Genomic DNA, 130,451 nt, shown 5'->3' on the forward strand with positions numbered 1-130,451 from the left:
AGCAATTCCCGTGCCTCCCTCCCTTAGCTGGGACTACAGGCACCTGCCATCATGCCTGTATTTTCAGTAGAGACGGGGTTTCTCCATGTTGGCCACACTGGTCTGGAACTCCTGACCTCAAGTGATCCACCCGCCTCGGCCTCCCAAAGTGCTGGGATTACAGGCATGAGCCACCGTCTGGCTGGACAATTATTAATTTTAACGTTAACATAAAAGCATATCTTAGCCTGTGACTATACATTAATGCACAAACTACTATTAAGTCCCCTACCTGCCCACACAAGAACTGAGTCTTTCAGAGCATCCTTCGATTATTTAGGCAAGTCCTAGGATACTGTTTCACAATTTCTTAGGACAAGTTGCTCATGTCCTTCCATACTAAACTTATCCACTACTATGTTCTCTATTGCCCTTCACAAAAACTCTTCTGGGCACATTCATTCTCATCTGGCTGTTTTGACTGCTGTTATCACTCTGTCCTAGACAAAAAGAGATGCTGATCTCTCCTTTCCCAAGCATGGACCAGACCTATAAGTCCCTTCAACACAGCTAAAAACAGACACAACTTTTAACAAGCTCTTATTGGAGACTTAAGGATAACAGAAGGGAATTATATCACAAATGTCGATTTACAGCTGCAACTAGATGTGGCCCCTCTTAGTGCCCCCAGGCTCATCCTTATAAATCTTTCTGCCTAGCTTCTGGTTCATCTCTGTGTAGCTTTGGCAAGTTTACACAAATCACTAGGAATGTCCCAGTAATGTTTTCCTTTATCAAAACTCAAGCCCTCAAATATTCATAAAGTTCAGAAGGAGAACAAAGATTTCTCCTTATCCTTGTCCAATGCCATCCAGGATCTATTTCTTCATAGGATTATTGACAGTCAGATCGTCCATTTCATTTAGGGATAAATCCAACCCTGCCCATGAAGACGGATTTGTTTTCTGACCCAACCCAGACAAACCTATCAGATCATAGTGACATAGCATCATACATTCACCCAAGTGTGAATTACTCAGTCTATAAACCACTAGTGTAGCAGCAATACAGTCACAGTTAACCTTTGCCCAGCCTCATCAAGTTCTCTTTTCTCTGTGAAGAAAAAATCTTCTTCACAAAGAATCTCTCTGTGAAGATTAAGAAGTGTGCCTTCTTAGTGGTAGCCATTTGTCACCAGCCAACAACTGCTCAAAGAAAAGAACACTTATCTCCACAACCATTGAGAGACCCCATAAAATCTAAAACTATCCACTTATAAAATATTTATATTTCTTTCAAAGACAATCAGAAAAGTCTCCAGAAATGACTTCAAGTCAACAATATATAATAATTTACATTGTCAAAAAGAGCCCTTAGTGTTTCTGCCTAACTGTTATATATATATCTCTACTACCTAGTATGGCGCCTGCATATAGTCTGTGTTCTGAGTGAGTGAATGAAAACACATTTAGGTTAATGATTACTTTATAGTTTCCCAAGAACAGCAGGGATATAAATAAAGAGGCAATTCAAGATATTTTTTCCCAGAATAAAATAATAATATGGCTGGGTGTGGTGGCTCACGCCTGTAATCACAGCACTTTGGGAGGCTGAGGCAGGCAGATCGCTTAAGCCCAGGAGTTTGAGACCAGCCTGGGCAACGTAGCAAAACCCTGTCTGTATAAAAAAATACAAAAATTAGCAGGGTGTGGTGGCATGTGTCTGTAGTCCCAGCTATTCAGGAGGCTGAGGTGGGAGGACCACTTGAGCCCAGGGAGGTTGAGGCTGCAACGAGCTATGATCATATGCCACTGTACTCCAGCCAGGGTGACAGAGTTAGTCTGTCTCAAAAAAGAAAGAGAGAAAGGAAGGAAAGAAAGGAAGGAAGGGAGGGAGGGAGGGAGGGAAATAATATGCTTCAAAGGTATACTCAAGTATTCCGAACTTACAAACCAGAATATAGTCTACAACTTTGAAATGAGACTTTTTCTCAGTTACTAGCAATTAAATTTTAGAAATCTTAAGAATTTCAGAGAATGTATTATATTACGTTAGGTATAATTACAAAAATAAATCTTAGATTGAAAAATCAGTATACTTCAACACCAAGTTTATATTATATTTTTATTTTCTGATATATCCCTATTTTACTAATATAGATAATTTTAGAAAATATATTAAGTTCTAAGTCTTCTACCCCCTCACTGTTACTTTTCTATTCCTACTCTTTAAATTATAGAACTAAGGCTTGGTTGTTCATTTGTTCAGCAGATATTTATGGAGCATTAACTTTGTGCCAGACACTATTCTAGCTCCTGACCCTTTTCTCATTTATTCTCAGAGCTTCAATTATTTTCAAAATATGTCTTTAGCCTTGTCTTTTTGACAAAGCACCATTTTAATTCTTTATTTTCTGGTTGTTGTTTTTGATTTTTGATGTTTTCTTTTTTCCATTTTTTATTCTTTCTTAAATGGTTCTTTTTATGAGTCCTATCACTTGACAAAGTCAGTGTATCTAAAATCTAACCATCCTCTCTCCCAAAACAATTCTTCAGATAGCTCAGCCTCTGTCATTAGTTATTTTTAGAAATAGCTTTATGGATTTATGGTAAGCTATATGAAAATTAATAAACTTAGATTCATAAGTTATATTCCAAAGAGATAATAAAATCTCAGTTTTACAATATAAAATGTTTTACTAATGGATACAAATCTAGGTCTTGAAGGAGAATTAGATGTTACCTTGTAGGACAAGAAGGTAGTCATTGACAAATAGGGTTTAGTATTCAAAATGCTGTCATTGCCTTTCCCTGCTTACTATACAATAGTCAGGTAATGGCAATATGTCTAATTTCTGGAAATAATTAAAATTTCAACTTGGAATTTTAAAGAAATTTTATGGGCCAGACATAATGGCTCACACCTGTAATCCCAGCACCTTTGGAGGCTGAGGTGGGCAGATCACTTGAGGCCAGGAGTTCAAGACCAGGTTGGCCAACATGGTGAAACCTTGTCTCTACTAAAACTACAAAAAATTAGCTGGGTGTAGCGGCACATGCCTGTAATCCCAACTACTCAGGAGGCTGAGGCACAAGAATAGCATGAACCTGGGAGGTAGAGGTTGCAGTGAGCTGAGATCGCACCACTGCACTCCAGCCTGGGTGACAGAGTAAGACTCTGTTTTAAAAATGAGTAAATAAATAATAAAAGAAATTTTATGGAAGAATAAGAAAAAATTGTTTTAATTCTCTTGATTCTATTTTTCCCCAATTTGCCTAGATTGAATTGAAACGTCAATTTTAATAGGTTCTAAGTTTCATTTGGTTAAAGGCTTAGCAGTATTGCAAAATGATTGAAAGCACAGTACATGACACCAGACTGCCTCAGTTTGATTTTTGCTAGTTGTGGTGTCCTTTGGCAACTTAGTTGCCTCACTGTGGCTTCGTTTTCTCATTTGTTAAATGAGGCTATTTGGACCTACCTCAAAGAGCTGTTGTGAAGATGAAATGAATCAATGCGTATAAAGTTCTTAACACACTGCTCACTAAATGTTAGTCCTTACTATAATTATTATTATTATTATTATTATTATTATTATTATTATTATTATTATTATTACAGTTTTTTGAGACAAGGTATTGCTATGTTGCCCAGTCTGGTCTCTGACTCCAGGGCTCAAGTGATCCTCCTACCTCAGCCTCCTGAGTAGCTGGTGCTACAGGCATGTGCCACTGCACCCTGAATTATAATTATAATAACATTATTATTAAGCACAGGAGATGAGATACCCCTAAACCTAGCAATCAATATCAATGCCTTACTGATTACGAACTAAAGACAGTTTTTATTCTGTTACATATGTAGGACTGGAAGGAAGTTTGTGAGCAGTGTTTGAACATGTTTATGTTTGTCTTCTTTTTTATAAAGATGATTTATTATTAATCCGGAAGAATAGAATGGCACTTTTTCAACATTTGACTTGTGTAATTCCAATCCTGGATAGTCTCCTAACTGCCAGAATTATTAATGAACAAGAACATGATGTTATTAAACAGAAGACACAGACATCCTTACAAGCAAGAGAACTGATTGATACTATTTTAGTAAAAGGAAATATTGCAGCCACTGTATTCAGAAACTCTCTGCAAGAAGCTGACGCTGTGTTATATCAGCATTTATTTGGTGAGTGTAGAAAATTATTTTTTAAAATTTTCTAAGTCAATTGAAAAATGATCTTATTAATAACTTATGATTATTGAAAATAATTCAGGCTGAATGTGGTGATGCATGCCTGTAATCCTAACACCTTGGGAGGCTAAGGCAAGTGGATTGCTTGAGCCTAGGAGTTTGAGAGCAGACTAGACAACATGGCGAGACCCCAATTACTACAAAAATTTTTTTAAAAAATTAGTTGTGATGGCGTACACCTGGTAATCCCAGCTACTCAGGAGGATGAGGTGGGAGGATGGCTTGAGCCTGAGAGGTAGAGGCTGCCATGAGCTGTGATTGTGCCACTGCATTCCAGCCTGGGTGACAGAGTGAGACTCTGTCTTGAAAAAAAACTCAATCAAATTTATAGATATTAATTGCATAAAAAGATTAAAGACTTTTGTTGCCTTGACATGAGTATTTGGCCAAAGTCTAAAGAGTTCATTTTTACAATATATTCTGTAGCTAAATATTAACCTTATTTGTCATAGTAATGCTTTTTCTTTTTCTCCCTTAGTGCAACAGGACATAAAGTATATTGCCACAGAAGATGTTTCAGGTTATAGTATTAATATTTTAAACCAATAGAAAACATTGTCTTTATTTTCTTGATTTTTTCATTGGAGAAGCAAATTGCCTTTTATTAAAAATTCTTTCCTCTTTCTAGATCTGCCAGTGGAAGAACAGTTGCGGAGGTTACAAGAAGAACGAACATGTAAAGTGTGTATGGACAAAGAAGTGTCCATAGTGTTTATTCCTTGTGGTCATCTAGTAGTATGCAAAGATTGTGCTCCTTCTTTAAGAAAGTGTCCTATTTGCAGGAGTACAATCAAGGGTACAGTTCGTACATTTCTTTCATGAAGAAGAATCAAAACTTTGTCTAAACTTTAGAATTAATTTATTAAATGTATTATAACTTTAACTTTTATCCTGATTTGGTTCCTTAAAATTTTTTACTTATTTACAACTCAAAAAAATATTGTTTTGTGTAACATATTTATATAACTATATGTATCTAAACCATATGAACATACATTTTAGAAACCAAGAGAATGATAGGCTGTTGTTCTTATGAACAAAAAAGAGATAGCACTACAAACACAATATTCAATCAACATTTCAGCATTATTGAAATTGTAAGTGAAGTAAAATTTAAGATATTTGAGTTTGCCTTTCAGAATTTTAAATATTTTGGCATTGCATTAATACTGGGAACATGAAGCCAGGTGTGGTGGTGTGTGCCTGTAGTCCCAGGCTGAGGCAAGAGGATTACTTGAGCCCAGGAGTTTGAATCCATCCTGGGCAGCATACTGAGACCCTGCCTTTAAAAACAAACAGAACAAAAACAAAACACCAGGGAGACACATTTCTCTTTTTTGATCAGTGTCCTATATATTGAAGATGTGCATATATGTTGAATGACATTTTAGGGACATGGTGTTTTTATAAAGAATTCTGTGAGAAAAAATTTAATAAAGCAACAAAAATTACTCTTATTCTTAATAGCTTTATTTCTATGACGTTGGATAGTTTAGTCACTCCCAGACTCTTTCCATACTTCCTTAAAGCCTCTTAAATATTGAACTACAGTTTATATTCTTTCCTATAAGATGCTTCTTCATTGACACAGAGCACGGGGTCAAGACACTATAAAGTCTATAGGATTTTATGGAATGCCTGAGACAAGAATCAAACAGTCCCTTTAGTAAGTTTGTTTATTCATTTGTCTATTGATTCATTCAAGAAGTCTTATGCCAGCCCCGCCTATTGGAAGAAGGTCTGAGTTTTATTCTTACCTCTTTGGTATTAATTCTGAAACTTACAAAGTACACTGGTTAGCAATGCTTGGGACCAACAGGTTGTTCTGGTAAATAAATCTGTTCTATATTGTCAGTGCAACAAAATGTCCCCCTCTGCATTACGTTTTTGGTACTCAACATGTCCAAGTCATAACTCTCTCCTTTGTTTCTTATAGAGGTATTAGGTCTTTAAGACTAGAAGTAAGACTGTAATAGGGAAAATCAGGGGAAGACAGGCAAAGGCCAGTCATCTAAACCAGTTCTAGATGTCTGTGTAGGGGCAGATGGCTCTGTAAGGGCAGAAGGGAAAGACCCCTTCATAAGGGTCACAGCTGACAATCCTATAACAAAAGACAGGTTAACAAGAGAAAAACTTAACAAATGTGTTTAACCAAAGTTTTACATGACCAGGGAGCCTTCAGAATGAAAACCCAAAATTACAGGGGAAACTATGCATTATTATGCTTAGGTTTGATAAAGAATGGACAGCCCTGAAGAACAGTGATTGGAAAAAAAGATATGATCTAATGGGAATAGACTCAGGTTGGGGACCCAGCAAGGCCTGTCTGTTCAGAGTCTTCTTGGTCTCTGTGCAGCATGCCTTCCTCCTGGATATAGAGCAGGGCCTATATGGAATGGGGATCTTATAACCTACTATCAAACAAGGTGGGTCAGAGAATTTATTTATGGCCAGCTCTTACATAGTTAGGTGAGGGAAGATTAGAGTACTATCTTTATGATGTAAGTCTGGCATTGTGGAAAGATGGTTCCAGTTTCTATGACCTACCTTGGGGAAGAGGAATTCAAGTTTCTATGTCTTGCCTTCGGGGAGAATGAGGCTGAAACAGGAGGGCAGGATAACATCAGAAAAACTTTGCTTCTGAGGCCTTCACTTCGGGTTTTCTGAGCCCCAACATCTGCTAGAGTTATAAAAAGAAAAATCAGGGACCAAGCGAGGGGAAGAAAGAATCCATCTCTTCATTCTGATGCTGGGAGACTATTTCCTTGAGATGCAATTGATTTTGCCTCTGCTAAGAGGCTCTGCTGGCTAGCCACATGCTAGCCAGTGTCCTGCATGGGTGCTAGGCTGAATTATTTGTAATTGTGCTTAGGTGATTTGTAACTCAGGTATAGGATATTTAAATAGTAGGCACCCTTTTTGCAACATTTTTTTTTTATCTAGTTCTTGTATACTACAGATAATATTTGAACTTGTCATCTCACTGTAAAACTTTTGTTCATTTCTCATTTTGGTAATAAATAGCTATTATAACCAACTCACTTATTCAAATATGTTATTTCCCTAAGTGTTATTTCGAATTTTTTTTCAGAAAAAATAAATTACCATAGATAATAATGGTAGCTCCATTTGTTGAACAAATGTCAGATGTTTTCAGGTGCTTGACATGCATTAATCCATTTGATTGCCTCCAACCCCACCTACCAGCCAACCTGGTCTTCAGTCATAGGTTTTAAACCTCAATATATAAGGGTGATCATACAGGACTTTGTAGCAAGCTTAATTTCATACTTCAGCCATGCTCATTATAGCTTCCATCCAAACTTTCTCTTAATTTCCTTATGTCACTTGATACCATTAGCCATTAAGTTCCTTTGTGGTCACAGGCAATGTTATTTAACCATCTTCAGCTCGTACTGGTGAAGGTCACCTACTTTTGTTGTCTTGCGCATCATAGTAGACACTACGTATGTTACTAAGAAAATTCAAGACCAGATGCAATGGTTCACACCTGTAATCCCAGCACTTTGGGAGGCCAAAGCAGGTGGATCATTTGAGTCCTGGAGCTCGAGACCAATCCGGGCAACATAGTAAGACCATGTCATAATAAGAAAGACAGAAAATTCCAGGCAAAAGAGATGTGATGTTTAAGAGATTCACTATTTTAAAAGTAACACAAGTACCCTTGAAACAAAAAGGATCAGTGGGTCAGTATTACTTAATCTCTTAAAAATTATGCCCACTCCTGGCCTGACGTGGTGGCTCACACCTGTAATCCCAGCACTTTGGGAGGCCAAGGTGGGCGGATCACCTGAGGTCGGGTGTTCAAGACCAGCCTGACCAACACGGAGAGACCCCATCTCTACTAAAAGTACAAAAATTAGACAGGCGTGGTGGCACATGCCTGTAATCCCAGGTACTTGGGAGGCTGAGGCAGGAGAAGTGCTTGAACCCAGGAGGTGGAGGTTATGGTGAGCTGAGATCATGCCATTGCACTCCAGCTTGGGCAACAAGAGTGAAACTCCAGCTCAAAAAAAAAAAAAAAAAAAAAAAAAAGGAGAAACCACAACAAAACAAAACCATGCCCACTTCTAAATCTTGAGTCAAGATTTAGGCAAGGTCTCACTTGCAGCGTTTGTACTGTGCAAATAACAGGTATTTTTTTTCAAGTTGCACAATATTTCTGCTCCTCCTCAGGTCAACATGGCCCTTAATAGTCTTCAACTTTATTTTCTGCCACTCTACCCATTGCTCACTATCTCTCAGCCACCTTGGTTTTCCTCAGTTTCTAAATATGTCACACTCTCTCTTTTTTTTTTGCTTCAGCGTCTTTGACTGGAATCTTTCATTCATTCTTTCCCTGGCAAATTCCTACTCATTCTTCAGGTGTCAGCCTCCATGTTACTTTCTCAGACTGTCTTTCTCTGACTTCTCCCATCTAAATTATATACCTTTGATAGTCTCTTTAGTAGACCCTTTGTTCTTTTTCTTCATAACACTTAACACAATTTATATTTGCAGTTTTTAATACCATAGTCTGTTGTCAAATTTTCCATGAGGACAATAATCATGTGTTTTGTTCACCACTATATGTGCAGCACTGAGCACAGGGCCTGACAGAACAGACCCTTATTGAGTAAATGAATGAATGAATGAATGGCTTCCTGTGAGTTAACATGGAATGTGAGAGGAGATTTCTTCCTCTTTAAATACCGCTGCTGATAAAGCACTAAGGCAGAATCATTGATAAAGTAGATCATGGGCCAAATTCTGCCTTTAGCTATCAAAAGGAATCTTTAGAAAGATCAACCTAGTTAAAAAGGATTTGTGTAGGAGACGGGAATTGGAACTGATTTCGGATGAGGAGGCATGGCATTTCAATTCTGGGAAGAGCACAAGGTACAGATATAGGCATTAGAACCTTAATAACAACAATTAACTAACATTTATTTGTTTTTGGTATGTTGTTATGTTTTTGTTTTTGAGACAGAGTCTAACTCTGCAACCGCAAGCTCCCAGGCTCAAGTAATTCTCATGCCTCAGCCTCCCAAGTAGCTGGGATTACAGGTGTGCGTCACCACACCCGGTTTTTGTATTTTTAGTAGAGATGGGGTTTCGCCATGTTGCCCAGGCTGGTCTTGAAATCCTGGCTTCAAGTGATCCACCCACCTCAGCCTCCCAAAGTGCTGGGATTACGGGCATGAGCCACTGCGCCCAGCTTGACATTTATGGAACTCAGATGTACTAAGTGTCTATATTCATTATCTGATTTGAGACACTGTAATTTAGAAGAGGCAGTAGCACAGGAATTGCAAGTTCAGACTTTGGATTCCAATCACAGCAGAGTAAGCTTGGGCAATAATTTAACATCTCTGTGCCTCTGTGCGCTTAGTCCCTTGCATGATTGCCTTATGGAAATCCATAGGAAAGGCTTTTCCTGGACTTCCATCGGCTTTTGGGATCCTAGAATTCTTTTTTCCTTCCTTGACAGGAAATACGTATAGGAAGAACAAGGTCCTCTCTGCCTGGTGTTTGTCAATATGATTTCTTGTGACTATTTTCCCCTGAACATAAGGTTTTTTTTCTGAGTTCAGATTTTGGGGCTGATCAAAGAAGAGATGTGACCACAAGGTGGCAGTAGCATGCAACAAGCTTTATTTGGATGGTGCTTGGGAGACTACATGTAAGGACATCCCTCATAGCTGGAGACGGATACCGATACCTTCCAAAGGCAGAGGTGTATGGCCACCACGCAGAAGGGGAAGAAGGCAAGGGAACTACTCCTGGGGTACGGGAGAAGCAGAAATGTGGTTTATCTGTCTAGGCGATGTTGTACAACTGCAAAATGAGGAGTCTCTGAGTCAGAGAACTTGGAAGGGCAGCAGAGGTTTGGGGTCTTTTATAGCCTGTGCTTTGTCTTATCTTTGGTTAACAGATGCCAGGTACAGTTTTATCTTTGGCTAGCAGGCAGACTCTAAATGGCTAAAAGCATGGCCATCTGAGCTCTCTCTGTGTGTGTGTGTGTGTGTGTGTGTGTGTGACTATTTTCCCCTAAACATTTATTATTATTATTATCATTATTATTATTATTTTTGAGATGGAGTCTTGCTCTGTATCCCAGGCTGGAGTGCAATGGCACAATCTCGTCTCATTGCAACCTCCATCTCCTGGGTTGAAGAGATTCTCCTGCCTCAGCCTCCCAAGTAGCTGGGACTACAGGCGTGCACCACCACGCCCGGCTAATTTTTGTAATTTTCAGTAGAGATGGGGTTTCACCATGTTGGCCAGGCTGGTCTCAAACTCCTGACCTCAGGCAATCTGCCTGCCTCGGCCTCCCAAAGTGCTGTGATTACAGGTGTAAGCCACCGTGCCTGGCCCATCTGAGCTATATTTAAGGGATTACATGGATAACATTTTGAGCTTAGAGAAGGTAAGCTTTTGAGCTAATGGTCCCAGCCTGATGTGAAGAAGCAAACAATATGTGCCCAATATACTCGGGCCAATCTTTAACACCTTTATTTTCCTTTTAATTCATTGATTTTTGAAACTAGAGTTGCTGAAATTCTAATTCACATTAAATTATTAAGGTTTACTAATTAAGCCTTTAAATAATATTTCTGTAAATTTTTAAAACCTGACTTTTGATACAGACGCCAACATTTTAAAGCTGTCATGGATTTTAAGAGTTCCAATATTATCTATAAAAATCTTTTTGGCAGTTACCTTGGCTAACTGCTCATATACAAAATAAACTGATTAAATCAAGTGGGCTATTGGATGCTTTCTAGTTCCAAAACCCTAATGAAGGGTTTTATGAAAATTAAAATCCAAAGTTTTACCACAGAAATATAAAGTGACTTTTTTTTTTTTTTTTTTTAGCAGATGAAAAGGTAATGCTTGGGATGCCTGTAAGTGGCTAAACGTTGGAAAGGGAAGTTCTGATATGACCTAAATCTGTAAGTTTTTAATGTCCTATTTGAATTTTTTTAAAAATTCAAAAATTCAGGAAGATATGCATGTCATCCGTGTACATACTGACAAAGACTATGTCTTTGACCAAACTTTACTCAGCCTCTTCTGAGCCCTCTTCTTGACTAGGCCTTGACTTTGGGCCCTACCCCACCTGTTGGCCTACCTCAGTCTTAACAAGAATCCTGTCAGTTCAGTGAGGATCCTGCCACTCTGGATATCTGATCAACCCTGACATCTGATCAAGTTCCTCCTTCTCCACTTCTGAAGTGTAAGCCCTTAGCCTGTCTTCAGCAAGAATCCTACTATCCGTGATGTCTCCTCTTAGTACTTTTCCATCCATTAACCCTCCTTACTCTAACTGTTGGTTATAAATACCCCAGCAGTCCTTGCTGTATTCCCAGTTGAACCCAATCTTGCTTCCCTATTACAATGTTTTGATTGCATAGTCCTGAATAAAGTCTTCCTTACCATTTTAACAAATGTCAGAACATTTTTTTCTTTAACAATAACACACAACCAATCCTAACATTCTTTTATACTTACCTAACTTAAAAAAATAAATAAAACATTACACATACAATTGATGCATAGGAAAAATTTTTCAATCCCATTCATAATACAGCAATAAAAAATTGAAACTGAACTGAAATACTATTTATTATTCAACAGGTTGGCAACAATCCAAAAGTCTGACAACTTACTCCACTGATAAAGTTGTGGGAAATACAGGCACTCACATACATTGCTGGTTGGATTGCAAAATGCCAACATACCCATGGATGGGTATGTGGCCATAGTAGGCAAATATACATATGGATTTACCATTTGAACTAACTTCTGGGAATACATCCTAAAATAAGATGTGTTCCCATGACTATTCATTACAGCACTATTTGTAATAGCAAAAGGCTGGAAACCACCCAGATGTCCATCCATAGGGAAGTAGCTGAATATATTATGGTACTAATTTTATCTATGACTGGGGAGCTTATTCAGGTTGGATCCTTAGTCTTTGACATGGCCTTAGCAGTTTTTGGCTGCTTTCTGAATTATGTTGTTGAATATATTATGGCACATCTACACAACGGAGTACTATATAGAAATGAGGAATAGCTCTATATGTATTACATAATCTCTAGAATTTATTATGAAGTGAAAAAAGGTGGAGAAAAGTATGCTACTACTATTTATCTAAGAAAAGGGTAGGTATAAACATGCATAATTACATTTTTAAAATGAAAAAATGAATCATAAAAAGTGTTTAAGTCATTACTTATGGGGCAGGAAGGAAAAAGTAGAGGGGAGACCAAGGATTTTCAAAACAAAGGGAATTACAGATGTGCAATCAAAGAGGTTAAATAAAACCTCGACTTCCTGAATTTGAATCCGAAGTATCAATGAGTTTGTGATATATTTGATTTAAAAAACAAAAACCAAACCAAAACAAACCCATACTAACCAGCTTTGTCCATTGAACAGGTATAGAAACAATTAAACTCATTAACAATGAACACGACAAACATTTTTTGTTTGTTGTTCCTTGCAGCGCTAACTCAAAGGAGACGAACATTCAGATTATGCTTTTTAAATACCATTTCCCACTAAAGGATCCAGGACACTTAGGAGTAATGGCTTATTATGGGTATGGAGTAAGAAATACACAAAATGAGCCTGGAAAGCAAAGACTACTAGGAACGTATCAAAAAGACTCAGGAGCCAACCTGGGTAAACTCTCATTGGCCTAAAATAAAACAACTTGAGTACTAATAGTGATAATAGCTGCGATGGATTACAACTCACCAAACTTCTTTAAATCCCTGGATTCATAATGATGGCTGTTTACTTTTGAGGGTTTTTTAAAAAAAATCCAGCAGAGATTTTTAAATAGTATATGGTAGTGATCTAATTTTATTTTCCATTAGAATAACCATTCATTCAGCATTACTTATTCACTAATTAATCCTTTTCTTATTAATACATAATGCCAGTATATCAAATTTCCCAATACATTGATATAGGTCTCTTTTTGGGGCTCTGTATCTCCTTCCTTTGTTTAATTGTCCATCCTAGTGCATTTAATAATACACGACTGTCTCAATTACTATGGCTTTATTGTAACTCATTACCTGGTAGGACAAGACCTTCCAATCTTAACTTTTCTTCTTCAAAATTGTTTTAAATATTGTAAATGTTTTTTCTACATATATATGAAAAACGTTAGAATGGCAACTGCAGCAGACATACTAGCTTATTTTTTAAGATTAACAGCAACTATACTAGCAAAATGAAAAAAATTAACTGAATAAACAGGTAACTGAATTAACTAACTGTAACACTAGACTACAAAGTTATACAAATTAAAAGTTATGAAGTACTTACTATTTATTATACCTAAATATTACATATATTTTTTGTTAAAAATATCTAAGGCTTTTGAGTTTTTGAAATGCAAGCTTTCCCCTATACTTAAGTATATTCATTATCTTACTGTTTTGGTCAGGACAAGAACTGAAAAAGAGAAATAATCTTGAGTTCAGAATGAACAATTCTTGCTATATATATTTTCCCACATGTTAGGAATGTTCTGTAACTTTCCGAGAAATAGTGACTTGAACTAAATACTAAACTACTACCAAGCCCCAGGTGCATTTTTGGAAGTTTTTAGTCATTGGGAGCCATGGCATTTCTTTTCTCTGTATTACAAACTGTTACACTCATTTTCTTTGACTATTAACATTGGAACAGTAGACCTCCTGTTCTGTGACTGACCGGCAGGCAGAAATGACACGGACAGGAAATGGGAAATGGTTCAGGGTCTTGGAATTCCCCCGGCTGCCTAATTAAGTGGTTCGCTATTTGGAAGTTTTAAAAATATTTGCCCCTTGGAGTTCCCCAGAGAGAAGCAAGCATTGGATTCAATGGGCAAAGAGCGTCAACTTCAAAAGTCATTCGTTGGCTGTCATAGCACAAACATTTACTGCATGCCACTGTGTCTATGGCACTATTGGGGGAGCATGGCGGGGGGATACAAAAGGTCCATGACTAGTAAAAGCCAAGGGTTTTTGTTTACAAATTTTCTATTACTTAAGCATTAAAAAAAAAAAAAAAATTTGGGCTCCTCTGTGGTTCATGTACGATTATATGTGCATATACATCAATACACAGGCGGACGTATATATTTCATTTTATTGAAACATTCAGAAAATACTGGGAGTGAAGCCTGACTTCCAATACCGTTCCCGTTGCTGGCAATGAGCATCTGAAATAATGACACTTTTGTCTTTAGTGCATATGCACTGTTTGTCTCCAGAACAGAAAACCAAAAGTTTAAAAACAAGATAATCTAGTCGATTGTAAAACTCATCGAGTCTTCAAAATTATTCATCAGACGCTTCCTACTTTCCAACGCTTCGCTTTTTTCGATTTGCAGACAGCTGTTGAACGCTGATGCCACACAAACGGTTACAATTGTTTACTTAAGCAAAAAATGCCACCAGACTGACTCCATCCTCAAAATGCAGTCATCTCGACGGGGGGAGGCATCACACTAGGGGAGCCTTGCCACGGGCCAGACCATAACCCTGAGGTGACACAGGGTAGACGCGCAAAACCACCGGCGCCAGGGCGTTTCCGCAGGGTTTCCCAAGAGTCAAACGCAGCGGCTCACGGTTTGCCACGTCCCCCAGGAGAATGGTAGGCACAGAGAGAGAGGAAATGTGGAGGGGGCACAAACCGCAAGGTGGAGAGAAAACGAACAAGCACCGAGTTGATAGGGATAGTCCCTGTTCCCCTGAGGGCCGACCCCGCGACTCCCGCTGGGCGGCCAGTTGCGCCGGGCGTCCCTGGGCCTCCCAGCGTCTTTCCCAGAGGTTAGTCTCCCCACTGCCGAAAGTGCGCTCGGTTCCGCTTTCCGGCCCCAGCCTCCTGGGCGCCCTCGCGCGGCTGCTAACGCGGATCCCCGGCTGGGCGCGCTGACGTCATCGTGCGTCGGCGTGAGCCCGGATGGGGCGGCGGGCTTCAGGAGCGCCGGAGCTGATCCGAGCCGAGGCGGCCGTATCTCCTTGTCCGTACCGCTGCTTCCCGGCTCTGGGGAGGCCTCTAGGCTGCCGCGCAGCTTCCGTGTTTGCTGCGCCCGCACTGCGGTGAGTGCTGCTCCTTCCGGACTCGGGCGGCGCGGGGAGGGTGGGGACGCGCGGGCCCGCGGGGGCCCACTTCCCTGATGTGGCGGCCGGGCGGGGAAGGAAGGGGCCTGAGGCTCTTCGGCCAAGGGTCGAGGGTCGCCGGGGGCTCTCTGCTTTCTACTCTCGCCAAGGTTTTATTGGATTCGGAAGCCTGAACTTCAAGACTTGCAGTCAAAGCCATTTTTAAAATGTGACTTGTTTTCAAACCACCTCTGGCCGCCGCCTACTCTTTTGGCCCTTGGACTTTGACCAATATGTTTTCTCGCAGTTTTTGCAAGGTTTTAAACTTAGCCCTCGGCGTTCTTTTAATGTAATACATTGAAACGAAGATAATTCGGTGGCGGCGATATTTCATATTTCATAGTTGCCACTGCGCTGTGTCATTCCAGTAGTCTGTTGTGTATTGTGAGAAACAACTCTGGGAAATTATTAGGTAAATCCCATAGTTTCTATTCTTTTCCCTTCCATCCTATCCCCTGTCCAGCTGCAGTTTGCTTAAAGAGAATGCAGCAGTGCGGAGCTCGTAGATAAAAGTCTTTCGTTTAAAGATAGGATATAAGATCGGGTGTAATTAAAGCAATCATGCCAGTGGGCGTCAGGCCACTGTTTCACAGGCCACTGGGTTAGGTTTTGTTTTCTACCGTCGTTGCTTTGAAATTGTAAGGGATTGGCAGAGTTTAAGGGTTTATATTAATGAACTCGTAGTGCATTTTACTGCAGTTTTCCTGGTCGCGTAGAGACTTGATATTACAAACTAACGTTGCTGTCTGATTACTGCTGTACTGCTGCTGACAGGGTTTAGTGGAGTGTCTTGTCGCTCTCTCTGCCTTTTAAACCAATGTTCCTTTGCCTCCAGCAGAGTGCCAAAGATACCTTTAGGTCAGAAAAGGGGAGGAGAGCAAGGACAAAATGTTTTCCTGTGTGAAAATTTCCATCTGTCTCTAAAGTTGTGCGTTTTAAAAACACGTATAGTTAGTGCTATGGGAGTATGTTACATTTATTTATTTTAATTAAGAGCTTTTTCAGTTAGTTGTGACAAATTGCTGGAATTAAGATGTATTATCTAAAATGTAAATTATTCTTAGACTTTACTGAATGAATTGAAGAGTATGTAAGTTCTATTTGGCAAACAAATACGGTTTTCTAAAATACCTTTTGTTTTTTCTTTTCAGATTTACAGCCCTGAAGAATCTCCCTCTCCCTATTTTCCCCCTGCAGTAATAAATCCCATTATGGAGGTCTCGAAGCTTTATAAAGGGATATAGTTTGAATTCTATGGAGTGTAATTTTGTGTATGAATTATATTTTTAAAACGTTGAAGAGTTTACAGAAAGAAGGCTAGTAGAGTTGATTACTGATACGTTATGCTAAGCAGTACTTTTTTTGGTAATACAGTGTTTTGTCAGGTGTTTCTGATAACACTAGAAAGGACAAGTTGTGTCTTGTGATAAATTGATTGATGTTTACAGCATGACTGATAATCACAGCTGAATAGTCCTTAAATGATGAACAGATTATTTAGTTTTTAAATGCAGTGTGAAAAGTGTGCTGTGGAAATTTTATGGCTAACTAATTAAGTTTATGGAGAAAATACCTTCAGTTGATCAAGAATAATAAAGTGGTATACAAAGTTAGGAAGAAAGTCAACATGATGCTGCAGGAAATGGAAACAAATACAAATGATATTTAACAAAGATAGAAGAGTTTATAGTTTGTGAACTTTAAGCCAAATTCATTTGACATCAAACACTGTAACGGGCACAGGTTCAACGAAGCTTGTGGGTGTTGACTTCCCCAAAAGTTGTCAGCTGAAGTAATGTAGCCTGCTTATGTAATTACTATGGTGATAAGCTGTGTGAACTTAGCCTTTAAGTAGTGTGACCATATGAAGATTTTAATTACTTTTGTTTATTGGAATAAAATGAGATTCTTTGGGGACATCATATTAAAGTGCTTATAGGGAAAGAAGCCTGCATGTAATTTTTTACCTTGTGGCATAATCAGTAATTGATCTGTTATCCAGGCTTCATAGCTTGTAACCAAATATAAATAAAAGGTGTAATTTAGGTATTCTGTAGTTGCTTAGAATTTTGAGAATATAAATCTCTGTGAAAAATCAAGGAGTTTCAACATTTTCAAAAGTGAGTTCACCTTTTCAGGGCTTTGGGTTAGTATTACTCAAGATTATGAACAAATAGCACTTAGATTACCTAAAAGAGTTACTACAACCCCAAAGACTTGTGTTCTAAGTAGTATCTTGGTAATTCAGAGAGAGACTCATCCTACCTGAATATAAACTGAGATAAATCCAGTAAAGAAAGTGTAGTGAATTCTACATAAGAGTCTATCATTGATTTCTTTTTGTGGTAAAAATCTTATTTTGTGTGAAGAAATTTCATGTGAATGTTTTAGCTATCAAACAGTACTGTCACCTACTCATGCACAAAACTGCCTCCCAAAGACTTTTCCCAGGTCCCTCGTATCAAAACATTAAGAGTATAATGGAAGATAGCACGATCTTGTCAGATTGGACAAACAGCAACAAACAAAAAATGAAGTATGACTTTTCCTGTGAACTCTACAGAATGTCTACATATTCAACTTTCCCCGCCGGGGTTCCTGTCTCAGAAAGGAGTCTTGCTCGTGCTGGTTTTTATTATACTGGTGTGAATGACAAGGTCAAATGCTTCTGTTGTGGCCTGATGCTGGATAACTGGAAACTAGGAGACAGTCCTATTGAAAAGCATAAACAACTATATCCTAGCTGTAGCTTTATTCAGAATCTGGTTTCAGCTACTCTGGGATCCACCTCTAAGAATACTTCTCCAGTGAGAAACAGTTTTGCACATTCATTATCTCCCACCTTGGAACATAGTAGCTTGTTCAGTGGTTCTTACTCCAGCCTTTCACCAAACCCTCTTAATTCTAGAGCAGTTGAAGACTTCTCTCCATCGAGGACTAACCCCTACAGTTATGCAATGAGTACTGAAGAAGCCCGATTTCTTACCTACCATATGTGGCCATTAACTTTTTTGTCACCGTCAGAATTGGCAAGAGCTGGTTTTTATTATATAGGACCTGGAGATAGGGTAGCCTGCTTTGCCTGTGGTGGGAAGCTCAGTAACTGGGAACCAAAGGATGATGCTATGTCAGAACACCGGAGGCATTTTCCCAACTGTCCATTTTTGGAAAATTCTCTAGAAACGCTGAGGTTTAGCATTTCAAATCTGAGCATGCAGACACATGCAGCTCGAATGAGAACATTTATGTACTGGCCATCCAATGTTCCAGTTCAGCCTGAGCAGCTTGCAAGTGCTGGTTTTTATTATGTGGGTAAGAAGCAAATAACTACATTTTATCATTTTATTTTGATTTACATATTAGAACATAATGTGTTTTCAATATTTAGTCTTTTTTCTTGAAGGTCGCAATGATGATGTCAAATGCTTTTGTTGTGATGGCGGCTTGAGGTGTTGGGAATCTGGAGATGATCCATGGGTAGAACATGCCAAGTGGTTTCCAAGGTAATTGTTTTGAAAAAAGTATTTGTACAAAAAACTCTGTGCTTAAAAGAAGTAGGCCTGCTTACATGATTTAGTTTACCGTTAAATTATAACGAAGCCTCTTTTATGCCACTGGGGAATTATCCTTCTAAAAGATCACATTTTAACTTTAATTGTTTTGTTGAAAAATATTATGCAGTCTTCTGTGTACTTTTGAAAGTCAGTTACAAGTATAGCCATACATTTTATTTATTGCGCGTCTTCTTTTAAAGAGTACTTCAGGATTACAAAGACATATAAAATAGATTAAAAAGAAGTTAGGAAAAGGTAAGAACAGGAAAACAAGAAGGGATGTAGAATGGATGCAGGAATAAGGCAAATGTAAAAATGCATATATTAAGAGCATATCTTGGCTGGGTGCAGTGGCTCACACCTGTAATCCCAGCACTTTGGGAGGCCAAGACAGGTGGATCACTTGAGGTCAGGAGTTCGAGACCAGCCTGACCAACATGGTGAAACCCCATATCTACTAAAAATACAAAAACTGGCTGGGCATGGTGGCACACGGCTGAAGTCCCAGCTTCTTAGGAGGCTGAGACAGGAGAATTGCTTGAGCCCAGGAGGTGGAGGCTGCAGTGAGCCAGGATCATGCCACTGCACTCCAGCCTGGGTAACAGAGACTCCATCTCAAAAAAAAAAAAAGAAAAAATGCATATCTGACTGCCTATTTTAATTGTAATTGTAAGTTATTTTTTCTGTACAATTTTCTTTTTTTATAATCTGTCATTTACCTCTTTTTAGCCACTTTGTCTCTAGCAGTATCTTTTTATTATAGCCTAGAAAGAATTTAGGGGCAGTGTTATTAGTAGAAATAAATTAGAGATTAATTGTGTTTGTAATTGAGTAGCTATGTGAACCTAGACGTCATTTGTAAAATGAGGAGGGGTTGGCCTGGATAATTTTTTTTTTAATAGTGATAAAATAGCCTTAACATAACATTCACCATCTTAACCATTTTTAAGTGTAGAGTTCTGTGTCATGAAGTACATTCATATTGTTCTGTGATCACACCGCTATCCATCTCCAGAATCTTTGCATCTTCCCAAACTGAAACTGTCTACCCACCAAGTACTAATTCCCCATTACCCCTTTCCCCAGCATCCTGGCAGCCACCATTCTATGTCTTTTTTTGTTTGTTTTTTTGAGGTGGAGTCTTGCTCTGTCTTCCAGGCTGGAGTGCAGTGACACGATCTTGGCTCACTGTAACCTCCACCTCCCAAGTTCAAGCCATTCTCCTGCCTCAGGCTCCTGAGTAGCTGGGATTACAGGTGCCCGCCACCACACCTGGCTAATTTTTTTGTATTTTTAGTAGAGATAGGGTTTTTAGTAGAGACCCAGTTTCACCATGTTGGCCAGGCTGGTCTTGAACTCCTGACCTCAAGCAATCTGCTCACCTCTGCCTTGGAAAGTGCTGGGATTACAGGCGTGAGCCACTGCTCCCTGCTCCACTATTCTGTTTCTGTCTCTATGAATTCGAATACTCTAGGCACCACATATAAGTGGAATCATACATATAGATTATGTTTTTACCTGTGAGTGTCTTTCACAATAATGAAGAATCTCTTGAACCCCTTCAGGAAATTAAAAAAATATTTTTGTCATTTTGTGTGATATATGATGAAAAAGAAACTTGAAGTAACAAATACTTCATTATGGATCAGTAGATTGTTAAAAGTTGTATTTTAAAGTTATATCATTAATAGTCATATCAAGATAAATTTTGACTTTTTTACACTTTGAAAAATGACTATTACATTTAAAATTAAAAAGCATGTTTTATCAGACTTTTAAATGACTTAATTATGCTGGGCTCTATGGGATTGTATACATTTAATTTGAAATTTAATTCATGTTGTGCTATCAAAGACAAAAACAGCTTCCAAATTCCAGTGTTGGGACTGCTACATTTTGTACTTTATGAAACACAATTAAAATCTTTATTTTTGTAACTTGTGTTTTGTTTTAAATGATTAAATAAGGGAGAAGATGTAGGGGTGCGTTTTGTAAATGCTTCTAAAACAACACATTCTTTTTCCTTTTTTTAATTTTTTTGAGACAGAGTCTCATTTTATCACCTATCACTGCTGGAGTGCAGTGGCAAGATGGCAGTTCACTGCAACCTCTTCCTCCTGGGTTCAAGCCTCAGCCCCCCAAGTAGCTGGAGTCGTAGGCACGCACCACCATGCTCAGTAGTTTTTGTATTTTTAGTAGAGACGGAGTTTCGCTATGTTGGCCAGCCTGGTCTCAAACTCCTGACCTCAAGTTATCCGCCCTCTTTGGCCTCCCAAAGTGCTGGGCTTACAGACCTGAGCCACTGAGCCTGGCCCACATTTCAATTGGGAATAATCTTTAATCTCCGTAAATCCATCATGTTATGTAGTACCTTTTTTTTTTTTTTTTGGTGAGAACTTTTAAAAGATGCTCTCTTCGCAAATTTCAGGTATAAGGTCCAGTATTATTAGCTGTAGTCACCATGTGCTGTACATTAGATCCTCAGAAAGTATGACCAACATCTTCCCATTTCACCCACCTCCTTATCCCTGGCCACCAGCATTCTATTCTCTGTTTCTATGATTTTGGATACCATACAGTATAGTTGTCCGTTAGTATGCTTGGGGGATTGGTTCTAGGATGTATACCAAAATTCGCACATACCGAAGTCCTGAAGTTGACTCTGCAGAACCTGTGCATCCAAAAGTCAGCCCTCCAAATATGTGGGTTTCACATCTGCAGATATGATCTGCATTTGATTGAGAAAAATCTGCGTAAGTGGACACGTGCAGTTCAAACCTGTGTTGTTCAATGGCCAGTTGTATTTGTCTTTCTCTGGCTTGTTTCACTTGGCATAATGCCTTCCGGGTTCATTCATATTGCAGATGGCAGGATTTTATTTATTTATTTATTTTTTTGATGGAGGCTGTCTCTGTTGCCCAGGCTGGAGTGCAGTGGCGCCATTTTGGCTCACTGCAGTCTCTACCTCCTGGCCTCAAGCGATCCTCCTGCCTCAGCCTCTTGAGTAGCTGGCATTATAGACACCTGCCATCATGCCCGGCTAATTATTATTGTAGAGATGGGGTTTCACCATGTTGGCCAGGCTGGTCTCAAACTCCTGACCTCAAGTGAGGATATGGATGGGATTACAGGCGTGAACCACCACGCCTGGCCAGGCTCATCCCCCATTCATCCCTCAGTAGACACTTAAGCTGTTTCCATAAAGCTGCTTGAACATGGGAGTAGAGGTACCTCTTTAAGATACCGATTTCATTTCCTTCAGATATGTACACAGGATGGGATTGCTAGATCATATGCTAGTTCTATTTTTAGTTTTTTGAGCAGCCTCTATACTGTTTTCCATAATGACTGTACTAAGTTGCCAGCAATGGTGAAGGGTTCCCTTTTCTTCACATGTTTGCCGACATTTGTTATTTCTTGTCTGTTTGATAATAAAGCATCATTACAGGTGGGAGGTGATGTTTCATTTTGGTTTTAATTTGTATTTCCCTGATGATTAGTGATGTTGAACACCTTTTCATGTACCTGTTGGTCATTTGTATATCTTTGGGAAAATTTCTGTTCAGGTCCTTTGCCCATTTTTTTAATCTGAATTATTTGTTTTTTTTTTTTTGCCTTTGAGTTGTATAAGTTCCTTATATATTTTAGATATTAACTCCTTATCAAACGTATAATTTGCAAATATTTTCTCCCATTCTGTAGGTTACCTTTTTATTTTGTTGATTGTTTCCTTTGCTGAGCAGAAGCTTTTTAGCTTGATGTAGTCCCAGTTTATTTTTGTTTTGGTTGCCTGTGCTTTTGTGTCATATCCACAACATCATTGCCAAGACCAGTGCCAAGGAGTTTTTTAGCCTACATTTTCTTTAAGGAGTTTTATGGTTTCTGGATTTATGTTTAGTCTTTAATCCGTTTCTGGTTAATTTTTGTAGGTGGTGTAAGATAGAGGTCTGGTTTTATTGTTTTACATATGGATATCCAGGTTTCCCAATACCGTTTGTTAAAGAGACTATCATTTCAACATTGTGTGTTCTTTGCGCCCTTGTCAAAGATTAGTTGACTGTATATGTGGATTTATTTCTGGGCTCTCTCTTCTGTTGGTATATGTATTTGTTTTTATGCTAGTATCATATTGTTTTGATTACTGTAGCTTTGTAATATAGCTTGCAATCAGGAAGTATGATGCCTCGTTTTTTGTTTTTGTTTTTTCCCTCAAGATTGCTTACGCTATTCTGGCCCTTAAGTTCCATACAAATTTTATGATTGGTTTTTCTATTTCTGTGAAAAAAAAAAGTCATTGGAATTTTGATAGAGATTATATTGAATCTGTAGATTGTTATGGGTAGTATTTACATTTTAACAATATTCTGTTAATTCAAGAACACAAGATTTTTTAAAAATTTATTTCTGTCATTTTCAGTTTCGTTTTTCAGTGTCATTTGTTTTTCAGTGTATTTCTTTGACCTCCTTGGTTAAATTTATTCTTAAGTGTTTGTTTTGGTGCTGTTGTACATGGGATTACTTTCTTGAGTTCTCTTTCACATGGTTCATTGTTAGTACTGACTTTTGTAAGTTGGTTTTGTATCCTGCAACTTCTGGATGATTTATTAGTTTTAACTGTTTTTGGTGGCATCTTTAGGGTTTTCTATATATAAGATTATGTCATCTGCAGACAGAGACAGTTGGACTTCTTCCGGTCTGATTTGGATGCCTTTTTCTTTTTCTTGCTTAATTGCTCTGGCTAACCGTTCCAGTATTATGTTGAATAGAAGTGGCGAGAGTAAGCACCCTTGTCTCGTTCCTAACATTAGTGGAAAAGCTGAAAGCTTTTTTTTTTTTTTTTTTTTTTTGAGATGGAGTCTTGCTCTGTCGCCCAGGCTAGAATGCAGTGGTGCAATCTCAGCTCACTGTACCCTCTGCCTCCCAGGTTCAAGTGACTCTTCTGCCCCAGCCTCCTGAGTAGCCGGGATTACAGGTGTGTGCCACTGCACCTGGCTAATTTTTGTACTTTTAGTAGAGACGGTGTTTCACCATGTTGGCCAGGCTGGTCTCAAACTCCTGACCTCATGATCCACCCGCCTCAGCCTCCCAAAGTGCTGGGATTAGAGGTGTGAGCCACCGTGCCTGGCCAGCTTTCAGATTTTTCATTACCGAGTATGATATTAACTGTGCACTTGCAGTCCTTGTGTTGAAGTATATTCCTTCTATAGCTAAATTGGTGAGAATTTTTATCCTGAAAGGGTATTGAATTTTGTCGAATGCTTTTTCTGTGTCTTTTGAGATGATTATATGATTTTGCTTGTTTATTTGTTTTTTGAGATGGAGTGTTGCTGTGTTGCCCAGGCTGGAGTGCAGTGGTGCAATCTCAGCTCACTACAACCTCTGCCTCCTGGGTTCAAGTGATTCTCCTGCCTCAGCCTCCCGAGTAGGTGGGACTACAGGTGCATGCCACCACACCCAGCTGATTATTTTTTGTAGTGATGGGGCTGGTCTCAAACTCCTGACCTCAGGTGATCCACCCACCTTGGCCTCCCAAACTGCTGGGATTACAGGTGTGAGCCCCTGCACCTGGCTGATTATGTGATTTTTATCCTTCATTTTGTCAATATGTGGTATCACATTTATTGATTTGCATATGTCATACCATCCTTGCATCCCAGGTATAAATCTCACTTTATCTTGATACATGATTCTTCTAGTATGCTGCTGAATTCAGTTTGCTAGTATTTGTTGAGGATTTTCACGTCTGTGCTCATCAGGGCTATTGGCTTGTAATTTTCTTTTCTTGTGTTGTCCTGGTATGGCTTTGGTGTCAGAGTAATGCTTGACTTGGTAAAATGAGTTTGGAAGTATTCCCCTGCTACTCCCTCTTCCCTCCCTTTTCCTCCTCCTCCTTCCTCCTCCTCCTTCCTCCTCGTCCTCCCTTTTCTTTCTTCCTCCTCCTCCTTTCATCTTCTTCCTTCTTTTCTCCTCCTCCTCCTCTACTTTCTTCTCCTCCTCCTCCTCCTCCTTTCTTTCTTCTTCTTGGTAGAATTGTGCTGTGAAGTCATCTGTTCCCTGGGCTTTTCTTTGTCAGAAGATTTATGATTACTGATTCAATCTTCTTACTAGTTATAAGTCTTTTCAGATCTTCTATTTCTTCCTTATTTTAGTCTTGGTAAGTTACAAGTTTCTAGGAATGTATCCATTTCTTCTAGGTTATCTAGTTTTTTGATGAATAATTGCTCATGGTAGTCTCTTATGATCATTTGCATTTCTGTGTTATCAATGGTAATGTCTCTTGGTTTTGATTTTATTTATTTTAGTCTTCCTTTTTACTAGTCGAGCTAAAGCTTTGTTGATTTTACTTATCTTTTCAAAATCTAGCTCTTAGTTTTAGTCATCTTGTCTATTGTTTTTGTAGTCTTCATTTCTTTTCTGATTTTTATTTTCTTCTGCTTTTTGTAGTTCCTTTAGGTGTAAAGTTACATTGTTTATTTTTAAGATTTTTTTAAATGTAGGCAATTATTGCTATAAACTTGCCTTTTAGAACTGCATTTGTTCCATACATTTTGTTGTGTCATGTTTCAATTTTAATACTTCTTCAGATTTTTAAAATTTTCTTTTTGATTTCTTCTTTGACCCATTGATTATTCAGGAGTATTTTGTTCAATTTCCACATAGTTGTCAGCTTTCCAGCTTTCATTCTGTTGCTGATTTCTGGTTACATGCCATTGTGGTCGGAAAAGATACTTGATAGGATTTCAGTCTTCATCAGTTTGTTGAGTCTTGTTTTGTGACCTGCTACATGATCTACCCTGGATAATTTTTCATGTGTGCTTAAGAAGAATGTGTATTATCTGCTGTTTGATGGAATGTTCTATATAAAGGTTGAGTATCCCTAGTCCAAAATTCAAAATGTTCCAAAATTTAGAACTTTTTGAATACCAACATGATGCTCAAAGGAAATGCTCTTTGAAACATTTTTGATTTTGCATTTTTCGATTAGGATGCTCAGCTGGTAAACATAAGGCAGACATTCCTAAATCCAAAAAAATCTAATATTCAAAACACTTTTAGTCCCAAGGATTTCAGATAAGGAATACTCAACCTGAATGTATGTTAGGTCCATTAGATCCAATGTATAGTCGAAGTCCAATATTTTCTTACTGATTTTCTGTCTGGATGACCCATCCATTATTGAAAGTAGGGTTTTTGAAGTCTTCTACTATAATTGTGTTCCTATCTATTAATGTCTTCAGATCTGTTAATATTTTCTCTATATATTTAGGTGGTCCGATGTTGGGTGCATGTATATATTTACAGTTATTATATCCTCTTGTGGAATTGGCCCCTTTCTCATTATATAATTACTTTCTCTGACTCTTTTTACAGTTTTTGGTGTAAAGTCTGTCCTATCTGATAGAACTATAGCTTCCTCTGCTCTCTTTTGGTTTCCATTTGTATGGAATATCTTTTTTCCCATACACATGCATGTGCTTAAAGGTGAATTGAGTCTCTTGTAGACAACCTGTAGTTGAATCTTGTTTTCTTTATCCATTCATCCGCTCTTTATCTTTTGATAGGAGAATTTAACCCATTTACATTCAAGGTAGTTATTGATGGGTAAAGACTACTGTGATTTTGTAGTTGTTTTCTGGTTGTTTGGCAGATTCTTTGTTTCTTCCTCTCTTGCTGTCTTCCTTTGTGTTTAGATGATTTTCTGTGGTGGTATGCTTTGATTCCTTTATATCTTTTGTGCATCTACTATTGTGGTTTCTACTTTGTGGCTATCATGAGGCTTACATAGAACATCTTATAGTTAGTTATAATAGTCTGTTCCAAGCACTAACAATTTAATTTCAATTGCGTAAAAAAACTGTACTCTTACTCAGACCTTCCTGCATATATTTTATGTTTTTGATGTCATTATTTGCATCATTTTATATTGTGTATTCATGAAAAAAGTATTGAAGCTATAGTTTTTAATACTTTTTTTAAAAAACCTGTATTTTAGAATTAAGTAATTTACACATGACTATTATAAATTTAGAATATTCTTAATTTGATTAGATTTGTATCTTACCAGTGAGTTTTATACTTTCATATGTTTCCATGTTGCTAATTAGTGTCCTTTCGTTTCAGCTTGAAGAACTCTTCAGCATTTCTTGTAAGGCACATCTAGTGGTGATAAACTCCCTCAGCTTTTGTTTGTCTGGGACTGTTTACATCTCTTTCATTTCTGAAGGACAGCTTTGCTGGCATACATATTCTTGTTTGGCAGTTTTTTCTTTCAGCACTTTGAATATATCCAACTCTCTCCTGGCCTACAAGGTTTTTGCAGAGAAATCTACTTATGGTCTTATAGGGATTCCCTTGTAAGAAAATGAGTTTCTTTTCTGTTACAGTTTTTAAATTCTCTTTCATCTTCTATTTTTGACAGTTTCATTATAATGTGTGTCAGTGAAATCTTTTTTGGGTTGAATCTTTATGAGGTCCTATGAACTTCCTGTACCTGGACATCTTATCTTTCCCTAGGTTTATGAAGTTTTCAGCCATTGTTTTTTAAAAATCATCTTTCTGCCCTTTCTCTCTTTTCCTTCTTGAATTCTCGAGTTTGTTTTTTGTTTTCTTGGTGTTTTTTTAGCTGGTGTCTTGTTCTGTCACCTAGGCTGGAGTAGAGTGGCATGATCTCAGCTCACTGCAGCTTCCACCTCCCAGGTTCAAGCAATTCTCCTGCCTCAGCCTCCCACGTAGCTGGGACTACAGGTGCGCACCACCATGCCTGGCTAAGTTTTATCTTTTTAGTAGAGACAGGGTTTTGCCATGTTAGTCAGGCTGGTCTTGAACCCCTGACCTCATGTGATCCACCTGCCTCGACCTCCCAAAGTGCTGGGATTACATGTGTTAGCCATTGTTCCTGGCCTTGAATTCTTAAAATGCAAATATTGTTTTGCTTGATGGTGTCCTATAATTCAGATAGGCTTTCTCCACTATTCTTTTTTTCTTTTTTTTTCCTCTGACTAGATCATTTCAGATGACCTGCCTTTGAGTTCACAGATTCTTTCTTCTGCTTAATCAGGTCTGCTGTTGATGCTCTCTATTGCATTTTTTTGTTGTTGTTATGTTCTTCAACTCCTGAATTTGTTTCTTTTTATTATTCCTATCTCTTGAATTTCTCATTTGTTTGTATATATTTTTTTATTTCATTATCTGTGTTCTTTTGTAGCTCACTGAGTTTGCTTGAAACAATTATTTTGAATTCTTTATCTGTTAGTTGATAGATCTCCCTTTCTTTGGGGGTGGTTATGGAAAATTACTGTGTGTCTTTGGTAATATCATGTTTCTTTTTTTTTTTTTCTTTCTGTTTCTTGTGGCCTTCTGTTGTTTTCTGTGTATTTGATGGAAGAATTACTTTTAGACATTATAGATTAGGTTTTTTTTTGAGCAAAGACATTTGCCTATGGGTGAGCGTGAGGGTGCCAGCCAGTAGATGTGGTGGTTCTGGCTCTGTGGAAGACCCAGCATTGTAAACTCCATGTAGCTCTGTTAGCCCAGATCATTGTCAGTGAGGATTGCAGGGGTCCTCAACATCCAAGGCTGCAGGTATCCATACCAGCAGCAAGGTTTTTTTTGGTGGCAGAGGCTGCTGGGGACCTCTTGATCACTTTTTCTCCCATGGGAGACATCGTGGCCAAGGGGATTCTTCTTGGCACAGGTTCTGGCTTTGGGCTTTGTTGTGTTGGTGTTGGTGGCAGCACCGATGTCTCTGATGGCGTGAACACCTGTGGGGCAGCTGCAGAGCCAAGGTTTGGAGTACAAGTGCCTGCAGAAAGACAGCGGGTCTGGGGTTCAGGATGTTGACTAGCCTGCAGCAGTGGTGCTTCTAGTGCCTCAGATGTGGGTGCACATAGAGCAGCCTTTGAGTTGGGTGTGGAGTGCAGGTGTGCAGAGCAGCCAGAGAGCTGGGGTCTGGAAAGTGTATGATTAGAGCAGCCACAGAGCAAGAGTCTTACATGCAAGTACACGTGGAGCACCTGTGGCTCTGGGGTCTGGGGCATGTGTGGGGGTGAGGGGCTGCACTGTCTCTGGGCAGTGCAAGAGCTGCTTTTTTTCAGGGTGAGGAGTGCAGTAGTGTCTCCCTCTCCAGGGGGTTCACAGCAGTGCTGGGTGCTGGTTACCTTAATGGTGAAAGCTCTCAGTGTCCTCTGCAGAGTAGGCTACTGCAGTTGGCATCAATGAACACTATAGGGTCCTTCACTGTGAAACCTGCAGGAAGTCTGTGGCTATCCTGCAGGTTATTGGGGTCTCCAGGGACCTGCTCTGGGGAGGAGCCTAGCAGTCTTTGCCACTGAGGACTGTGATGGCACTCACCACATGATTGATACAGATAGCCCTCACCCCTTGTTCTTAGCCGTCTCCAGATGTCTCTGCTAAGCAGATCTCCCAGCAGTCCTTTCTATGTGGTTATTCTTTTTTTTTTTCCCTCACTGTATTGCTGCAGGCTGATTGGACTATTGAGTTCTTCCACAGCTGTATTTGTTTGCGGATAGCTGTCTCTTTATTGTTTTTTGTGGGTGGAAGAAAGCTGGTGTCTCCTAGTGTGCCGTCTTGCTGATGTCACTCTTGCAAACTTTCTTTGAGTCTGTGGCTTTTCATTTTTTAACATCTTTTGAAGAGCAGATGTTTTCAGTTTTGATGATGTCAATTTATCAATTTTATCTTTTGTGGAATATGTTTTTGGTCTTTTGTCTAATAATTCTTTACCTAATGTAAAGACAAAAGGATTTTTCTCCTGTACTTTTTCCTAGAAGTTTTATTATTTTAGGTTTTATATTTAGGTATGTGATCCATTTTTACTTTTATTTTTGCTATTTTTGCGTATAATATGGCCATAGGTCAGAGTTTTTTGTTTTTTAAATACGTATATCCTGTTGTATAGTATCATTTGTTGAAGAAACAAAAGGAATAGAATGGATATAGGTGGTATGTGAACTTCTTGGAACATCTTCAAGAAGCCCTATCAGTTTAAAAACAAATATTTGAGAAACACTGTCACATTATATATAGATAAAAATATTTGATTCCATATTTTTTGGAGGGAAAGTAGTGGATTGTGGCTCAAATGTAATGGAAGAATGAACATTGAAGAAAGATGAGCAGTTATATTGTGAGAGATCACATTGTAGGAATACTGAGTTAATAGTATCTGAAACTGTTAAGTAGTTCACTTTAAGCACAGAATAAATTGTATATAATAGTGTTTTTTGGGAGTCAACTTGTTCCCCTTTGTAGGTGCAGACGCTTTTCTTTTTGTTGTTGTTGTGTTAATGGATTGAATTAGAAAATACCATGATATATAACACACAGTAAGATGTATATTGTTTTATGATAATTTTGTTCCTGTTAGATATGTATGTGTTCTGGGTTGTGATGTAAAATGTTTTTACTATGGGGTACAATGAAAGATTTGAAAGCCATTTTTTCTAGAATCATCAGGTTATATTTGATATGAAACAATTTTAAAAAATAGTTTTCCTCATATGTTTTAGGTGTGAGTTCTTGATACGAATGAAAGGTCAAGAGTTTGTTGATGAGATTCAAGGTAGATATCCTCATCTTCTTGAACAGGTAAATACATTTTTAAAATTAACAACTTTGAATTCTGCTTTATAATAAAAACACTCTTAGGTTGGTGCAAAAGTAATTATGGTGTTTGCCATTGAAAATCATGGCCAAAACCGTGACCACTTTTATACCAACCTGTATTAGAAGTTATACTTATTTCTCTTTTATTAATTGGAGGTACATATTTTCATTCATGTTAATGACAACTTTGATTTTTACTTTTGTAATCAACTTGATTGTTTAGGGCTTTTTAAAAAGATTGTTGTTTGTTTTTACTATTTTGAAAAATCATTTATGCTGCCACTGTACAAATTTGTGATGGGATTGGAGAAGGAGCTTTAGTGTCTCTTTGCTATTTTCCAGAAAAACAAACAAAAAATAACTTGTTAGGCTCTGAGACCCTTTGAGAGTAACCCAGTTAAAATCTTATTTTCCTAATGGAATGAGAAACCACTGATACATTTTTCTACTTTGCTGAAACTAGAGAAATACTTTAATTCTAATTTGGGATAACATGAAATTTAAGGAAATCTATGTGATTAGGGTGAAAGAAAGCAAAGTAAAGGTCATAAATCACTCAGTTCTCAAAAGAATGTGTACATTTACTTAACATAAACTTACTTTAGTGTTGTTCTTTTCAGATTGTTGGGGATACCTGATTTTACCTATTAACTTTCCTCTTGTTTCATAGCTGTTGTCAACTTCGGATACTACTGGAGATGAAAATGCTGACCCACCAAGTATGTATGAAATAATTTTAAGTATAGAGTGTAAATTTTTATAAGAATTTTAGGAATAGGCTGGGTGCAGTGGCTCATGCCAGTAGTCCCAACAGTTTGAGAGGCCGAGGTTGGCAGATCACCTGAGGTCAGGAGTTCGAGAGCAGCCTGGCCAACATAGTGAAACCCCATCTCTACTAAAAATACAAAAATTAGCCAGGCGTGATGTGCCTGTAGTCTCAGCTACTCGGGAGGCTGAGGCAGGAGAATTGCTTGAACCCAGGAGGCGGAGGTTGCAGTGAACTGAGATTGTGCCATTGCACTTCAGCCTGGGTGACAGAGTGAGACTCGGTCTCCAAAAAAAAAACAAATGTAGGAATGAAAGTATGTACTTTTTAAAAGAGTTTCTGAAGCCATAGGGAAAAACCCTGGGAAGTCAGCTAATAAATATTATTTATGTATATATATATATGCATACACACTAGTTTTTGTTCTAGTGCTATACTTACCACTTTTAGTGCTGACATTCCAACTGGAGAAATGAGACGTAAGCAAAAGAAAAATAGCAAATAGCTTAAAGCAATGCCAAATAAGCTGTGCAAATAATAAGCCCCCCAGAAAAGAAAAGGTTGCTATGAGCTAGCATGATTTGGAAAAGCAGTTCACATATGATTCACGAATTGGACTAGATGTTAGGTATTTAAGTCAGGTATATTGTATTTCAACGCAAGGGCAGGAAATAGTATAGCTTTTGATTAGAGCTTAATGTTAGCCACATCTGTCAGTTTATGTAATATACATATGTTATGGTGTCTAAAATGGCTAAGGTAATAATCCACTGTTTTATGTACCAAGGGTCATTCTGTTTGTGGCACAGCATTTCAAGAAAGATACTGGTAGATTTGTTAACTGGACCAGAGAAAGGTGACCAGGATGTGTGAATCTTAGAAACCATGGCTCAGGAGGATTGGATGAAGCATTTGGTAGTATTGGACTGGAAAATAGGAAGGAGAGTACCTGGGTACATGACAACTATCTCTTGTGTAATGGACCTAGAAAAGATAGATAGCAGTGTGGGCTGTTCTTAAAATTTTTAACCACTGCTGTCAAGTAGGCTGCCCTGAAGTTCTACCGTAGTTCCTAATAAAATCACTTTGTTAATCTTTAAAACGACTTTCTTGTTTTCTCTCTTGATAATTTTCTAACACTCTCTTCCCACCTTACTGTCAGTTTATAACCTTGCTTCCCTAAGAAAATGGAATCCAAAAGAGAGCTGCTTTATTGCCTCACCAGCAAAACCACAAGGCTACATAATTTATCCTTGCACTTTTCTTTCTGTTCGTTCATAAGAGATGAATTGTCCTTGCCCTTTTCTAAGGCCAGTACTTCCACTTGTCCTCTGTATTCCATCCCCTGCTGTCAACTTAAGAAGGTTACTTTGGCAGTGACATACCCTTTCTCTCGAGTCTTCAATTTTTCCATCTCTCCTGAATCATTCATATTAGCATATAAACATAATGTACTTTTGCTAATCCTAGGGAAACTTCCATGAACCAATGTCCCCATTCAGCTATTATCTTATTACTCTGCTTCCCTTTACAACAAAATACCTAGGAAGATTTATCTATGCTTACTCTGTTTTACTTTCTCACCTTTTATTCTTTCTCTTACTTGTTCTGCTGGAACTGTTCTTGTCATGGTAACCAAGGACTACCATGTTAGCAAATCTACCACTTGACCTGTTAACCAGCATTTGATAATCATTGGGTGCTTTGTCTTTCTTTTTTCTTTTTTTGAAACAAGGTCTCACTTTGTCACCTAGGCTGTAGTGTAGTGGTGCCATCACGGCTCACTGTAGCCTTAACTTCTCTGGCTGAGATGATTCTCTCACCTCAGCCTCCTGAGTACCTGGGACTACAGGCATGCACCACCACATTCAGCTAATTGTGTGTGTGTGTGTGTGTTTTGTAGATACAGGGTTTCACCATGTTGCCCAGGCTAGTCTCAAACTCTTGAACTTAAGCAATCTGCCTGCCTCGGCCTCCCATAGTGCTGGGATTACAGGCATGAGCCACTGCACTTGGCCTCATCTTTCTTAAGACACGTTTTTTGCTTGACTTATCAGATCCCATACCCTTGGTTTTCTGTTTCCCTGGTTGATCCTAAACAATTTCGTTTGTTGGCTGCTCCTTTTTCAAACTTTAAAATGATGGAGTACCCCTCAAAGCTCAGCTTAAATTTATTTCTCCATTTCCTGAGCCCCAAGCTGGAATGTCCAGCTAACTGTTTAAATCTCTACTTGGCTGTAACAGACATCGTAGAGTTAATAGGACCAAACCAGAAATTTTCTCCCTTATTCTTCATTCATCAGATTTGTTCCTTCTTTGGTCTTCCCCATCTCAGTTAATGGTACTCATTTCCTAACGTTAAAAGTTGGCTCAAGTTAGGTATCATCCCTGATTCCTCTCCTTCCTTTAGTTTGTGTATCTAATCTATTAGAAGTCTTTTCATTTCTGTCTTCATAACATGTGCCAAATCTGACTACATCTCGCCGTCTCTACCACTATTAACCTAATCCAAACTACCGTCATCTGTGTCTAACATCCTAACAAGTCTTCCTGATTCCAGTTTACCCCATTAAAGTACATCTCCACCGAGCTACCAGAGTCATCTTCTGAAAGCACAAGTCAAGTTTTATCAGTTGCATGCTTAAAACACTCCTGGAATATTCTACCAAAATTAGAATAAAATATAAACTCTCAGGAAGGCTCTGCTCATTTGGGCATTGTCCTCTTTTACCTTCTACCACCTTCTTTCTGTTTTTTGATCGTGTCAAGCTTTTCCCTTAATTTAAAGCTTTTACACTTGCTATTCTCTTTGCTTAGAAGACTTCTTTGAGATATTTCCATAGCTCACTCCTCCCCCCCCCCGAGTATTAATAATTGCACATGTAGTAGATGTATACATTCTTCATAAGGGAAAGAAAAAGAACTAAATGCTGTAGGCAATGCCAGATTCCCCTCTGATGCTTATGTACAGTTCTGTTTCTAACTTCTAACACCCAGAGCTCAGTAACGTGGGCTAGATTTATACCAGTTTAGTTCATTTGTATATTTTTAAATTTTTTCACAGTAGTCCAGCATATATTACATTTTATTTATCCATTCCCTATTGAGAACTACTTGTTATTTTCTGTTTTGTTTTTTTTTTCCTGCTTTAAATATTGCTGTAATGATCCTCTAATGTGTCTCTTATCTTGAACATTAAGTATTTCCTTAAGGGATGCACTTAAAAGTGAAATAGAGCTCATTCCTTGTTATTTAAGTCTTTGTTCTGGTGCCGTTTCTCCAAACAGGGATTCCACGCATGTTTGAACAAGAGAGCACATTGTTGACATTGTATATTTCTATGTTTATTATAACAGTTTCCCAGAAGATGGCAGTAGTATCTTGAAGAATTATGTCTTTTTGTATTTTTTCATAAAAGTATCATATGGGCTAGCATTGACTCTTAGCAGAAAATGCTTCCCTAACTACCCTATCTAAAATGTCTTCCTGCTTCCTGGTTTCTTTTAATGACCTTACACTACTTTTTTCTTCAGAGCATCTGTCACTGCCTAAAATCGTATTGCTTTAATTACTTCTTAAGCCATACTTTTTCACTACGTCTTCTGGGTGAACTGATCTTCTATTTTGCTATACTTTCCATTTTTGTTTGTTATTCTCTCTACTTCAGCTATCTACTTGTCTAGACCCTGTCCATCCTTCAAGTTCAAACTCTAATGCCACTTTTCCATGAAGTCTTTGTGATTTTCCTCCACTTTGTTGGCTGGAGAAGATTATTTCTCACTTCTAAGTTTGTGTAGCATTTTGGTTTCCAGAAATGACTGTACATCAGAATCATTTGGGGAAATATTTAAAAGATACAGATTCCTAATTCTTATCCTTAGATAATCTTTCATTAAGTAGGTCTAGGATGTAGCCAGAGAGGTGGGTTTTGTGAAAAGTATAGCATATTAATTGTATTCTCATTTGACCATTATGAAGTTCAGACTTTTATTGGAGTTATAGGTAATTGATGCATATAGCTCATCTCCTTTACCAGAATATGAGAGTAAAGGATGACTAAAGATTGTGCTATGACACTTTTTTCCATAGGTTTATGTTTGTGGAATTTAATATTAGCATGTGTCTTTTCAAATAGTTATTCATTTTGGACCTGGAGAAAGTTCTTCAGAAGATGCCGTCATGATGAATACACCTGTGGTTAAATCTGCCTTGGAAATGGGCTTTAGTAGAGACCTGGTAAAACAAACAGTTCAAAGTAAAATCCTGACAACTGGAGAGAACTACAAAACAGTTAATGATATTGTATCAGCACTTCTTAATGCTGAAGACGAAAAAAGAGAAGAGGAGAAGGAAAGACAAGCTGAAGAAATGGCATCAGGTATTTGGGAATGTTAGTCACCTGCATTATTTCTCAGTGGAACTCTTAGGACTGTCTCACATGTTACAGAACAACATGCTTGTTTCACATCCACTAAGTGCTGGTAGCAGTCCTCCAGTAATTTCGAAACCATCCCTCCTTTTCTACCCCTCTCAATTGCTTCTAATTGAGAACCACTGACTGCAGCTTTTTTCTATATATTTATTTTTGACTGAGATTCCCTGATTTATGCCAGTCAGAGAATTTTAGCATAATAAGCTCTTTCTTGAGCTGTATTCCATTTCTTTCTCATACATAACAAATTTAAATTGTTTTGAAAAAGTAAGATGTTAAAGTTGGATGCAGGTCTTTTTTCAACCTGTTTTTTTTTTTAAGTTTCTGCAAATCATATTTTTAATATGATATTTTACTCCCTAATCCTTGCTAAATGGTCCTTATACAAAAAGTAGAACTTACAGTGAAATTCTGGGGCTTGATGAGAACCACCTGCCCAATCCAAGGATAATAGGAAAACTGATTTTTGTATTCGTCCAGTGTTAAGTTTCAGCCCCTCAAAACAAGTATTTTGAGTAATCATTTATTCCTTCAATAAATATTTATTGAGCATGAGCCCCAGTGCCAAATACTGTGCCCAATCATGGCAGTTGCTCTCAAGGAGTGTATACACTAGCTGGCGAGACTAGTGTGCAAAAGACAGGGTTAAAGGGCCAGCAGAGAGGCGAAGGTTGCATATGTATTGGAGTATTGGGTTGGAAGATGCTTTCTTTTTAAGCTTGTAAGTAAAGATAGGAATAACTTAAGAGTACCTTTTTGCACGACCATGTAGCAAAATGTTTAAAGTCTGGATTTCTACATTGAAACAGATTTGTGTTTAAATTCCAGCTCCAGGCCGGGCACGGTGGCTCACGCCTGTAATCCCAGCACTTTGGGAGGCCGAGACGGGCGGATCACAAGGTCAGGAAATCGAGACCATCCTGGCTAACATGGTGAAACCCTGTCTCTACTAAAAATACAAACAATTAGCCAGATGTGGTGGCAGGCACCTGTAGTCCCAGTTACTCGGGAGGCTGAGGCAGGAGAATGGCGTGAACCTGGGGGGCGGAGCTTGCAGGGAGCCGAGATTGCGCCACTGCACTCCAGCCTGGGTGACAGAGCAAGACTGTCTCAAAAAAAAAAAAAATTCCAACTCCATCAGTTACTAGCTTGGCTATTTATTCAACCAGACATCTGCTTTCTCATCTGTAAACTGGGGATAATAATAGTATGAATCCCATAAGGTTGCTGTAGGAATTAAATGAGATATTGCAAATAAAACACTTTAACACAGCTCCTAGCTCATCAATTTATTTCTTTATTTATATATATATATATATTTAACCATTAGGTAGATTGACTTGGGAAGTAGGAGGGACTTGGTGAAAGAAAGGGCCTAAGAAAGGTCAATTTAAGGATTGTTAAGTAGTAATGAAATCCAGCTAAGGTTATATGAAATCACTGTCACCTTAGATTTATGACTTTCTCATACTTGTGTGGGTCGGAAAATAGTATTGAATTACAGATTTGGCAGTGTTAATAGGGGAAAGGCCAAGTAAGGAATGTGGAAGACGAGTTAAGGGTGCTAATGTAGAGAACCTCATTGAAACACCTGACTGCAACCTAGATTGGAATAGGAGATTTGAAGCAAAGCCTGGAGACAGCCTTGTGCAGGTAGAATTGGGAATGACATGGAGATCTTGAAAAGGTGAAGAACAAATTGTTAGCAGTGAGAGGAATTATTTCAGTAGAAGAAAAAGTTGTGGTCACAGAATGGAATTTTATAGTTTTGAGAGTATTAGAGCAGTTCACTTCTAGAAAGATGTAAAAGGGAAAAGAAGATAGACTTCTGTTTTTATAATTTATTTCTCATTAAACTGGTACTTTGTAGAGATGTACTTTTAAAATTTTTTTGAAAGTCTGAAAATAGACAAATTTTTTAATGATTCAGATACCAAAAGAAGGAACTACCATATTCCATAAATATAAATTAACTGTGGAGTTTTATGAGATGCAATATTGAAGGAAAAACATTGGCTTTTAATAAAAAGGTCAGGTTTCATTCTTATGTAGTTTTTCTTAAAATTGCTTTAAACATAGATATTTATAAAATAATAATGGTAGTTAACTATGTACCACATATTGTGCCAGATGCTTTACATGTATTATTCAGTCCTCACAACTCTGAGGAAGGTACCATTATGTATATTTTACAGATGAGGAAACTGAGGTGTATGGGGAAAGATGAGGACACATAGCTAGTGAGTGAGCCTAGCCAACACTGGAACGTAGGTCTGTTTTGACTTCACAACTCAAACCTTACAATACTACAATACCGCGTCTTAAATATGGGGTGTTGAAAAGAACACTGGTCTAGGATACCTGGTTCTGCAGCTTACTCTTTCTGTGGTCTTGGACAGACCACTCTTTCTTTTCTGAGTCTTCTTTTCTCCCTATGTGAAAATGAGAGCCAGTGATATTTCCCTTGTTTAATTGACAGGATCACTGTATCAAATGAGACAAATTATTATGAAAGTGCTTACAAAAGTAAAGTGATATAATGGAAATATAAGTCAGTATTATATAGGGTGGGGGGAAATTTTTACTGTCTTCTAAAAATCTCTTACTTGCAACAAAATAAAAGCAGAGTTCTAGGACATGTAAACATGTAGACTTAAAAATTACAGAACCAGAGACTTCCTCTGGAAGTTTACCAAACAACAAACTTTCAAATGCAGACAAGTTACTTTGTTCTTTTTTGAACTTTAGTGCCTAAATTGTTTGTAGGGTTGGTTATTAGTGACTATATGAGTATAGTTAAAGGAGTTTAAATTCTAATGGATTTCTTTTTCTTTTTTTAATGAAGATGATTTGTCATTAATTCGGAAGAATAGAATGGCTCTCTTTCAACAGTTGACGTGTGTGCTTCCTATTTTGGATAATCTTTTAAAGGCCAATGTAATTAATAAACAGGAACATGATATTATTAAACAAAAAACACAGATACCTTTACAAGCAAGAGAACTGATTGATACCGTTTTGGTTAAAGGAAATGCTGCAGCCAACATCTTCAAAAACTGTCTAAAAGAAATTGACTCTACATTGTATAAGAACTTATTTGGTGAGTTTGTTGAGAAAATTACTTTAGAAATTCTTAGGACTGGCCAGACGCGGTGGCTCAGTTTTGTATTTAGTAGAGTGATGCTTTTTATATGTTTTCTTTCCTCAGTGGATAAGAATATGAAGTATATTCCAACAGAAGATGTTTCAGGTAAAACAAAGATTTAAAACGAACATGAATTATTACCCTTTTTTTTTTTTTAATGGGGAGTGAAGGAGTGAAGTGAAAACAGTTCTACTAAAGTAATTTTTTGTTACTAGGTCTGTCACTGGAAGAACAATTGAGGAGGTTGCAAGAAGAACGAACTTGTAAAGTGTGTATGGACAAAGAAGTTTCTATTGTATTTATTCCTTGTGGTCATCTGGTAGTATGCCAGGAATGTGCCCCTTCTCTAAGAAAATGCCCTATTTGCAGGGGTATAATCAAGGGTACTGTTCGTACATTTCTCTCTTAAAGAAAAATAGGCTATACTTTAACATGTATAAAAAAGTCTTTAAAATATTGTTGAACACTTGAAGCCATCTGAAGTAAAAAGGGAATTATTTTTCAATTAGTGACATTCATGTTCTAGTCTGCTTTGGTACTAATAATCTTGTTTCTGAAAAGATGGTATCATATATTTAATCTTAATCTGTTTATTTACAAGGGAAGATTTATGTTTGGTGAACTATATTGGTGTGTATGTGTGGACCTAAGAGGAACTAAGGGAGTAGTGTCCCTGCTTGTTATGTATCATTTCAGGAGTTACTGGATTTGGTATTCTTTCAGAAAGCTTTGAATACTAAATTACAGTGTAGATTAAAAGAACTGGAAACCAGAAACTCTGGAGTTCATCAGAGTTAATGGTGCCGAATTGTCTTTGGTGCTTTTCACTTGTGTTTTAAAATAAGGATTTTTCTCTCATTTCTCCCCCTAGTTTGTGAGAAACATCTCAATAAAGTGCTTTAAAAAGATTGTGTTACCAGAATATTTTTTCTGTCCTGATTTAAAAAGTAATTTTCATGTGTCTTCATTGTACTCAAATGCTAGCTATTAAGTAAAAAATTGCATTCATGAGAAATTATTGGTTTTAAAATAATGTTATCTGTGAAATTTCTTTAGATGACAGTCTCTTGTTGCTTTGTATGTTATAGATACAATGTTGGATGAAAAATGAATCCAACATTAATTTCAAAAAACTCTTAAATTAGATAAATAGGCATTATTTTCAGACAATCGTGTAATTGCTTTATTGCGTAGGTGTTGATGAGGTGAGGAGGTGGCATATAGGCAATGAATGGTTAGTACCTCCTTTCTGGGTCCAGCCATATTTGACCTTTCTTAGATCTCACTCTGTGGCAGACTTCTGAAGCCAGTTGGATAAGGAAGTCTAATGTTAAAAACTCTTCCTTTTTCTTCTCACCTCACAACTCTTTTGGATTCCTTTAGAGAACACATGGGAAGAGTGAGTAAGAATTCCTGTATCCCCCAGTCTCTTCTCTTGCCTTTGTTTCTGTCCTGATATGCTGATACATGTATGTAAGTCCAAATGCATATACCTAGGTTAAAGACCTCATGAGAGAAACTCCCAGCCATTATGGAGGGAATATAAAGAGAGAATTCTTTTCCCCCCACAAATTCAGTAGACTCAGAACAATGTTAAAACATTGTTAACTTTTCTCTGCTTTTCATCCTGGACTTAATGATTGCTGAAGGGATAATTAGCACCCTCAAGGAATCAAATTAGAAGTCTGTTAGTCAGAACAATCCAATATGTCTAAGTCATAAAACTAATCCCCCTTGTTGTCACAGGATACTATTAAATCTTTTTAAAAACTATTCTCTTTTTTTCTTATCTTGCTTGTAATAGCTGCTCTATCGATGATCCCGTTTGCCAGATACAGTGCTAAATGCTTTAAACAATTGAGATGTGCTGTATGTTCAGTTGTATCCCCTGCAAATTTATATGTTGAAGTCCTAATTGCCAGTACCTCAGAATGTACCTGTATTTGGAAATGGGGCCGTTAAAGAGGCAAATAAGGTAAAATGAGATTATATCGTTGACTGCTAATCAACATGATTGGTGTTCTAAGAAGGGATTAGGATACAGATGCAGAGGGGTGACTATGTGAAGACACCCGAGAAAGAGGCCTCAGAAGAAAGCAAACCTACCAACATCTTGATCTTGGACTTCTAGCTTCCAGAGCTGTAAGAAAATAAATTTCTGTTATTTAAGCCACCCAGTCATTGGTACTTTGTTATGGCAGCCTTAGGAAAGTAATACAAACTGCCCTTAATTAATACTTTAAAGCACATTGGCACTGATCCTTCCAGCAATTTTGCAAAGTAAAATTTGAACACAGATCTGCCTGACTCCTTAGCTTGTGCTTTTTTTAACAAACTGTCCTAATAAGCTGTCTTTATATTTTTAAAAATTAACATGGGCTGCTGTATAGTATAACATACTGTATGCTTACAGTATAACTGGAACAACTTACGATTTGCCATCTATAAAAGAGTTACCTTATTTGGCTTTATTCAGCTAGCAGTTTAAAGACTTCTGTGTTTTTCATATTCAGTAAAAATAATACAAAAAATATAACTAAACATAGTGTAATTTATACTTTATCTGCTTGCAAAATTCTCATATGGACCTAGGTTTGAGATTAGGGTTTTAGTCTCATCTTTTTTGCCCTCTTAATGATGATAATCAGTTAATCAGTGTCTTAGCAGGTGCCCATTATGTTGAGCAGACAGATGAATGTCAGATCCTTTGTTTGGATTTTTTATTGCCTTCCATAATCCTTAAAACCGTAGGAAACATGTCTCCTTTGTATAATACAAATGTGGAAATTGAGGCCCAGTGAAACCAAGTAATTTGCTTGCTAGAGATAACAAGTGGTAGAGTGTGAACTGTATACAGTCCAGGTGGAAGTGGCTCCAGAACATTTACTTTTTTTTTTTTAATCTCTTGCTAAACCATACTTCAGTTTTTATTTGTTTGTTTGTTTTTGAGATGGAGTGTCGTTCTTGTTGCCCAGACTGGACTGCAATGATATGATCTCGCCTCACTGCAACCTCTGCCTCCTGGGTTGAAGTGATTCTTCTGCCTCAGCCTCCCGAGTAGCTGGGATTATAGAGGCCCGCCACCACAACTGGCTAATATTTTTAGTAGAGCCAGGGTTTCACCATGTTGGCCAGACTGGTCTCAAACCCCTGACCTCAGGTGATCCACCTGCCTCTGCCTCCCGAAGTGCTGGGATTACAGGTGTGAGCCACCACACACAGCCTGTACTTTAGTTTTCTACTTTCTTTCTTGTGGTTTGGATCTCTTTCTTCCCTGTCTTAACCTAAATGGGAGGAATTGTATGATTGTTAGTTATGCTTCTCATTTGTTTCCCACATTTTTTCTTAAAAGAACTCAAGTACCAGAGCTGAATACAGTCTACTTTTCTCAACACTAGCGACCTAAGAGACCCATTACTTGTTGACTGCCATTCCATAAGTCAAAGGACAACTGATAGCTTTGAAGACACACCTAAATTTTTTCCAGAGGTGTAACATTTCAATGAGTATCCCCTACTATATGTAAGAGAAACCTGTCAGTACATAGTAACAGTTCTTTCAACCTTTCTGGGTGCTCTGAAAAAATTAAAAGTAAAACTAAGATGCTGGCAGGGCACGGTGGCTCACGCCTGTAATCCCAACCCTTTGGGAGGTCGAGGCGGGCTGATCACTTGATGTCAGGAGTTCAAGACCAGTCTGGCCAACATGGTGAAACCCTCTCTCTACCAAAAATACAAAAATTAGCTGGGCATGATGGCAGTTGCCTATAATCCCAGCTACTCCAGAGGCTGAAGCAGGAGAATTGTTTGAACGTGGGAGGCAGAGGTTGCCGTGAGCCAAGATTTCACCACTGCACTCCATCCTGGGAAACACAGTGAGATTCTGTCTCAAAAACAACAACAACAACAAAACAGAAGTAAGATGCTATTTGCTGTTTTCACTGTGCTGACATTTGCAATGATTGGTGCAGACACAATGGTGGTCAGTAGACCTGCGTTTAAGAACAACTGGTGTATGGTAAAGCCATTAGCCTGATTAAAAAAAAAAAAAAAAAAAAGAATATAAGAAGAATCATATTAAGGGAGAACACTTAGTCTTATCTGTTGTGGTTTTCTTCGACATAGAAGGAACTCTTTTTTGCCCCTGCACTTATCATCTTGGTGCTTTTGGGAGAGAAACATGGTTATGCCCGGTAGGGTAGCTCAATCCCATCTTTATTCTTTCTCTTTGGGAACCAACTTGTCTGAAGAGAGTGTACTCTGTCCTTCTGTGATGTTGGCATCATAGTGGCCTGTCTCAGTTGTTCAGTATTGCCAGTGACTGGTAAAGTGTGTTTCCTTTTAGCATTCATATTAGGAAATCTACGTGAAGGCATCATCCTTCAGATCTTTTATCAATGATAAACATGTTTTCAATGTTACGTGATGACTCCTTTTATTGGTTCTAAACTTGCTTAAAAAGAATGTTATTTATTGAGCCCCACAAGTCCATAATAGATTCTTTTGCCTACTTGGTCTGTTGGGATATGCGTGATTATTCCGGGGAAGAAGGTTTAGATGGCTTAGTAGAAATGAAAAGACTATGGTAATAATTGATCACTGTGTTAGGTCCTGTTATCTTTCTGGTATGATGTCCAGATAGGCTTTAACCATGGAGTCCTTGGAGCTTTTAAGCCTTAGCAGCTCTGATAATGAAGGGTAATAGGTAGTTAAAGAGCCCTGAATTTCAAATCCAAAGACTTTGCCTCTAAGCCTAATTCTGCAGTTAATGAGGTCTTCAGCAAGCCCTTTACAACTCTTTCTGGTCCTCAGTTTTTCTGTGAAGGTGAATTTCTGCCCTGCTTATGCCTCACAGGGCTGTAGTGAGGTCTGATGTAGAGCTGCACTTGACTTCTGTATTCTTCATTAGTGGGCTATGCTAAAGACGGTGTCACAGGTCTGATTCCCAAGTAGCAAGCATTCTGTTTCATATCAGACCTATATAGACTGAGTCATAGCATTGTGTTCCAATCAGTTTTTGTTTTGTTTTGTTTTAAGGCAAGGTAATTGCTTTAGAATATATATATATATTTGTTGTAAAAAGTTTCAAACAAAATCAGTATATAAAGTAACATGTTTGAGTCCCCTTTAATTTCTCCCCACTACTACTTTCAGTCCCCTCCCTGGTAGTAATCACTGTTAAATTTAATATGTACTCAGTGTGTGGGGGTATATGTATACACACATGCCTACATACATACGGTTATAGAAATGTTCTTAAGGTTACTTTTTCACTCAGTAGTAGGTCTTGAAGATCTTTATCTTTCCATGACAGTAAGCAAATATCCAGTTATTTTTCTATAAATATAGAAGTCATAATTTCAGCTTCAAAGCTATATGGACACTAAGATGTTTTCTCTGTCCTATTTGATAATATAAAATCACTTTATAGTATTTCTGACAAGTACATGTACAACCTCTGTTTCAGACAGAATTCATTACTTAAATGTATCCATTTTGAGGCTATTTTGGTTGCTAGAGTAATCCGTAGTATAGCACAATTCAGGATATTGGAGAATATTTTACACAGAGGTGAAAAAACAGCATCAGGTCTAGAGATCAATGATAGGTTTGGCACAGTAAAGGCACAGAGGTACAAAAGCGCAAGCATTGTCAGAGAACAGGGAGTTGTCCTATGAATTAAAACGTATTACTCTTGTTTTACTGAGGCTCGGAAATATTTTAATCCAAAGTAAGAAATAAGTGCCATAAGAGAGATTCAGATGAAGTGCTATGGGGTCTTTTTTAAAAAGAATATTAGATGAAATATCTCAATTGGGTATTGAGGATTAAATAGGGTTAAAATATGCAAAGTTGGAGAATGGAGTTATTGGGAAGTATTTTCCAGGAAGAAGGAAAAACGAAGAAAGACAAAAATGCATGAATCATTTTTGCGAAAAGTAGTTTTAGGGTCAATGAAGGTGAATAATGGGAACCAAGGTTGGGAAGATAGGATGGGGACCAGGCTTAAGAGGACTACAAATTACGGGCTTTGCTGTCTAGACTTCTTTCTTTAGGTAAAGAAGAGCTGTTGGTTTTTAAGCAGAGGACTTATATGATTTTAGGTGTTACTTACAAAGAACAATGTAGTGGCAGAATTGGATTTCCATGTAAAAGGGGTTTGGGAAGCAAGCTGATTAGGCTTGAAGCCCAATTCATAAAGCACTGTTAGTATTTTGTTGAAGATTTTGGCATCTGTATTTATAAAGGATATTGATTTGTAGTTTTTTGTGGTATGTTTGTCTAGATTTGGTATCAGGGTAATACTGGTCTCATAGAATGAGTTAGGAAGCGTTCCTTTTCAGCTGATATTTTTCCTTTTATATACCCTTGGGTGCAGAGGACTTGAGGTTCTCAGAAATTCCATTCCTGATCCCACAGCAAAGAAACAGGATAGAACAACATGTCCTGAGAGACCTTTTGATACATGCCTTCCTCTCAACTTTTTGAAGCAGCAGCACTAGCAGCAGAGAACAAGGAATAGAAGAAAAATAGAAAAGGAACAGGCTTGACCGCGTGGTAAAAGTTCTATGTAAAAGAGGTCACTTTAACTGGTTCTTAAAAACTTTTTTTAAGTGATTATGTTAATGTTTTAATAGAAAGGGGAAAAGTCTTTGAGTAACTGGCAAGTGATAAATCTAGATATTTTTGCATAGAAAGGCCATCCTTTCCTGAGATGAGAAGGAAGAGGGTTAGGATGTGAAACAGGAAAAGTTCCCTTGTCCCCCTCGCAGAGCATGTGATGAGGGAGTGGCTCGCTTCTTCAGTGCGCCACTGCTCAAACCTCTAGGGGAGCATACCAATGGACAGGCTGTGAGTCTCTGACCCTACGGCAGTGTGTAGGGGTGAATGTTTACAGCTGAAGCCCCAGTGGACGTATGTTACAGGGTGCTCTTTTAGTTTAGTTGTCCGTAGGCGGCTTGTGTTAGCTCAGTTAGACCCCTGCCTTAGCTCAAGGACAGAGGGCTTTCTTGGCCTGGGGTTCTTGCCTTAGTGTACCAGAAGAACCGAATCACACGTGAGCTTGGACAATGAGTGCAAGCTTTTATTGAGTGGAAGTAACTCTCAGCAGATGAGGGAGCCAGAAGGGAGATGCTTTTCCCCTGGAGTCTGGCCACTCAGCAGCCCGGGCTCTCCTCTGACTGCCCCAGCCAAACTCTCCACCTCATTCTGCTGGTTGATGGCCTGCTGTTGTCCTGGCATGCTCCCCTCAATGTCCTCTTGATGTCCAGCCGCTTGTGTGTTCCTCTGCTCATGTGCCCCCTCTCGACGTCCAGCTGCCTGTTTGTCTGCCTGTGGCAGGATTGATAAGGAATCAGAGAGACTGATGGGATTGAGGAGGATATTTATTATTTTAGGTGCACCGGCCCAGTTGGATTAACATCCAAAGGACTGAGCCCTGAACAAAGAGTTAAGTTATCTTTTAAGCAGTTCTTGGGGCAGGGGGAGATCTGTGCACGGGGAAGCATATTACAGAAGTGAGAAACAAAGACAGTTATTTAATTAATTGAGACATGCATTACATCATTTATTACTTTTCAAGGAAAAACATGTTTTACGACTTGAGTTTATCTGTCTATTGACCTTGCAGCTGCACAGCTAGAGAAACAGGGTCTTCACAATGCCTGGGAAAGGAGGAGAGATAAGGCTCACTAGCCATAAAAAACAGGCAGTTAATTTTTAAAGGACTCCAGCTCTTTCTCTTTATCAGGGGGAACTGGATTTTCTTACATACAACTGAGTTTCTGCTAACCATTCTTTAATTTCCTTTCATTCCTGTTCCATGCCTGCTAGGGTCTCAGGGTTTTTATAGGCACAGGATGGGGCTGTGGCAGGCCAGGGTGGTCTTGGGAAATGCAACATTTGGGGAGGAAAACAAAAATGCCTGTTCTCACCTAGGTCTGTGGGGTTGGAGCCCTAGCCTGACTGAGACTGCACCCTCCTCTACCCAGCACTTCCCTTCCCAACTTCCATATCATTTAAAGGGACCAAGCCCTTCCCTTTCCAGCACTTCCCTGGCCCCCTTCCGTATCAGATGGATGGGTATAGCTGCAGGAAGAGCAGGAAGCTGAGTTCTTTCTGTTCACAATAGAAATCTTCCAGGTCTTAATCTTAGATTTCCAACTCATTTTCCTCTTTTTTGTGAGGTTGTCAGATACTTATATCCGGAGATGTCTATTAAACTGGGTTCTAACCTCTACTACAAACCCACTAATCTATATGATCACACAATAGCAGAGTAGGTATAAAAGGTTTGTATTTATCAAATGTTTCATTTTAATATGCATTATTTCTTTGGAAGTTGTTGGTTTCCCTGTACTGTCATGTACAACATTTGCAAGGATCAAAAATAAACATTTATTTGAAGCATTTTCAGAGGATATAATGAAAACTGGTTTTGGCTGTAAACATTTAATGAAAATATAGATTGTATATACCATATATTGATGCCTTGCATAGAACAGAAATTTAGTTTTCCTATGAAATTAAATGCAGTGAACCTATATGAAAAGAAGCTTGATTCTGCTATATAAAGTTCTAAATCAGGCAATACTCATCTATGGTGTTAAAAGTTAGTTGTTATCTAACAACTGGGCAAGAATGGTTGGGAATATCAGGGGCACTTCTGGAGTGCTGGTAATGTTCTAGTCTTCTACCTAAATGGGAGTTAGATAGGTTTGTTCACTTTGATAATTCATTGTGCTATGTACTTTAAAAAAAAAAAAGCTTTTAAAGTTGATAAAACTTTATTACATATTGTATAATATGTTTTGACATATATATACCCTGTGGAATGGCTAAATGAAGAAAATTAACATATGCATTACCTCATTTTCTTTTGTGGTCAGAATACTTAAAATCTACTCTCAACAGTTTTCAAGTCTACAACATATTGTTGTTAACTATAGTCAGCATGATATTCAATAGATCTATTGAATGTATTCTTCCTGTCTAACTGAAACTTTATATCCTTTGACCAACATCTCCCAGTCCCCAGAGCCTCTAGTAACCACCATTATACTCTCTGCTTCTATGAGTTCAACTTTTCTAGATTCCCTTATTATAAGTGAGATCATGCAGTATTTGTCTTTCTGTGCCTGGCTTATTTCACTTAACAGAATGCCCTCCAGGTTCATCCATGTTATCACAAATGACAGGGTTTCGTTCTTTTCTAAGGCTAAATAGTATTACATAGTGTATGTATCCCACATTTTCTGTATACATTCATGAACATGGGAGTAGAGATGTCTCTTCAACATGCTGATTTCAGATCTTTTAGGTAAATACTCGTAAGTGGGACTGCTGATTCATATGGCAGTTCTATTTTTAATGTTTTGAGGAATCTGCATACTACAGTTTTGTTTCGTAGTGAGTAGGTATATGTAAGCTGACCCCCAAAAGCTGAGGAGCTGTGAGGCCAAAGAAAGAGGCTGACAAATCCAGTTTCTCAGAAAGAAAACAGGAACTTAACAAACAGAAGCCATGTCTCCAGTGACTGTGAGATGGTGGATCCGTGTACTGTTACCCGCTGGACTCAGGGGTTTTCTATCATAAGGAATTTGCCTAAGGGCAAGATTTATGGTAAGTATGTGTTTACAAGAGCATCAAGATTGTTTTGACCTAACAACAGGATTTACAGAAAGTATGTGAAAGTAGAAACCTTAGAGGCATTCCCAGAACTGGGGTTAATCAGAAGTCAACATGGCTGATAAGCATCCAGTATGGAGTTGTTTTAACCACCACAAGTTTCCCATAATGCCTGTACTAATTTACATTCTCACCAACAGCATACAAGGTTCCCTTTTGCCTGCATACACAACACTTGGTATCTTTCATCTGTTTGATGATAGCCTTTTTTTTTTTTTTTTTGAGACAGAGTCTTGCTCTGTCACCTAGGCTGGCATGCAGTGGCACGATGTCGGTTAACTGCAACTTCTATCTCCCAGGTTCAAGCGATTCTCATGCTTCAGCCTCCCGAGCTGGGATTACAGGTGTACACCATCACACCCAGCTAATTTTTTTGTATTTTTTTAGTAGAGACGGGGTTTTGCCATGTTGCCCAGGCTGGTCTCGAACTCCTGAGCTCAGACAATGCACTCACCTCAGCCTCCCAAAGTGCTAGGATTACAGGTGTGAGTCACCACACCCAGCTGATGATAGCCATTTTTAACAGTTGTGAGAGATCATGATTTTAATTTGCATTTCCCTGATGATTCGTGATTTGCATATTTTCATGTATCTGTTGACTGTATGTCCTCTTTTGAAAAATGTCTATTCAGATCGTTTGCCCCTATTTTTAATAGGGTTATTTGTTTTCTTACTATTGCTTCAGATCCTTATATATTTTTGAATATTAACCCCTCATCAGATGTATGGTTTACATATATTATTTCCCATTCTGTAGGTTGTCTCTACTCTGTTGACTGAGGTAATAGGTTGTTTATATCAGATTTTTCTTCTTTTTTTGACATAGGCATTTATTGCTATAAACTTTCCTTTTGGATCTACTTTTGCTGCATACTGTAAATTTTGGTATGTTGGATTCCCACTTTTGTTTGTCTCAAGAAAATTTTAAATATTCCCTTTAATTTCTTTGACCCATTGGCTATTCAGGTGCGTCTGTTTTATTTCCATATATTTCTGAATTTTCTAGAATTCCTTTTAGGTTTCTAGTTATATAACATTGTGATTTGAAAGGCACTTGATTTTATTTCAGTCTCTTAAATTTATAAAGACTTGTTTTGTGGTCAAACATATGATCTCTCCTGCAGTATGTTCTGTGTGTGCTTCAGAAGAATTTGTATCTTGCTGCTGTTAGATGGAATGTTCTGTATATGTCTTTTAGCTCCATTTGGTTTAATGTATGTAGTTCAAATATATCCTTACTGATTTTCTGTCTGGATGGTAAGTCCATTGTTGAAAGTGGGGTATTGAAGTCCTCTTCAGCTGTGTTGCTCTTTATTTCTTCCTTCAGATCAGAAAAGAATGCTTTTTTTTCTTTCTTTACATACAGCTTGACCCTTGAACAATATGGGTTCGAACTGCGTGGGTCTGCTTATATAAGATTTTGGCAGTAAATACCATTGGCCCCCCCTGAGAGATAAAGAAGAGAGTCTTTATCTCTCCTTCATTTCTGAAGTAGGGCATTGCAAGGTAAGTGCATAGTCTGCTTCTCTTTGTTTTTAGGGGGCCAAAGCTCTGTATTAATAATAGCCTTAATGTAGTGGTTTTCTCAAATGCGGGTTGTTTTTAAGTTGTAGTAATGGTGTACTGTGTGTGTGAGGAGGCTCACTGTCTCCTACAGAGATGGGAAGGTAGAGGTATTGGGAGGCTTATCTCATTCTCCAGAGCTGTGTACTTCTGTCAGCAGGAATTACATTGGGTTGTGCAGTTCACTCTATGGGCCAGTAGGTGGAGCTTGCGGGCAAAAGACGGCCAAGCACTGTCCAATGGTGTCAGTAGAAGTGATGGGCCCTGGAGGTTGACCTCCCAGCCAGTAGCTGGCGCTTGCAGGCGCCCGGTAGTTGCAATGGTGTAAAACTTTTACTTGGCCTTTGTTAATCAGGAGAGGTATCAGAGTTCCTGGGTAATGAGTGGGCCCATGGGGTTCCCAGTGGTCCCCATCCCAGCTCTGCTGCCAAGGTGGCTGGCAAGGGTCTAGGGTCAGCTTCCAGGCCACTGGGGCAATCTTCCAGAGAGACTGGGAGGTGCCTCTCCTGTGCAGAGCCCATTCAGGGGAATTGGGACAGCCCCGGGTTTTCACTGTACCACGTTGCAGTGGGACCCACCCAGCTCCCACACCCCTGAGCTGGAAGGTCTCCAGTATCTAGCTGTCAGCAGCAGAACAGAATGGTTACGCTAGGCCCAAGCCGACTCCATTCAAATTGCCTAGCCACAGGCCATGTGACTCCTTAGGGACAGAAACCATGGTTATTAGGCCATACCCTTTCTGGTTTAGTCTTATGGAGGGAGGGCCCCCATGCTTCTCTGCCACTGCATGAACCCACACCATGCACTCTGTGGTTCTGACAGTGGGAGCTCCTACCCTGCTTGAGATCAGATCATAAATCTCCATGCTCCTGGATGGTGTGCTTGAGTCCTGGGGAGCCAGTACCAAGTCAGCAGACTTGTCCACTGGCCCCTTGGGCTCGAGTACCAGCTGTCATAGGGAGGAGCAAATTGTCCCCAGGCTGCCAACAAAACACTCAGATGGGGCAAGGGTGGCTACACTATGGGGTCAGGTTCCCCCTGTCCTGTCCCTCCCCAACAAGCCATGGGAATGGCCAGGCAGGCAGTCTTGGGAGGGATGAGCAGGCGTGGGGCATGCTCAGATGTAGCCTTTGTGGCATATAAGAATCAGAGTGCCTGGGCCCTGCTCATTCCCTGGTCTGGCAGACAGCAGCAGCTGCAACAGCTTATGACAGGACATAGAGTCTTGGAGGTTGGTGCCCAGAGTCACGCTTTGTTTAAATTGTCCAGTACATGGAAGCCTTTGAGGTTCTATGCGAGTTCAAGTGACCTCTGTGTGTGTGGTCACCAGGTAATTCCCTAGCTCCCTCTGCCAGTCTAAATGTCTGTGGGGTCATGGAGCTCTTCTGTAGCTAAGATCTCAGAGGCCTATGGCAGGAATGTGGTGCCCCAGGGTTCCTTCACTCACCCTTTCCTGGTCTGGGGCCAGTCTTGGCACTTGGTGATATCAAGCATGCAGTCCTATTTCTTCCCTCTTCCACCAGTGTCTCCCATCTTCTCTTGAATTTCAGTGTTCTCTTTTTTTTTTTTTTTGAGATGGAGTTTCACTCTTGTTGCCCAGGCTGGAGTGCAATGGCGTGATCTTGGCTCACCACAACCTCCGCCTTGCGGGTTCAAATGAGTCTCGTGCCTCAGCCTCCCAAGTAGCTGGGATTACAGGCATGTGCCACCACACCTGGCTAATTTTTGTGTTTTTAGTACAGACAGGGTTTCTCCATGTTGGTCAGGCTGGTCTCGAACTCCCGACCTCAGGTGATCCGCCTGCCTCAGCCTCCCAATGTTGGGATTACAGGTGTGAGCCACCGTTCCCAACCTGTTCTCTCTCAAGATCTGTTCATGTGATGTACTCAATATTTTGGTTCCTCTTTGTGAAAGAGGCACATCGTAGCTGCACTCTAGTCAGCCATGTTGAACCTGGTATCTTTATTGCATTTTTCATTTGTTGTACTCTGCAGCTATGGAACTTTTTTTTTTTTTATTTCGATCTATTACATTTCTCATTTTGTGTTCCTGATTTCGTTGACTTGTTCCTCTGCATTTCCTTAGTGTGCTGAGCTTCCTTAAAACGATTACTTTGAATTCTTTGTTATGTAGTTTGTTGCTCTCCATTTCTCTGGCATTAGCTACTGGGAAATTATTGTGTTCTTTTGATCTTGATGTTTCCTTGGCTTTTCATGTTTCTTTTAATTATGTTGATGTTTGTGCATTTGGTGCAGCAGTCACCTCTTCCAGACTTTTCAGGCTGGTTTTGTTAAGGAAAGACTTCCCTGTTGGGGGGATGTGAGGGCACTGGCTGGGTGAGGTGCAATGATTCTGGTAGCTGTGAGGATGCAGCAGTGTGGTCTCCTTGTAGCTGTTTTAGCTGAGAACACTGTTGAAAACTGCAGGGATCCTCAGCAACCAACACTGTCAGTGTTTGCAGCAGTGGTAAGGGCTGTTGGGGTGCTCAGTGATTGATGACTGTAGGGTTCTCTTGATCTCTCTGTCCCTGACCAGGGAAGTTGTGGCTAAAGGGATCCTTCTTGACACTGGGTCTGGCATGCAAGCCCACTTGAGGTGGCAATGGAAGTGGTGTCTGATGCGTGATGCCCAGAGAGCAGCATGTGTAAAGGGACTGTAGCTCTGGGGTGGTAATGGCACTGGTGCCCAGGGCAGACACCCTGCTGATAGTTGATAATGGTATGTGAAGTATGGGAGCCTGTGAAACAGGCAGGGACAAGAGCAAAAGTGTACACACAGCTACAGTGGCTTTAGGGTTGGGGCAAGTCCTGGCCCTCTATGATGACTGAGCTGGTCTCCAGGGTGTAAACAGATAGAGAAACCTTGGCACTGGGGCCCAGGGTGCAAACTCCCTTACTATGGCAGTGGCTTTACTATTTGCAGTATAGGTGTGCACAGCCCAGCCTTGGAGTCAGGGCCTGGAGTGTGAGCTTTCAATGGCAGCTGAGTTGGTGTTCAGAGTGTGGACATGCAGAGAGATCTTCGCTCTGGAGTGCAAACTAGCTTGCTATGGCCATGGCTGTTGGTTACCTTTGTGGCAAAAGAAGGTGGTGTCCTCTGCAGAGCCTTTCTTCTGCGTTTGAGCGTTTTCTATTTATCTTGAGTTTAATGAAATAAAGCAAAATCACACACTTAAAATTTTAGAAGGAGAACAATTTTATTCTAAAAATAGATCTTGGTAACAATGAAATACCAAAAGCTGGTCATTACAATAAAAAGAAGAGTTTAACTTTTTTTCCTGAAAATACAAAATTATCACTATAATATACTGCCAACTCTGTTTATCTGTATTTGAATTATTCCTTTCATGGATTATTGAAGAAAATTTTAAAACTGGCTTCTGCCTAGTACTTATACATCTGGATTGTTTTGATCTTCAAATAAATACATTCTTAAGGAATGCAAGCAAAAATTGAGCATTTTTCTAAGTAAACGTAATTAGGAAGGTAAATTTATGCTTAGGAAATGTGATCTAAAGCAAAATTTTCTTTTGCATAACCATTTCCCTCAACTTTTATAGATAACAACAAAAAAAACCTTGCATTGAAAGTACTGGTATTTGCAAGTAACAAATTATACTACTTATATACAGAGAAAAGACATAACTAAACTACTTCAAATCCAATGCAGAGGAAACTTTCAAGGCAAATGACTTAGTACTTAAAAAGTGGTTTTTCTATCTTCAAAGGGCTAAAGAAACAAGTATTCAAAAAGAAACTTCAGGTCGGTCCACAAAGTTCTGACTGACTTGAAGTAGTGAAATACCAAGAATGCAGTAGACAAATTTAAAAGGCCTTAATTAGAATAAAGTATATCTTAACTACATTTTGCAAAGAAATGAAGCAATGGTTGCATAACCAGTCAGGGCCAAGTTAGTAACATACAACTCAGCCATCAGCCCACATCTCTTTCAACTAATCTAAATGTATTTTTTAGACAATTTCCTCCATACTCTATATGTTACATACATCCAATCATATCCATATTTTGGATGATTTTTTTCTATGTTCATCAGATTATTGGTTATAATGCACAGCAAGCAGAAATGATCCATTTTAAAATTCTTAATATCTAGCATTCTCTGCAAAACAAAAGCTGACCACAATAGTTTTATTGTATTCCTGTTAAATGTAGGCGCATGTTCATTAGGACATCTAAGCTATTTTTAGGACCTTCAGAAACTGGTGTGATTTACTTTGGCCCTCTGAGATAGAAATGCGATCTTAGTATTTACTGTGACTACATACCTCTTTTGTTAAAGCCTGACCCTGAGTTTTGAGTGCTGGAATATAAACTGTGAAACGGAAAACACTCCAAAATACATTGTGGCTAATACCGGTGTCTCTACAAATACTGTGCTTTTTCTGTCCATTAACGTAATGCATCTGAAAGTACTTCTCCTTCAGCATGGAGTAAGAGGGATCTGAGGGAATATCCAAATCAGGAAGGAGGAAATGTCCTGCTAAACATTCCTCTCAAAACTTTCTAAGAATTTATTCTAAAGTATGTTGGTGTTTTAGTATAAAAAATGTCATTTCCCTAAATCTCTGAGTAATATCAACAGTGCATGAAAGAAAATACAGCATTTTCATCCTGCAGGTTTAGTAGCCTGGGGGAAGTCCCACAATCCCTGGGTTAATAAACACAGCATTAGGCTACAGTTTTGACTCTCTAGAATTCTAAATGTTCTTTTGAAAATCATACAAGCGGTTCTTTTTCTTAAAGTTAGGTGTGTTTACACTCAATTAAAAATTTCTAGATATTGAAAGCAGCTCTACAGTTCTTAAAATAGTCATGAAATATAAGATTAAAATTAAATGAACTAAAGTAACTTCCAGTGGTGACAATATTCTCACAGTAGCAAATAATCTAACTTCTAGGTGTTTTTTTTCCTATATTGCCAGGATTATTTAATACTGACAACTAAGTCTTTAAAACATTATTATGTTAAACACTGCAGTTTACCTAAATTACACAGAGAAAAATTACATCAACATTGAAAGCTCAAAAGAAGTTAATAAAAATATATGCTCTTTAATGCTCCAATGGGTCCCTAACAGGGTTAAGCACAGATATTATTTTGGGTTTTATTTGAAAATTTTCTTTTTCTTGGAGTATTTTGTTTCTAGACCAACGACTACAGTTGAAAGCACAAAAAATGTTGATGTTTTTCTTAAATTATGCTTCAGATCTGGTTTACTTGATTGTATAATTTCTGTGTGGCATCAGTAATCAGGATATATCCAGCTCTGAAAAGCACTGAAGTTCTTTGTGTGAGCTCCAAAAGATACCCAAAATCCTGAGTGCTGTGACAAACTCCTTATTTGTATGCCCAGATGGCACTTTAAGTGATGACACCTTTCAATTACTGGTTATATGTGACCAATGCCCCCCCCCCCCGGGAAAAAAAAAAAAAAAAAAAAAAAAAAGATAGGACTTGTCTGTCTTACTATGAGCTTGCTAAAAGTGAATATAAACCATTGTATTCACTGTCTGTAAGCTCCAGGTGTTTATTACAAAACCCAAACCCTTGTTACCTTGAGGAATCTTTACATATTTACGTAATACACTGTACATTATATGCATGGCCTGTTTATACTATTTTCAAAAAAAGAGTATTGTTTTAAACTATTAATAAACCAAAATTAATTGATAGGGCGGCATCAATCTGTCTTCCTTCCTTGGTCCATGGATTTCCTTAAATGATGGCATCATGTTCATCTCTGTAATATATTAAAAGTTACAATTACTTTGTTTTGTATTTCTGTCAAAACTAGTTATGTTCCTATTTGTTAGTACAATTTCAAGCTGCACAATCAAAATTGTCATTGTTCTGTGTAAAGTTCCTTAAGTATCCAGTATACATACTGTAGTGGGTTAAGATATGGGGGTTATGGCATGGGGATCCACCCATCTTGTCTTGCTGCGATCACAGACACAGACATAGCTTCTGTTTGTAAGTCCCTATTAAATATTTCTTTCTACCTGGGCACAGTGGCTCATGCTTATAATCCCAGCACTCTAGGAGGTCAGAACAGAGGATCACTTGGGCCCAGGAGTTTGAGACCAGCTTGGGCAAAACAGTGAGACCACCATCTCTGCAAAAAATTTAAAAATTAGCCCGGTGTGGAACTGCATGCCTGTAGTAGCCCAGGAGGCTGAGGTTGCAGTGACCCGTGATCGCACCACTGCACTCAACCTGGGTGAAAGAGCCAGACCATGTCCCCCTCCCAAAAAAAAAGTTTCTGAGAAACTGGGTATGTCAGCCTCTTTTCCTTTGGCCTCTTAGCTTCCTCAGACTTTTAAGGGTAGGTTTGCCCAAACCTGCCCACTGCAAAGCACTCTGTTTAGTCATAGTTTATGTATTCTTTCATGTATTGACCTTAAAAAAGAATGCTTCTGAATATGCCTTCAATCTGACAAAAATATCACCTTGATATTCTTTTAAAATGAGTTTGAGCCTACAGCCACACCACTGTGAATGTGTCTGATCTCATTTGATCCTGGAAGCTAAATTGAGTTTGATAGGATAAATACATGCAATGCAACTTTATTTAAATATAACTTTTAAAAATATGTTCTTAAGGCCAGGCATGGTGGCTCACGCCTATAATCCCAGCACTGCAGGAAACCAAGGTGGGAGGATCACCTAAGGTCAGGAGTTCGAGACCAGCCTGGCCAACATGGTGAAACCCCATCTCTACAAAAAACACAAAAATTAGCTGGGCATGGTGGCAGGCACTTATAATCCCAGCTACTGGGGAGGCTGAGGCAGGAGAATAGCTTGAACCCAGGAGGTGGAGGCAGCAGTGAGATGAGATCGTGCCATTGCACTCCACAGCCTGGGTGACAAGAGGAAAACTCCATCTCAAAAAAAAAAAAAAAAAAATCTGTTCTTAAATTATCATTTTTGTTTAAGTATTAGTAATGTAACTGTTAGATCCAATTTTCATTTATGATGAGATGTTTATTTAAGAGCTTATATCAATAAATAAAAATTTAGGAAACTTCCATGTTCTTATTTAGTACTTCTTACAAATATATCAAGAAGTTTGATTTGCTTTTATGTGTACTGAATCATATGTAGTGTCAAAACTGGAAGATTCCCTCCAATGGCCTAGTCCAACATTTCCCAAAATATATTCCACACAATACTAGTTCCAAGAGATAGACAGTATTAGCTCCCCTTGAAAAGGGGCGGGGGAGGGATTTAATCATTTAACAAGTATTTTGGTTATGGGAAACAGTTCATACTGTATTCCATCCTGGAAAATCATAATGTATATCAACATTTTAAAGGCTTAGGGAAGTCTTATAGTAAACTGTTTTAGTTTACTTTAGTCAACTGAACATTTCCCAAACTTTTTGATACAGGAACTCTGTGTGTGGGACACATGTATGTCAAATGTTAACCCACAAGGCAAATTTTGGAAAACAGTCATCTGGTTCTATGGTATTTGTATACATTAACAATCAAAAAAGTGAATTAGCTCTTACATATATGCAATGGAATGAATGTTTGTGTCACCCAGTATGAATATGTTGAAACCCTAATCCCAGTGTGATGATATTTTGAAGTGGGGCCTTGGGGAGGTAGTTAGGTCATGAGGGTGGAGCCCTCATGAACAGAATTAACACCCTTACAATTAGAGGTCAGAGAACTAGCTAGCCTTCTTTCTGCCATGTGAAGAAGGCCCTTACTAGAACTCAACCATGGTGGCACCCTCATCTTGGACTTCCAAGCATCCAGAAGTGTGAGACATTAACGTCTGTTAAGGCACCCAGCTGTATACTTTGTTGTATCAGCGTGAACTAAGACAACATGTAAGATTCAAAAAACATAAACAAAAAGGACTATTGGAGCAACAAAATTTTGGCTATGTCCTCAAACCATAAGACCTATAGAGCTACATATAGGGTAAACATGGTTTGTTGATTAGGTCTTGTTGATAATGCACATCTATAAATAGAGTTTTGCTATAGATAAAATGATAAATTATTTATACTAACTACTCATTTAAATTATCAGGGATAATGAGGGTGTCAGAGGAATTTCTTTTGTCTATGTCATGGAAAGCAAAAGTCATGGTTTTACCAAGGATGCTATTTAGTACCACAACAGACACAGACATATTAAGTCAACCGCCTGCTGAGAACTGGTATTTCTTATCATTAGTGGTATGAGTAAGTGAAAATTTCAGGGTGGGTTAACTCTGGTCTCTTGTAAAGTATGTTTGACACTAGTAAAATACATTTTTGTAAGTACATACATCCATTTTCATTTGTAAATAATTATAATCACAAGCTTGTACATAAATAATTTACTTTGGGCAAAGAGGGTTAATGGGAATGTAACTCATAAATCTATCAATTATTCATCCCTGAGATGAGTACTGGCTTGATATTTTATCATAATTAAAGATGTGCAACAACAATTTTTTTAAAAAGTCCTGGCCATTCAAAACTTACATGGTTCTATACCGAATGCCTCTTCTTGAGTAATACATTTTGCATCCAATGTAAAGAATAGATAAAACTCCCAGCGTTAATACAATACCACCAACAAAGCTCCCAGTATCAAATTTTGATCCTTTCTTTGCTTCAGAATGCATAGTTGTTGTGACTAGAAAAAAACAAAACAAAACAAAAAAGGGCTTTAGGTGCTTTTTTTTTTTTTTTTTAAAACATTGTAATTAAAGCTCTGATTTTCTGTGTGAAGAACATTTAATTAGGAATTAAGGAAAATCTAGGCATATAAAGTTTCTATATTATTTTTGAAAGACAGAATAATGACTTACATGTGGCGTTTACTTGCAGCATAGGAAAAACAGGTCAGCTTTAATACATACTTGTTACTGATGAAGCAGCAGATGTCACTGAACTATTGTGGGTTACGGTCATTGTGGATGTTGATATCTGAGATGTGTTCTGTGAAGCACTTGTTGTTTTGGGTGTAGACTTTAAGGTGGTAGAAGTCACATTTGTTGAGACCATCGCTGGTGTTGTTGTATTAGATGCTGCTGTGGGTTTCATGGTGGTGACTGTCATACTGCTGGAGTCTGAGGCAACTGAAGTTGGTAGTTTCACAGTACTGTTGGAAATTTCATTTGTATAGTCGGAAGTCACATGTTCAATCTCTGCAATAATATCAAGAAACATTAAAACGAGAGCTATGATTTAGGTAATAAGATCCCATTTCACTGAGACTTTCATGGTCACCGACAAAGCAAGAGATCTTACAAATACAGCAGCATTTAACATACTTAGCCCATTAATACTTTGCACTATACTGCAATAAAATGTCTCAAACTAGTTAAAGACTCAACAGAAACCAAGTCTAAATTTATATAAAGTTAGAAATTTTGGGGAAGATATGAAGGAAAAAAACCCCAGAAGACTGAGTTCCCTCAGTGCAGGGACATGTCTTAATCATCTCTGTCTGAACATCTCAACATACTTCATATCACATAGTAGGCTTTCAACAAATACCTGTTGAATGGATGGATAAACTAATGAATATAAAAATGGTTTTTAAATTTCCAGTTCTCTGCTATACCTTCTAAGGAGCTTTGAGGACAATGAATTCAGTAGCTGCATGTTTCTAACCCTCCTGGTAGAATGAGAAGTGCAAGTGAATTATTCTTTGTAAGAGTAAAGCCAACTTCCCACTATGCATTAGGAAGTGAAATACCATCACAGAATGTGGCTAGCTGTCATACTGGTAATAATGATTTCCCATAGCTGGAAGGACAGTTCTAAAACTATCTGTGAAAGTTTTAAAAATCCAAAAGGCAATTTGATATGAAAAGAAAAATTAGTGATTTAAAATACACAACTCAAACAATACCTTCGCTCATACCTGAAACTGAGTTTTTCTTTTTTGGGGGGTATGATGTAAACAAAAACAAATAGGTATTAATGTTGTTAATGCTTTTTTTTTTTTTTTTTTGAGATAGAGTTTCACTGCCACTCAGGCTGAAGTGCAGTGGCAAGATCTCGGCTCACTGCAACCTCCGCTTCCCAGGTCCAAGTGATTCTCCTGCCTTGGCCTCCTGAGCAGCTAGGATTATGGGCGTCTGCCACCATGCTGGCTAATTTTTGTATTTTTAGTAGAGATGAGGTTTCACCATGTTGGCCAGGCTGGTCCTGAATGCCTGACCTCAAGTGATCTGCCCGCCTCGGCTTCTCCAAGTGCTGGGATCACAGGCGTGAGCCACGGCACCCGGCCAATACTCCTTAAAATAAACTTCGACTACTTTTGTTTCCATCCAGTAAAGGTTTCCTTCTTTTTGTATACAATATGGCATATAACCAGAAGCAAACCTTTCTGTATTAATTTTATTTCATACTGCATCTTCTTTTTAACGCCACAATTTCACTAACGTTTACAACTGTAGGTACCTATTAGGATACAATGTCTAGGGAACGAAAGCTTTTCATATGTCTTTGTCCGTTTAATATGATGTAATGTATTTCTGTATTCATTTACTGTCTCATAGTTTATTTTCAGGTTTATTGGTTTCCTATGTTGCCTTCTGCTATGGTTTGGATTTGGTTCGTTTGTCCCTCTCAAAATTCATATTGAAATTTGATCTCCAATGTGGCAGTCTTGGCAGGTGGGGCCTAGTGGGAGGTGTCTGGATCATGGGGGCAGATCCCTCATAAATGGCTTGATGCCCTTCACGTGGTAGTAAGTGAGTTTTCGTTCTGGCAAAATTGGATCAGTTCCTGTGGAAAGGATGAGCTCCTATGAAAGGGGGTTGTTATAAAGCCAGGATGCTCCTGGGGTTTTCTATCTTTGCAGTTTATCCACTTCCCCTTTGACCTTCTCTGCTATGTTGTGGCACAGCTTTATAAAAGACCTCCCCAGAAACCAGGGCTTGCAGAACTTTCCTAGCCTGCAGAACCTCGAACTAAATAAACATTTTCTTTATCAATGACCTAGTCTCAGGTATTCCTTTATAGCAACACAAAATGTACTAATTACTAAGACACCTATATACTCCCATTTTATTCTTTATGTCCAAATACTTAAGGTACAAAGAATTAACCACTGGGCCTGCCTTCTCCTTTCCCTCAGTGAGAGCAGTAACAATGTCTTAGGGTTCCTTGCCCCACCACTGCTGCCAAGTACCAAAAGTGCTACTTCATATATTACCCTATCTGCCACAACTATTTTGGCCTTATTCTTGAAAGATAGATTGATTATTTATTTATTTATTTACTTAGAGATGAAGTCTCACTGTGTCACCCCGGCTGCGGTGCAGCGGCATGATGTCGGCTCACTGCAATCTCCACCTCCCGGGTTCAAGCGATTCTTGTGCCTCAGCCTACCGAGTATCTGGGATTACAGGCATGTGCCACCATGCCTGGCTAATTTTTGTATTTTTAGTAGAGGGCTTCACCATGTGATCCGCCCACCTGAGCCTCTCAAAGTGCTCGTACTACAGGCGTGAGCCACTGCGCCTGGCCCCATATGTATTTATTATGATTATTACTATTTTTGCGAGAGTCTTGCTCTGTTGCCCAGGCTGGAGTGTGGTGCCTGCGATCTCTGCTCACTGTAACCTCTGCCTCCCAAGTTCAAGCAATTCTCCTGCCTCAGCCTTCCTAGTAGCTGGGGTCACAGACATGCACCACCACGCCCAGCTAATTTTTGTATTTTTAGTACAGATGGGGTTTTGCCATGTTGGCCAGGCTGCTCTTGAACTTCCGACCTCAGGTGATCTGCCTACCTTGGCCTCCCAAAGTGCTGGGATTACAGTTTAACCCACCATGCCCGGCCCCCACTATTATTTATTTTTGACTTAACTGTCAAAACAAGTTGGTTTTAATAGTGCTGCTTACCTGTGTATCAGGTTTTACTACTGACATTTCTACTACTTTCTTCAACTTTGGGTCTCTGTGATCTCTTCTACTGAGTATGATTTATTTTCTTAATAAGGCCAAAGGAATTAATGCTTTTTATACTACATAGGTAAATAAATAAAAATTATCTAAGTAGGTAATACAAATGCACTAAGTTCAAATGAACTTGAACTAATCTTTTCTTATTCAAGTCTGAATGTTCTATAAAGATATAAGTAATAGAATTTAACATTAAAATAATCACCTTTTATTTTAAAATGCTGAATGGATTCTATTGCAATGAAATTAAATACAGCAAAGAACCAACGTTTATATCACACCTTTAGAACAGAATGATCCCGCGGAATAAAACAATGAACATGATACTGCTTTTGGATTCAACACATACACACATACACACTCCCTTCCCCCTGGCCTTTGGTATAATAAAACATTCTTCAGAGATACTGCACAAAGTTACATGGGCAAACACGGGAAGCTATAATTGGTTAGTTCTCCGCTAAGTCAATCCAAATGTGCTAAAGACACAAAAATTTTGTCAATTTCTATGAATTGACAAAACAGGCAAAGGAAATTTTGCATTAAACTGTGTTTCCTCATGCTTAAAAGTGTAAATGAAATGCAAGGATGCTCTCGGAATTCACATCAGATGACCCAGTCATCTGTAGTAAGTAAACAGTCACTTGTTTTCCTCTGCAAATGATACCATCCCAACTCCGGCCTTCTTCCCTCTCCCTTAACTGTTGAAATGCTGACTGGCACCTCTAGGAGTGGCACAGTTAACACTTGCACAGAGATGTAGAACGGACCATCCATGCGGGACTTGCAAGGGGTGAAGCTTTATCTAACTCTGCCCATCTTAGCCACTCAGTCTCCTCCAGCCTCCGATAAGCTGAGGTTGAAGAATCTGAGGCGCATATGTTGCTGGAGAGTGTCGGTGTGCAGGGTGTCCACTCCCTCCTCTGTCTATGGTGGGGGAAAAGAGAACAATGCCATCCTCCACCTCACACCAGCCTGGGAAGGCTTCCAGGGCACTATCTGAAGAGCTGGACAAGCATCTATGGACTTAGACAGACACAGACAGTAGGATTTGATTCAAGCCTGAACAAAGGTAAGACACTATGACTGAGCTCCATCTACCCATCAGCTAAGTTTAAAAGGCTGCACTAGGAGTAGACCACACCTCCACTAACAGCAAAGGTTCTTGTTTCCCATGAACCAAATCAAACTCCATGGAAGATAAATGACATGGGATTGCCTGAAAAAAGACAGCTTCCTGGGACCGGGCGTGGTGGTCACGCCTGTAATCCCAGCACTTTGGGAGGCCGAGGCGGGTGGATCACAAGGTCAGGAGATCGAGACCATCCTGGCTAACACGGTGAAACCCCGTCTCTACTAAAAATACAAAAAATTAGCCGGACGTGGTGGTGGGCGCCTGTAGTCCCAGCTACTCGGGAGGCTGAGGCAGGAGAATGGCATGAACCTGGGAGGCGGAGCTTGCAGTAAGCTGAGATCGTGCCACTGCATTCCAGCCTGGGCCGCAGAATGAGACTCCGTCTCAAAAAAAAAAAAAAAAAAAAAAAGATAGCTTCCCAAGAGAGTACAGCCTAGAGACAGGGAGGTCACCAGTAGGGGGTGGAGCACCAAAAGCATGGGCCAGCTGGAGGAGAGGCCCACTGCATCAAGAGAGCTGAAAGGGGAGGCTTAGCAGGAGGATCTCCCAGGAACCTACCAATGAGAACCACACATCTGCCATCCAGAGGGCACCTGTGCCAAATGAAAACAGCCCAGCCATCAACCAAATAGCTTTTGTCCCTTAAGCCTCTCTAGGCCTGATTCCATAAGGGTGGCAAACAGCAGAAGTGAGGAGAAGAGGAGGAACAAGGAAGGAAGCCAACAACATTAACTTTCCCACTGCAGGCTTCTAGGCCTGAAGCAGGCCTGGGCTGGCAGAAGGGACAAGTTTCACTTTTGAATCACTGTAGAGTTTTATTATTTTGGTATTATTCTGGACAGGAGCTGCACCCTACTAAATAGAACTTATTCGGTGAATTGGACATTCTATCTGTAACACCTCAGCTAGTGCAGTTGGGAGGGGAGAGCCACCAGGGAAAGGGTGTGTGTGACATACAGTTGCCCATGCCCAGTGTTCAGGGTTGAACTGTTCCCCTCTCCACCCTGCCCAAATTCATACGTTGAAGTCCTAACCCCCTAGTACTTCAGAATGTGACCTTACTTGGAGAGAGAATCTTTACAAAGGTCATTAAGTCGTTAGGTTAGGCTTACTTACCCATTATGCTTAGTGTCCTTATTAAAAGGGAAAATTTGGAGACAGACACACAAACACACAGAAAGAACACCCTGTGAAGATGAAGACAGAGATCATGGTGATGTTTCCATAAGCCAGGGAATGCCATGGATTGCCACAAACCACCAGAAGCCAGAGGAGAGACATGGAACAGATTCTCTCAAAGCCCCCAGAGGGAAGCAACTCTGCAAACATCTTCACCTCCGACTCCAGCCTCCCGAACTGTGAGACAGTCCATTTCTGTTGTTTAAGCCACCCAGTTTCCGGTCCTTTGTTTCTGCAGCCCATGCAAATTAATACACTCAGCTTCAAAGTTTTTTTCATTTATAAAAAATATGTCTCCGTGCAATGGTACAACTGGCACTAGTGATTGTATTGAGCCGATTCCTTTTGCAGATCTTTGAAACTAGTCACCATGATATGAAGTCAGTCTGTAAACACTCGTCAAACCACTCACAAAACTTGTTTTAATGAAAGCTGAGGTCATGTATAGATGTCAATCAGAGATATAAGAATTTCTCTATTTAACTCCTGGTTTCAACTAACATAATTACAGGAAAAATGAAGTGAAGACTGTAATAACAGCATCCATGCACCTTCCTTCCCAGCAGCTGCAGTGTTCAGCCCACAGTGAAAGACGACAAAGAATGCACACATGGCTATGAGCGACGTCTGGCACTGCTGTAAAAAATATATTCCAACAGCCCAATCAGTTCTCCATTCCTGTTTGGTGGTAAAACTGTTACTCCTAATTTTTCTGTGATTAGAATTAGAGCTTCCATTTGCTAAGCTCTTCTTTTCACCAAGCCCGGTAATGTTACCTAGGCATGGTGAGTACAAGCTCAAGCTCTGGATGAGCTCAGCAATTTACTTGCTTGGGTACCTTAGATTCACTATCCTTTCTTGTCTATAAATCAGGGCTATCACAAGAGTTTGGGAGAATTCACTGATATAATCTGTGTTGAGCACTTCACACAGTGCCTGAGAAGTGCTCAACTAATTCTTTTTAACCATTAGTTTCATTAAATTAACTCCCCTACAGAGCTGCACTGTACGATTCCCGATGGGAGGCTGAGGAATAGGCACTGTGAGATCTCCGAGCTCCCATGGTTACCATAACTACCATCTGAATAACATCTTACGGAAGAAGACACTATTGGGGTATTTTTGATTTATCAATGCAAACACCCAAAAAGAAAAAAGTGAGGCCCAGACCTTTTTCTGTTAATACCAGACAGCCACCATATTGCAACAAGGCCAAGGTCACTATGAAGCAGTCCATTTTTCTAGTTTCAAGTAAAAGTACTCATCAAAGTTTGGATTCATTCTATCTCTGCTGTGTTGAAATAACTTAACCTTATTCCTACAACCTTGAGTCCAAAAATATCTAAGTGCCATTGTTCTTCTTTAACCTAAATATCTCAAAGTTAAGGATGACAATTTGTTTTCATCAGGGCATCAGATATACACTTAAACCAGAGTTGAAAATACACATCCAGTTTTCTAAAATCTCAGTTATTTTTAAATGGGACAGTAGCAGCTTTTCATTTCCTATTATAGTTGTCAAAAATACTGAGCTATTCAAGACATAAACCATAAATTCCTGGTGCCATAGTTATTTTGGGGGGTCTGTGATTCTAGGAATGGTCTGCAGCTTGAGTAAATTTAAGAATAACTACTCTTATGTGGGGTTCTGGGAATTTTTTAAAACATGAAAACCTGGAGAATCTCTTTCCTATAGAATGTACAACCTTACCCCATCAACTAAATATCAGTGTAATTCCAGAAACATTCATTGTTTAGAAAGCAAAGAGGCCTTTCCTCATTGCAGAGTCAACAGATTCATTCTAAACATTCTTCTGAATTCAAATTACCCGGGGATCAAAAATCCATACAATTGAAAATCTAGATTAAAAAAAAAAAACAAAAACATCTTTTAAAAAACCTAGACAGGCCGGGTATGGTGGCTCATACCTGTAATCCCAGCACTTTGGGAGGCCCAGGCGGGCAGATCACCTGAGGTCAGGAATTCGAGACCAGCCTGGCCAACATGGTGAAACCTTGTCTCTACTAAAAACATAAAAATTAGCCGGGCGTGGTGGTGGGCACATGTAATCCCACCTACTGGGGAGGCTGAGGCAGGAGAATTGCTTGAACCTGGGAGGCAGAGGTTGCAGTGAGCCGAGATTGCAGGCACTACACTCCAGCCTGGGTGACAAAGCAAGACTCCATCACAAAAAAACAAACAAATGAAAAAATACTAGATAAATCTAGATTCAAAAAAAAAAAAAAAAAACTAAGAGAAAACAGCTTAAAAAAGTCATGATAAATAACTGTACATTTTCTGAAAACATTTTATAAATTCCTAAATTTTTAAACTCAAAAACTAAAAAAGTTTCAAAAGGGAAAAACAATGGTATATATGTAATCACAGAAAAATAACAACTAGGGATTCCAATAAGTTACAGTATATCTGCAGCAAATTTACTACATTTTAGTCAAACTATCATTCATTCCACTAAAATCTATGAACATAAATACGATGTTTGTTTCCTGTGGCAATAAATGAAAGAGGCACTTCCAGTTAAAGTGATAATGACCTGTATTAAGGACAATGAGAGCTAACAACGGAGACACAGTTCAGGTCTGTGTAAGGAAACATGCTTGAAAGGTGATCCTGTTCATTCCCAGAACTGGAATTGAACTGCAAAGAAGCTGAGCAGAGAGGGTGAGAAAAGCAGCCTGGCTTCCTAGGGCATGAGACTAACAGATGGGCAAAGTTGACAGGGCACTGTAGACAGTGTCCAGGCTTCCTTATGCTTTTCCCACAGGTCTTGCCCATTCCATTCCATTTCCACATACTCAATCCACAATTAATAACCCCTGTTAGTTACAAAAAAAGAGGCACAAATCACAGCCACAAGGGCATCAGGCTAGACTGATGTTTTCTCCCTGTTGCTGCTCAAAACTCCCCAAGCCTCTCATCCTGGCATCCTCACTCTCCAGGGAGCAGAATTCACTCTGCTATTCCTCCCTATCACGTTCCTGTTAGGCTAGCAGCTGGCTCCTCCCTCATGCCTTTCCATACACTTGTTTAGTACCTTCTCTGTACCACGAACTATACTAGGAGGCTCTGCAGACACAGAAGAGACGTGATCCTTACCAGCATGGAGGGTGGTCTAGTAAGGACGAGAAGAAAACAACACAGTTACAATATGTATGCCAGGAGCCAGTTCGATTTTCACCACCTCCTCAGGCATCTTCCTTTTTATTGAACACCTATTGTTCATTTTTCTGAACTTCTAATATTATTACTTTAAAAATTAATGTATCTTGTGTGTTATAATACAAAATATATTTGGTCTTTGTCCCTGGTTCCTGGCACAGAGTTCCTAAAACCCCTTGGGATTTCCTGAATGATGGGAGCATCTTTGGTTACTCATGAGGACCTCTCTTTTGCTCAAACCTGAGTTTTTGGCCAATGAAGTGCCGTAGGGTAGGGCCCATAGATAGCCTCAGGATGGGCTCCTCACCAGAAATACCAGGGGATTAGAGGGTTGGAACTTTTAGCCCCATCCATCAACCTTTGGGAAAGCTACAAATTAAGCTCTATAAAAACTCCTGGACTGAGATTTGAGGGGCTTCTGAGCTGGTGAACACATGGATGTACTGAGAAGACGGTGTTCCCAGAGAGCGTATCGAAGCTCTGTGCACCATTCCTCCACGCCCATACCTTACCCTAACTATCTCTTCCATTTGGCTGGTCCTGAGTTACATCCTCTATAATAAACCAATAAATGTAAATAAAGTGTTTCCTTGAGTTCTGGGAGCCATTCTAGCACATTTTCTAAGGAGGGGGTTATGGGAAACCCTGATTTATAGTTAATTAGGAGTACAAGAGCTAAACTTGCAATTAGCATCTGAACTGAGGGCAGTCTTGTGGGCTGAGACCTTAACTGGTGGGATCTGACACTAAATCCAGATAGGTAGTAGATAGAGTCAGAATTGAACTGGATTGTAGGACACTCAGCTGAAGTCTGAGAACTGGCTGATGTGGGGAAAAAAAACACATCTGGTGTCAGAAGTGCTGTATGATTATAGAGAAACGGTATTTTCCTACGTCTTGTTTAATCTTTTCAGTTGAATTAACTGTAAGAACTATGTCTTATATTTTCATTTCATTCTATCACAGTGTCAGACACAGTTCTGGGAAAACATGATACTTTCTAGTATATGCTCCAACCTGTGCAAGTGCCTAGTACAGTCTGTAGCATATACTGTTGGGGGGCACCCAAGATATGACTGAACTCTTCACCATTACAGACAAGGCCCCAGTCGCCCTCTGCTGCTTATATCCTTCTGCCCCAGGAGGAAGATCTATCTACCTACCTATCCCCTAGCATGCAGTTCATTTTTATTTCTGTTGCTTTGTTATGTTACTTCATGTGCCTGGGCTGCTTCCCACCCATTCTCAGCTCTGTGAAATTTTTCTCATGTTCAAGAACCGTATTAAAGGTATATTAAAAGCAAATAGAGGCCGGGTGCGATGGCTCATGCCTGTAATCCCAGCACTTTGGGAGGCCAAGGCGGGCAAATCATCTGAGGTCAGGAGTTTAAGACCAGCCTGACCAACATGGTGAAACCCCGTCTCTACTAAAAATACAAAATTAGCCAGGTGTGGTGGCACATGCCTGTAATCCCAGCTACTCAGGAAGCTGAGGCAGGAGAATCGCTTGAACCCGGGAGGCAGGGGTTGCAGTGAGCCAAGATTGCACCAGTGCACTCCAGCCTGGGCAGCAGTGTATAACTCCGTTTCAAAAACAAAACACCAAATAGCATCAATAGGCCATTTAAAAGACAGGGATTATGAGGCTGGATTTAACTGTTTATAAGTAACACAACTTAAATGTAAGATATAGAAATGCTAAAAAGTATTGAAAGTAAAAGTAAAGAAATTTCACAGTGTAACTACTGGCCAGAAAAAAAAGATAACAAAACTTGGTTAATATCATATGCAAGTCTTTAAGGTGAAAAGCATCACTAGAAATTTTTTAAAAACACATCTCATAAATGAATTAATCTAACAGGAAAATATATTTCATATACAAGATGAGAAATACATAAAATAAAATATGATAGACCTGATAGAGAAAAGCAGACACTTTTTATAGAGTTGGACTTTTGTCAACATCTCTAAGCAAAAGAACAGACCCTAAGAAATTCATAAGGAAATTACAGGTTCTCAACAATGTTAACAAATCTGACTTCTTCACATATAGAACAATGTACCTAAAAACTACAGAATTCTTCACATGCTAATTCCCAAAGGATGAGAAAATAAATATTTCCCAATTATTGATAAAGAAAAAAAAAATTTAAAAATATTTTGATAAGGAACCTATGACCTAAAAACTTGTGGGATGCAACTCAAGCTATGCTTAGAGAGAGAAACTTATAGCAAAAATGCATGTATTGGAAAGAAAGGTACAATGAACTTTTGATGTCAGAATAAGCTTAAAAAATGCACACTATCTTCCAGCAACTCATACAGATGTTTCCATTTCAGAGAAATTTAAGAACTTTTGAAGGCTGCATTCCTCTTACATGTGAGACTTATACTTCAGAAGTTTCTGTTAAGGTACGTGTTAGTCCATACCAAGAGAAAGAACTTGGAAAAACTTGCTCTGTCAAAACTTTGTTGGAAACCATCTCGAGATGGTTCCTCTAGCTAGATAAGTTTAATTAAAAGTGCATGCACCACTGGTGTACATGTGCACAGACCCCACCACCCCATCACTACTGGCACATGCACGTGGACCCTGCCGCCACCGTCCTGACAAAGCGCTTTTGCTGGCACCTCCACAATGGAATGTTATTGCCAGTGGACCAGGAACACCTAAGTTCCTCCAGCATGGCAAGTGCTTAATTTCAAGGGGCCAGAAAACAAAGCTGTAGGCTTGGTCCCAGACCTCCAGGGTTAGAGCACACGGCCCCAGAGTGCTGAGCTAAGCCTTGGCCCCCTGAAAGCATTCTGAAATGAAGCCAGTCAAATGAACCCAACTTATGCCACAGTCAAATCAAGGGCATCAAAGAATATAAAAGCAAAAGCCTCAAAGGACAGCAACTTCAAAGCCTACACAGCTGAGAAGGAACCAGCGCAAGAACTCTGGCAACTCAAAAAGCTGCAGTGTTTCTTACCTCCAAACAACCATACTGCCTCTCCAGCAATGGTTCTTAATGAGACTGAAATGGCTAAAACATCAGACACAGAATTAAGAATCTGGAGGGCAAGAAAGATTAAGATTCAGGACAAAGTTGAAGCCCAATCCATGGAACCTAAGGAATCCAGTAAAATGATACAAGGGCTGAAACACAAAATAGCAATTTTAAGAAAGAACCAAACTGATCTGATAGAGTTGAAAAATTCATGACAAGAATTTCATAATATAACTGCAAGTATTAACAACAGAAGAGACCAATCTGAGGAAAGACTCTCAGAGCTCAGAGACGAGTTCTTTCAATCAACTCAGTCAGACAAAAGAAACAAAAAAGAAGGAAAAGAAATGAAGATAACTTCCTGGAAATATGGGATTCCTGGGATTATGTAAAGAGATCAAAACCTACAACTCACTGGCATTCCTGAAAGAGAGGGAGAGAAAACAAGCAACCTGGAAAACATACTTGAGGATACTGTCCATGAAAATTTCCCCAAACTCACTAGAGAGGTCAACTTTCAAATTCAGGAAACTCAGAAAACTCCTGCAAGATACCATACAAGATAACCATCCCCAAGACATACAGCCATCAGATTCTCCAAGGTCAACACAAAAGAAAAAATACTAAAGACAGAGAGAAGGGGCAGGTAACTTACAGAGGGAACTCCATCAGGTTAACAGCAGACCTTTCTGCAGAAACCCTACAAGCCAGAAGAGATTGCGCGCCTATATTCAGCATCCTTAAAGAAGAGAAATTTCAACCAAGAATGTCATATCTAGCCAAGCTAAGCTTCATAAGCAAAGGAGAAATAAAATTCATTTCAGACACACAAGTGCTAAGGGAATCCACTACCACCAGACTTGCCTTACAAGAGGTCCTTAACTGAGGGCTAAACATGGAAATAAAGGGCTATTACCAGCCACCACAAAAACACACTTAAGTACACAGACCAATGACACTAAAAGCAACTACACAACTAAGTTTACACAGTAACCAGTTAACAACACAGTAACAGGGTCAAATCCACACATATCAATGTTAACCTTGAATGTAAACAAACTAAATGCCCCACTTAAAAGGTACAGAACGGCAAATTGGATAAAGAAGCAAAACCCAATCGTATGCTGTCTTCAAGAGACCAGTCTCACCTGCAATGACACCCATAGGCTCAAAATAAAGGGATAAAGAAAAATCAGGCAAATGGAAATCACAAAAGAACAGAGGTTGCTATTCTTATTTCTGACAAAACAAACTTTAAACCAACAACAATCAAAAAGGACCAAGAAGGGCATTACATAAGATATAGGGTTACCTCAACAAGACAACTTAACTATCCTAAATAAATATACACCCAACACTGGAGAACCCAGATTCATAAAACAAGTTCTTAGAGACCTATAGACTCTTAACCACACAATAATAGTGGCAGACTTCAAAACCCCACTGACAGTATTAGACGATCACTGAAGCAGAAAACTAACAAAGATATTTGGGACCTGAACTTAACACTTGACCAAACGGACCTAACAGATATCTACAGAGCACTCCACCTAACAACAGAATATACATTCTCGTCATCTGCACAAGGCACATACTCTAAAATTGCACATGGCACATACCACATGCTCAGCCATAAAGCAATTCTCAACAAATTATGGTTCTCAAAATCATACCAACCATACTCTCAGACCACAGCATAAAAATGGAAATCAATACCAGGAAGATCTCTTAAAACCCATACAATGAAAAGGAAATTAAACAATCTGCTCATTACTAACTTCAGGGTAAACAATGAAATTAAGACAGAAATAAAAAATTTTTTGAAACTGAAGCTACAACATATCAGAATCTGTGAGACGTGGCTAAACCGGTGGTCAGAGGAAAGTTTACAGCTCTAAATGCCCACATGAAAATGTTAGAAAGACCTCAAATTAACAACCTAACGTTACACCTAGGGGAACTAGAAAAACAAAAGCAAACCAACTCCAGTGCTAGCAGAAGAAAAGAGATAATCAAAATCAGAGCTGAACTCAATGAAACTGAGATGTGAAAAACAATACAAAAGATCAATGAAACCAAAAGTTGGTTGTTGTTGTTGTTGTTATTATTATTATTATTATTATTATTGAGATAGAGTCTCGCTCTGTTGCTCAGGCTGGAGTGCAATGGTGCAATCTCAGCTCACTGCAACCTCCACTGTCTGGGTTCCAGTGATTCTCCTGCCTCAGCCTCCCAAGTACCTGGGACTACAGGTATGCACCACCACACCCAGCTAAGTTTTGTATTTTTAGTAGAAACAGTTTTACCATGTTGGCCAGGCTGGTGTTGAACTCCTGATCTCAGATGATCCACTCACCTTGGCCTCCCAAAGTGTTGGGATTACAGGTGTGAGGTACCACGCCCAGCCCAAAAGTTGGTTATTTGAAAGAATAAATAAGATTGACAGACTCTGGCAATCAGAAATGATAAAGGAAACATTACCCCCAACCCTACAGAAATACCTCAGAGTATTTCTGTAAAAAATACCCTCAGAGACTATTATGAACACCACTATGTACATAAACTAGAAAACCTGGAAGAAATGGATAAATTCCTCTGAGAAATACCTCAGAGTATTTCTGTAAAAAAAAAAAAAAAAAAAAACCCTCAGAGACTATTATGAACTATGTACACAAACTGGAAAGCCTGGAAGAAGAAATGGATAAATTCCCAGAAACATACAACCTCCAAGACTGAACCAAGAAGTGAAACCCTGAACAGATCAATAATGAGTTCTGACATTGAATCAGTAATAAAAGACCTACCAATCAGGAAAAGCCTTGCACCAGACAGATTCACAGTCAAGTTCTACCAGACATATATTAATAAAATATAAAATTATTCCAAAAAATTAAGAAGAGATTCTACCCTAGCTCATTCTATAAGGCTATCATCATTCTGATACCAAAACCTGGCAGAGACACAACAAAAAAAGAAAACTTCAGGCCAATATCCCTGATGAACATAGACACAAAAATCCTCAAGAAAATACTGGCAAACTGATCCAACAGCACATCAAAAAGCTAATCTACCATAATCAAGTAGGTTTTATTCTTGGGATGCAAGGTTGGTTCAACATATGCAAATCAATAAATGTGATTTATCACATAATCTGAACTTAAAAAACCACATGATCATCTCAGTAAACAAAGGAAAGGCTTTGGATAAAATTCAGAATCCCTTTATGTTAAAAACCCTCAACAATCTAGGTATTAAAGAAACACACCTCAAAATAATAAGATCCATCTATGACAAACCTACACCTAACATCATACTGAGTGGGCAAAAGCTAGAAGCACTGCCTTTGAGAACCAGAACAACACAAAAATGCCCATTCTCACCACTCCTATTCAAGATAATACTGGAAATCCTAGCCAGGGCAGTCAGGCAAGAGAAAGAAATAACAGGTAACCAAGAGAAAGTCAAACTCTCTCTTTGCAGATGATATGATTCTCTAACTAGAAAACCCCACAGTCTCTGCCCAAGGGCTCCTAGATCTGATTAATAAGTTCAGCAAAGTTTTGGGATGCAAAATCAATGTACAAAAATCAGTACCATTTCTATACACCAACAGTGCCCAACCTGAGAGCCAAATCAAGAATGCAATCCCACTCACAGCAGCACTCCCTTCCCCCACCACACACATACAAATACCTAGGAATACAGCTAACCAGAGAGGTGAAAGGTCTCTACAACGAGAATTATAAAACACTGCTCAAAGAAATCAGAAATGACACAAATAGAAAACCATTCCTTGCTCATGGAGAGAATCAATATTATTAAGATGGCCATACTGCCCAAAGCAATTTATAGATTCAGTGCTATTGACATCAAACCGCCAATGACATTCTTCACATAAGTGGAAAAAGCTCTTCTAAAATTCGTATGGAACTATAAAAGAGCCCAACTGGCAAAAGCAACCCTAAGCAAAAAGAACAAAGCTAGAGTAATCATGCTACCTGACTTCAAACTATACTACAAGACTACAGTAACCAAAACAGCATGGTATCAGTACAAAATCTGATACACGGAACAATGGAACAGGTTAGATAACCCAGAAATAAAACCTCACAACTACAGCCATTTGATCTTTGACAAAAGTTAACAAAAATGTGCAATGGGGAACGGACTCCCTATTCAATAAATGGTACTAGGATAACTGGCTAGCCATAAGCAGAAGATTAAAACTGGACCCCTTCCTTTCACCATATATGAAAATCAACTCAAGACGGATTAAAGGCTTAAATGTAAAACCTAAAACTATAAAAATCCTCGAAGAGAGGAAGGGAGGGAGGCAGAAAAAAAAAAAAAACCCTAGAAGAAAACCTAGGAAACAGCATTCTGGCCATTGGCCCTGTCAAAGCTTTCATGACAGAGACACCAAAGGCAACTGCAACAAAAACAAAAGTTGAGAAGTGCAACCTAATTGAAGAGCTTCTGTACTGCAAAAGAAACTATCAACGAAGTAAACAGAAAACCTACAGAATGGGAGAAAATATTTGCAAACTATGCATCTGACAAAGGTCTAATATCTAGAATCTATAAGAAACTTTAATGAACAGGCAAAAAACAACCCTTATTAAAAGGATTTGAGCACACTTCCCAAAAGACATACACATGCAGCCAACAAGCATATAAAAAAAAATGCTCAACATCACTAATTATTAGAGAAATGCAAATCAAACCACAGTGAGACAGCATCTCACACTGGTCAGAATGGTAAAAAAGTAAAAAAATAACAGATACTGGCAAGTCCATGGAGAAAAAGGAATGCTTATATACCACTGGTGGGAATGTAAATTAGATCAGCCACTGTGGAAAGCAGTTTGAAGATTTCACGAACAGCTTACAATAGAACTACCATTTGACCTAGCAATCCCATTACTGGGTATACACCTAAAATATAAATCATTCTATTATAAAGACACATGCACATATATGTTAATTGCAGCACTATTCACAATAGCAAAGACACGGAATCAACCTAGAAGTCCAACAGTGGTGAACTGAATAAAGAAAATGTGGTATTAATGATATACACCATGGAATACTACCCAGCCATAAAAAGGAATGAAATCACATCCTTTGCAGCAACACAGATGCAGCTGGAAGCCATTATCCTAAGCAAATTAACACAGAAACAGAAAATCAAATACTGCATGTTCTCAATTATAAGTGGGAGCTAAACAATGAGTACACAATGGACACTTAGAAGGGAAGAATAAGACACCAAGACCTGCCTGAGGGTAGGAGTAGGGAGGAGGGTGAGGATCGAAAAACTACCTATTGAATACTAGGCTCATTACGTGCGTGATGAAATAATCTGTACATCAAACCCCCATCACACACGATTTACCCATGTAACAAATCTGCACATGTACCCCCGAACCTAAAAGAAAAGTTAGAAAGAAAAACAAAAAGTACATGCATTCAAGTTTATGGCTTTTCAGCTTTCATGTTCACTATTCTAAAAATTAAAGTACATGTTGTACAAAAAAGTTCATTCATCCATCCATCCATATTTAATTTCAATCCTTGTTCATGTTTCCTCATATCCTGAATAAGTATTTTTAGCTACCAACATCAATCGTCAAACCAGGGTTAATCATGTACCTTGTACACCTACCTGTATATGAAATTAATCCAATGGTGTGAAGCAAGAAAGGCTCCTCCACAAACCTCCAGAAGGAGTTTTAAATGGTGCTCTAGCAAGAAATCACTAAGAGAATTAGAAAGTCTCCTCCTCCATCAGCTCTCAAGCTACCTAAACTCCCCAGGGCAACTGTGTGTCCAGTCTGTTAGACAATGGCTTTTTAAAAGCATTTTTTAAACTACTTTTAAAATTCAGTATATTCCACACTAGCATTATACCCTTGAAGATGTAAATAGTAAAGTGAGCTCCATATGTCTCTATTAGAAGAAGAATGAGATGGCTGAATAAGGAACAGATTTATTAATCTAAAAGGAGAATTCAATTTTTCTATTTATGAACACAAGTTATTAGTGTGGATTAGAAGTATTAAGATGCGGTGGGTAGTTTCGGCTGCATTTCTAGCTGGGAGGCAGCATTATCAATTCTATCCATCAGCTCTTCAACATTTCCCCCATGCTTGGAATGGCTTTTATGGATTAGGTAGAAAATGAACTGTTTCTCCCTTGTTTTAAGCCTTGAAATATTAATCCAGGATATACACTGTAAGCAACTCAGAATTTTTATATTCCCTTCCGTTACATGCTGAGGCCAAATTTCTTTCTGTAGAAACTTATAAAGTATATTGGAAGGCAATGGGGAAGAATGGTTTTTATATAAAAATAAGCACAAACATATGAATTATACAGGAATTAAGACACTCTGTCTTAGAAACTATTTGCATCTCCAGATCCCCTCCCCACCCTCATCCAGCCTGCTCTCTGCCCTGAGAGGTGACACTTACAGACTGCACCAACAGGCTCCCTTGCCCCCCAAGGCTTCTGGTTAGATCTGGCCAAAGGGAAAGCATCATTGTTAATGTTTTATATTCCTCACTGTTCTTACCAGTTTGTATTACTTACGTGACTCAGAGAACAGTAAATGTCTTGTACTGTCTAGGCATAGATCTGACCTGAAATGAGCTCACAAAAGCTGAGCCCTGTGTGCTCTATAAGTATCTGTCTGTCCCAGCAGTATTCAAAGAATACCTCAACAGTGCTCATTCTCTACCGAATGCTGTTCTAAATATTTTATAAACATTTGTAATTTTTATAACTCTAGGAGGCAGATGTTATTGTCATCCCCATTTTACAGATGAAACTAAGGCACAAAGAGGTTGAGCAACTTGCCTAGGGTCACAAACTAGTAAGGGGAGGAGCCAAGATTTAGACTTCCTCAGGTTGGCTAAGGAGACCCTGCACTTCATCACTATTGGGCTGCCAGTCACAAGGAGCAGTATCACAAACTCAAGAAGCTTTGGTTAGGACAGGTGAGTGAATGTGTCAATGTTCCAATGTTAACCTTTAACATACTGCTGGCTAAGAATGATAAAACCAGGGGGCCAGGCCTGGTGGCTCACTTTGGGAGGCCAAGGCGGGTGGGTCACTTGAGGTCGGGAGTTCAAAACCAGCCTGGCCAACATGGTGAAACCCCGTCTCTGCAAAAATACAAAAAAATTACCCAGGTAGGGTGGCGTGTGCCTGTAATCCCAGCTACTTTGGAGGTTGAGGCACAAGAATTGCTTGAACCCAGGAGACGGAGGCTGCAGTGAGTCAAGATGGCATCACTGCACTCTGGCCTGGGTGACAGAGTGAGACTCTGTCTTGAAAGAAAACACCAAAAAAAACTAGGGGATAAATAGATTTTAGGTAGAAAAATAACAACATAAACAAGCTCAGAATTACTCCAAGTATTTTATAAACCTCCACTGGGTATGTACCAAATACTCCTGATATCCCATGTTCTATAAACCTGCATACAAGACATACTATCAGTCTGTCTCCATTATAAAATCCACATGAAATAACAACAACAACTTCTCATACTCTAAAATATCATTTTATTGTCATAGCGGGACTAAAATGTGTGAAAAAACATGTCTGAAATATTTTGAAATAACATTATTAGAGCTATATTTGCAACCCTGAAAGGCCGTGCAGGTGGTGCCGTCACTCAGTTACAGAAGATTTATGGTCTAAACACGGGGAATAAGCATGTGTAATGTGCAGCTGCCACATAAGAATTTGGTCATTAACAAGCTCAACGCACCACAACAAAGAGATACTCAGTCAGCAAAGAAAAACCGTCTGCTCAAATGTCAGCACAAAAGAAATCCCTAGAGATGACAACTGTACAGTTTAGTATCTACTAGTAAATAATTTTAATTCATTGTGTAAAGGCACTAGAAAATTTAATATTTAATACTAAATATGTTTTCTTGCAAGACAAAGGAAAAATGGAAACTTTGCCAGTTACTAAAAACACATACTTGTTTAATGTTAGCAATGGTACCAAACTGAAGATGGCAGTAATCTGGGGAAGCAGGAAGAAAATATGGAACATTTGCTGTGTGCAGTCACCATGCTAGGTGCTTTTTCATATTTTTAATTTTTAAAAAATTTCACATGATCTGTAGAACGGTAATGGGAGATGGGTTTGCTCCTCCCAATTTGCAGATGAGAAAACTGACCCAGAAGGTTAAATAAATGCTGCTTTTGGAGGCGGTAGTGAAGACACTTTAACTTAGGTCTTTGAACTGCTCTGAGCCTGGTGCTCCTGTCATTAGTTTACTGTTTCTCTACAAAAATCCACCTGAATTCTAGAGTCTGGCATATTTGATATTAACTGCACATATTGATTAGGCATTAATTTTACCACTATATTCACTGCACTGGAATCATCATCAATCAATACAACATACATACTTCATCACTAATGTTGATGGTAAAGGTGAAAAGAATGGCCAAGAGTGGTGGCTCTCGCCTGTAATCCCAACACTGTGGGAGGCCGAGGCGGGTGGATCACTTGAGGTCAGGAGTTTGAGACCAGCCTGGCCAACATGGCAAAATGTTGTCTCTACTAAAAAATATAAAAATAGCCAGGTGTGGTGGTGCACACTTGTAATCCCAGTTACTTGGGAGGCTGAGACAGGAGAATCGCTTGAACCTGACAGGGGGAGATTGCAGTGAGCCAAGATCGTGCCGCTGCACTCCAGCCTGGGTAGCAGAACAACACTCCATCTCCAAATAAAAGGAAAAAAAAAAGTGAAGAGAATAATATAAACATCTGTGTTCTCATCATTCTGCCAATTAAGAAATCCCCCAAAAGTGTGCCCCTCCTCAACTGCATCCCTTTCAGGATAACCACTATGCTGAATTCTGGGTTTATCATTCTCATACATTTCTGTATTTTTACTTCACACCAGTCTATTTCTAAGCAAAATACTGTGCTTTTCATACATTTAAATTTTATATAAATAGCATCATGCAAAATGCATTTTATTTGCTTTTTGCACTCAATATTATGTTTATGAATTTCATTCGTGTTGACATCTTTAGCTCTATTTCATTCATTCTCACAGTATTTAAATTTTTTATCCTAAGAGCTATGTTTTAAGATGTTTTATGTTTCCATGAGTCTGGCCTCATGCAATGATTAACTCCAAAAGCTTTCTGAACAATCTACCCAGAACAGAGCTGAAAGATAAAACATGTTAGTACAGTCAGGTTTTTTAGTTACAGGAGAGCTACTCCTCTGGCCCTCAGAACCCAACACCTACTGACTCAACAATCCCACTTCTAAGAATCTCGCTAAATCCTAGCTCAAGCTGCTAAAGGTGTGTATGGATGTTCACTGCAGCACTGTTTAGAAGAGTAAAAATATCCATAAATGGGGGCATGGCTAAGGAAAAATTATGGTATATCCCTACTATGCAACACAGTGCAAATATGCAAATGAATGAGATACAGCTATACATACTGTGGTGGTTTTAAAATATGTCTATAAATTCTTTGATAAGCCTCCCTTCAAAAAGTGAAGCCTCATTCCACTTCTCTTGTGGGTGCACCTAACCAGACTCTCTTCTGAACACAGGGCAGAATGAAATGATGCTATATGACTTCTGAGGCTAGGTCATAATAAGGATGGCTCCCTCCCGCTCCTTTAAAGTCCACTCCCTTTTGCGGAAGCCTGGCATGATGCTGTGAAGACACTCAGGCAGCCCTATGGGGAACCTCACATGGAGAACTGACTGTCTGCCAATAGCCAGCCATGTAAGCAAGTCACACTGGAAGAAAATTCTCTATCCCCAGTTAAGCCTTCGTAACTGCAACCTCAGATCTGACCCCAGCTAAGCTACCTCTAAACTCCTGACACATAGGAACCATGAGATAATAAGCACAGTTTTAAACCACTTAGTTCTGGGGTTCTGCTATGTATCGATAGATAACCAATAATGTACTAACACAAAAAAATCAATAATTCATAGTTGAGTCAAAAAAGCAAGTTGCACAATATTATGTGTATGCCTCTTTTGTACAGTCACACCAGCTACCAGTGATTATTTCTAGGGAGGTATTGGGAAGACAAAGGGAGGGAGGAAGGGGATACTTATTTTTTATACACTTTTGCATTACTTAAAACATTAAGTGCATGCATTATTAACTCCTACAATTTTTAGAAGGCTATCAAGATTTTTAAAAAAATAAAAGTTTCAAACGAATTCAGATTTTTTTTTAAAATCACCTCCTGTAAAAGAAAAGAACAAAACGACTTTTTCATTTTAGACACATTGCTAACAAGTTCTATTATGTGGTTTCCTAGATGACTGCTGATTAAAAGCAGCAAATTGAGAGAGGAGTGGGCTATTAGAGGGAGGCATAATGCCAATACAAAGACACAACAGTTGAGTCTGTCACCAAAAAGGAGACAAAAGCTAATATAAGCCATCCGAAGCCACTCAAGTGTAGGAACAAAGACCTCTACGTATTTATAAAGAAACCTCTAAGGATGCAACTGTCTCACAAGACTATGATTACAAAAACAGTATTTATAATAAAGCAGTGAATACTTTATCATGTATTTATAAAGCAGTGAATACTTTATCAAGTATTCCATATACTTTATAGAAGTACACTTATTGCCATTTTACAGATTTGAAAATAAACTCAGGGCCAGGCACAGTGCCACATGCCTGTAACCCCAACACTTGGGGAGGCTGAGGCAGGTGGATCACTTGAGGCCAGGAGGTTCAAGACCAGCCTGGCCAACATGGCAAAACCTCATCTCTACTAAAAAAGATAAAAATTAGCCAGGTGTGGTGGTGCACACCTGCATCCCCAGCTAATTGGGATGCTCAGGCGGGAGAATCTCTTGAACCCAAGAGGCAGGGGCTGCAATGAGCAAAGATCGCACCACTGCACTCCAGCCTGGGCAACAGAGCAAGACCCTGTCTCAAAAAAAAAAAAAAAAAAAAAAAAGAAGCTCGGGAAGTGAGGGGAGTCAAGGAATAGAAGACCCTGAGTTCCGTTCCAAGAGTTCAAATTTGATTTATATAGATAAGCCTATTTATCTGACACTGAAAAGGGAGATAGTCAAAGCTTGTAGATAGGGGTCCTCAAGCCACTACAGCCAGAATGAATGTTCCCTCCAGACCACCCAATGCTGTACTGATTGCATGCTCACTGAGCAAGTTTTTCAGAAGCACATTCTTGGTCAAAGACAAAAATATGTTTTTATTTGGTGTTTCCAGGAAAACACTAGAGGCAGAAAATCTGCTTATTGAAAATACAGAAGTGAGAATGAAGAATATCCTAATTTGTATCCATTGCTATTCTCAAAATGATAGCATGTGTCTACTATCTGTCAGTCAAATACTTGTGATCTCCAAGCAGCACCCAGGCATATCAGAAAGAAACAGAGGCTTTTGCACCAACCAGTCTGAGATTAAATTGTGGCATAGTCATCTTTCTGTGTAGCTCTTTCTTCATCTCTAAAATACCTAAAATAACACTTAACTCATATGGTTATTGTATGGAATGTAATAACAAGGATGAAACACCCTGAACAACGATGCTTGACAACAGCATTATGCTCAACAGATGGTTACCACTGTTAAGACCACCAGCAATATCACTGTACAACAGGTTGTGTGCAAATAATAAAGGTGGTTGGCTTGCACCTTCTCTTGAGCACAGACCCATTTCCTTCCCCCTCACCACTGTTCATGTTGTGTCCTCCAATGATATTGATAAAAAGCACTGTCTGTTTTTCATTTGTCCATCTGTCAAGGCCACATCCACTCAGACCTAGTTCAAGCACTATTTCCTCCAAGATTTTTTTTTTTTTTTTTTTTTTTTGAGGCAAGGTCTCACTCTCTTGCCCAGGCTAGAAGTGCAGTGGCATGGTTGCAGCTCACTGTAGACTCAACCTCCCAGGCTCAGGTGATCCTCCCACTTCACCCAACTAAGAAACTGAGGCTACAGTCATGCGCCCCCCACACCTAGCTAATTTTTGTATTTTTTGAGGAGACGGGGGTTCCCCATGTTGTACAGGCTAGTCTTAACTCCTGGGGTCAAGCAATCTGCCTCCCACAGTGCTGGAATCACAGGCATAAGCCATTGTGCCCGGCCCTCAAGATTTTCCTAATTGAAAGTAAGCTCTCCCTCTTCTGAGTGCTCACTTACGTTATCTGCATCTTTATTACTGTAGTTAGCATACTGGTCTTTTATTATAGTTATTTTTGTTCTTATTAACGTTCCAATTAAATAAGCACCTAATGGTGATATTTATGTCATATCTCTGTAGCTCCCTCAGTACCTTGCACACTGCCCAACACATAGAAGGTACCAAATGAACATTTGTTGAGTGGCTATAATGAAATATCAGAGGCTTAGGTAACAGGATTTTCTCTAAATATCACAAGGAAGGTCAGCTGGATTTCTGCAGCTTTGCTTTTGAGTCTAAATAACCATAGTATCCTATCAGAACTCTTGACTTTGCCATTCCTGACCATTGTGTTTAAATCATTCTTAACAATAATAACAGTTAACACATCCATAGCACTTATGTGCCAGGCACTGTTCTGAATGCTTTACCTACGTTAACTCATTTAATGCTCACAACTACTTTAGGAAGCAGTAATAGAAGGGAGCCGCTTTTACCTCCGTATCCCAATTATTTTCCCTCTATATTTATTATCTTTTTTTTTTTTTAAGAGATGGGATCTTGCTCTGTCTCCCAGCCTGGAGTAGATGTGGGTCCTCAAGGAAAACTGCTTTGAGCTAACTAGTAGACTTACAAAGTGTTCATCATAAAAGATTTTAAAAACAAAACAAAAAGCTTAAAACCGTTGAGTGGAAAGTAATCTAAGAGCAATTTCTTTACAATAATGTTCCCTGCTTAAAGAGGTTGTTATGTAAGTTTTAGCTATTGCAAAGAAGTCAGAAAAATTACCTTTGACTTCAAAAAGTTTACAACCAAATAAGGTATGCAAAGATCTTTGGTGTCCCTTTGTTGCTGCTGTTTAACGATGAAAGCAAATTTACTTATTAGAATACAAAGATACAGATTGAATAAACTCATGGCTTAAAGTTTTTAAAGTTGTTTCTCCCCCCCCCCATTTATTGATCAAAATCCACAACTGGCTATTCAGTTGATAAAAAGTTTTGTGTCTGGGTATATATATCAGTTATTTGATGTTCTATAGTTGGGATGTTGCCAAACCAAATTGAAGTTTTCTAACTATAAATGTATTACTGTCTATTGCAGGAGCGAACTCTGAGATTAAGTTACAAGGTTTTTTGTTTTGCGGTTTTTTTTTTTTTGTTTTTTGTTTTGGCTGGGTCTCTTTTTCACAATCTAGTCTGTGGCTGGAACGCACTATACATATCTTTATCCTCCCTATCTAGCTAGTTCACTGACAAACACTGTTGTTCAAATACAGTTGGCTTTTGTTTAGTTTCTTAAACAATACATGCCTTTTAATATCAAATGGCACCATGCAATCCTACCACACTTAAATGAACTCAATCAGTCTTCAGTCTTGACTTGTTCCTTGAGCTTTCTGTTGACTGAATTTCACAAAAGAGCACCCAGGTCTCTGCTGAAGTAGTACATGCCCAAGAACTATGAGGAACAGGGGGAGAAGGCAGAAGTGGACGAGAAGGCAGAAGTGGGAGAGAAGAAACAGGGAGGGTATAAATTGTTTTTTTGTTTTGTTTTTTGGAGACGGAGTCTTGCTCTGTCGCCCAGGCTGTAGTGCAATGGCACAATCTCGGCTCACTGCAACAGTGAGGGTATAAATTCTACGGAAATAGCTGGGTGCGGTGGCTCACGTCTGTAATCCCAGCACTTTGGGAGGCTGAGGCGGGTGGATCACGAGGTCAGGAGTTTGAGACCAGCCTGGCCAATATGGTGAAATCCCGTCTCTATGAAAAAATACAAAAATTAGCCAGGCATGGTGATGCGTACCTGTCGTCCCAGCTACTTGGGAGACTGAGGCAGGAGAATCGCTAGAACCCGAGAGGCAGAGGTTGCAGTGAGCTGAGATTGTGCTACTGCACTCCAGCCTCGGGAACACAGTGAGACTCTGTTTCAATAAAAAAATTAAAAAATATTCTACAGAAATAGAATTCAAATCAAACATTCTGCCAGTTCATTTAGGAAGACAAAAAATATTTACTCTGAGATTCAGAAAAGAATACACATATCTTATAAAAATTATCACAATACTTCTCTGGCAAGACACACTTTCTCAACAAGGATATAAACTTGGTGGGAGAAAAAAATGAGATGCTGATAAAAAAAAAAAAAAAATGTGATTTAACCAGGCCATACATGGAGTCTAGAGAGGTCTGAATTGTCCCTTCCTCACCCTTTCTGGGAGTGTGAGTCTATCATTACTTACTATTAGCTAGGAAAAAAAAAAAAGGAGTACGTTAATGTAAAAGGTTTTTCGTAGTTTAGGATGTTGATATTTCAGATCTAACTTCAATTTTTTATCCTGAATACATTATTACATGTTACTACTGTAATATAATCTTAACCTATATTCTTCACAATTCAAAAAAAGTCATTTTATTTTATTTTTTTGAGATTGAGTCTCACTGTCACCCAGGCTGGAGTGCAGTGGCGCAATCTCAGCTCACTGCAACCTCCACCTCCCTGGTTCAAGAAATTCTCCCTGCCTCAGCCTCCCAAGTAGCTGGGATTACAGTTGCCTACCACCACACCCAGCTAAGTTTTTTGTATTTTTTTAGTAAAGACAGGGTTTTGCCATGTTGGCCAGGCTGGTCTCGAACTTCTGACCCCAGGTGATCCACCCAGCTTGGCCTCCCAAAGTGCTGGGATTACAGATGTAAGCCAGTGTGCCCAGCCAAAAAAAAAAAAAAAGTCATTTTAAAGAAGTGTTTTTTCCCCTAGATTACTTTATCCCATATCAGAAATTAAATGGCCATCTGGACAATTACTTTATAAAGCTAACTGAAAAAGTTATTGTGAGATCCTTGGGAAATGAGCCATCTCCAATTTAATAATGGTACAACATTTTTGCTGCAGCTCATCAAGAATAGGCTACAACTGACAAGAGCAGGTGTTTCTGAAGAGAAAGGAGACTAGTAACTACTGGCCACTGTCTCTAGCCAGGCAAAAATCATTACCACTGACGGTGGCTATGTGGCCAGTAGAATGAACATCTGCTCTTTTTTCCCTGCCCAGCTCCTGTTCCACTCTTCCTTCAGGCAACCACCCTTCTCTCATCCCCTGGGGTCTGGAGGGTCTAGGAGTGGGTAGGCATGAGATTCAAATCAGGTCAATCAGCCTCTCGTAGGAGTCTGAAATGTGAGTAGCATACACCAGGATGGACAACAGCTAACAGTCTTTTGATGGCAATCTCCTTAGGAGATTTGTTAACTCCTGTCCCTGAAGTCCCTAGCCACGCTAGATCTAGTTCAGTTTTCTTTAGGTTTTGTGAATGTTGGACAGCAGGTGTCCAACAAGTCCTTGCTTATCTAAGTTAGCTTTAGATGATTCCTACTGCTCGCAAGCAAATGATTTTAACAATATGAAATTTAAATCTGGAATGATGTCTACTTTCTTCCTGTTCTTTTCTCTTCTTCTAATCATGCTTATGGTTTCCCTTCGGGGTTTTTTTCTCTCCTTTACAACAGAATGCATTTTTCAACTCATGTCAGCAGAAACATTACACGAAACTAATGAAAGGCAAGTTTTGGCATACAAAATGAAGTTTCTAAAATTAGACTTTTCTCTTTGAGAAGGTCTTTGGCACTCTGTGAACCTTTGACTCTTGCCTTGAGAAAACATTTCCTTACAATTAGCGAACATAAAAGCATGAATGCCTGTGTGTGTGCTGCAATGTGACTCTACTTACACCAAACCAAGACTATTTTCAGTGCAAAAGTAAACTCCTGACAGTCATAACATTCTACCAAGCAAATGTTTGACATCTTATACAGAGCATCTTTCACTGCAAACTATTATAGGCTTCAGATACAGCCAGACTCACTGCAATCAAATCCGTCTCCCTAAGGGACTTCACCAACACTGCTCCATCATCACTAAAGCCTCACAACACCCCTTTCCTGTGTTACTTTTATTACCCTCTTTTATGTGAGGAGGAGCACAGATGCTCCCACCTTGCCAAAAGCCACAGGGCCTGAACAACCTGAGCATCTCCAGAAGCAGCCTGTGAGGTGGGAGCACCACACAGCAGGACAAGCATGGCCCTGAGCAGGGGTAGAGGCCTTTCTGATCTGAATTGCTCTGTCCATCCCCTTCCCCATGCCACCTCCCCCAGCCAGCATGAGTGCCTTTTCTAGATGGGCTTTATCTTTATGGAAACAAAGAGGCAAAGAACAGAGTTGCCCAGGACCACAGAAGACAATTGTGGCAACTCTCCCCTGTTTTGTTAAGTGAGAAGACCAGAGTGCAGGTGGTGATCTGTTTTGACCAAGGGGCTCCGTCTGACAACTAAGGCTGGGATAGCAAGCACAGAACTCAAAAACTGGTTTACTCCTCCCATAGCATTCGCATATCCTTCATTGTTTCAACAAAAACAGCACTGGGTGCTAGGGAGGTAGTGGTGAGTAAAATCAGTCTTCCCCCTGAAGGAGCTGACTTTCTAGTTGGAGAGGCAGAATGAAATGAAGCATCACGTTATATTACTGTATATCAGTAAACCACAAAGTCCTCTGAAGGCAGGTACCCCAGTTATAAGCCTAGAGGTCTAGGACTGTACCTGAGGAAACAAGCTTAAGCAATCTAAAGGCTGAAAGGGTAACTGGTAGCCAGAAAAAAGGAAAGATGAAAGGAAGAGCTCTTCAGGTAGTGCGAACAGAACATGCAAAGGTCTCGTGGCACAGAGGTCAGAGACAGGAGGAACCAAAAAGGTAAGTGTGGCCACAAAGCTAGGAAAAACACATTTATTTAGGTCCTGGTTTTGTGCCAGGTGCTTTACATGTTACCTCATTTAACCCATGAGATGGCTATACTCTCTTAGCCCCATGAGACAGCCATCTTTCTATAATCAGCTCTATTTCATAGCAGGAAGTGAGAAGCAGAGATTAAGTAGCTTGCCCAAATTCAATTAACAGCAAAGCAATTTTTCTCTTTGTATCTTCCCCAAAATACAATATAATACACATACTGGGTGGGGATGACTTGGGGGAGGGGCCACTAAACTAGTGAACCAAATTTAATGTGCAGTGAAAAAAGTAGTCAAACCAATTCTTACTGAACACTCAGGTAATAGACTAAAAAAACACATCACTTTTCAACCAGCTGTTTTCATGTCATAAAGATAAAACCATAATGAAATGTTTTGTAGGAGAGGGTCAGTTCCCATTTTAGGAAACTGCTTATGTCGTTGGGTTAAAAGAAAACTAAAAATAGTTGGTGGAATACTTTAAAAAAAAAAACTACGTATTTATGATATTCAACATGATGTTTTATGTACACAATGTAGAATCGCTAAATTAATATATGCATTACCTCACATATTTATCTTTGTAAACTGACAAATTACAGCTCTATAAATTTACAGGTACAAAGTGATGTTATGATTTATGAATACATGTAGAATAATTAAATCATGCTAATTAACATATCCATCACCTCAAATACTTATCATTTTTGTGGTGAGGACACTGAAATTTTACTCAGCAATTTTGGAAGGTACCATACACTATTAACTATATACACTATGCTGTGCAATAGAACAACAACAAAAAAAGTATTCCTCTTCTCTGAGGCTCTGTACCCTTTAACCATCATCTCCCCTTTTTCCCCACCCTGCAGCCTCTGGGAACCACCATTCTACTCTCTGCCATTCCATCCATGTTGTCGCAAATGATGGAATTTGCACATTTACGTTTTTAAAGTGGAATAGTATTCCATTGCATGTATATGTATCAAGTGTACTTTATAGATTCATCTGCTGATTAACAGTTAGGTTAATTCTGTAACTTGGTGATATGGGCTGGCTATGTCCCCACCCAAATCTCATCTTGAATTGTTATCCCCATGTGTTCATGGCAGTGACCTGGTGGTAGGTAATTGTGTTGGCAGGAGGCCCCCCCAAAATCTGGCCATAAACTGGCCCCAAAACTGGCCATAAACAAAATCTCTGCAGCACTGTGACATGTTCATGATGGCCATAACGCCCATGCTGGAAGGTTGTGGTTTCACGGGAATAAGGGCAAGAACACCTGACCCACCCAGGGCAGAAAACCACTTAAAGGCACAACAATAGCCACAAACAATAGCATGAGCAATCTGTACCTTAAGGACATGCTCCTGCTGCAGTTAACTAGCCCAACCTCTTCCTTTAATTCATCGCATCCCATTGTTTCCCATAAGGGATACTTTCAGTTAATTTAATATCTATAGAAACAATGCTAATGACTGGTTTGCTGTTAATAAACACACGGGCAAATCTCTGTTTGGGGCTCTCAGCTCTGAAGGCTGTGAGACCTGATTTCCCACTTCACACCTCTATATTTCTGTGTGTGTGTCTTTAAATTCCTCTAGCGCCGTTGGGTTAGGGACTCCCCAACGGAGCTAGTCTCAGCAAATTCAATCATGGGGGCGGTTTCCCCCATGCTGTTCCCATGACAGTGAGTTTTCAGGAGATCTGATGGTTTTATAAGCATCTGGCATTTCCCTGCTGGCACTCATTCTCTCTCCTGCCACCCCGTGAAGAGGTACCTTCTGCCATGATTGTGAGTTTCCTGAAGCCTTCCTAGCCATGTGGAACTGAGTCAATTAAACCTCTTTTCTTTATAAATTAGCCAGTCTTGGGTTATTTCTTCATAGCAGTAAAAGAACGCATTAATACAGTAAATTGGTACTGGGAGTGGGGTGCTACTATAAGGATACCTGAAAATGTGGAAGCGACTTTGGAACTGGGTAACAGGCAGAGGTGTAAACAGTTTGGAGAACTTAGAAGGGAAATGTGGGAAAGTTTGGAACTTCCTAGAGACTTGGAGGGCTCAGAAGACAAAAAGATGTGGGAAAGTTTGGAACTTCCTAGAGACTTATTGAATGGCTTTGACCAAAATGCTGAGAGTGATATGGACAATGAAGTCCAGGCTGAGGTGGTCTCAGATGGAGATTTGAGGAACTTGTTGAGAACTGGAGTAAAGGTCACTCTTGCTATGCTTTAGCAAAGAGATTGGTGGCCTTTTGCCCCTGCCCTAAATATCTGTGGAATTGGAACTTGAGAGACATGATTCAGGGTATCTGGCAGAAATTTCTAGCAGCAAAGCATTCAAAAGGTAGCAGAGCATAAAAGTATGGAAAATTCACAGCCTGATGATGTGACAGAAAAGAAAAACCCATTCTCTGAGAAATTCAAGCCGGCTGCAGGAATTTGTGAAAGTAACAAGGAGCCAAATGTTAACCACCAAGACAATGGGGAAAATGTCTCTAGGGCATGTTAGATACCTTCACAGCAGCCCCTCCCATCACAGGCCTGGAGGCCTAGGAGGGAAAAATGGTTTCCTGGGCCAGGCACAGAGGCTCCCTGCTCTATGCAGCCTGGGGACATGGTGCCCTGCGTTCCAGCTGCTTTAGCTCCAGCCATGGCTAAAACAGGCCAAGGTACAGCTCAGGCCATTGCTTCAGAGGGTGCAAGCCCCAAGCCTTGGTGGTTTCCATGCAGTGTTGAGTCTGTGGGCACACAGAAGTCAAGAACTGAGGTTTGGGAACCTCTGACTGGATTTCAGAGAATGTAAGGAAATGCCTGGATGTCCAGGCAGAAGTTTGCTACAGGGGTGAAGTCTTCACGGAGAAACTCTGCTAGGGCAGTGCAGAAGGGAAATGTGGGGCTGGAGCCCTCATACAGGGTCCCCACTGGGGCACAACCTAGTGGAGCTGTGAGAAGAGGGCCACTGTCCTCCAACCCCCAGAATGGTAGATCCATCAACAGCTGCACTGTGTGTCTGGAAGAGCTACAGACACTCAACGCCAGCTAGTGACAGCACTGGGAAGGGGGCTGTACCCTGCAAAGCCACAAGGGTGGAGCTGCCCAAAGCCATGGGAGCCCACCTCTTGCATCAGCATGATCTGGATATGAGACACAGAGTTAAAGGAGATCATTTTGGAACTTGAAGGTTTAATGACTGCCCTACTGCATTTCAGACTTGCATAGGGCCTGCAGCTCCTTTGTTTTGGCCAATTTATCCCATTTGCAACAGGTGTATTTATCCAATGCCTGTACTCCCATTGTATCTAGGAAGTAACTAACTTGCTTTTGATTTTACAGGCTCATAGGTGGAAGGGACTTGCCTCATCTCAGTTGAGATTTTGGACTTTTGGGTTACTGCTGAAATGAGTTAGGACTTTGGAAGACTGTTAGGAAGGCATTAAGTGTGAAGGCATGAGATGTGAGAGGGGCCAGTGGTGAAATGATATGGTTTGGCTGTGTCCCCACTCAAATTTCATCTTAAATTGTAATCCCCATAATCCCCAAGTGTCATGGCAGCAAGCTGGTGGGAGGTAACTGAATCATGGAGGTGGTTTCCCCCATGCTGTTCTCGTGATAGTTTTTCATGAGATCTGATGGTTTTATAAGTGTTTGGCATTTCCCCTGCTGGCACTCATTCTCTCTCCTGCCACCCTGTGAAGAGGTGCCTTCCGCCATGATTACAAGTTTCCTGAGACCTCCCCAGCCTTGTGGAACTGTGAGTCAATTAAACCTCTTTTCTTTATAAATTATCCAGTCACCAGTATTTCTTTATAGCAGCAAGAACAGATGAATACACTTGGCTATTGTGAATAGTGCTGTAATGAACATGGGAGTGCAGGCATCTTTTTGACATACTGATTTCATCTTTTGTGTAAATACCCAGAAGTGGAATTGCTGGATCATATGGTAATTCTATTTTTAATTTTTTGAGGAACTTCCATATTGTTTTCCATAATGGCTGTACTAATTTACATTCTCACCAACAGTGTACAAGAGTCCCCATTTGTCCACATCATCAGCAACAATTGTTATCTTCTGTCTTTTTGAGAATAGCCATTCTCATAGGTGTGAGATGACACCTCATTGTTTTAATTTGCATTTCCCTAATGATTCTTGACATTCAGCAATTTCTCATATAACTGTTGGCTATCTGTATGTCTTCTTTTGAAAAATGTTTGTCTATTCAGATTCCTTACCCATTTTAAAATTGGATTACTTATTTTCTTTCTATAGAGTTGAGTTCTTTATATATTTTAATGCTAACCCCTTAACAAACACATGGCTTGCAAATATTTTCTCCAAATCTGTATGATGTCTCTTCATTCTGTTGTTTCCTTTTTAAGAAGAAGCTTTTTAGTTTGATGTAATCTTGTCTATTTTTGTTTTTGTTGCCTGTGCTTTTGGGGCCAAATCTAAAATATCATTACCCAGAGCAATGTTGTGTAGTTTTTCCTATTTTTTTCTAGTAGTTTTACAACTTCAGGATTCATGTTAAATCTTTAACTCATTTTGAGTTGATTTTTCCATATGGAAATCATGTGGTCTGAGATAAGGGTGTTATTTCATTCTTCTGCATGTGGATAACCAGTCTTCCCAACATAATTCATTAAATAGACTGTCCTTTTCCATTGTGTATTCTTGCACCTTTGTCTGAAATCAACTGGCCATCTATATGTGATGGGAACTCTTAAAATCTACTCTCTTAACAATTTTGAAGTATACAACATATTGTGAACTACAGTCACCACAATATACAATAGCTTTGTGGTGGGAGTACTTTGAATAATTTTTAAAATATATATACTTTGCTGTATTTCCAGAATTTCTACAACGGGCTGGGCAGAGTGGCTCACACCTGTAATCCCAGCACATTGGAAGGCCAAGGCAGAAGGACTGCTTGAGCCCAGGAGTTTCAGACCAGCTTGGGCAACAAAGCGAGATTCCATCTTTATAAAAATAAATAAATAATAAATTTCCACAAGAACCTGTATTATCTTCATAATCAGAAAAAATAACAAAAAGACACAGACGAGCTAACAAAAAGACAACCCAATTTTAAAAAATGGCAAAGGACTTGGATAAACGTTTCTTCACAGAAAATACACAAATGACTGATAATCACATGAAAAAATGTTCAACATCATTAGTTACCAAGGAATTGCAAATCAAAAACACATCATGCCCACTAGGATAGATACAACCAAAAAACTGTACCGTAACAAGGACTGGTGACGATATGAAGAAAATAAAACCCTTATACACTGCTGGTATGTAAAATGGTATGGCTACTTTGGAAAACAGTTTGGCAGTTCATTAAACAAAGTTACCATATGACCTAGCAATTCTACTCCTAGGTATATTCACAATAAAAATGAAAATATATGTCCACACAAAAGGGTTTACACAAACATTCATAGAAGCATTATTCCTAATACCAAAAGGTGGAACCAACTCCAATGTCTATCAACAGATGAATGGATAAACCACATGTGACATACTCATACTGTGAATTGTGTGGCCATAAAAGAGAATGAAGTATGGAAATAAGACAGTCACGAAAGACTACATACTACATGACTCCGTATTACAGGACTCCATTCATATGAAAGTCCAGAATAGGAAAATGAAAGTAGATTTGTGGTTGCTTAGGACTGGTGGGGGCAAAAGCAGGGAGGATAAGGGGGTGATAAATAAAAAGCACGGGGTTTCTTTTTGAGGTGATGAAAATGTTCTAAAATTGACTGTGGTGATGGTTAACCATACCTGTGAATATACTAAAAATCACCGGACCGTACACTTGAAATGGGGTGTGTGATTATATAAATGTAATTATATTGTACGTGAATTACATCTCAGTGAAGATTTTTTTTTAAAACATGAAGTTTCCTTAACAAAAAGACAAAACAAAGAAACCAAAAGGCATTATGAAAATATTCTTGGTTTAACTCCTTATTTTTTATTTTACTTTATTTTAGTTTTTGAGATGGAGTTTCCCTCTACCACCCAGGCTGGAGTGCAGTGGCATGCTCTCAGCTCACTGCAGCTTCCACCTCCCAGGTTCAAGTGATTCTCCTGCCTCAGCCGTCCGAGTAGCTGGGACTACAGGCACACATCATCACACCTGGCTAATTTTTGCATTTTTAGTAGAGACAGGCTTTTGCCATGTTGGTCAGGCTGGTATCAAACTCCTGACCTCAAGTGATCTGCCTGCCACCGCCTCCCAAAGTGCTGGGATTACAGGCGTGAGCCACCGCGCCCAGCCTCAATTTAACTCCTTATGAAGAAGTGTAATTCAAAGCCAGGAAGACTGGTGCATGCATTACTAAGTAGATTTTAAACAAAATTATGTATATAAAAAATACAGGCCGGGCGCGGTGGCTCAAGCCTGTAATCCCAGCACTTTGGGAGGCCGAGATGGGTGGATCACGAGGTCAGGAGATCGAGACCATCCTGGCTAACATGGTGAAACCCCATCTCTACTAAAAAATACAAAAAACTAGCCGGGCGAGGTGGCGGGCGCCTGTAGTCCCAGCTACTCGGGAGGTTGAGGCAGGAGAATGGTGTAAACCTGGGAGGCGGAGCTTGCAGTGAGCTGAGATCCGGCCACTGCATTCCAGCCTGGGCGACAGCGAAACTCCGTCTCAAAAAAAAAAAAAAAATACAGACACGCAAAGAGATGAAGAGCCATGCAGTTAATGTTCAGTACCAATTATTGTTTAACTCTACTTACTGCTTAACTCAAAGTTTATTCCTAAGAACTTCATATATACATCTGGGAAAAATTATTCATGAGAAATCTCAGTGTTACTCAACATGATGGAGTAAGTCATCAATTTTAGTCTGAAAGAAGGAAGTCATGGGAATCCAGAGCAAGCAAGCCTGTCTGCTCTCTGTGAAAAAGGAGTATTTAATGCAAAAGAAAGACAATAAGAAAGAATGCCAAGTATTCAATGCCAATTGAGTTCATTCTGCTATTCACACTAGAATTTAGACTGAACACACTGTGAGCCAGACAACCTCATTATGGAAAGACAACAGGAACCCAGAGTTTGGTAGTTGATTTTTCTGACCTAGGTCTACTTTTTTTGGCCTATGTTTTATCTTCTACACCATCTTTTATTTTTCCAGCTTTTGAAAAGGAAAAAAAACAAGTATTAAAAAATGCCTCCAAGTTTTGTTTTCCTGTTAGTTTTGTTGCTGTTGTGTACTTCGTTTTTGGGATTTTTGCGTGCTTTTTCAGTTTGTGTACTTTCCCCCACTGTTTATCTCTTCTAATCCCCATTCATGACTTCCTCCACCTACTCACACCATCCCACAGGCAAATTCAGTATTTCCTGGGTTTTCCCAGAATTTACATGATAGGCTGGTTACTCAACCCAGTCCCATCTCTGTAACCCTCAAAATACAAAAATTAGCTGGGTGTGGTGGCACACACCAGTAATCCCAGCTACTCGGGAGGCTGAGGCAGGAGAATTGCTTGAACCCAGGAGGCAGAGGTTGCAGTGAGTTGAGATCGAGCCACTGTACTCCAACCTGGGTGACAGAATGAGACTCTTATCTCAAAACAAAAAAAATTTTTTTTTTTTACGTTTAAAATGTTAAATGTTCCCTTTTATAGTTCACATAGCAATAAAGTACAGCAGTAGTCCTTAATCTGAACTGCAAGCATTTAATTTGGGTCCTAATTACAACTTTAAGAATGGAGATACACTTCAGGAAAGAAAGCACTAGTGCAGTTCCAATTGATTACTGTATCTGCTGTCTTTAGAGTACAGGATGTATGAGAGTGCATAGTGGTTTAGAATCACTTTAGAATTGAAAAAGACCTAGAGACATTAACGAGAAATTAACAAGAATCTACATTCTAAGTTGTCAGAATCTACCTTTCTGGCCTCACGTGCTGGGCCTGCTGTTTTTGATGTCTCAAAATATAATTCTTTTACTGAAATATATGTTCCTCAGTCCTGTTTCAGGGCTTCTGCCTGGAATGTTCCTCCCCCTAGTATCTGAAGGGCTGGCTCCTTCCTGTCATGGAGGTCTCAGCTCAGATGATCCCACCTTAGAGAGGGCTTCCCTGACCAACCAATCTGCAGCCCTTCCTAGTCACTTTTTTCCACATTGCCCTCTTTATGCCTGGAGGTAGATAAGTGTTTTACCATGTTTATTTATTTATTTATTATTATTATTTTTTGAGACAAAGTCTTGCTCTGTCACCCAGGCTGGAGTACAGTGGCACAATCTTGGCTCACTGCAACCTCCGCCTCACAGGATCAAGTAATTCTCCAGCCTCAGCCTTCTGAGTAGCTGGGATTACAGGCACACGCCACCACACCCAGCTAATTTTTGTTATCTTCAGTAGAGATGGGGTTTCACCATGTTGGCCAGGCTGGTCTCACATTCCTGCCCTCAAGTGATCTGGCCTACCTCAGCCTCCCAGAGTGCTGGGATTACAGCCATGAGCCACCATGCCCAGTCTATTTATTTTTAATCACAATCCAAAATCATCATCTTTAATTGTTTACTTCCTTTTAGTCTATGTCTCTCCACCTGGATATTATCTTCATGAGAGCAGGAACTTATCCATCTTATTTACCACTTGTGCCTAAAACAGTGACTAGCAGAGTGGGCAGTCCAAACTAATAGCTGTTCACTGAGTAAGTTAGCTTAATATTGCATGACTTTCCTACATTTCATTCCTTTAAACGAAACTGAATGATGTTAAAAATTACCAGCAATGGGTTCCAACATGGCCAAATAGGAACAGCTCCAGTCTACAGCTCCCAGCATGAGCGACGAAGAAGATGGGTAGATTTCTGCATTTCCAACTGAGGTACCCGGTTCATCTCACTAGGGCTTGTCGGACAGTGGGTGCAGCCCACGGAGTGTGAGCCAAAGCAGGGCAGGGCATCACCTCACCAGGGAAACACAAGGGGTTGGGAAAATCCCCCATCCTAGCAAAGGGAAGCCGTGACAGACAATACCTGGAAAATCAGGACACTCCCACCCTAATACTGCACTTTTTCAATGGTCTTAGCAAACGGCACACCAGGAGATTACATCCCATGCCTGGCTTGGAGGGTCCCATGCCCACAGAGCCTCGCTCACTGCTAGCACAGCAGTCTGAGATTGAACTACAAGGTGACAGGGAGGCTGGGTGAGGGGCGTTCGCCAGTGCTGAGGCTTGAGTAGGTAAACAAAGCGGCCAGGAAGGTCGAACTGGGTGGAGCCCACCACAGCTAAAGGAGGCCTGCCTGCCTCTGTAGATTCCACCTCTGGGGGCAGGGCATAGCTGAACAAAAGGCAGCAGAAACTTCTGCAGACTTAAACGTCCCTGTCTGACAGCTTTAAGAGAGTAGTGGTTCTCCCAGTATGCAGTTTGAGATGTGAGAATGGACAGACTGCCTCAAGTGGGTCCCTGACCCCCAAGAAGCCTAACTGGGAGTCACCTACCAGCTGGGGCCGACTGACACCTCATACAGCCAGGTGCCCCTCTGAGACGAAGCTTCCAGAGGAAGGATCAGGCAGCAACATTTGCTATTCTGCAATATTTGCTGTTCTGCAGCCTCCACTGGTGACACCCAGGCAAACAGGGTCTGGAGTGGACCTCCAGCAAACTCCAACAGACCAATAGCTGAGGGTCCTGACTGTTAGAAGGAAAACTAAAAAACAGAAAGGACACCCACACCAAAACCCCATCTGTATGTCACCATCATCAAAGACAAAAGGTAGATAAAACCACAAAAATGGTGAGAAACCAGAGCAGAAAAGCTGAAACTTCTGAAAATTAGAGCGCCTCTTCTCCTCCAAAGGAACGCAGCTCCTCGCCAGCAACAGAACAAAGCTAGATGGAGAATGACTTTGACGAGTTGAGAGAAGGCGGCTTCAGATGATCAGCAATAACGAACTTCTCCAAGCTAAAGGAGGATGTTCGAACCCATCGTGAAGAAGCTAAAAACTGTGAAAAAGGATTAGACGAATGGCTAACTAGAATAAGCAGTGTAGAGAAGACCTTAAACGACCTGATGGAGCTGAAAACCATGGCACAAGAACTACATGACGCATGCACAAGCTTCAGTAGCTGATTCATCAAGTGGGAGAAAGGGTATCAGTGACTGAAGATCCAATGAATGAAATGAAACAAGATGAGAAGTTTAGGAAAAAAAGAGTAAAAAGAAAAACGAACAAAGCCTCCATGAAATATGACACTATGTGAAAAGACCAAATCTACGTTTTGTGTACCTGAAAGTGACGGGGAGCATGGAACCAAATTGGAAAACACTCTTCAGGATATTATCCAGGAGAACTTCCCCAACCTAGCAAGGCAGGCCAACATTCAAATTCAGGAAATACAGAAAACGCCACAAAGACACTCCTCGAGAAGAACAGCTTCAAGACACATAAGTGTCAGATTCACCAAAGTTGAAATGAAAGAAAAAATATTAAAGGCAGCCAGAGAGAAAGGTTGGGTTACCCACAAAGCAAAGCCCATCAGACTAACACCAGATCTCTCAGCAGAAACTCTACAAGCCAGAAGAAAGTGGGGACAAATATTCAACATTCTTAAAGAAAAGACTTCTCCACCCAGAATTTCATATCCAGCCAAACTAAGCTTCCTAAGTGAAGGAGAAATAAAATCCTGTACAGACAAGCAAATGCTGAGAGATTTTGTCACCACCAGGCCTGCCTTACAAGAGCTCCTGAAGGAAGCACTAAACACACAGAAAGGAACAACCGGTACTAGCCACTGCAAAAACATGCCAAGTTGTAAAGACCACCGTTGACAGGAAGAAACTGCATCAACTAACGGGCAAAATAACCAGCTAACATTATAATGACAGGAACAAATTCACATATAACAATACTACCCTTAAATGTAAACGGGCTAACTGCTCCAATAAAAAGACACAGTCAGCAAATTGGATAAAGAGTCTAGACCCATCAGTGTGCTGTATTCAGGAGACCCATCTCATGTGCAGAGACACACATAGGCTCAAAATAAACGGATGGAGGAAGATCTACCAAGCAAATGGAAAACAAAAAAAGGAGGGGTTGCAATCCTAGTCTCTGATACAACAGACTTTAAACCAACAAAGATCAAAACAGACAAAGGCCATTACATAATAGTAAAGGGATCAATTCAACAAAAGCTAACTATCCTGAATATATATGCATCCAATACAGGAGCACCCAGGTTCATAAAGCAAGTCCTTAGAGAACTACAAAGAGACTTAGACTCCCACACAATAATAATGGGAGACTTTAACACCCCATTGTCAACATTAGACAGATCAACGAGATAGAAAGTTAACAAGGATATCCAGGACTTGAACTCAGCTCTGTACAAAGTGGACCTAAGAGACATCTACAGAACTCTCCACCCCAAATAAACAAAATAGACGTTCTGCTCAGCACCACATCACACTTATTCCAAAATTGACCACATAGTTGGAAGTAAAGCACTCCTCAGCAAATGTAAAAGAACAGAAATTATTAACAGTCTCTCGGACCACAGTGCAATCAAACTAGAACTCAGGATTAAGAAACTCACTCAAAACTGCTCAACTACATGGAAACTGAACAACCTGCTCCTGAATGACTACTGGGTATATAACGAACTAAAGGCAGAAATAAAGGTGTTCTTTGAAACCAATGAGAACGAAGACACAACATACCAGAATCTCTGGGACACATTTAAAGCAGTGTGCAGAGGGAAATTTATAGCACTAAATACCCACAAGAGAAAGCAGAAAATATCTAAGATTGACACCCTAATATCACAATTAAAAGAACTAGAGAAGCAAGAGCAAACACATTCAAAAGCTAGCAGAAGGCAAGAAGTAACAAAGATCAGAGCAGAAATGAAGGAGAGAGAGACACAAAAAAACCCTTTAAAAAAAAAATCAATGAATTCAGGAGCTGGTTTTTTGAAAAGATAACAAAACTGACAGACCGCTAGCAAGACTAAGAAAGAAGAAAAGAGGGAAGAATCAAATAAATAGACGCAATAAAAAATGATAAAGGGGATATCACCACTGATCCCACAAAAATACAAACTACCATCAGAGAATACTATAAACACCTCTACACAGATCATCTAACTAGAAAATCTAGAAAAAATGGGTAAATTCCTGGACACATACACCCTCCCAAGACTACACCACGAAGAAGCTGAATCCTCGAATAGACCAATTATTGCCTCTGAAACTGAGGCAATAATTAACAGCCTACCAACCAAAAAGAGTCCAGGACCAGATGGATTCACAGCTGAATTCTACCAGAGGTACAAGGAGGAGCTGGTACCATTCCATCTGAAACTACTCCAATCAATAGAAAAAGAGGGAATCCTCCCTAACTGATTTTATGAGGCCAGCATCATCCTGATACCAAAGCCTGGCAAAGACACAACAAAAAAAGAGAATTTTAGACCAATATCCCTGATGAACATCGATGCAAAAATCCTCAATAAAATACTGGCAAACCGAATCCAGCAGCACATCAAAAAGCATATCCACCACAATCAAGTTGGCTTCATCCCTGGGATAAAAGGCTGGTTAAACATATGCAAATCAATAAACATAATACATCATATAAACAGAACCAACAACAAAAAAACACATTATCTGAATAGATGCAGAAAAGGCCTTTGACAAAATTCAACAGCGCTTCATGCTAAAAACTATTAATAAACTAGGTATTGATGGGACATATCTCAAAATAATAAGAGCTATTTATGACAAACCCACAGCCAATATCTTACTGAATGGGCAAAAACTGGAAGCATTCCCTTTGAAAACTGGCACAAGACAGGGAATCCCCTCTCTCACCACTCCTATTCAACATGGTGTTGGAAGTTCTAGTCAGGGCAATCAGGCAGGAGAAAGAAATAAAAGGTACTCAATTAGGAATAAAGAGGAAGTCAAATTGTCCCTGTTTGCAGATGACATGATTGTAATATTTAGAAAACCCCATTGTCTCAGCCCAAAATCTCCTTAAGCTAATAAGCAACTTCAGCAAAGTCTCAGGATACAACATCAATGTGCAAAAATCACAAGCATTCCTATACACCAATGACAGACAGAGAGCCAAATCATGACTGAACTCCCATTCACAATTGCTTCAAAGAGAATAAGATACCTAGGAATCCAACTTACAAGGGATGTGAAGGACCTCTTCAAGGAGAACTACAAACCAGTGCTCAACGAAATAAAAAATGACACAAACAAATGGAAGAACATTCCATGCTCATGGACAGGAAGGATCAATATCATGAAAATGGCCATACTGCCCAAGGTAATTTATAGATTCAATGCCATCCCCATCAAGCTACCAATGACTTTCTTCACAGAATTGGAAAAAACTACTTTCAAGTTCATATGGAACCTAAAAAGAGCCCACATTGCCAAGTCAATCCTAAGCCAAAAGGACAAAGCTGGAGGCATCATGGTACCTGAATTCAAACTATACTACAAGGCTACAGTAACCAAAACAGCATGCTACTGGTACCAAAACAGAGATATAGACCAACGGAACAGAACAGAGCCCTCAGAAATAATACCATACATCTACAACCATCTGATCTTTGACAAACCTGACAAAAACAAGAAATGGGGAAAGGAGTCCCTACTTAATAAATGGTGTGGGGAAAACTGGCTAGCCATAGGTAGAAAGCTGAAACTGGATCCCTTCCTTACACCTTATACAAAAAGTAATTCAAGATGGATTAAAGACTTAAATGTTAGACCTAAAACCATAAAACCCTAGAAGAAAACCTAGGCAATACCATTCAGGACATAGGCATGGGCAAGAACTTCATGACTAAAACACCAAAAGCAATGGCAACAAAAGCCAAAATTGACAAATGGGATCTAATTAAACTAAAGAGCTTCTGCACAGCAAAAGAAACTACCATCAGAGTGAACAGTCAACCTACAGAATGGGAGAAAATTTTTACAATCTACCCATCTGACAAAGGGCTAATATCCAGAATCTACAAAGAACTTCAATTTACAAGAAAAAACTCAAACAATCCCATCAAAAAGTGGGCAAAGGATATGAACAGACACTTCTCAAAAGACATTTATGCAACCAACAGACACATGAAAAAATGCTCATCATCACTGGCCATCAGAGAAATGCAAATCAAATCCACAATGAGATACCACCTCACACCAGTTAGAATGGCAATCATTAAAAAGTCAGGAAACAACAGGTGCTGGAGAGGATGTGGAGAAATAGGAACACTTTTACATTGTTGGTGGGACTATAAACTAGTTCAACCATTGTGGAAGACAGTGTGCGATTCCTCAAGGATCTACAACTAGAAATACCATTTGACCCAGCCATCCCATTACTAGGCATATACCCAAAGGATTATAAATCATGCTGCTACAAAGACACAGGCACATGTATGTTTATTGCGGCAGTGTTCACAACAGCAAAGACTTGGAACCAACCCAAATGTCCATCAGTGATAGACTGGATTAAGAAAATGTGGCCCATATACACCATGGAATACTATGTAGCTACAAAAAAGGATGAGTTCATGTCTTTTGCAGGGACATGGCTGAAGCTGGAAACCATCATTCTAAACAAATTATCCCAAGGACAGAAAACCAAATACCGCATGTTCTCACTCATAGGTGGAAACTGAACAGTAAGAAACTTGGACACAGGGTGAGGAACATCACACACCGGGGCCTGTCGTGGGGTGGGGGGAAGGGGGGAGGGATAGCATTAGGAGATATACCTAATGCAAATGATGCGTTAAAGGGTGCAGCACACCAACATGGCACATGTACATTTATGTAACAAATCTGCATGTTGTGCACATGTACCCTAGAACTTAAAGCATAAAAAAATTACCAGCAATTTTCAGATGCAATCTCAAAAACGAGTTGAAAACAATTAACTTTCTGAGAAGTTGAAGCAGTTATTTTAAATGTACTATGAATTCTTTAGTTAGAAAAATTCTTTCCTACATCAAATCTCTAGAGAAAAACCAGTATTGATATCTCTATGTCTCTCTGTGTATCTATCTATCACTATTTGTATCTATCACCATTTTTATCTATCAATCAATCAATCATCTGTATCACCATTTGTAACTAAAGCAACCTGTCAGGCCAACTGGTTCCTGTCTTTGATTGATTTCCAAACTCACAGAAAGTTTCCATCTAATATTCTTTTCATACATAAAACATTTTATCTAAAATAAATAGAAGAAGGTAGTGTGAAATATGGGATTATATACCTGATAAATTCTTTCCACTTCAGTGGGACTTTCATTGTTGCAATTGGGGGTAAAAATTGGAATACAGAATAAGCTGTTCCCAAATTTCTACGCTTTCTTCTGTAGAAATCTAAATGCAAGACAGGTCCAAATGCTCAAAATTGTGGTTAAAAGTTCAGTAGTGCAGAATTAGATTCAACAAAGGATAAAAGGAAAAGGTACCTAATAGTGTAATAAAATATTTTTAAAATAAGACCCTCTTACAACTACCCATCCCCTGCCATGTCTATGGAAAAAACTAACCCCACTAGAGTGGCCCAAATGACTATGCCAAGGATGAGTAACCAAACCAACAGCAATCATAATAGATGGAACATACATGATTAAGAGATAAACGATTTTGGAAAGGAGTTGGTGCAAGTTATGTCCAAGAAAAGAGCTTCAGATTGGATGATGGTAACCCAATCCTCTGAGATCCCTCTTCGTTGGAAAGCAATGCTAGGTGATCAAGGAGACAGCTGTATCCTGAATGATACTGAGCTGCTGTTCTAGTTACTGATGATATCTGCACTCCCATCTAGACCATGCCACATTTCCTTACATCCTTGCCCAAACCCACTATGAAAAATAATCTGGGCATGTGTCTTCCTTGCACTATAAAGTGTAAATTCATCCATCCAAAGAATCTAAAATATAAATACTCTGACTACAAATGAAATAACGGAAATTTTCTCTGTAAGATGAAAGTGTGTCAAACAAGTCCCTGCAGACAAGAATGTCAAAAGTATAGCTGTCTTCAAATAATGATTAGGGGACATAAAAAAGAACTGTTATATGTAACTTCATGGTACATTGGAAAGCAACCTCCATTCCTGTTGTTTGACTTTAAGTACCTATGTTACTGTATAAACAGAGAACAGCTGTAGTAATGGATAGGATTGGAGCACAAACCAGTACATATCTGCAAAATGTATATAATAGTGTTTTGACAAGGCAAGTCAGCAATTACAAAATATGTATTTCGTTCCACAATTGAGTTCAACCAACCAAAAATACACATATTCTGCATACCTACTATGCACCAGGCATAGAGTGAGATGTCAGAATGAATAAATCATAGATTTCACTCTCAAGGAACTTAGATGGAGACCAAAACAAGAGAAAAAAAGATTCTCTGAAACTCCAACGTGGTGAGTCCTATAAATGTGATACACACCCAACATTCTAAGTAGTACTGCAGGCAGTCTCCACTTTTTCCGAAAGTACATTCCTGGAATACACATCATAATGGAATTTGCCAAACATGCTGTTTTCCTAGTGAGAGGAAATACGGTGTCACAGAAAGTGCACTAAATAAATAGCACCAAATAAATTGGTAAACAGTAGGTTCAAAGAAACAAAGCTTCAACAATGGTATGTGTAACTAAACACAGTTAAGCATCCATCCTGTAAAAATACACAAACATGTTTCAAAAGTGTTTTCAAGATACAAAGAGGAATGCAACAGTTAGAAGTATAATACATTGTGCAAAAACATTTTTAATAGTTGTATTACCTGTTCTCCTTCTAGAAAAATTTGAGGCAATGCTTTTCTTCTCAAAAAATTTCCCTGTACTAGAAGGGGCATTTGAAATCATCCCACTGACTCTGGAGCTGCCCTCAAAGTATTGAGTTGATTTTTAATAATCATTCACAGTGAAAAGCACTTTTTAAAAGTAAGGCCATAACCCATTTCAGACAGTGTGATAAAGAGACACAGGTTTTAAAATACAACTGGGTTTCAAATCCTGAATGTGACACTTAGTGTCACGTGATCTTGGGCATTTCCTAACCACTCTTGAGTTTCAATTTCCCCATGTGTAAACCAGAAATGACATCTACCTCACCACGGTTAGATTAGTAAATGTATGAGGAGTGTCTTGTAAGTTGTAGGCATTCAATAAATGGTGTCTATTACTAATATTACTGTCTTTATGCTTCTTCTACCTCCTTTGTTTACCCGAGGTTAAAAGTTTAGTGCAGAATTAGATTCAATAAAGGACAAAAGGAAAAGGTACCTAAAAGTATAATCAAATTTTTTTTTAACTAAGATCCTCTCACAACTACCCAATGATAACCACTACTACATTTTGGAGTAATCCATCTAGACTTTTTTCCTCTCAATGAAAATGTTTCCTGTAGAATTACTAAAACTAGAATAAAAGTATGTCCTGAGTACGTACCACCAGACACCAGTCGAAAAGGCAGAGATAATGAAAGAAAGAACAGCAGTAAACCAAGAACATAAACTAAGTGAAACACTGGGATGCCCCACAGAAATAAAAACTCCAGCAAGTTGCAAAGCAGCATGAATGTACTTAGCACCACTGAGCTTTACACTGAAAAAAATGGTTATACATTTTATGTCATGTATATTTTGCCGCAAAATAAAAACAAAAAGCAAAACCCCCTAGAAGTTAAGGCTTGGTCCATTTTGTATTCTTAGAACCTAGAATGTGCTAGCTCGTTAGAGTCAATATTCTCTGAATAGAAGTAAACAAGTTAGTGACAGGATTGGTATACCTTTTTCTAGTTTCCAACTCAGTCAACTGTGAAGATTAAGGGTAGTGAGAAGATAACTTAAAAATTGTTTACAAGAAACATACCTTGATGATTTACTACTGATACTGATGACATCAGCCTGGTTCTTATATCTTTCCATGCTAGTGAACTCAGAGGCCCAAGGCTTTGTCCCAAACTAAAATCACAGGGTAAGGGCCTCATGAAGTGTTTGGGTTGAGTCTGCCTCATGAGTGAAATGTAAGTAGGGTCTCCTTAGAGTCAGCAGAGGTATATTAAGGCTGCCATGGCTGACTAGTTTAGAGTGATTTGTTTCATCAGCAAGACCTGCAGACTTCTGTACCGACATTTCATATCTACAGGCAAACTACAAAACCCCCGCATCTAAAAATGTGCTTCAAAAATTCGTAACATGAAATTCTGATACACTTTTTGTTTTAGAATTTATTCACATCTTTACAAGACTGAGAAAGACTAATCCAGCGAACTATCACTTACTGATGTCTACTATAGGGTACTAGGGCAGGTTATTGCGATTCATGGGTGAAGAACTCAGGGTTAAAACAGGTCAGGAATCAGCTTACGCCTACTTCCCTGGCTGTTATTACTTCATGTACCCTAGACAAATGAAAATTTGTTTTTTTAATCTTTTAAAACTCACCTGTTGAGTTAGCACTGGAGTTGTGTGGAGGCCCAGAATTCTCTACGTTTGCAGATGCTGTAAAAATAAAGAAATATCCTGTTATGAAAGAACATATAACTAAGAATACTGGCAATATGTGGTTTTCTGCCTAGGGGGAGTGGGGGTAGTGGTGTGGAGAGGGTAGATTATTCCACAGGAAGTTCTACTTTTGCCCCTGTTGTTATGAAACATATCTTGAAGCTGTCACGAAAAGGGACTGTATTATCAGGTTTTTCAAGATAAACATCTAGCAAACACTTACATAGTACTTACTATGTACCAGCAACTGAATGCAATAGCTTTGCCAAAATTCATTCACCCACACAATTGCGGACAGATGGACCAATTTCTGCCACCGACAGCTCTGCTCTTATGAGCGGAGTGGACCATTTCAGGAGAGGCCCTCTCTACTCACAGGCATCTCTAGGTCTTGCACCACCCCACCAACACCCCTAATTTCATACAATGGAGGGATAAAATAGGATTTTCTTATTTAACTGCAAGCCTTCTCAGTACAGTTTTAATTTTTAAATTAGTACCTTTAGATTTGGAAAACATGTCAGAGATTTCTATGTCCCAATTAAGCAACTTTTCAGAGTGCTTTATTCGTTTTGAGTCTTTGTCTAATGAAGATTAAATATGTATACCACATAGGAAAAGAGCAAGTGTATTATTGTGTCCTTTTCACAAAGATGAACTCTCCCCCACTTGAAAAAAAAAATCCTCAAAGTACAAAGAAAAGCAGTAACTTTGAAGGATTTATCTTTATTTCTTGGGCAAATTTCTTCTTTGTGAGAATTTCTTCTTCTTGATGGGACTATCATCTATTTATCACAAAAGAATACAATGTAAGATTAACTTGAAAAAGATCAACGTCAATAGACTATGTAGATGTATTTAGCAGCAGATAGCAAATAATTGCCAACATTATTAGGTGCTTACCACAAGCCAGGGTTATGTGCATTAGCTCATCTAACCCTCTCAACAATTCTTAGACAGGAGTATTGTTTTGCAGACAAGAACTGAGGCCCAGAGAAGGCCACCCAGATAGAAAGTGGCAGAGACTGGAATTGGACCAGACTGTTTGATTCCTAAGCCTGCAGATATGAGTGCCAAAATGGAACTACTGATTTTCTACTCGAAATCTGCTCCTCCCCCAACCTTCCCAATTGTTGCATTACCAGCTGCTCAACCCCAAAAGCAAGAGGTCATCCTTTGATTCTTCTCTCTTCTTCATCCCACCCTCCAATCCATTGGCAAGTGATTAGTCCCAAACCCCAACAGATCTAGAATCCACCCTTTTATCTCCATTGCCACTCACCATCATCTTTTGGCTGGGCTACCACAAACACCTGTTTTTGCTTCCCTGCTATTGTCACTCTTATGCTATGATTTCTTAATTTCTTGGCAACTTATTTGAACCCTTGAATACAGCCATTTTCAAGCCACCTCAATCCTTGCACTTTTCAGTTACAAGTCAAAAGAGTCCTTTCTTTCCACAAAGATTGTTCAAGGTGGGTTTCTGTCACTTGCCACTAAGAGTAATGACTAATTGCCTCCCCTCCCATCCTGTTAATGTCATTCTTCGGAATACAATAAATCCTGTTCACTGATTTGCAAACGTGCTCAAAGTCTCCCTCCTCCAACTGATATTTATAAAGCTATGCAGCAGACTGTTAAGAGTATTTTAAAAGCAGAATTTCAATAATGTTTTTATCTTCTCCCACAATATTCTAGGCAATGGTAGTACTGTGGAATACAAGCATTATTTACTTCAAGAGCCATCATCAACTAATGTGGCTTAGTGGTGAAATGGTTAATTGAAAATTTGGATTCTGATCTGAAACCAAACATGTATTAATTGTTTTACTTGCCAAAAATTAGCTTATCTATAAAATGGGGACAATACTGTGAGGATCCAATGGGATGATTTACGGACCTAAATTAGTATAGCGTGGGATGCAAAGAAAATGTATCCAGTAAAAATCAGCCATATGAGTTTTAGTATGATTGCTAAAAATCACTATACTCCGTAATGACATTGTATACAGATTACAGTATATATGAAGATTTGGATTAACAGTTACTAGCTTTTTTGAGAAATCTTCTATTGTTACCTTTTAGTCTAGTTGCAAGGTGACATCATAGTCTGTAGAAACAGATTCTACCTCTGGCTGGTTATACTAGTTTATGAATTCAGGGCTCTCCTACTACAGAGCATTTTAAGTTTTCCAAATGGGACTAACCTCTAGTAAGACATTAAGTAATAAACAGAACAAACAGTGAGTGTTAAAATAGGGGGAAAAAAAATCTGTGTTATGAGGGCAAAAGAAAGAAAAGCATGGTCACTCACAATTTCTCTAACCGGTAATTCATTGAAGAAACAGTAAGGTTTATCTTCACAAACACAGCAACAAATTTTTAAAAATGGAGAACTCACCTCATGAAATAATTGGTATAAAATTAGGACCAAGATGTGATTTTACCACTTTTTTCTTAAATGATCTCAAAATTAGGTCTGCGAAGCCAGTTTGTCACATGCACAATTAAGCAAACAAAAAAACTTCAGCAAAACGAAGAAAAATTGTTAATTCACCCAGATCATTCCAGAAAAAGCAAGTGTTGTGCCTGAACCTTCCAGATTTACAAATTGCCTCCTTTTTCTCTTGCTGGATAAAACGAATCTAAGGCTAAATATACACTGGATGGGCAGAATTCAAAACCATGAAAACCTTGGTTCACTGAAAGTTAACTTATCCTAGTTTACTGACCATTACGTAGGGACCTGACTTCTGTAACAGTTGACCAAGGAGAACAGTATTTACACAGCAAATCCCAACTTCCTGGTTTCATCCAAAAAGGGCTGTTTAAAGTCTCCAAAGGGCCAAAGGCCTAAAAGGAAACAAATTCCGCCCTACACAGAAAAGCAATGTCAACATCATCCTGTTACGACCTTACTAGCGACGACGCGGGCCACCGGCGACCGTGCAGCTGTGCCCTTAACGCTGCGCAGCTGCCGCGCGCCGTGGCCGGGTGTTTATGGCACACGAGGGGTGGAGAGCGCCCCGCCAAGGGGGCAGCCGCCTCAACTGCAGCGAGGGCGGGGCGCGCTCCCCAAAGGCTCCCAGCTAGCTCCAAGAGCTCCGAAGTCTAACTTCGAGCGTCAGGGGGACCTTAAGACTGTAAGTCATCTGGATAATGCTGCATAATATTAGACGATGAAATGCCGGGGAAACGCTTGAAAAGCTACCCAACTAACTGGGAGACGTTTCCGCGGGCCTCGGTAGACATATTTTTCAACTCAGCTAATCTTGTTTACAAACGGAAGCCTTAGATAAACTCTAACCTGAAACCTTAGATAAACTCTAACCTGGGCAAACATTAACTTCAGGGAAAGGCTGTAAAAACCAACTTGCGGTAAACTCAACAGGTTATGCGCACCCGTCCCGGCCTGAGACCGCCACTTCCAAAAAGCGAGAGGGGAAGCACCAGGCAATTTCCTCAGCAGGCGGCCCCGGGGCCAGCGGGTGACTGGTCCAAGCCTCAGTTTCCCCCCACCCTGCCCGGTCACCTCCGGGTCCGCCTCGAGCGTTCGACCGGAGACGCGCGGAACTTTCTGTACCAGAGTCCAACTTGGGAACCCAAGCCTCGGCAGCGCGCTGCGTCCCACGAACGGGGCTGGTGATCCCCGCGGCCACTTACCCGGCATGGGTGCGCTTTCTTGGGCGGCCCCCAGCAGCGCTAGCACCTGCAGCGTTCCCAGGAGCAGCGCGGCCCAGGCACCTCGCGCGCCGAGTCCCATTGTTCCAAGGGCAGGATGCGGCGGCCTCGTGGGTTCCCAGCCGAGGTGGCGGCGGCGAGAGCGGCTCCTCTGCGCAGCCGGCGCCGGCTCCGCTTCCCCTTCGGCAGCTCACGTCTCCCCCTCCCGCCACTTGCCCCCCGAATGACCAAATAGGGCGCAGGAGCGGGACCTGGAGGGGGCGTCGCGTGCGCAGCGGGGGCGGCGGCGCCGGGCTGGGTGGCGCGGGGGCGGGCTCGGGGTTCTGGGCGTGGCGACTCGGCTCCCGGCCTCCCTCGCAGGCCCGCGCCTGGGAACCCCTGAAGCCGCGAGCCGTTTCCTTTCTCTTCGGAAATGGCAGTTTTGTTGTCCTGGATGAAGGCGAGCGCCGCTGCCTCTCCGAATGCGGAGCACGCCGGCTTCGCGGTGCCCGGAAGGAAGTCTTTGAAGAGTAGTTTTGCGGGCAGGGAGGAGACAGGGGTGCGTGCGACTCAAAGTGAGAGGGAGGAGTTGCAGGGCAAGGGCGGGAGTAGGGGGAGGTTCTGGAGAGGAACTTGAGGGGATGGGATTCACTCTAAGGAGTCCTGGGTGGTTTGGAGCTTTCCCCTCGCGTGACCCAGCCGAAGGGGGAAGTGCAGAAAAACAGCTCGGCAGATTCGTTGCTTAAATTCAAACGTAAAACACCTACGAGCTCCTTATCCCAGGTGTACCTCATCTTCTCCACCGGTTCCCTGTATCTCTGAATAAGACACGAGATTAGTGGAGTGGGCAGGTGGGGGCGCGCGCAGGAGTTGGTAGCAACTCTCACTGAAATACAGTAGAGTCATTGAAAGCGGGGGTATGCATTAATCCAACCAGCTTCTCTCCTTGGGCCCTGCTGTCCCACTTCGGATGAAATGGCCAGTTTTGAACAGTTTTTGGCTGAGTTCCTCTTAAATCCTTGGTGCAAATGCTAATCACTTGTCGTGACTTGAAGTGCTTGTAAAGTCTGCGTTTTCATTGTGCTCAGAACTCTGAAGTGACAGGTAGCGACCTGTGGCTGATGCATGAGAATAACAAAGGCTGAGTCCTGGCTTGGGTGGGAACCCTCAGCTGAAGTAGAAGACTGAAGGATGCCAGGGAACCTAAAATCACAGTGAATTCCCACCTGTAAAGGTCTTAATGTTGCAGATCTTTGGCACCTGAGCCAGTTTTCATCTCATAAAGGCCACATTGCAGTTAAGTTCTCAAAACTTATGAGAAGTAGAACTTTCTCGTGTCAGGCAAATCCATCATTACCTAGGTCTGACTGGTCATAGAGATTAACTGAGACAATCTGTCCTAAATTTACAGACTTCCATCTGTGAATTCAATCAGCAAACCTGCAAATGTTTCCCCAGCATCTATCATGGACAAAAAGGAGGCACTGCATATTTCGGTTTTGGTTACTGTATTTAACTGGGGAATCTGGTTTAGGAATAAACCGTTCTGGTGACTACTCCAGTATCCAAGCATTTCACAATCTAGGCCCAACCTGTCTTTCCAGCCTTGGTTTTGTTGCCCATGGAGAAGGGTGCTTTCTGGTTCCTGGCATTTGCATACATTGTTCTTTCCTTCTGGAATGCTTTCCTCTATTCTCTTCACCAACCCACACCTAATACTTCCTTTAAGGCTCAGTGTACTTATAGCCTGGGAATCTGGGGTGAAATCAGAGGTCTGGATGATTATATCCCCACCACATTCAAGTGTTGAAACCTAATCCTCAAGGTGATGATAATAATATGTGGGACGTGGGCGGGCGTAGTGGCTCGCACCTGTAATCCCAGCACTTTGAGAAGCTGAGAAGGGTAGATCGTTTGAGGTGAGGAGTTGAAGGCCAGCTTGACCAACATGGTGAAACCCCGCCTCTAGTAAAAATACAAAAGATTAGCTGGGCCTGGTGGCACATGGCTGTAATCCCAGCTACTTGGGAGGCTGAGGCACGAGAATCGCTTGAACCCAGGAGGTGGAGGTTGCAGTAAGCCGAGATCATGCCGCTGCGCTCCAGCCTGGGAGACAGAGTGAAACTTGTCTCAAGAAAAAAAAAAAAAGAAGATATGAGGCTTTTGGGAGGTGATTTGGTTGCTAATGAATGGGATTAATGCCCTTATAAAGGAGGCCAGAGGGAACCTGTTTCACCCTTCTGCCCTGTGAGGGCACAGCAGGAAGATGTCATCTATGAGGCAGAGGGCCCTCACCAGACACCAAATCTATTGATGCCTTGCTCTCTCAACTTCCCAGCCTCCAGAACTGGGGCAAATAGATTTCTATTGTTTATAAATTTGTTTATAAAGTATCCCATTCAAGGTATTTGTGTTATAGCAGCAGAAACGGACTAAGTGTGGAAAACAACATATTTACTTGGACAGTTTTTCCTGGAGACTGACCTGTTGGAGACACCATCAGATCTCTGCTATCTGATTGCCACACCACAGTGAGTGGGTGTGCCCAGCTTTGCTTTGATACTGACAGCTCAGTACTGTGGGTTGCCCATGTTTTTTCTAGTCTGAGGAGAGGGGAAGAGCAAGGAACTGTGTGGCCTTCCTGCTCTCTTGGAAACTCTATTGGGACAACTAGCCTCCCAAGGACGTTGTAGCCCCAGTTGTGCCTCAGGTTCAGCCCCCATCACTGTACCAACATTTTACTTTGGTGATGTGAAAAGTTAAAAGAACAGCATGGGCAGCCCTTGGCCATTTAGGTCTCTCCTCCTTTCCATCCTCATGTCTGGATCCCTCTCTGTAACCTCACCAGACCATTCGAAGTTTTCCAGATATACTGGGGCCTTCCATGCTGCTGTGTTCTTGCTTCTGTTCTTCCCTTTGCTCAAGATGCCCTCTAACCTTTTCTTTTGGGTAGTTTCTACTCCTCTCTCAAGATTCCCTTCATATCCCATCTCCCCAACCATCTGGGCAGATTTTAATGGTTAGATCCCTCTGCTTATACATTGATCAGCTGGGTCTCTACCCTTGTTCTCTGTAAAATATTCTCCACATAGCAGCCAGTGTGATTCTTTTAAAATATGTCAGATGATGCCATTCCCTTGCCACTTAACAGAGTCCAAAACCATGGCCTGCAAGGACTACATGACATGGTCCATGGCTGCCCTTTCCACCTCTTTTTCTACCCTCTCCTTCACTTCTCAGCTCCAGCCTCTTTGCAGCACTTTAGAAATGTCGAGTCAGTTTCCATCCCAGAGACTCTGTATTTGCTGCTTCCTCACATCCTTCAAGACTGCTCATCTGAGGAAAGTCCTTCTTGAATACCTTAGTTTACAACTCTGTTTCTCTTTGTGGCATCTAGTGCTGTCTGTCATTATGTTCATTTATGTGTTTATTGTTTGTCTTTCCTACAAAAGTACAAGTTCCATGAGAATAAAAAAGTGAATGTATATTTAGGCCTAGTGCCTATTGCATATTGCTACTGGATTAATGTCATACGAATCACTTCCTTTTTTTTTGAGACAGAATCTTGCTCTGTCACCCAGGATGGAGTGTGGGGGCACGATGTCAGCTCACTGCAACCTCTGCCTCCCAAGTTCATGTGATTCTCATGCCTCAGCCTCCTGAGTAGCTAGGACTACAGGCATGTGCCACCATGCCTTGCTAACTTTTATATTTTTAGTAGAGATGGGGTTTCCCCATCTTGGCCAGGCTGTCTTTGAATTCCTGACCAGAAGTGATCTGCCTGCCTTGGCCTCTCAAAGTGTTGGGATTGCAAGCATGAGCGACTGCACCCAGCCTACTTTCTTTTATTTAGAGCTCAAATTCCCAGCCTCCATTACAACTGGGCTTAAGAACATAACCTAGGCTTTGCCAGTCAGGCTCGTCCATATCAAACTTAAATTCAGGTATGAGCAACCAGAGGAAAGTGGCTCGTTATGGAGCTCCTTTCCTTGCTGGTATGAATAGCCCTAATAGCCAGGCAGCTGGCTTTGTTGGCAGCACTAGCAGTGACATTAGTTTCTCAGTGGTTGCAACATTGAGTTTCTGATGTAATAGTGGTATTGAGAGAGCTGCAATGGTGATAGTTTTCTCGCTGGGCTAGTTCTGCAGTGATTTTGTGCATTATTCCTAGAGGAATGGGCCCAGTCCTGAATCTCTGCACCTTCCAACACACCTGAGAGTTACCCAGTATCTTTAATGTAATCCTTTTCTGCTATATCGGCAAGAGTCAGCAGCTTTTCTTTCGTACAGCTAAGGATCCTGACTCCGTGTGATTGTGCGTCTTTTTCCCCACAGTGGGCTACAGTCTCCGTTAGATGATTTGCCAACTATTTATTGAGTGAATGCTTACTACATGATGGACAATGTCCTGGCCAGAGCTAACGGTATAGTGGCAGGGCAGATACATACACGATTACACTAGAGTGTAATCAATGCTATGAAGTGATCATGGGAAGGCACACATTGGAGGCACAGTCTATGTGTTCATCTTTGTATTTGAGGCTCTAGTGCACTTCCATCATATAGAAGCATTCAGTTTATATTTGTGGAATGAATTTTGGGTGGAGACAAATAGAGCAGCAAATTGCTGGTGTCCTCCATCAATAATATTCTCTTTGCATCCAACCTATATTTCCTGTATGTCTGAGTCTTTAACTTAGGGTCACCTGAGGGCAGACCAGGAGTTGGAACTATCATTCATTCACTCAGTCAGAGTGCAAACATTTATTGAATACATGACATGTACAAGGCACTATGCTAGGTGCTTAGAAGCAATAGAGAATAACACAGGTCTGTCTGCCTCACAAAATGATAGACACCAGTGAGTCCTTTACAAGTTAGTTGGTTTCTACCCATAGAGACAGAAAATATTATAGAATGGTGGTTACTAAAGGCTGGGGAGAGAAGAATGGGGAGTTTTGTTTAATAGGTACAGAGTTTTAATTTAATTTTGCAAGACAAAAAGAGTTATGAAGATGGATGGGGGGCGATGGTTACACACAGTTTGAATGTACATAATACTACTGAGCTGTACACGTAAAAATGGCTAAGATGATACATTCTATGTATCTATAACCACAATTGAGAAGAATTACACCCCCACCCCCAAAATAGAACAATACATTTAAAAATGTTGTTAAGGAAAAAAATGTTGGTTTTTAAAAATGAATGGTAACGGCTGCTTCTGTTATGATTGTAAAAAGATACAGAGATTTCATGTTTTCTCAGTGAGATTTACTTATATCCGACAGTAAATTTTAATTCATTTTTAAAAAGAAGCAGGTGATAGAGGATGGCTCATCTGGCTTAATGTGCACAGATAATTATCTTCTAGCTATGTATGAATTAGTCTGTTAATAAATCAATATTTGCATAAGGAAAGAACCAGAATCTGCCTGGCTTTGAAACTGAAGTAGTTGCAAATAAGGCAAGGCACTGGTGAGATTTAACAAAAGAGAGTAAATTGGCCTGTGTCCATTTCCCTGTTTCTGCCAATTTCCTGTCAACTTCCATTTTAGTAGATTGACAACATATTATAAACTGTGATTAAGTCTTCACAATGAAAGCTCATTTACTGGGTATCTTCCCCATTCCTGTACCTCTGCTTCCTTTCCCTTGTATTCTAGAGCCCCTATTTTTCTTGTACTTTCTTCTTCCCTTACCTTTAGGTTTTGCCTTCTTGTTTCCTCCTTTACAGTAGAAACTGCAAACCGAATGTGAATCTGTATAATTAGTCAAAAAGAATTTATTGAGTATTTTGTGTTCAACACTTAATAGGATTCTTAGATTCAGATGAGCAAAAGTAAAAATAAAACAAGTAAAAGCAAAGATAAAGCAAACAGGGCAGGCATGGTGGCTGACGCCTATAATCCCAGCATTTTGGGATTCTGAGTCAAGAGGATTGCTTGAGCCCAGGAGTTTAAGAGCAGCCTGGGCAACATAGTGAGATCTCATCTCTACAAAAAATAAAAAATTAGCTGGACATGGTGGCATGTGCCTGTGGTCCCAGCTACTCAGGAGGCTGAGGTGGGAGGATCACTTGAGCCTGGGAGGTCAAGGCTTTAGTGAGCAGTATTGCGCCGCTGTACTCCAGCCTGAGTGTTGATGATATTCTGTCTCAAAAAGCAAGCAAACAAACAAAACAAAAAATAAGCAGAGAACAATGAACTGTGATGATGCAATTGGATTTTCCTCTTGAAACAAGATCAGAAAAAGAAAGAGTTCTATGTGGACTGAAGTTTTTAAGGATGACTTCTAAGAAAGGGAGTGGGGGAGCTGTGTCTGAATCTGAAGGATTTGGCCAGATGAGAGGTGGTGATGTGAGTTTACAGTGTCAATTCTAAGCAGGATTATGTTGTGCTCTGAGGACAGTAGGAAGAGGAGAGATGTGAGTTTGGAGGTTTTGTAGGGGGCATGTAGGGAAGCCTCATGGCCCTTTCCAGTGTTAATTAAATCCCACGTTATTTATTAGCTCCTACTTTGACTTTTTTTTGTTTCTTCTCTGTAGGAGGCTATAGGAACTCAGCATGTTTTGTTTCTCTGTTTAAAGCCACTACTGTCCACCCCAATCCTTTGGTGTTCTTATTTCTTCAAGTCTACATATGGAGTGAGTTGCAAGTCTCCAGGCCATTTCTCTTTGCTGCCTCTGAACATAACCACTTTCCGTAGAAAAAGTTTCATTGCTAATCATGACAGAGAAATTGACAGAAGATAAAATTGCTGTTGTGGAGAACGTTAAAAAAAGATGAAAGTTGTTAAGAGTCTTAACCCCTGCTCAATATTTTCTATTGTTCATCTAAAAAATTGGAGGAGTAGGGCTTACCAGTCCATTCATTCAACAAAAATTGAGCAGTTGAACACACAAATACACACACATATACACCCACAGGAAACAACTAGAAATAAGTGTGATGCTGAGAAAACACACCGATATGATGAACAACTGGATGGCGACTTCAGAATAAGCAGTCGGAAGTCCTCTGCAGTAGGTAAACAGTTAAACTGAGTCCTTACAAGGAGCCATGTGAAAACCAGGGGGAAGTACATTTCAACCAGCATGGTGTGTTGGGGGAATAGAAAGAAAGCCAGTGTTCCTGAAGCTCAGTGAATAAGAACTAAGAGGTACAAGAGGAGATCTGAGCCTTTTCAGATGAGGAATTTAGATTTTATTTGAAATCTGATGTATGGAAGGAACAGGAACAACAAAACAAAATGTGATGAGAAGCCATCTGAGAGTTGGCAAGTCACCTTATGCTTTATATATTTTTAAAAACATCACACCAGCTTCTATGGAGGAACAAGAGTAGAAACAGACTAGTTACGAGGCTATTGTTGGGGGCTTAAACTAGGGGAGAAGTGGTGAAAATGGAATAAGTGAATGGATATAGGATGTGGATTGAGAGTAGAGTCAATTGGACATGATGGCTGAGGGAAAGAGAAATTAAGCCTCTTAGGTTTGTGGCTTAAGCAACTGGGTGAGTGGTAGCTTCACATCCCATATCCTGGAATACCAACACACACTTTTTGATTTCTGTCCTACTGTCCTCCTGTCATTTCTGATTCTCTTATAGCAGCCTTCATCAGGAATGCGTACAGAGTTAGCCAAATTGAATACAATATTTCAGGGATCATCTGTTGGTATGTACATGGGTCAAGGGGGAAGTAAGCACTATTGGATGCTCCCTAAGTTCACTCTTACCCAGGAATACTGCATTTTGAGTATTACTTGTGTTGGTAGTGGTGAATTCATATGGGTCTGCAGCAGCCTCAACTCTTGCCTCCTCAGAAAAAAGAATTTGACCAAGGGACATAAGACAGAGTAAGAGAATGAGGCAAGTTTTGAAGCAGGAGTGTAAGTTTATTCAAAAGCTTTAGAGCAGGGATAAAAGAGAATAAAGCACACTTGGAAGAGGGCCAAGCGGGCAACTTGAGAGATCAAGTGTACTGTTTGACCATTGATTTGGAGTTTTATATGTTGGCATTCTTTTGGGGTCTGCATTACTTCTCCCTTTATTCTTCCCTTGTGGGGGTTGTCTGCCTGTGCGGTGGCCTACTGGCATTTGGGAGGGGCTGCATGTGCACTGTGTTTACTGGAGTTGTATGCACGCTCACTTGTGGCATTTTTCCCTTACCAGTCTAGCGGTCATATACCAGGTATACTTTGCCATTTTGCTTTTTTTTTTTTTTTTTTAAGGTGGAATCTCGCTCCTTTGCCCAGGCTGCAGTGCAGTGGCTCAATCTCGGCTCACTGCAAACTCCACCTCCCAGGTTCAAGCAGTTCTCCTGCCTCAGCCTCCCGAGTAGCTGGGACTACAGGCCTGCCACCATGCCCGCTTAATTAATTTTATTTTAATTAAATAAAAAACAAATCTTTGTATTTTTAGTAGAGACCGGGTTTCACCATGTTGGCCAGGCTAGTCTTGATCTCTTGACCTCATGATCTGCCCACCTCGGCCTCCCAAAGTGCTGGGATTACAGGCGTGAGCCACTGCGCCTGGCCTAAAACCTCTTATTTCTATGAGAGACAAAAGGATGTACTGTGTGATGTCTCATTACACCCATCATTATACCTATGAGAGACCTCAGCAAAATCCCAGAGGTTAAGTGTTGACGGTTTCAAAGGTCAGAAGGCCCGTGTCCTTGCATGTAAAATCAAAAGGTCGGAACTATTATGTTGTCAGGGTGACACTCTAAAGAGGAGAGGATGGGTAGGCAGTGTTCTCCCTCCTCAAAGAAAATTTTATCATTTTACCCTTGTAATTGCCACATATTTCTTCCAGAGACCTTTCATGTAGCCCACCCCCAATAAGTAAATATATTAGAATTTCACTGTGTAATGAGAATAAAAGAAAGGACATTAGATGATAAGCATTTGTGATCTTCTCTTCTCTTCTCCCTTCAGCCCTGACTCCCGTGTCTCCTGCTGAGAGGCTGAGCTTGCCAGCTCCACTTCTGACTGCTCATGGAGCAGAATCGTGACCGAGGAGAGCAGGGCTGAGTGAAGAAAAAGTGTGAGTACCAAGATGATGCCAAGGGCTGAGATTTCCTGGCAGGAAGGAAGAAGGAATAGAAGCCAAAGGAAGGGGGAAGAAAAAGCAAAATCAAGAATCATAAGGGATCAAGTTCAGAGAGAATTTTGGTAGGGATTTTGAGACTGGGGCTTTAAGTCAGCCATGGACATACTGAAGTAAGAGGAATGAAGGGAAAAAAGAAAAGGGGAAAGAAAAGAAGAATGGGGTCAAGGAGGATTTAAGACTACCATTATGGGTTACAAGTTGAATTCTGTTTAATATTCTTCAAGCAATGAAAGTAAAGATTCAAATAACTAAATAACTTTTAAATTACCTTTGATTTCTTTTTTTTTTTTTTGAGGCAGAGTTTCACTCTTGTTGCCCAGGCTAGAGTGCAATGGCGTGATCTCGGGTCACCACAACCTCCGCCTCCCAGGTTCAAGTGATTCTCCTGCCTCAGCCTCCCGAGTAGCTGGGATTACAGACATGTGCCACCACGCCCAGCTAATTTTATATTTTTAGTAGAGACGGAATTTCTCCATGTTGGTCAGGCTGGTCTTGAACTCCCAACCTCAGGTGTTCCGCCCGCCTCGGCCTCCCAAAGTGCTGAGATTACAGGCGTGAACCACCACACCCAGCCACCTTTGATTTCTAAACCAAGTTTCTTGGAATGTGAAAGTTGCCAAGACTGGGCCCTGCAGGGCCTGGATTGGGCTACTACTGCCTATGGAGATTCTGAGGGGTGTTAACCTTAATGATGGCATGAAATCAGTAAAAATCATCCAGAAGCTTTTTTCTGAGCTTCTGTTGTATGTATAGCATTGTATGAGGCATGGAAGAAAAAACAAAATAGTATAATGTGTGGCCATGCCCCTGCAGGTGTTACATTTAAGTAAATGACAGTTCCACATGGACAGGTAAGTAATAGCACTCTCCCAAAAACTGTCACCAGACTGTGGGGCTGTAAGTTGGTAGGAAGAAGTACTAACTAAATGTAGTACTGGCTAAATATAGAACTTAATATCTATTTTTCCTTATTTGATTTTTAAACTTCACCCCAAAGTGTAATAATTGCCTTAAGCTTTAAGATTTTATAATTCTGATAATATATACCAAACAAAAATACCATTCCTAGAAAAAAATAAGTCTAGAAAGAAAGGTAAAGATTAGTAGTCATATTTCTGGTTGACCATTCTCTGAGTGATCTTTTTTTTCCTTCCTACTTTTCTGAGTTTTTCAGTTTTTCTGAAATAACTATGTATTGCATTTCAAGGAATTTTTTGAAGCTGTTATTTTAGAATTTTAGTTCTAATAATGATAAAAGACATTTTATGATTATCCTACAATTAGGTACCAGGCTAAAAACAAATATGATCTAGTCTACCATTCTCTGAGTGATCTTTTTTTTTTTACCTTTCTACTTTTCTGAGTTTTTCAGTTTTTCTGAAATAAATATGTATTGCATTTCAAGGATGTTTTTTAAGCTGTTATTTTAGAATTATAGTTCTAATAATGATAAAAGACATTTTATGACTATCCTGCAATTAGGTACCAGGCTAAAAACAAATATGATCTAATCTACTTTTAGAACCTAGGCCTGAGGAAGAAAAAGGTAAAAGAAAACCACATTCCGTGATGGAGAAAAGAGTCTAGAACTTACTCAAATTCTTTCTTCTAAAGATATCAAGGGATCTATTTGTAATGACCCAGTCTTTGCGTAGACATTCCAGCCATTTGCCTGATCATCTGGTTTAAATCTTAATCGATTTAACCTTGGAAAGAGGGCTGTGTCTACACTGAGAGTCAAGATATCTGGTTTCTGACGTCAGCTGTGCATTGCAGCTGACTTCCTGTGTCTATGGTTGAGCTGTCTCACTGGCATTGCCCATGGGTTCTTCATCTTAAAAATAAGCATTTTACATTCATTAATGATGGGAATGTAAAATGTACAGTCACTATGAAAACAGTTTGGTGGTTCCTCAAAAAGTTAAATATAGAATTACCCAGTATACATTACCCAGTAATACTCAGTGTACCCGGTACACGCTACCCAGTAATTCTATTCGTAGGTATAGAATCAAAAGCAGGGATTCAAACACATACTTATACACAAATGTTTTAAGCGTGACCCACAATCTCCAAAAGGTAAAAACAACTCAATTGTCCATCAGAAGATGAATGGATAAAGAAAACGGGGGTCAGGCCCGGTGGCTCACGCCTGCAATCCCAGCACTTTGGGAGGCTGAGGCGGGTGGATCATGAGGTCAGGAGATCGAGACTATCCTGACTAACACAGTGAAACGCCATCTCAACTAAAAATACAAAAAATTAGTTGGGCGTGGTGGTGGGCGCCTATAGTCCCAGCTACTTGGGAAGCTGAGGCAGGAGAATTGTGTGAACCCAGGATGTGGAGCTTGCAGTGAGCCAAGATCCCGCCACTGCACTCCACCCTGGGCAACAGAGCAAGACTCTGTCTCAAAAACAAAAACAAAAACAAAAAAGAAAATGTGGTATTGTGGTATTCACGTATAATGGAATATTAATGAGCCATGAAAAAATGGTGTTCTGATACATGCTACAACATGGATGAACCTCGAAGACATTATGCTAAGTGAAATAAGCCAGACACAAAAGGAAATATATTGAATCATTCTATTTATGTTAGGTGCCTAGAATAAGCAAAGTCATAGAAACAAAGTAGATTAGAAGTTGTCTGGGACTGGGGGAGGCAATAATTAAAGTTACTGTTTAATGGGTACAGAGCTTCTGTTGAGGGTGATGAAAAATTTTTGGAAATAGCTAGTGGTGGTTGCACAACATTGCATCTGTAATTAATACCACTAAATCGTGTACTTAAAATTGGATAATACGGCAAATTTTATGTTATATATTTCACTACAATAAAAAATGAGATACTTAAGATATTTCTGAAATATCTTTGAACTCATATATATATATATATATAATTATTGGTAGACACGGGGTTTCACCATGTTACCCAGTCTGATCTTGAACTCCTGAGCTCAGGCAATCCACCTGCCTTTGAATTCTAATATTCTGTAATACCACAGGCAAAGGGCTAGTGTTAGAAGAGGGAATTGATCTGAGTCTTGCAGGATATGTTAAAATAGGGGTTTGCAATCCCTGGGCCTCAGACCATTACCTGTTCATGGCTGGTCAGGAACCGGGCGGCACAGTGGGAGGTGGCAGTGGGCGAGCCAGTACCGCCTGAGCTCCGCCTCCTGTCATATCAGCTGCAGCATTAGATTCTCATAGGAGCACGAACCCTATTGTGAACTGCACAAATGAGGGATCTAGGTTGTGCACTCCTTATGAGCATCTAATGCCTGATTCGAGGTGGAACATTTCATCCTGAAACTATCCCCTACCTCTTCGTGGAAAAATTGTCTTCCACAAAACTGGTCCCTGGTGCCAAAAAGATTGGGGACTGTTGTGTTAGAATTTGTCCACTAGAACGCTTCAAAGATGGGAAAACCCAAAAATGGCAAACAGGAGGCTGCAGGCCAAATCCAGCCAGGAGGTAAGTTTTGTTTGGCTTTCACAGTGTTTATCAACACAGTATTTAGGATTTAAAAACATCGGTTGCTAAAATAAAACACGAGAGTATCGATATAAAAATTCTGATTCCTGGTTTCTCTGGAAACATTGAATGATCTGGTAATACCAGACCCATCTTCTCAATAGGAGTTATGAAATGGCTGCTCCCTTTAGGCAGTATTTGAACTCTCTGTACTGTCTGTATTCTTTTATTTCCAGCTGGCTTCTTAATTTCTGATACTTGCATTTGAATTTCTGATCCCTAACATAAAACAATAATCAGACGGCCGGGCGCGGTGGCTCAAGCCTGTAATCCCAGCACTTTGGGAGGCCGAGACGGGCGGATCACGAGGTCAGGAGATCGAGACCATCCTGGCTAATACGGTGAAACCCCGTCTCTACTAAAAAATACAAAAAACTAGCCGGGCGAGGTGGTGGACGCCTGTAGTCCCAGCTACTCGGGAGGCTGAGGCAGGAGAATGGCGGGAACCCGGGAGGCGGAGCTTGCAGTGAGCCGAGATCCAGCCACTGTACTCCAGCCCGGGCGACAGAGCGAGACTCCATCTCAAAAAAAAAAAAAAAAAAAAAAAAAAAATCAGGTAAATTGTTTCTGAGGGCCCTGTCCCTCGGTTGTCAATTTATATAAAGTATTAAATATTTTGTTTTCTTTTAGTTTCTTTCTTGCCTCATCTACAATATGGAAACAACTCTTCTAGGCTACCACATAGGGCTTCAGATTTCTGTAACTGACACAAATATGTGTATAGAATTCTGCAAGCATAGAGTTATAAAGAAGACTTAGACTATTCATGCATACAGTTCTTGAAGTTAGGTCACTGTTTTCTAGAATAGTTAAAACATTTTGTAACTACTTTCATGACCACACATTTTATTGGTTTTATTTTTCATTTCAAAGAAAGTCAGAAGTATTACTTTAGTGTTGAACAAAACTTAATGCACAGAAGCACCCAAAATAAAAAGAAAAAAATCCTTCCTGTTTTAGTTCCCTAGGGGTAACCACAGTTAGCACTTGAGTGTTTTTCTTTCCATACCTTTGTTTCCGTTTGTGTCTTTGTTTTAGTTTTAGGGTTTGCACCTACAGTTACATAGATATTTGAATATGTATTTATATGAACATAGAAACATAGAACATACGGGTTTTTCCCAAAAATAGGTGCTTTGCAACTTGCTTTTAAAAAATTTGACAATATATCATTATCATTTTTCCATATGTATACACAAATGTATATGCTTCCTTGTGATGGCTACGTAGTATTCAGAGCATGGATGTCATTTATTTTAGCACCTCACTTTTGACAGATATTTCAGTTATTTCTGATTTTTACTAATATAAATGTAATGACACTGTTTTTTGGCAATGTGATGGGCAAATGATGGTGTCTCATTTTGTTTAATTTGAATTTTCCTTCTTAATCACTGAGATGGAACATCTTTGCCTATGTTTATTAGCCATTTTTATTTCCTCTCCTGGGAATTGTTTATATCCTGAGTTGCTTACTGAGCTGTGGACATGAAAATAATGTAACCAGAACATACATGTATGTAGTTATATACTAAGGGATGTTTCAAAACCTCACTCCTGTCTTGGAGTGTGTGTTCTTATTCCTTCCTAGCATGTCAGCTTCCTCTTTTTATGGCTTGTAGATCACCAGATTAGCAACATTTGTTCTTTGTTCGGAACAACTAGCTAGGGGCAACATGTAATATACAAAGAAATGCAGAGGTTACAATCTACTGATGGCAAAGAGAAGTAATAGATATAAAACATACATGGAGCAAATCTAACAAAAGATAATGAAAATTGCTTTCTTTTGAGCAGTGCTTTGCAGTGTTAAAGAAGATGTGTATATAAATAGCTAAAATATTAAGCAAAAAGTTAAGTGCTATAGCATCGTAATAGGGATTCCAGAGGAAACAGATATAAGTCGAGAGTGTGGGGACTGATATTGTGGAACCAGAAAGAACTGCAAGAAGGATGGTAGAGAGAGATAAAAGAAGGGATGGGAAGCCTTCTTCAAAGTGGAAGATAAAAATGCGAAGAGAAAGGACAAAAGGACCAGCTCCCATTAGATTGAGCACAGCATTTAGAATGCCTGGGAAGTGACACAGGAGTGAAGACTCCACTATTAACCTTTCTTCTGAGCACCATACTCCTGTTAAGTCAGTCTTAAGGCTGTGCCATTTTTATCAGCCGTATCTCACTAGTGGTTTATCTGGGATTTGAGTTGAACTGAAATCTTCTAATGTTTCCACACAGACATTGTCTGTGACCACAGAAGGAATACGTTACATGTGAACCATTCTATCCCCGATTTTTAGTCACCGTGACACCCATTAACTCATTGAGTCCTTTGTTATCTAATGTGACAGCATTCTGAAGATAGGTACTGTCCTCCCAGTATGCATTAGGGCTGTGGTAGATGGTAGGGAGACAAAGGTGAACATGGCAGGTTTCCTTCCTTGTGTAACCTCAAGTTTATTGCAGGTGGGATAAGTGGAGTGCTTAGGTACTTAGCTAGAACATGTGAGTACCCCAGTCTCAGAGGTAGTGTGTCTGGATTTGAATCTGTTTCAAGGCCTGATCTTGATTCTTGTTAATAAGGGTTAGCCTGCAAAGGTTCTTTACCACTTGTATGAGTCTAGTGAGACAGAGCACTCATACATACCAAGTTAGGCAAACAGATGTAATACTCACAGATAAGCAGCAAGGATAAACCAAAGCCTAGGACCCATGACAAGCTGGTCCTCCAGACCTCAGGAAAGCCGCTCAGGGTGGGTGGAGTCTTGTCTGCACAGACCCCATGTCACACTACAGCTAAGGACACCGAAAGCACACCACTCTGGGCTTTTATGTCCTGGGAGACATGGGACTTGCTGAGCGCAAGCGTCACAGAATATAGCCCGGTGGTTCCGGGCCTTTTTCCTTATCTCAGGATGTCATAGTCTCAGTGCAAGAAATCTGGGTGGATCAAGGTTATCCAGAGACCGGTCCTCCTGCATAGCCTTGTTGGGAAGGACCGACAGGTGGCTTGCTGGTGCCTGAGACACAAGAGACTGGTGAGATGAGCTGAGAATGGGAGGTGATAGTTCACATTCTCATTCAGGGAAGCCTTGGCTTTTATTTATATTTTATTGTACCTGTTTACAGAAGATCAGTATGCCTTAGCAGATGGAGGAAGTTTTACTTACACTTAAAACATTTTTTTTTCTTGCTGAACCAGTTAGTTCATATGGCCCTCTGGCATACTAGAAAGGTGGAGTGGCTCTAATAATGGTGGCATTACAATAGACTCTAACTGGACATCTGTTACTTCTTTCAGGGTTCATATTCAGATTACTTTGTTTTATGTTATCTTGTTTTATTGCTTGCTGTATATTGTAAATGTTAAAATAACAAACTGACCTAGGGTGAGAACAATTTTCAACTTGCTGGATTTCTGTATAAATAATACACTCTGTGTATCTCCCACATCGGTTTGCTCAGATAGTTTATGAACACCAATAAAATGTCTGACTTAAGGATTAAGGAAGCTGTGTAGTACAGTGGATAGACACTTGATAAGTGTTGGAAGGTAAGGCTTCTGATCTCATTTCTGCCACTTCTAATTGTGGAGCACAAATCACAAATTTATTTCCTCTTAGGTAAAATAGGGAGGGTTCAGTTGACAAGGCCTCCTTAGTGTCCCATCCAGCTGCCAAAAACAACAGCCACCCTGGACCCAAACTCACGATTTCAAGAGACACAAGTGTGTGCTGACCTCAGAGATGCATGGCTGCCTATCTTCCTGGTTATGCATTTGCTGTGCCACCTGACAGCCTGACCTTTAATCTGTCCTCTCCTCTATCTACAAGCCTGAGTCCCTTAGCTTCTTGGAACTTCCATTTCTTCAACTGTAATATAAGGAAAATAATAGTACTGTTACCGGAAAGGGGTCCCGATCAAGACTCCAGAGAGCGTTCTTGGATCTCACACAAGAAAGAATTCGAGGCAAAATCATACAGTAAAGTGAAAGTAAGTTTATTAAGAAAGTCAAGGAATAGCAAGCAGGCTCTATAGTGTAATGGATAGCGCATTGGACTTCTAGCCTAAATTGAAAGATATTTAAAGATAGTAAAGGAAGAGAGCATGGCTAGTTCATAGACAGAGCAGCCCTAAGAGCTGCTGGTTGCCCATTTTTATGGTTATTTCTTGATTATATGTTAAACAAGGGGTGGATTATTCATGCCTCCCTGTTTTTAGACCATATAGGATAACTTCCTGACATGCCCATGGCATTTGTAAAGTGTCATGGTGCTGGTGGGAGTGTAGCAGTGAGAAGACCAGAGGTCACTCTTATCACCATCTTGGTTTTGGTAGGATTTAGCAGGCTTCTTCGCTGCAACTGTTTTATCAGCAAGGTCTGTATGACCTGTATCTTGTGCTGACCTCCTGTCTCATCCTGTGACTAAGAATGCCTTAACTTACTGGGAATGTAGGCTAGCAGGTCTTAGCGTTATTTTATCAAGTCCCTATTTAAGATACAATTGCTCTGGTTCAAATACCTCTGACTGTACCTCTGTCATAGAGGTGCCTCGCGGTCAGAACAAATTTATAGATAAAAACATAATGTGATGTACAGAAATTGGAAGTGAGGTACAGAAACAGCTGGACTGGTTACAGCTCAGCATTTGCCTTATTTGAACACAGTTTGAACACTCAGCAGTAAATGACAGGTTGAAACATGGCTGCTGGGATTGGCCAAGACTCAGAGACTGTTACAGGCACATACTCCTAACTTAGGTTTTCAATCTTGCCTACCTATTAAGTTAGGTAGCAGTTCATGCACAAGGACTAAAATACAGAGGTATGGAGTCCTTCTCAGGCCATGTTTAGTTTGCTTTAACACACTAAATAAGACATTTTTGAAATGAAAACAGCGAAATTCCAAACGAACAGTAAATAGAACTACCAGTCAGTGAGTCATTTTTCTTGGCTCACAGTGAAAATGCATAAAAACACTGGAGAAAGTATAATATAAAATGACTTTAATGAAGAAGACTTCAATAAATCGATGAGAAGTTGGGATTTTTCAGAGGCTAAAAAGCAAGTGAAAGCAGAAACACAAAAAGGTCAAAGAGGTAGGCTTTTACCATGGAGACACTTACCAAAGCAAACTCTGGTTTTCTTCCTTGAGAAGCCCAAATGCCCTGGAGCCAAGGCTTGTTACAGTAGGTAGCCAGGCAGACATGAACAGGGCAGGAGAGGCCCCCCTGCGTCAGGAATGTCTGGCAACCATCAGGTGATGGTCAGGCAGTTGTTAAACTGCCTCTGTAAAATAACAATTTGTTGCAGCCAGCGCCAGGGAAAGGCAGTCTCCCAATAGATAGAAACTCCTCAAACTGGTGATCAGCAGCTTCCCGATGGAGTTGGGCGGGTGGGTTCACATATGTTCACCAAGCAGCAAAATGGCAGAGTTTAACTGGTATAAGACCTTCTAGGAACACTCAACTAATAAGGGAAGAACGCCTCAAGTGAGCATGCATACAACTCCAGTAAACGCAATGCCCAAGCGGCCCCTCTCAAGTGCTGGCAGGTTACTGTGCACGTGGAATGCCAACGTATAAGACCCCAAGTCGAAGGTCAAACCACGCACCTGATCTCTCAAGTCACCTGCTTGGCCTCTTCCAAGTATGCTTTACTTCCTTTTGTTCCTGCTCTAAAACTTTTTAATAAACTTTCACTCCCGCTTTAAAAGTTGCCTCGATCTGTCCTTATGCCTCATGCCCCTCAGTCAAATTCTTTATTCTGGGGAGGCAAGAATAGAAGTTGCTGCAGACCCAAACAAATCCAGATTCACTGCTGCTAACAGACTTGCCTGAATTGAGGGTGGAATAGCAGACCCCTATCAAACCTAGAAGACATAAAAGATGAAAGTGCTGATGTCTTCTTGGATTTCTTTTTCTCCCTTTTCTTTTGGAAGCGAGTTGTTCAGGAAGTCTTCATTCTGTAATGAGTCATTGCTCCTGACCTTCAACCCTTCAGGCACTGACATCCTCTACCAGCGAAAATCTCACTTATGTGTGGAATCTTAAAAACAAACAAACAAACAAAAGTCAAATATACAGAGAGAGAAATTGTGGGTGTGGTTACCAGGGGAAGGGCAGGGGTTGGGAGGAGAGAGGAAATGGAGACATGTAGGTTAGAGTTTACAAAGTAGCAGATGAATGGGTTGAATACATATAGATATCTAATGAACAGCATGAAGTCTATAGTTAATAAAATTGTACTTTATTTGGGAATTCTGCTAAATGAGTAGATTTTAGCTCCTCAGGACACATACACACACGCAAGTGGGTAATTGCATGAGATGATAGATATGTTAATTTGCCTCACTATAGTAACCACATTACTATCTATAGGTATCCCACAACATTATGTTGTATGCCTTAAATACACATACACAATTAAATTTAACCACAATTTTAAAAAACAAAATAAAGTCATGGGTGTTGGAGTATGTTTAGGTTTGTACAATTTATAGCATGTGGTATGTGATTTGTTTTTCTAAGACCACCAGAGCAGGCACAAAAGAACCAGCGGGTAGGCAAGGGTAGGAGCAAAACTGCAAATTTATTTTTGGTCACCTAAGGTGTCGGGGAGAGGTCTGTTGGCCTCCAGCAAAGGAGGCCGACAGAGCCCCCTGTGGGGCTCTCGGACTGAGTTCCTGACACAGTGTCCACATCCCGACAGGAATGGGGCTGGGAAGTCCAGACATGGCGTCTGTCCGGAGCGGCTTTTCTAGGAGTGGGAGGGCAATAGGCGGGGCACTGGCGTGTTGGGGGGGGGGGGGGGGGGGCGTTCCGCAGGTGCGACTAGGTAAATCTTGGTCTCTTCGGATTGACGTCACCTGGCGCATGCCCGGTTGCTCTGCACCTTCCCGAGCGCAGACTGCGTTTTCGCGCAAGGGAAAAGCTGGTGCTGAAGAACCTGGAAGTGTGCCATCTTGCCTCGGTTCGTCCAAACAGTATGTACACAAAATATATTAGTTTTCTCCATCCTCAACTAGAAAACAGGAGATTGTAATGTTAAAGATGCTTGAGAATGTTACACATTAAAAGCAGAATTTTAAGAATCTTAATGTAATAGCAGTGTTGGAAAGAAAAGCATTAGAGAATAGGACAGTGTTAGGACACAGTTTAGGACAGTGCTTTTCAAACTGTTTCTGATAAGGAGCCAGTTTCTTTTCTTTTTTCTTTCTTTCTTTCTTTCTCTTCCTTCCTTCCTTTTTCTTTCTTTCTTTTCCTCCTTCCCTCCCTCCCTCCCTTCCTTTTCTTTTTTCCTTCCTTCCTTCCCCTTTCCCCTTCCCCCTTCCCCTTTCCCCTTCCCCTTTCCCCTTCCCCTTTTCTCTCTTTTCTTTTCTTTCTTTTCTTTCTTTCATGTTGCCCAGGCTGGAATGTAATGGCGCAATCTTGGCTCACTACAACCTATACCTCCCCAGGTTCAAGCGATTCTTCTGCCTCAGCCTCCCAAGTAGCTGTGATTACAGGCATGCACTACCACACCTGGCTAATTTTGTATTTTTGGTAGAGATGAGGTTTCTCCATTTTGGCCGGGCTGGTCTCGAACTCCTGACCTCAGGTGATCCTCCTGCCTCAGCCTCCCGAAGTGCTGGGATTACAGACATGAGCTACCACACCCAACCTCTTTCTTTTTTAATCTATTGCAGGTCACCTGTAAGATACAATTAAAACTTAATAGCGGCCAGGCGCTGTGGCTCAAGCCTGTAATCCCAGCACTTTGGGAGGCCGAGACGGGCGGATCACGAGGTCAGGAGATCGAGACCATCCTGGTCTACACGGCGAAACCCCGTCTCTACTAAAAAATACAAAAAACTAGCCGGGCGAGATGGCAGGCGCCTGTAGTCCCAGCTACTCGGGAGGCTGAGGCAGGAGAATGGCGTAAACCCGGGAGGCAGAGCTTGCAGTGAGCTGAGATCGCGCCACTGCACTCCAGCCTGGGCGACAGAGCTAGACTCTGTCTCAAAAAAAAAAAAAAAAAAAAAAAAAAAAAAAAAAAAAA

At 40.0% G+C, this 130,451-nt stretch overlaps 3 protein-coding genes and 1 long non-coding RNA gene across 17 annotated transcripts in view; 3 read left to right on the forward strand and 1 right to left on the reverse strand.

Annotated features, from left to right (window-relative positions):
* The window catches only part of BIRC3 (baculoviral IAP repeat containing 3), a 25,880-nt gene extending 14,236 nt beyond the window's left edge, over window positions 1-11,644 (forward strand). Inside the window, exons 7-11 of one of the 7 annotated variants that reach the window (XR_002730881.3) lie at window positions 3,907-4,161; window positions 4,706-4,747; window positions 4,856-4,908; window positions 11,107-11,183; window positions 11,299-11,643. Coding sequence is in view for 5 of the 7 variants with exons in the window: in XM_023208111.2 (XP_023063879.2) it covers window positions 3,907-4,161; window positions 4,706-4,747; window positions 4,856-5,049 (491 nt within the window). In the remaining 2 variants the exon portion in view is untranslated. Of the gene's footprint in view, window positions 1-3,906; window positions 4,162-4,705; window positions 4,748-4,855; window positions 7,265-9,821; window positions 10,311-11,106 lie in introns of those variants that run through there. The other 6 variants (XR_002730882.3, XM_023208113.3, XM_023208114.3 and 3 more) reach the window with 6 other exon arrangements.
* A 2,729-nt stretch (window positions 11,645-14,373) lies between these two features.
* On the forward strand, window positions 14,374-39,831 carry LOC111540066 (baculoviral IAP repeat-containing protein 2). 7 transcript variants are annotated; one of them, XM_023208118.2, is made up of 11 exons: window positions 14,374-15,341; window positions 16,553-16,717; window positions 17,842-18,713; window positions 18,805-18,904; window positions 30,484-30,562; window positions 31,251-31,299; window positions 35,482-35,724; window positions 36,607-36,678; window positions 38,624-38,878; window positions 38,987-39,028; window positions 39,139-39,831. In XM_023208118.2, exons 3-11 carry the CDS (start codon window positions 17,882-17,884, stop codon window positions 39,330-39,332), a joined length of 1,866 nt encoding a protein of 621 aa, XP_023063886.1. In that variant the 5' UTR covers window positions 14,374-15,341; window positions 16,553-16,717; window positions 17,842-17,881; the 3' UTR covers window positions 39,333-39,831. The 7 variants fall into 7 exon arrangements, with proteins under 7 accessions (XP_023063886.1, XP_023063887.1, XP_023063884.1 ...); XM_023208119.2 differs by having other exon boundaries at window positions 16,553-16,618; XM_023208120.2 differs by lacking the exon at window positions 14,374-15,341 and adding an exon at window positions 15,423-15,813 and having other exon boundaries at window positions 16,553-16,618.
* Window positions 39,832-46,064: 6,233 nt separating this feature from the next.
* TMEM123 (transmembrane protein 123) lies at window positions 46,065-110,308 on the reverse strand. 2 transcript variants are annotated; one of them, XM_023208124.3, is made up of 5 exons: window positions 109,767-110,308; window positions 106,044-106,100; window positions 59,061-59,348; window positions 58,681-58,834; window positions 46,065-46,254 (listed from the first exon to the last, which is right to left on the reverse strand). In XM_023208124.3, exons 1-5 carry the CDS (start codon window positions 109,864-109,866, stop codon window positions 46,080-46,082), a joined length of 774 nt encoding a protein of 257 aa, XP_023063892.2. In that variant the 5' UTR covers window positions 109,867-110,308; the 3' UTR covers window positions 46,065-46,079. The 2 variants fall into 2 exon arrangements, with proteins under 2 accessions (XP_023063892.2, XP_023063893.1); XM_023208125.2 differs by lacking the exon at window positions 46,065-46,254 and adding an exon at window positions 53,350-55,934 and having other exon boundaries at window positions 109,767-110,296.
* A 15,052-nt stretch (window positions 110,309-125,360) lies between these two features.
* The window catches only part of LOC111540069, a 32,479-nt gene continuing 27,388 nt past the window's right edge, over window positions 125,361-130,451 (forward strand). Inside the window, exon 1 of the long non-coding RNA XR_002730883.2 lies at window positions 125,361-125,472. This is a non-coding gene — a long non-coding RNA (uncharacterized LOC111540069). The remainder of the gene's footprint in view (window positions 125,473-130,451) is intronic.

The sequence above is a fragment of the Piliocolobus tephrosceles genome, chromosome 13, assembly GCF_002776525.5.
Source record: "Piliocolobus tephrosceles isolate RC106 chromosome 13, ASM277652v3, whole genome shotgun sequence".
Classification (NCBI taxonomy): domain Eukaryota; kingdom Metazoa; phylum Chordata; class Mammalia; order Primates; family Cercopithecidae; genus Piliocolobus; species Piliocolobus tephrosceles.

What these genes read in the sequence shown, in the direction of transcription:
- LOC111540066 (XM_023208116.2), top strand. Translation starts at nt 17,819, where the DNA reads ATGCACAAAACTGCCTCCCAAAGACTTTTCCCAGGTCCCTCGTATCAA. An exon ending in ATCCTCATCTTCTTGAACAG is followed by an intron (nt 30,563 to 31,250) that starts GTAAATACATTT and finishes CTTGTTTCATAG; the next exon opens with CTGTTGTCAACTTCGGATAC. An exon ending in ATTGTATAAGAACTTATTTG is followed by an intron (nt 38,879 to 38,986) that starts GTGAGTTTGTTG and finishes TTCTTTCCTCAG; the next exon opens with TGGATAAGAATATGAAGTAT.
- TMEM123 (XM_023208124.3), bottom strand. Translation starts at nt 109,866, where the DNA reads ATGGGACTCGGCGCGCGAGGTGCCTGGGCCGCGCTGCTCCTGGGAACG. An exon ending in AGAAAGCGCACCCATGCCGG is followed by an intron (nt 106,101 to 109,766) that starts GTAAGTGGCCGC and finishes TTATTTTTACAG; the next exon opens with CATCTGCAAACGTAGAGAAT. An exon ending in TGCTGCTTCATCAGTAACAA is followed by an intron (nt 58,835 to 59,060) that starts GTATGTATTAAA and finishes GTTTTTTTCTAG; the next exon opens with TCACAACAACTATGCATTCT.